This window comes from Rhinolophus sinicus, linkage group LG15 (genome assembly GCF_036562045.2).
Source record: "Rhinolophus sinicus isolate RSC01 linkage group LG15, ASM3656204v1, whole genome shotgun sequence".
Taxonomy (NCBI): domain Eukaryota; kingdom Metazoa; phylum Chordata; class Mammalia; order Chiroptera; family Rhinolophidae; genus Rhinolophus; species Rhinolophus sinicus.
This window is the reverse complement of record NC_133764.1, coordinates 24,929,051-25,073,229: the sequence shown is the minus strand read 5'-3', so window position 1 is coordinate 25,073,229 and position 144,179 is coordinate 24,929,051. Positions and strand designations below refer to the sequence as shown.

The 144,179-nt window shown below is 35.8% G+C and overlaps 1 protein-coding gene across 1 annotated transcript; it reads left to right on the top strand.

The window, feature by feature from the left end:
• The first annotated feature begins 49,162 nt into the window (after positions 1 to 49,162).
• MED13 (mediator complex subunit 13) lies at positions 49,163 to 143,667 on the top strand. Its single transcript, XM_019732482.2, has 30 exons — positions 49,163 to 49,987; positions 51,758 to 51,992; positions 59,873 to 60,041; positions 77,354 to 77,499; positions 78,293 to 78,490; positions 80,269 to 80,463; positions 80,996 to 81,158; positions 81,482 to 81,592; positions 90,620 to 91,303; positions 101,556 to 101,769; positions 102,828 to 102,909; positions 106,306 to 106,427; positions 108,619 to 108,709; positions 108,833 to 109,047; positions 109,694 to 109,890; positions 110,621 to 111,537; positions 120,410 to 120,571; positions 122,409 to 122,632; positions 124,036 to 124,225; positions 125,186 to 125,642; positions 126,872 to 127,091; positions 127,748 to 127,939; positions 128,148 to 128,371; positions 130,400 to 130,542; positions 131,063 to 131,221; positions 131,340 to 131,525; positions 133,413 to 133,561; positions 134,988 to 135,161; positions 139,239 to 139,339; positions 139,673 to 143,667. Exons 1-30 carry the CDS (start codon positions 49,922 to 49,924, stop codon positions 139,803 to 139,805), a joined length of 6,519 nt encoding a protein of 2,172 aa, XP_019588041.2. The 5' UTR covers positions 49,163 to 49,921; the 3' UTR covers positions 139,806 to 143,667.
• Positions 143,668 to 144,179: the final 512 nt, after the last annotated feature.

The window sequence follows — 144,179 nt, the reverse complement described above, 5'->3', positions numbered from 1 at the left end:
AATCAACAGGAAGGAAATTGGAAAATTTACAAATATGTGGAAATTAAAAAATATACTCTTGAGCAACCAATGGATTAAAGAAGAAATCAAAGTATCTTGAGACAAACAAAAGTGAAAACACAGCATACCAAAATTTAAAGGATGTAGCAAAAACAGTTCCAAATGGGAAGTTCATAGCCATAAATGCCTACATTTTTTAAAAAAGAAAGAAAGAAAAAGAAAAAGAAAGAATGAAAGAAAGAAAAAAGAAAAAGTTCTTAAATAAACAACCTAATTTACACCTCAAGGAACCAGAGAAAGAAAAATAAACAGAATGAAGGATAAAAGACATATTATCATGTCCATAAATGCAGGAAAAACACTGACAAAATTCAGCATACTCTCATATTAAAAACACTCAACAAGTTATGTATAGAAGGAATGTACCTCAACATAATAGAGGTCATTTATGATCAGTCCACAGCTAACATACTCAATAATGAAAAGCTGAAAACTTTTCCTCTAAGATCAGGAACATGACGAGTGTCCATTCTCACCACTCCTTTTCAAAATAATACTAGAAGTCCTGGCCAGAGCAATTAGGCAAGAAAAAGAAATAAAATACCCAAATCAGAAAAAAAGAAGTAAAATTGTCTCTGTTTGCAGATGACATGATCTTACATGTAAAAACCCTAAGGACTCCAGCAAAAAAAATAAATAAATAAATAAATAAAATAAACAAATTCAGTAAAGTTGCAAGATACAAAATTAATACAAAAATTATTTGCATTTCTATACACTAAATGAACTATCTGAAAAAGAAATTAAGAAAGCAATTCCATTTATGATACCATCAAAAAGATTAAAATGCTTAGTAATAAATTTAACCAAGGAGGTGAAAAATGTGTACACTGAAAATGATAAGACATTGATGAAAGAAATTAAGAAGACACAAATAAATGAAAAGATATCCTATGTTCATGAATAGGAAGAATTAATATTGTTAAAATGCCAATACTGCCCAAAGTGATCTATGTATTCAATGCAACCCCTATCAAAATTTCAATGGTATTTTTCACAGAAAGAGAAAAAAATTTAAAATTTGTATGGAACCACAAATGACTCTAAATAGCCAAAGCAATCCTGAGAAAAGAAAAGCTTTACACTTCCTGATTTCAAATTATACTTCCTGATTTCAGCATTACACTTCCTGATTTCAAATTATATTACAAAGCTAAAGTAATCAAAATAGTATGGTGCTGGCATAAAAACGGACACATAGACCAATGGTACAGAATCATGAGCTCAGAAATAAACCCATGCATATAGGGTCAACTAATATTTGGAAAGGGTGCCAAGATTACACAATGGGGAAAAGATAATCTCTTCAATAAATGGTGTTCGGAAAACTGGATATCTATTTGCCAAAGAGTGAAATTGTGCCTTTACCACAAACAATACAAAAAAATTAACTTGAAAAGGATTAAAGACTTAAATATAAGACCTGAAAACATAAAACTAGAAGAAAACATAGGGAAAAAGCTCCTTGGCATTGGTCTTGGCAGTGATTTTTTTTTTTTTTTTTTTTGATATGACACCAAAAGCAAAGGAAACAGTCAACAAAATGAAAAGGCAACCTATGGGTTGAGAGAAAATATTTGCAAACCATCTGATAAGGATTAATATCCAAAATATATAAGGAACTCAGACAACTCAATAGCAAAAATATCAAATAACCCAGTTAAAAAATGAGCAAAGGACCTAAATAGACATTTTTCCAAAGAAGACATACAATTGGCCAACAAGTGTGTGAAAAAATGTTCAGTATCATCACGCATCAGGGAAATGAAAATCAAACTACAATGAGATATTCCCTTACACCTGTTAGCATAGTTATTATTGAAGAGCCAATAGGTAAGTGTTGGAGAAAAGGAAACCCTTGTACACTGTTAGTGGGAATATAAATTGGTATAGCAATTATATAAAACAGTATGGAAGTTCCTATATGATCCAGCAATCCCACTTCTGGGTGTATATCCAAAGGATATATTTGTATCCCAAAGAGACAGCTGCACTCCCAAGTTCATTGCAGCATTATTCACAATAGCCAAGATATGGAAATAACCTGTGTCTATTGATAGATAAATGGATAAAGCACATGTGATACACACACAAATACACACACACACACACCACATCATATATATATACACACACATATATATATATACACATATATATATAAATGTTTACATACATACACATACATCATATACATATACATATGTATGTATATGTGTATGTATATGATGTATGTGTATGTATATAAACATTTTTATCCTTGAGAAAGAAGGTGATCCTGCCATTTGTGGCAACAGGGATTAACCAGGAGGTCATTATGCTAAGTGAAATAAGTTGGACAGAGAAAGACAAATACTGTATGATCTCACTTATATGTGGAATCTAAAAATGTCAAACTCATAGAAACAGAATAGAATGTATTGCCAGAGGCTGAGGGGGTGGGTGTGGGGGAAATAAGATGTTGGTCAAAGAGAACAAACTTTCAATTATAAGGTGAAGAGGTTCTGGGGATCTAATGTACAGCATAGCAATTATAGTTAATAATAGGGTATTATATACTTGAAACTTGCTAAGAGAGTATATCCTAAGTATTTTTACCATAGGGGAAAAAAGGTAATTACTTGAGGTGATGGATTTGTTAATTAAATTCATTGTGATAATCATTTCACAATGCATACAAATATTAAATCATCACATTGTACACTTTAAAAATCCCATTATACAACCTAAATATACAATTTTTACCTCAATAAAGCTAGACAAATAAAAAACAATAATAATAAAATTATGCAAAAACCCAAAAATTATTTGAGATTAATATTTCAAATTTTGAACTTGAAAATCAAAATAACTACTATATGAAAGAAACCTGACAGAAGTTTTCTCAAATTTGACAATTCTAAAAATTAAATGACCAGTATTAAATTACCAGTATTAAATTATGAAGCTGTAAAAACACCTCAGATAGTTAACTAAAAAGGATACAATGTTATTTTTCTAAAATTTGTTATATTTATGTATTTGTAAGCTTTTTTAAAGCAATAATTTGTTGTGATTTTTCATTCTAAATAAAAATTTATGTTTGCACCTAATTTATTTTTTGTATATTTTTTAACGGACTTCCCTTCCGATTGTATGAACTTCAGGTACCATAAGCTGCTTTCACCCACTACCTCAATGCCTTGACACTACATAAACCACCCAAGTTTGTTAGCAACCCTGGACAAAGAGTAGGAAATGCTTGAATTAGCTGAGATTAAATTTCCACCAAGTGCCAGCACTTATTGTCTGTTGGTATTCAAAACCTTCCTATTTTTGTAAGCTCCTCCCAGTATTGCATGAGCAGGAAGCCTAGCAACCACTTTCCCCAAACTCTCCTGTTAACATCCTTGTTAGGCTGCAGTCAATGAGAGACAGTCAAGTGAGATATGGAAGATAGCAGAATAGCAGGAGCCATTATTGTTTCTCCAACATCAAAGGCATATGGGCCACAGCAAACAGCAAAATGAAGTTTTGCAGGGTTTCTGGGTGTCCTATTGAATTCCCTCTGCCTTGGCTATGCAGACAGCTGAGATAGATTTTAAAATTTCTGCAACTTCCTTACTTCCTCAGATTATTGGTGGTTTTCCCTGCCCTTTGCTTCCCCAGCCCTTACCAAAGAATTATAAGCATCTTATTCCCCATATTAAATCCCCTCCTGCCTGAAACACCTACAGTGGTTTCTGTTTTCTTACTACTTTCTGATTGATACACCCAATGTAATGGAAGTTTATAATAGAAACTAAGTATTATAGAAAAATACAGTACATTTCCTGCACACCTGAATTTGTGGTCTCGATACATACATACTCACTTCACCACAAGCAGCTGAATCATTGCTATTTAATTAATAGCAATGCCTTCTCCTCTATCTCCCTTCACTGCCATTCTGATTCATTGAGTAGATCCAATCTAATCCTGAAATCCATATAGCCTCCAAAAGAGTGGGGCTCAGGAAACTTGCCGGTTTCCATATCCTAGGTATAATTGAATTTCAGAATGAACAAAATTTTGATTCATACTTGCCCTCATGTCCTTTCTATGTTTTCCTTACTGTTGGCCTCTGCCCCCTTGCTAAGTCAGGTACCACATTCTTTCCATATAGTTTCATCTCTTCTTTTCTGGCCCAACTATCCCATTGCTGTTATTAATCCAATTTTGCACATTACTCCAGTTTATCCCAGCATGCAATTGCTGGGGGTAGAAAGATAGGGAAGACAGTCCCTGCTTCAAGGGCTCACAGAATATTTTGAGGCACAATATGTAATTTCATTCCTGATGTTGCTAAAAAGTTAATTACAAAGTGTACACCCTTTAAAGGACTCTTACGATACATAGCATTAGATGGTGAGACTATAATCCATAGACTTACAACTTAACTGGTGGACTCTTGTACATCAGGTTAATTTAAAGCCTGTCCACTTGGCTATTAGTGAGCTGTTCTTAATGGAAAGTAGTTGCATCAGTTGATTTATTATACATAGGGCAAGATCCAAGCTGTCACTGCTTTGTATGTAAATTTGATTCCTAAAAGGTATCCAGGTGAAAGAATCACTTTTCAGATGAAAGAGAAAAATCCCAAAGAAGAACACACATGATAGAGTCATAAATACTTATGTTAGCCTGAGGCAAGCAAAGTTTATGTACTACTCTTTTTGAATATTTATTCATTCCAGGAGAGTTTAAATTACTACTTTCATTCAAAGCCCCAAAGGCATTATGTTTTCGGAAAAACTAATAATCCCCTCCTTAAAACACAAGTGACTTATGTATATTTTTCTTCTTATCTTGTTGTTTGAGAGAAGAAAGTCATAAAGCTAAGCATCTGGTTTTAGTATAGGCTTCAAAGAAAGAGATACTACCGATGTTGCAGAGGACTGGTATATTGAAATCCTTTTACTCTTTTCATCTGTCACCTAAATCTAGTTGCACAGTATAACCTGCGGATCACCCAAATAAGAAGGGGCAGCCTTCTGTAAAGGATGCTTCTTACTTGGTATGCTCACTGAGTCCTGAAATCTTGTTTGCAAAAGTCAGATTGAATTCAACTGGTTCAGGTAACTTTCTTTAACAAAAGAATTCGTAATTCCATGGTATCAGTAAGATATCAAAAAGATGAGAGTCACTGGGTCCATGCAATGGATAAATTATATGTAATACCAGCTAATTCAGCATAAATATGTATGTTAGGACTCTTGATGAAGATATCAGAAACCAACTTGAAGTACCTTAAAGCTAAAGAGGGAATTTATTATGTGGTTAAAGGATTATTTCAGGCTGGGAGGCAGCCTGGCTTCAGGAAGCAAATGGCATTGAGTACAGAGGAATTGTTAAGATTCTGGCTGTCTTGTGTTCTGCTTCTCTTGGCACAACTTGATTTGTCTCTCTATAGACCAAGTTTTATGCTATAAAGTTTTATTTTTGTTGTTGTTGCTGTTGTTTTATTTTAAATTTGGGGAATCATGAAGGCCTCTGGACGTGTGCCTTGCAAACGCCAAAGTCTACTCTGCGTTCACAAACATGTTTAAACAAATGAATATCACTTTTAAAAACTAAAAAACTGTAGGAGAGTTTGATACCTGGCATATTAGTAAATACAAATTCAATAGGGATGCATTTTGAGAGCTTATTACCTATGGGAAAATACTTTTTACTTTCCCAGGAAATTATAGTGTTAATTTTAGATTCTGTAACTAATCAAAGGAATAAAAATTATATAGAAATCTTTTAAATCATGTCTTCCAATTCATAATGCATTAAACCTAAGAAACCACTAAGCTGGTTTACCCCTATTAAAACATTAAAACAAATGAATCTTCATTTTTTTCATGAAGGGAAATTGCATGTGTTATATCTAGTAAACACTTCCCCATACTAAAAGAGTATGAGATGTTGAGATATTTTGGTGAAATTCTTGAGGGAGGATCAAGTTTATGGACTTTGATTAGGGGAAGACAACATAGACCGCCATTATTTTTAGTTTATTTTTTTAATTAGTTTCAGGTGCATAAAACAGTGTAATAGACATTTATCATTTATATCCCTCGCACTGTCTCAACCCCCCTGCCCCCATCCACTATCCCTCTGATATCACACACAGCCATTACATTTCCACTGTCTCTATTCCTAATGCTGTACTATGCTTCTTGTAAGTATAAACTGGTTTTACTAAAGTATAAACTAAAAATAATATATATATTATTTTATATATATAAATATTATTTTATATGTGTATATATATATATATATATATATATATATATATATATATATACTTGTCATTTACATTCATTATTGTTCAGCTTCAGCTTCAGGTGTACAATGCGGTGATCAGGCATCAACATCTTCCCTGAGGTGGTCTCCCTAACAAGACAAGTGTCCATCAGATACCCTACAAAATCTTTACAACATTATTGATTACATTCCCCAAATTAACTTTTGTAACCCCATGGCCATCTTGTGGTTACCGACTGTGCTTTCTAATCCCCTCACTTTCCCTTATCCCCACCCCTCCTCGCATCTAGCAACCCTCAGTTTTTCCTCTATATCTCTGAAACTGTTTCTGATTAGCTCATTCATTTATTCTTTTCTTTAGATTCCACATATAAGTGAGATCATATGGTATTTGTCTTTCTCTGTCTGACTTATTTCACTTAACATAATGTTCTCTAGGTCTATCCATGTTGTTGCAAATGGTAAGATTTCTTTCTTCTTTATGGCTGCGTAATACTCCATTGTATAAATGTACCACAGTTTCTTAATCCAGTCGTCGACCGATGGGCATTTCGGTTGTTTCCATGTCTTGGCTATTGTGAATTGTGCTGCAATAAACATAGGGGTGCATAAATTTTTTTGAATTAGAGTTTTGGATTTCTCCAGATAGATACCTAGGAGTGAAATTGCTGGATCATAAGGTAGTTCCATTTTCAGATTTTTGAGATACCTCCATACTATTTTCCATAGTGGCTACACCAATGTGCAATCCCACCAACAGTGTACAAGGGTTTCCATTTCTCCACATCCGCGCCAGCACTTGTTTGTTGATTTATCGATGATAACTATTTGACTGGGGTGAGGTGGTATCTCATTGTGGTTTTTATTTGCATTTCTCTGATGGTTAGTGAGGTTGAGCATTTTTTTATATGTCTGTTTGCCATCTGTATATCCTTTTTAGAAAAATGTCTCTTCATGTCCTCTGCCCATTTTTTAATTGGGTTGTTTGTTTTTTTGGAATTGAGTTGAGTGAGTTTTTTATAAATTTGGGATATTAACCCCTTATCGGATATATCATTGGCAAATATCTTTTCCCATTCAGTAGGATCCGTTTTTGTTTTATTGATGGTTTCCTTTGCTGTGAAAAAACTTTTTAGTTTGATGTAATCCCACATGTTTATTTTTTCTCTTACTTCCCTTGTGCGAGGAGATATCAGTAAAAATCTAACTCCGCGTAATGTCTGTAAAGTTTCTTCCTATATTTTCTTCTAAGAATTTTATGGTTTCAGATCTTACATCTAAGTGTTTAAGCCATTTGGAATTTATTTTTGTATATGGTGTAAGGAGGTGGTCCAGCTTCATTTTTTTGCATGTGTCTGTCCAGGTTTCCTAGCACCATTTATTGAATAGACTGTCTTTATCCCACCGTAAATTCTTGCTTCCATTGTCATAGATTAAATGACCATAAAGGCATGGATTTATTTCTGGGCTCTCTATTCTGTTCCATTGATCTATGTATCTGTTTTTATGCCAGTTCCATGCTATTTTGATTATTGTAGCCTTGCAGTATAATTTGATGTCAGGTATCATTATACCTCCCACTTTGTTCTTATTTCTCAAGATTGCCGAGGCTGTCCAGGGTAGAGACCTCTATAATTGTATTAAACACACACACACACACACACACACGCGCGCGCGCGCGCGCGCACACACACACACGCAAAACAAGTAAAACTCATTTATGTTGGTGCCAGGTAACTCATCCAACTCAACGGTGTTTTAATGATGATTACAAACTGTTAATGTATATGGGGAAAATAGAAAACAGGAGAAATCACTTTAAATTGTCTAATGATTTTTAATTTATTATAAAGATTGAAAAGTAAGACAATATCATTTCAAAGTGTTTTTTCTCTTAAGCTGTAGTATGAAAATGTCAAGCAATTTTTATTTTGCTTTCTAAGTGTTAATTAGTGATTTTGGCTTGGGCATTTCCCAAACATTCTGAAAAATGTTTAATAGCAGTAAATATATTTGCATAAAATTGACTAAAAACAGCAGTTAGAACTTGATTAATATGTAAATTCAGTACAATACAAATATATCTATATAGAGTGTATAAAATAAATTTCTCTTGCTGTAATAGAGACTCAGGTGTATTTATTCACTTTAAAATTGAGCAAATTGGTCTTATACAATTTTTGAGATGAGAAAGTTAATTTATTTTATACTTCTACTACCCCCAAAAAAGACATCAAATTTGATTCATTTGTTATACCAGCTTAGTTACATGACATCAAAATGAAATTAGTTTTTTTCTAATATAGTTATTATATAAACTTATTTTTCCTATGTAGAAATTTTTCTTTACCATCTGAGATAGAATGTTAAAGATACCCATACAAATGATGTGAATAGCACATCTCTTATAAAAGCTGTGTGAATAGTCTGTTCCATTTGGAGAGAATATACAGGACCAGGAATTTGAAATCCCAAGCCAGGAATGACTTCCATCATTGTCTTCCACTAATTATGTAGGAAGCCTTTTTGAGATTCACTACAAAAAACTGATTATATCCCTCATCCGTCAGCTGGTAGGATTAACCAAGTGGCTTTTAAATATACATTGTAAAACTCCAGTTAAAGATTAGTCCTTTGGCAGTTTATTTTATTTTGTTTTTATTATGTAACTGTTGATGCACACAAAAGAGTAGGAGTGACGTGTGTAAATATAATGATAAAATGGGTGCCAATTACCAACCACCCAAGAACTAGAGCATTACGTTTGCCTTTGCAGCATGTGATTCTCTGTGTCCTATTCTGCTGCTCCACCTCTGAAGAGGTAACCACGCTCCTGAATTTTGTGTAATTACCTGTCTTAGTCTGTTCATGTTGCTGTAACAAATACCACAGACTGGATGGCATATAAATAACACAAATTTGTTTCTCACAGTAAGGGAGGCTGGAAGTCCAAACTCAGGGTGCCCGCATGGTCAATTTCTGTGTCTGGTGAGAACCTGCTCCCCAGTTCACAGCTCTCTCTTCACAGTAACCTCCCATGGTGGTAGGGTTTAGGAAGCTCTATCGGGCTTCTTTTATGAGGGCACTAATCCCGTTAGTGAGGGCTCTGCCCTAATGGTCTAATCACCTCCTAAGGGCTCCACTTTCTAATACCATCACACTGAGGACTATGTTTCAATATATGAATTTCCAGGGAGGGGTGGTGGGGTGACACAGACATTCAGCCTATAGCTATTACTCTCTTACTTTTAAAAAATAATTTAATATCGTGTGTATATTTCTAAGCAAAATATTATTTATTTTTCTTTGTTAACTTTATACAGTTTTCTGCTACCTGCTTTTTTTACTCAGTGTCATGTTTCTAAGATTAATTCTAAGGTTATGTTCTAAGATTCCTATGTTATTTTGCATATGGCTGAAGCAGTGTTTTATGACCTACTTATTTCACTCATTCTTGTGTTTTTAAGCTACACCCTTATTGCTGTCTATCTGTAGGACCTTGGGCTTTCCATCTCAGCCAGAGTAAAACAGAAATAATAGTAACTACCATATAGGGTTGCTGTGAGCACTAATAAATTATTCTGATACTTCCTTTAAAAAGTCTTCTGATTTCTGGTCAAGATGGTGGAGTAGGTAAAGGCTGTACTTAGCTGCTCTCACGACCACATCAAAATTACAACTAAACTACAGAGAAACCATCATTGAGAATCACCTGTAGTCTAGCTGAATCAAAGCCCTACAACTAAGGACATACAGAAGAAGCCACCTCGAGACTGGTAGGAGGGGCAGAGATGAAGAACGGGCTGGTCCTGCACCCGCGTGTTATCATTAAAAATCTGGAGGGATATCTTGGCTGTGGAGATCCTCTGCAGAGGAGTGAGGGCTCCCAGCTGCACACCAAGCTCCCCAGCCTAGGGTTCCAGAGCTGGTGAGAGAAGTCCCCATAACTTCTGGCTGTGAAAAGCAGCTGCAGTTCCAGGAGCTCCTCTTAAAAGGCCCATGCATGTACTTACTTGCTAACAACTCACTTACCTTGAGCTCCAGCACTGGGGCAGAAGCTGGGAAGGCACCAGGGACATTCCTGGGAGGAACTGAATTATCTAGCTTCAGGGTGAGGGCTGGAGGGGGCAGCTTTCTCCTGAAATAAGGAGCTGGCAGAAGCCATTGTTTCTTTGTTGAGCCCTACCTTGTGCGTATGTGGAGATGCAGAAGGCCGCCATAGCTGAGTCTCCATCAAACTTGCTAATACTATTCGTTTGCCCTGATTCCCTGGGACCCTGCCCCACCCAACTTTCAGGCCCACCCAAGCTGCTTTCAGTAGCTTTTCCATAATAATAATGACCTATCTGACTCATACAGCAGATTGTCCTAAAATCTCTCAAAGGTTCACAAAACCGAAACAAACAGCACCTGGCTTCGGTGTGTCCTGTACCTCTGGCTGAGCAGCCCTAAGCCCAGCACTAGTGACACCCAACCTTGGTTCAGGGCTTGGCTGTTATAGGTACTTCCAAGCCCAACATGAGTGGCAGCATCCTGCGGATTGCTTTGTGGCTCATGCAAGGTGGCCCTTGGCAGGGACCAAGCTGCAGCTGAACTTGTCCTTCAGTGGGTCCCCTCCCAGGAGGCCCTGGGGCTGGCACACCCACTGGCCAGCTTCAGACCAACCCAGAGCATCATCCGACTGCCTCCAAGGACCACACACCCAAAAGGCACACTGGGCAGGCACCAAAGCCCAACTAAAGTGAATCCTGCTCTGTAGGGTCAGCCCCTGCACAACAGCTCCTCCACTGTAGTCACAGCCAGTCCTAACAACCAATCAGCAAACAGCAACCAAGGCTCAACTACAGCAGGAGGGCATATACAACCCACGTAAGGGACACTCCTAGAGCATCCAGCTCTGGTAACCAGGACACTGGGCCCCATAGGACACCTACTACATAAGGCTACTCTGCTAAGACCAGGAGGCATAGCAGCCCTACCTAATACATAGAAACAAACACAGGGAGGCAGCGAAAATGGGGAGACAAAGAAACATGTCCCAAACAAAAGAACAGAACAAAGCTCCAGAAAAAGAACTAAACAAAATGGACACAAGTAATCTACCAGACACAGAGTTCAAAACACTGATTATAAGGATGCTCAGTGATCTCAGGGAGAACTTCAACAAAGAGATAGGAAACATAAAAAAGAACCAGTCAAAAATAGAGTATAATAACTGAAATGAAGAATACAGTAGAAGGAATTAACAGTAGATTAAATGAAGCAGAAATGTAGAAGATAAGGTAGCAGAAAACACTAAAATGAGCAGCAAAAGGCAAAAAGAATCCCCCCAAATGAGGATAGTTTAAGGGGACTCTGGGACAACATCAAGCATAGCAACATTAGCGTTACAGGGATACAAGAAGGAGAAGAGAGAGAACAAGAAAATTGAAAACCTATTTGAAGAAATAATGATGGAAAACTTCCCTCACCTGGTGAAGGAAATAAATATACAAGCCGGGGAAGCACAGAGAGTCCCAAACAAGATGAACCCAAAAAGGCCCACACCAAGACACATCATAATTAAAATGCCAAAGTTTAAAGACAAGAAAGAATCAAAAGCAGCAAGAGAAAAGCAGTTGGTTACCTACAAGGGAGCTGCCATAAAACTGTCAGCTAATTTCTCAACAGAAACTTTGCAGGCCAGAAGGGACTGGCATAAAATACTCAAAGCTATGGAAAGCAAGGACCTACAACCAAGATTACTCTACACAGCAAAACTATCATTTAGAATCGAAGGAAGGATGAAGAGTTTCCCAGACAAGGTTTGGTTCACTACCAAACCAGTATTAAAAGGAATGTTAGAAGGGTTTCTTTAAGATGAAAACAATACAAAAAAAGGATAAAAAATATGAATAATAAAATGGCAATAACTACATACCTATCAATAATTACTTTTGATGTAAGTGGATTAAATGCTCCAATTAAAAGACACAGTGGCTGAATGGGTAAGAAAATAAGACCCTTCCATATGCTGCCTACAAGAGACTCACCTCAGATTGAAAGACACATACAGACTGAAAGTATAGGGGTGGAAAATGGAAATTTTCTTAAAAAATGGAAGAAAGGAAAAAAAATCTGGGGTAGCAATACTTATACCAGACAAAATAGACTTTAAAACAAAGGCTATAACAAGAGACAAAGAAGGACCCAGTAATCCCACATCTGGGTATTTATCCAAAGAAACACAAAACGCTCCTCAAGGGGAATGCATCCATATGTTCATTGCAGCATTGTTTACAATGGCCAAGATGTGAAGGCAGCCTGGGTGTCCATCAGTGGATGAATGGATAAAGAGGAAGTGGGACATATATACAATGCAATACTGGTCAGCCATGGAAGGGAATGGGTTCTTGCCATCTGCGGTGGCATGGATGGAATTGGAGGGTATTGTGCTGAGTGAAATGTCAGACAGATGCAGTGTGATTTCACTTATATGTGGAATGTAAGGAACAAAATAAACAAACAAAACAGAAACAAACTCATAGATACAGAGAACATCTTGGTAGTTGCCAGATAGGAGGGGCATTGAGGGGTGGGTGAGAAAGGGGCAGGGATTAAGAAGTACAAATTTGTTCTTAAACAGCAGTCATGGGGATGTAGGATCTATACCTACATAAGGAAGATAACCAATATTACTGTAATAAATATGTATGGTGTCAGATGGGTACTAGATTTATCGGAGTGATAGATGGAAGGGTGCTTGGGGGGGCAGGGAGAAAAGGTTGAAGGGATTAAGAAGTACAAATTGGTAGTTACAAAATAGTCATGGGGATGTAAAGCGCAGCATAGAGAATATAGTCAATGATATAGTAATAACTATGTATACTGCCAGGTAGGTAGTAGACTAGTCAGGGGATCACTTCTTAAATTATATAAATGTCTAACCACTATGCTGTACACCTGAAAGTAATATAAAATGTTGAATGTCAACTGTAATTGAAAAATTAGGGAGATGAGGGTAAGGGGGATCAAATATATGGTGATGGAAGGAGAACTGACTCTGGGTGGTGAACACACAACGGGATTTATAGATGATGTAATACAGAATTGCACACCTGAAATCTATGTAATTTTACTAACAATTGTCACCCCAATATATTTCTAAAAAATTTAAAAAGGGGGAAAAAGGATAAGAGGTTCAAATTTCCAGGCATAGAACAAATAAGTCATGGGGATAGAATATACAGCATAGGGGATATAGTCAATAGTACTGTGATAGCATGTCACATGGTTGCTGGACTTTGCATTGTGGTCACTTCTTTAGGTATATAAATGTTGAATAGCTGGCGTACACCTGAAAGTAATATAATATTTTATGTTAAATATATTTTCATAAAAATCTTTAAAAAAAGAAAAAGTATTCTGGTAGCTTATTGTTTGTTCTTTGTAGGTGCCCTGATTTTTTTTCTCTGAGATTTTTAAGGGCTTCACTTTTGGTATTGTGCCATTTCATCACAATATGTCTAGGTGTGGATTGATTTATTTACTGTGGTTGATATACTCGTATGCTGTTCTTTACCTCTCTGTGGATTTACCTTTAATCAGTTCAGGAAAATTCTTGGCCATTGTCTTTTTCACTATTGCCTTTCTCATATTCTCTTATTTTTTCCTCTAGAACTCTGATTAGATGTATGTTAAACCTTGTTCTACCCTCCATGTCTTTTAGCCCCTCATTCATATTTTCCATCTGCACTCTCTGTGCTGCATTCTGGGTAATTTCCTCAGATGTAACTTCCAGGTCACTAATCCTGTCTCAGGCTGTTTTCATTCTGTTTTTAATACATTTACTGAGTTGTTAATTTCAAAATCTATATCTATTGGGCCAAAAAGTCCTGTTTGGTTCTTTTACTAATCTTTCTGGTTATTTTAATTGTCTCTTGTTTTATAATCTATTCATTCCATATATAATTTCTTTACATGTTTCACAATAGGTTATTTAATAATCTATAAATGACAATTCCAGTTAGTTCTTATAAATTTACTATTTGTTATTTCTGTTGATCCTAACTCATGTTGGCTTATGTGTTGGTGATATTTTAAAATTGTGAGCTCAATTTTCTTGACCTTAATTTATGGAAAGCCCAAGGACCCTAACTGGGAGTTTCTTTCCTCCAGAGAGTATTTGCATTTGATTCTGAGGGGAGATCTGGGATGCAACTAATTGATCAGGGATCACTGAAGCTCCTCTTGCAGAACCAGGAAAGTGGGAATCTCAGGTGTCATTCCCACACCCTGTAGTGTGCCTCCAAGCTTGTCCTGGACTGGTAGTGGCATTTGCCCATGCCAGCTCTGGCCTTTAATGTTTGCTTATTGCTCCCTGTTCTTATTTAAGCTCATTTTTTTTTCCTTTTTGATCCCTTTCATGAAACTTCAGCAAAACTTTAAAATACCTGTTAGTTTTTATTCAAATCAGGATTTAATTATCTCATAGCTAATGGGCCCTTCAGGATATCTAGCTTTCAAGAGTGCCAGAAATAGATGTCCACATAGCATTTACAGCTTAGTAACAATTCCTGGATGAAAATTGTGGAAGATTCTTCCTTTAGTATAATAGTAAGTTTCTTATTTCACTAAAGTCCCTGTCACAGAACTTAAGTTCTGTGCAGAAGGAACACTCAGTTGGAAATCAGAGATATGAATTATTGTCTGTTACCTTGGAAAAATCGCTTATCCTGGATAAGTTATTTCTTTAACCTCTCTGTTTCTATTTGTTGTACTATAAAATGAGGATATATGTACCACCATACATACCCACAAGTTGTAAGGATAACATGAGAAATTGTGCTAAAACACACCTTGAAAAATAGTAAGGTGAGAAACAAAATGTAATGATTATTATAGTAGCTAACATTTATTGAGCACTTACTATGTTTGGCAGTTTGCTAAGCTTTTTATAAAGCTTTCATTGGTCTTCACAGCAACACCATAGGATGGGTACTATTAATAATATTCGATTTAACAATTGAAGAAACTGAGGCTCACAGAGACTGAAAGTGTAAGCTGACAGTACCATTATTCAGGAGCTCTTATTTTCATCATGAAAATATTCACTCAGTTCAATTATTATGATAAAGGGCAGAGGATTCCTCAAGGTAAATTAGGTACTACCATATCTCAATTTCCTGGATTATTTTCTCTCAAGTAATGAGAAGTATTTTACAAGGATGCATGTCCCTCAAGATGCCTGCTATGTTAAGACCTCTACCCTAAAGAAGTGATATGTTTTTGATAAAAGCAACTTTAGCTGTGAACATTCCATTGCAATTTGTACAGCTGTGTAACCGAAACTACTAAAAGGCGTGTTAATGTATTATTCTACTCACAGAACAGCAGTTTGATTCCTATGACTTCTTGGCACATCTGTTTGGGATATAAATCCTAAGCAGACTGAGCAGTCGCTTTCTAAATCTTCAAAATGCTTTACTAAGCAAAGTCTTTAGTGTGGTTAAGGGAGAAAAAATTAATAGCCTCCCAAGTGAGTAGAGTGGTCTGGCTCACTGCAGAGTGTGTAGAGCAGGTGCAGGCAGGACTGGGAACTTAAAGAAGGTACAGTGTGAGGTAGAGGGTAGCACACAAGCCTACAGGCACCAGAAGGTGAACTCTCTTGCCAACTTGATATAATTAGAGAGGGTCTTTGGGGAATGCATTGCCCCTGTTTAATTTTTGGTTTTGGAAGGAGTTCAAGTTACATTTAAGTGGGCTTGATTAGAGATACCAATTATTACTGGCCTGCTCACACCCCTTTCTATTGCTCCCTGTCCTCTGACCTTCCTGAGTTTTCAGTAGGCCGTATGACCATGACCACAACTAATTGGACACATGGTCCAAGGGAGTGGCCATAACCTGTATGCAAAGACCTATCCCTCATGTGCTTTGGTTTAAAAAGAATAGCAGAAAAAGTCAATTCTTCTCTCTTGGGACCCTACAATAAGAGACATAAAGGGAAGTTACAATTTTGGTATGTGTTGGAACTGGAAGACCATAGAGGTGCAGGGGCTAGAGTGGCCACTTTTGCAGCCGGGTGCAAGATGTGTAAGCTGAGAAGGCTGGTCCAGAGAGAGAGAGGTGCTGATTCACTGAAAGGTCAAAAGCTCTGAGATAAATGAGGGAGTGGCTAGTGCTATGGCTGGAGTTTCAACTCTTCCTGAGGCCTTGTGTTTCAGTTTACTCAGCTTTTACTGCACATGTGTTTTTTCTGTAATCCCTCCTTTTGACTTTTTTTCTAATCAATGAGTAAGTTGTCTCTAGTAACTTGACTTAGTCTCTGTTACTTGCAACCAAAATAACCCAGTATGGATCACAAGTCCATGACTATTCTGTCTAATGCTACTCTGGGTATTAATACCTAGACCACCTTTAAAAATGCCCCACTTGTTTCCTGTTACAGTATGACTCATGCCTTGCAAGTAACAGAAAGCCACATGAAACTGACCTAAAAGGGGTAGTTTATTGGGAAGACTTTAGTTTCTGATGAAACAACCAAGTCTGGAGAAGGACGAGGATGCTTCTGGGCCTCGGGAATAACTGGAATGAAGGATTCAAGCCTTGTTAGAACTCTAGCTCTACCTCTTGCCTCTGCTTCTCTCTCTCTCTCTCTCTCTCTCTCTCTCTCTCTCGCTCATGCTTTCTGTTTTTTCTAAAGACTAACTTCCCCTACATAAGAAAAAACATGGCCTCTGAGCATCCCAATTTTCTATGGAGACTGCATGGCTTAGTGATTAGGAAGCAAGTCAGGTAGGCTGGTTTTGATTCCAAACTTAGCCATCAACTAGCAGGGAGATTTTGACCTTCAAGCTTAACCTTGAGCTTACGCCTGTTCCTCCTCTATAAAATGGAGATTAAAAATAGGTGCCCAGTGTTGTGAAGATTATATGTGAAAATGTATATAAAGCATTTAGCTCAGCATCTGGCACTCAGTACTTATTATTACTTCCTTGCCAAATGCAAACCCAGAAAAGGCTTTTCCTTTGAGAATGTACATCTTAGCATATTGATACAAATACATTTATAGGAAAAAGGGAGATAGGACCTTTAGTGAATTTCTCCATCAGCAAGTTGCAAGAGGTGAACTGCAGGTGACCACACAGAAAAGTAAAGCTTGCCACGATCTGATAGACTCTGATGGCAGCTCCTTTTATCTGTCACTGGAGGGCACTAACAGGCCTGGGGATGCTCAGTAGGATCTAGCTCTGAAACACATGCCAGCCAAGGCACACTCATTCGTGCCCACCTGAGGGTGCCAGATTGTCAGGTTGGGGAACCGGCCCACGCAACTTCACTGGCTGAGGAAGCTGTTCTTGGAGAGAACTAGCTGAGAGACGGAAAGGAAAGAGGGCCAATAAAGAAACATGTGCCTTCCTTACTGGCATGTTGGAGGAGCCATGCCAGGTGGGGACCCTTGGAATCCTGGGACAAGAAAGCCCAAGAACCTCAGGAAATCTCTGCTTGTGGGCTTGGTCTGGGTTGAAGTCTCAAACAACCACATTTCAAAGAGCTGGCTAGAGAAGCAGGGAACTGTTAAATCATCCAGACAAGAGGGTTAGGAGAGGTTAAGAATCAGATTTGAGTTGAAGAACCTGTGCAGAAGTCAGGCAAGGCCAAGTGAGCAAGACAAAGATATGAGCCTAGAGATATGACTTAAGGCAAAGTTAGTAGAAGCCAGGAGCCTTTGACAGAGCATCTAGGCAGCCATCTGGGAGGGGTCTGCTCACAGTTTCAAACCAATTCAGATTAAACTGTAACATGATTATTTCAGTCTGAAAGTAAACTCTACTGGTTAATCATGCTCCAAGATAATAAATATTAAAGCACAAAGTTATTTAACATGCAGTTATCTAATATGTAAAATGTGTTTGCCCGTTATTTATTATCTAAACTACAGTTCTTTATGCATCTCCAGGAAATTCATTATGGCACAAAGTTGTAGAAAAAAAAATGAAAGTGCTACTGGTTAAAAGTCTAGAGGGAATTTAAAAAACAACATTTATTGGGCTTCAAAACTATGGAAAATGTAGAAAAGTATAAAGACTAAAACAAAAATGATTTGTAGTCCCACAATTTTTTTTTTTTACTCCCACAATTTTAATTGGTCTTTTAATCTTATTTTAAATATATAGTTTATGAGTGTATTCGATTTAGTATTCTCACTTTTACACCGACCATCATTTCACAAGTATCTCTAACAAAATTATTTTTAATGACTGCATATGGAAGCCATGACTTTCATATGGTTGTACTATAAATTACTTTAACACTTTCATTATTTTTGAATGTTTAGGTTGTTTTCAATTATAAACTATACTATAATAAATATTTTTTGTGCATAAAACTGTTCACATTTCTGATTATTTCCTTAGAAGCTATTTCTGAAAATAAAGTTAGTGGTTCACAGAGCCTTAGCATTTTTAGCGTTTTAAGACTCTTGATATACAAGGTCAATTTGTTTACCGAAAACCTTGTCAGATCTACATTTCTCTGCATTCTCACCAGCATTGGATGTTATCTATTTAAGTTAATGTTAACATCTTTGACAAATAATACTAATAAACCTAGATTTTTCCCCCCATCTTGTTGAACCATTTGTATTTCATCTGTTGTGAATTATCTGTTTATGTCTTTTACCTATTCTCCTAAATTTGGATCACAGTGTTTTTTATTATGAATTTATTTAAATCTATCGGCCTCATGTTACGTGGGAGAGAGACCAGCTGGACCAGAGAAAGCTGCCTGACCCCTTGAGTCCATCATTGTTTCGATCTGAAGACTGGAACCCACAAACCTGTGTTCCACTGGGATGTGAAACATCCCTTCATGAGCCTAAGGACCAGGTGACCCCATGGGTTGATGTCCAGCAGGCTCTGGTGGGGTGCATGGGACCTCTTTTGACCAGGCACTGATGGATAAGGTAGCCCACTTTTTCTCAGACAAGCCCAGCCACCAGTCTGCCAATCCTGGAGCAAATAGAAAATGCCTACTTGTAGAGTTAAAACATACCTCACTTTATTTGGCCAACTGTTTGGTTTAATTAAGCAGACACATGTCCAGATACATTTGTCTCAGCTGTTGTTTTTCATCTAACAATGAATCTTAATTCAGTCATTTTAAATGATGACAAAATAATAGAATTGCAATTTGCCTGTTTTACTAAAAATCTTTCTATTAATATAAATAAATACATTTATTTCTATAACTAAATGAGACAAAACCATGGTTACAGTTGAATACAGCCATCCTATTTATTATGCCGTCATGGTAAATAGCATAGTGCAGGGCCAGGATTGGAAATCTGCTCCCAGAGTAATGTTTATATTAACCTTCCCTCTGCCCACCCACCTTTGCTTTCTCAGGTAAAAGTAGAGCCCATTACATCTCAATGATAAGAATTATCATTTTTTTTATATGGGGGTGACATGTTATAACTATGTTTTCAGTAGACTTACGCTTTCAGTTGATTTACAAGTTGTAGTGGCAGATTTGCCCTGATTTATCAATATCCTGCCGTTAGGTTCTGTATTAGTTAGAGTTCCTCAATTGTACAGAACAGAAACAGATTCTGGAAAACTTGAGTAGAAAATAAATGTTTTAGAAGGATTCCAGGTAGTTGATGGAACTAATGGGAAAGCTGGTGAGTCTTCCTAAGGACAACATGAGCTACGATCTCTCTAGAGATTTAGGTGGCAGGAAGTCCTTGAGAGTCTGAGGTCATAGCTGCTGGGACAGGGGTGCCAACCAGATTTTCAGTGTCTAGGTCACCTCATTTAAGAACCACATTCCAGGAGAGTCTGTTTGCGTAGATCCTTGTCTGTGGGAGAACAAAGCAATTTGATTTGTAGTCCCATCAAGACTATACACTGTAGGGAAGGTAGTTTCCCAATTACAGTGTTATTACCACAATAAACCTGTGTATTACTACAGCTCTCAGCCCCAACTGTCTGAAGTCGCTCTAGTCCTGGGTGCCCCAGGGACTCTTATTCTCCTTCAGTGACTCTCCTAAGGTTGAAGTTTGAATCCTTACCACTTCTCCAGGTCACTAGGACCACCACATGTCATTGTCTTCCACCCCTGTGGCTGGGACTCTGGATGTACTGAGAAAATTTTCTACAATTATAACTTTTATAGCCAACAGCCACTACATTTTGCCTATGGATAAGTGATAGTTTTGTGTTTAGGCCCCCCAAATGCCATGTGGATCTTTGAGTTTTCAGTTCTCCAAGTAAGCTCTGCAAGTGAGAGTATTTGAGAGTATCTGTATCACACTCCGGAATACTTCCTCCTAAAGCCACCAGTGTCCTAATCTGAGGCACATTTTTCATCTTATTCTAACCAAAATCAGGGTGAATTCTCTTCTTGATTATGCTATCTCCTATTCAAAGTCTGTCCTGGGTTTATCTCCCTTCTCAGTGTTTCAAGGATTATATTAGTCCCAAAGTCTCCTGCACCATTTCTCTCATGGAGTGAGGACTCCGGGTCACCTCCCCTTATGTCCCAGAAACGTCTAAATGAGGTCCCTGATGTGACAGAGTTTAAGTGTTGGTTTGTGATCGGGTGTGCAAAGCCTGTACAAATAGAGGCTCAGCATTGTACTTGGGAGGCTAAACTCCGATCACAGGCATTCGATCACACGTACACGGTGGGGGTTCGGATCATCTTGATGGAAATGAATTGCTTGGAACTCCAGCTTGAATCCTGTAGCAACAGAAAGCACCTGAGCTGCCCTCGACCACAGATGGAGTCATTCTGATAAGAATCAGCTATTGTGGGAATAAGGTCAAGAGTCCAGAGGACTCACAGGGCTGAGGTATATGTGTTACTGGCATTAAACTCTAAATGCACTTTCCCACAGAAATCCTGTTATAAATAGTGGTCAGGGTCTTTAGTATTATTACTATAATATTTTAGGCCCATTAGGGCTCTGTAAGCTTTTGTGGGCTGGCTTCTGGGCAGAGCCACCATTTGTAATATTGTTTCTATAGGAAAACTTGTTCCCATACAAACAAATAAACTAATAAGCTGGGAATTGTCTATTTTGAGGCTTTTCACTAGTAAACACAATAGGCTTTCATAGTCAGTCAAACTGCACCTACAGCCTTGTGGTCTAAGATATTGGCTGTGCACCCAGAAGCCCTGCTCTGTCCCTCTCTCTCTTCTCTCTGCTGAACATTTTGATTGAATTCCGTCTAGACTCAAGAGTCCTCCAGCCAGTGCTGTTTCTATCCCCACACCCACCTGCAGGCATTCCACCAAGGTAAAAGCTGAGTACCTCTAATTCTAAAATTTTAAATGGAAACATTTCAGCATTACAAAAAAGGTGTAAAGAATAATAAATGTTCGTGTACTCATTTTCAGAAATAAAGTATCACCTATAAGGTTGAAGCACCCATAGCCTGTTCCTGGTCTCATCCCATCTCCCTCCTATTCCAGAAGTAATCACTTTCCTGAATGAAGTGCTCATTGTGGCCATGTAAATGTCCTGCCATTCTATACACTTACCCTGGGCTTCCTGTCTGCTAAAATGGTAGAAATGTAGACGGTGGGAGAAGAATTGGTCTGGAGGATATAGACCAGGTGATCCTGGCCCTAAGCCAAGTGTCTGGGGAGGGAACTCAACACATCTTGTAGAGATGTCATTAGGAAATGGAGAAAACACACAGTATGTGTCAGGCCCACATTCTGGAAGGATGTGAGGAAGGCAGGCCAAGAAGAATCAGGACAGGGTATCTCGTGAGCTGGATTTGTCTAGCCTGGCAGATGGTCTATGTCTGGCAAGCGTGGAATAAAGGCCAGGAAATTGATAATCATAGAAAAGGGTGGCAAGAATGGAAAAGTCATCAGAGAGGCCATCTCTCGGAGTTCAACATTTCTAGGCTACAGGAACAGGGAAATAAGAGATCAAAGTTCATTTAGTCAATCAGTCACTCATTCAGTCATTCATCCAACAAATGAATCCCTATCTAGGTCACAGGCAATGGGTTAAGTGTTAGAGGGGATGAATATAAACGAGCAAAAAATGGTCCTTGTTCTGGAGACACTCAGACTAGAAGAGGAGAGGACATATGAACATATTTATAATGTGGTAAATTAGAAGATAGGTTTGACAGTGCTCTGAACATGCTGGGTCACCATCAGTCCCACACACTGGTTGTTAGTTTAATAATCCAGGATGCAGCTTCTAAGGGAGTTAGCAGAGGGTTTGGTGGCACAGCGAGGATCTAAGAGATGTTCTGGGGCAAAGGAAGGGGATGAGGGGAGGTCAGAAATTCACATTCAGTGGATGAAGATGAATCTGGGAGCAGAGAGATATTTGTAATGGAACAGGAGTGGAAGCATTGGGTGGATGGGACAACTGTCACCATGTGCTTATTGATCTTCCTATTGCTACCATTCTAGATACCAACTTCCTGACGTCAACACTTAGAACCCACAAGCCGCTCTAATCCCCATACCTCTCTGTACTGCTGCTTCTCTTTATCCCACCCGACATTTCTCTTTGTATCCTATAGAACCCCTATCCGTTGGTGAACAAATTCCCCTACTTCCTCAACTTCTTCATAGAACTTTCTATAGTAAACACCTTTTGGAATAGCTCACAAAGACCTTCATAGCACCTCTCCTCTCCCATCATGGTGGGCTTGAGCTACGCTTTTATTTGATGTGTCCAAGATACCCTTGGATACTTGCCCTAACCCCTCACTTCCTACTGGCCACAGATAGCTACAGCTGATTTCTGTTATATGCAACCAGAGACCTAGCTAATCTACCACCTTCGAGCCTGAACTGAAACCTGGCTTTCCCCTGAGGTTACCACTTCCCCTGCAGGCCTTTCAAGTAGAAGCTATTTATTCCTCCATGCCCCAAATACAGAGAGGCACTAGCAACATTCTTTAGCTCCCTAAGACCCTGCTAAGCAATTTCCCCTTTATTTTAGTACAGGAAACCTCTGCCCAACGGAGGTCCACACCATTAAATCAGTCACCTTCTCTCTTGTCATCTACCAATCTAGTTATACCCTCACGTTTATCAAACGCCTTCATTTCTTCATTCTGTGGGGATTTTGCTGACTCTGTGGACCGCCCACTCAGTGGCCCAGCGTCTTAGTTCCTTGACCTTTCAAACTTAGCATCTTCGCTTCCAGTCCACAGCCGTGTCCTCCTGTGGCCACACCCTGTACTTTGTCACCACTAGAACAGTTCCACCCTTGAAAATGTAAATTCTCTCTCACTGTTAACTACCCATCCAGGTATTTCTTCCGACATAATCTGTTGGTGTGAGGCCTACACAAATTTTCAGCTGTGTTCTCAGCCCATTGGGTGAACCTTTTTACTTGTTTCCCATTAGCTTTCCCTTTCATCCCCTGCAGTCATTGCAAACCTTCACTACTGTTCTCCAACTCCATATGGTAGGTGAAACTCTCTGTTCATTTATTAATTTATTCATGAATATTATTCAACAGATATTTATTACATACCTACTATGTGCCAGGCAGTGTGGATACAATGGCACAGCTTTACCAGTGAGGAGCTCACAGTCAAGGAGGAGGTGAATCCAGTCATCACGCACATAAACATACAAACCATGATGAGACCGAGGCGTGGGGCTGGGAGCTAGAAAGGGGCATTTCAGAAAGAAGAAATAGCATGAGTAAAACACTGAGGCAAAATGGAGTGTGGTTTGAGGAAGTGAAAAAAAAAAGACCTGGTTGAAAACAGAAAACAAGAAAGAGAGTAGAGCAAGGTGAGGCTGTGTAAGGGGAGTGACAGGATAAGATCTGCATTTTGAAAAGACCAGCTGCAGGGGATGAATAGGTGGAGCCCAGGGGCTTTTTTAGGTCAGTAAAACTGTTCTGTGTGGCACTGTAATGGTGGCTAGGACCCTGTAATGGTGGATACATGATAATATGCATTCGTGGAAACCCGTAGAACTATATAACACAAAGAGTGAACCCCAGTATGAACTATGTGCTTTAGTTAATAATAATGTACTAACACTGGTTCATCGATTGTAGCAAATGTGCCACACTAATGCAAGATATTAATAATAGGGGAAGCTGGGATGGAGTAGGGAGGTGTTATCAGGAAACTCTCTGTACTGTGTGCTCAACTTTTTGTAAACCTACAACTGCTCTAAAAAATAAAGTCCACCAATTAATTCTTTAAAGGTGGGGAGGGGAAAGACCACTGGCTGCTGTGAAGAAAGTAAACCGAAGGCAGAGGAAATGTGGGTAAACCATTAGAGAGCTGTTGCAGAAGTCCATGCAAGAAACGATGGTAACTCAGATCAGAGTGGTTACAGGGGAAAAGGAAACATGGATTGGAGGTGGTATTGATAAGACCGGTGAAGGACTAGATATGGATTGGGGATCAAGGGCCACTGAGGTTTCTGGCTGCCCTACTTGATGAGTAAATGATGTCACTCAACAGTCAGTTCCGACGGTTTTATCCACACCATTACTACATGCTAGGAAACTAATGAGCACACATATTCTCAGCATGCATGTAAGTGTGATATTTGCACGAAAGAACATTTTATTGCCTGCTTTTCAGCACTGACTGTGATCATTCCCTGGCAGACTTTGTTTGAAACAGAGGTCATCCCATGAGTCCTATTCTTGCTTCAGCCACTGATTGAAATAGACAAGGTTACTTGACTTTTCTGGGCCTTAGGATTTTTACCAGTAACACGAGAAAGCTGAACCAGATGACCTCTACAGGGTAGTACGAAGTGGGGAATCTTCCAGACACCGAAGTATTTTTCATGCCTGTCCCTCCTCAACCCTCGGGCTTTCACAGTGAAGGCTAATATTTATTGGTCAGTGTCCTCCTGCTCCCGGAAGAGCTACAGGTCCTGGATTCCTGCTTCTATGTTCCAGGACCATAACTGGAACCAGCACAAATCACTGCAACCCCAAGTAACTCTGGGCCAACACCAAGTACTTCCCTCCAAGTCAGGTTTTGGACACACTATCAAATAGTTCCAGAAGAAACTTAGTTCTCTGTGTGTTGTTATTTCAAAATCAAGCCTATCTTCAGATGACAGAACAAATGTGCCAACATCCTGTTCCAAAAACCAAAATACACAAACTCCCAGGAACTATCAGCCTTTCAGTCAATCTGCCTCCTAGAGAATGCTGTTACTATTCAACATCCCTGGGGCCTTACCTCCTTTCCAGCCACACCAGTAGCATCACACAACACCCATAGCCAATTGAGCCATGACAGCTTTGTTGCCAACCCACAATCAACAGTGTAAGGGACTGTTTCTCATTCTGACTCTCTGCACGGAAACTCCTATCTGTGGGTTGCAGCAGGAGAACTCAAGGTTATGTGCTATAGTTGTGCCGCGATGCCTTTGCATACCATGGTTTGTCTAACGTGCTTCACTGAAAATGGCCTAAGTGACACACAATGACCCTGCGTCTGGCATAAGAGCCCGTGCTATGTTGAAACCGGTGACACTTAAGTCTACACCAAGGACTGTCCTGGAGAATCCAAAGGCCTCTTGCGCTTGCCACTTCCTCCCAGCCAGCCCTGGGAAGCAAACTTCATGGAAATTGTCACTGATTCACCCCTATCTAAGGCTGTCCTACCTTCCCATCAGGAACTTGGCAGAGTTTCCCTGAGCCTCACTCTACTCATCATTTGAGGGATGAACACAGCCCTATGCGATGTTCAGAACCACCCCTGCTCTCTGCCCCGCTCCCTATTCAGAGTCCTTCAATCAAACACGGGCCCTCTAACTTTCCATCTCATGAATGAGAAAGTTCTCATGGGTGAAGTCCTTCCACATTTATTATTTTTATTACTATATAAGTTTCAGGTGTCCGACATAATAGTTTGACATCTGTACATGCTGCAAAGTGATCACCCTCAAAAGTCTAGTTATTATTCATCCCCATACAATCAACCCCCTTCCCTACTTTCACCCACCCCCATCTGCCACATTTAGATTATTACTCTGGGGTGTAAGGTTTATCCCCCTATGGTCAACATTGTCAATTCTATATCATGTCTGCTATACTCTTATTTCTTCCTTCTAAGGGAAGCATATTGATTTGAGTTAAACTGCAGGTTGCTGGGCAGCCAGTGTATTAATTGTCCTTGGTCAGATGCCAACCATTGTTCTAATCAGCTCTATCTGGACAGTGGGGGAGAGGGAGGGTCATTTAATAATAAACATGACAGCCTATTGCTGCAGCTCCTGAAGGCAGCCAGTTCACGGAGCACTGAGCAACTGATCCCAAGGCCTGGTTTGAACAAATAAGTTGAAGTCATCAGGATGCATTTGAAGCACTTTTGTGATGATTATCTGATTAACATCTCTCTCTGACTAGACAATAAACTGCATGGGGGCACATAGTAGGTGCTCAATAGGTATTTTTCAAATTAATAAATACATGTAAAGCTGAAAGGCAGTGGCAGTAAGAGAAGTTAGGGAAGTCAGAAGGAGACTTGAATGAGTCAAAGGTTTGACTAAGTTATGAGTAAGCCAAGTTATGAGTAAGCAGAACGTATGATGCAGAAAACACCGAGTAGATGGTAAAAACGCCAGGCAGTAGTGCATGGAGAGTGTGGCAGACACACAGGGAATAGCTGAGTCATTTACAAGTCAAACATCACAAAATCAGAGGCTGAGGTCTTGGAACTGCCTTGAATCCATAGCCACCCTTCTATTCCTGTTCTTCCTGTCCCTGATTGCTCATCCTTCTGTGAGTTTCCATTAATAGGCACCTTTACAATAAACCATTTATTACTAACTTGAGTGAATTGCCATTTCATGGGAGTCTGAGGACAACACACGAGCACCAAGGAATCCAGCTATTATTTTTTTCCCATGAAACACATTGTCCCTTTCTGTAAATAGAATGGTGGCTAGCCCAAGTGGAGATGTTCTTGAATTCAGAGTGGAGGCTCAATCTAGAATTCCTGCCATACAACTCGCGCTTTATTTATTTATTTTTTTACCCCGCCTTTTAAAACATTTTTCTTGACTCTTGAGCAAGGGCAACCAGATTTGCTTGGTCACATCTATGTTTTAAAATTAAAGATTAGAAAGAAAAAAATAAATACTATTTTTGAATATTTATGAAGCGCTATGAAGGTCATTTTCATCATATCATCATCAATAACTACTGCTTGAGGATTATGAATCATCCATTGGTTAATTGGACAGTTATACTGTCGGTTACCCCTGTAGTCCTGAGTCCATTTTGGTGCTTGTGTATATTGGTTTTCTATTGCTGCTGTAACACCTTTGGTGGCTTAAACAACACAAATTTATTATCTTAGAAAAGCTCTGTAGGTTACAAGTTCCACAAAGGCCTCATTAGGCTAAAATCAAGATATAAGCAGGGCTTCATTCCCTTCCAGAGGCTCTGGGGAAGAATCTGTTTCCTGGCCTTTTCCAGCTTCTACAGGATGCCTGCATTCCTTGGCTCAGGCAACCCTTCTTCCATTTTAAAAGCCAGCTATGGCAAGTTCAGTCCTCTTTACATCACATCTCTCCAATCCTCCATCATAGTCACATCTCCCTCTGACTGACCTCGGCTGGGAAAAATTCACTGCTTTCAACACGTTGCGTACGGATCATGAGAATCTTCACGAGGGATTTAAACCCCACCGTACGCAACGCGTTAAGGACTCATATGATTATATTGGGGCCATCTGGATAATCCGGAACAATCTTCCCCATCTCAAGGTTCTTAATCTCAATCACATCTGCAAAATTTCTTTTGCCAAGTAGGGTAATATATTCACAGGTGACAGGGATTATCAGGACATGGACATCTGGGGAGAGCAATTATTCTGTAGTTACTCACTGTGGTTATAAATTCTTTTATGTTCTTCTAAGAACATTGAGGATCAAGAGAGTAGCCAAGTACATCTAAAAGTCCAAGTAGGTTGGTAGATACTGGGAACCTTACAATAAGACATAAGGTATGGCTCTGTCCATTACAGGTCAGCATAAAGGAAAGAAAATTACCACTTATCGAGTGCCAATAGCTTCAATGTATCAGGCCTAGTAAGATACATACTCGTATTTATCTCAGTTAACCTTCACAACAACTCTTTCCAATAGGTATTATCTCTATTTTATAGTTGGGGAAATGGAGATTCAGAGTGGTTAAATAATTGGTGTAAAGGCACATAGCTGATAAGTGGTGAAGCTGGAATTCAAACTAAATTTGTCAGGCACTAAAACCTGTGCATTTTCCGCTATGTTGCATGGCCTCCCAAATTTTCTGTGGAACTTAGTTCATCTGTATAAAAATCGAGACACCACCACCAGACAAAAGACTCCTTCAGGGGCTTTAAGACTGACTTTCTTGGACTCTCTAAAGATGTACTTGGCATTACACATTTCAAAAGAAAACATGTTCCCAGGATAGAATGCTTCCTCTATTTCCCCACCGTGGTCTATAATAAGGAAGACTGCTAGACACACTAAATGTTTTTCTCAGAAAGAAACCATGGATAATCCTGCCATTTTATTCACTGGGAAGACTGGACCGGAGCACAGCCCGTGGGGATTCACTGATCAAATTCATGCTCCGATCAAGTCCTCTTTCCATCAATGACACTCAGATAAACCTGCATCCAAGAAGCCAGCAAAGCCAGCTCTGAAATACTTTTCCAGAGAACCTTGTCAAGTCTCACCCCCCTTCCTACTTACTATCACCAGCAAGATTACAGACCAGGCTCACTAAAGATGCATTCTCGCCACAGTGAGAGAACTATAATGGCTGCTGAGGCCAAGAGAGTGTGTTCCTTCCGTACTGTGAGTCCTGTCTTGGGTCTGGGTACTGTCTATTCTTCCTCCAACTCTGCCTCTTCCACATTTCCTGTGGCCCTCTCTGAGGCCAACTTTTTGATCAACAGCTGTCCTCCCTGCGGACTGTTCGCATGTACTTTAGTCATCCTGTCTTGTTCTGCCCTCTGATATTTATTTACTCCCCCTTGATTCTGTTGATTAATTGGCTTTTGTCTTATTGCTGTCCAAACCCTTGCAATTCCTGTAGCTTTGTTCTCTCATACCCTCAGCCTGCTGCCACATTTAACAGGAACACCATTTCTTCCTGGCATTCCATATAGGTAGACCAAACATACACAACTTTGAGCCAGCTTCCCTTAAGTCCATCCACAATCAAAAGCCATTTATTGACATCAACAATATCTTAGTACTGTGACTTTTTCTGGTTCCTATCAATTTCTTAATATTTGTGTTTCCTTATGCATAATATGATTTTGGTGCTTAATTCGTATTCTTGAATTACATTCTTCTGCACCTCAGAATGTGCTTCTTTACAGAGCTTGTTGTTTATGCTTCTTTTGATGGACGCTCATAGAGAGGGAATCATTTGTGTACTTCTCAGAAAATGCGTTTTATTTTTCAGATCAGCGGGACTCCTTAACATCATTCACTAACTAGGAAGGTGCATAATGACTGTTTTTATAACAAATCTTCTAACAGCAACAACCAGCATTTATTAAGTAGTTCATATAAGCCAGATGTTATCCTCACATAATATGACTTAATCTTCCTAACAACTTTCCAAGACTAGATAACTGTTTTACAAATGAGGAAACTGAAGTTTAGAAATGTCAAGTAACTAGTCCAAAGTCTCCAGGCTAGTAGATGATAGATCCAGGAATTCCACCTCATTTTATCAGACTCAAAATACGGACTTCCACTACCCTTTACTGCTGCTGTTGGTTCAGATCTTAGTTTGCAACATTGTAGGAAAGAGAATATCAAATAGCCAGGTAAACAGCAACAAGTATACTATAGAAACAAAGGGAACTTTGATTACTCTCTCCTGGTAAGATAAAATGGGACAAAGGTGGCCAATTAGGCTAGTATCCTAGAGGGAACAGGATACAGTACTTATTACCCTCATGGCCCTAGAGTGGTGCCAAGGTATAGACCAACATGGGTGGGAAAACAAGGGGAGCTAATGAATAAGTAGAAGCAAAGGGGGCAGAAAGGACTATAGCCTGGAGAAATTCCAAACGTGGAAGACAGACACAAGGGGACCTCGTTATAAGAGTCCCATGCCAATTTGCATGGGTTTGCCAAGTATAATAACCCAGTCTGAAAAGGAACAGACTGGAGCAGGGACTAGTATGGTGGCTCCAGCAGCAAAGAAGGGATCTTTAGTTCTAAGGTGATAGGCTTGCTTGGTTTTAGCTGCTCTTTTCTATTCAGGATCCCCGCCCTGGCAGGGTGATGGTGACTGTAGGAGAGGGATATGGTTGACCTGTGAGGGGTTGGGACAGTCAGGGGTTGGGGGCAGAGGTTGTTGGCTAAAGTGTGGACTTTCTCACCCGAGACAATGCGAGATGCCCAAATCATAGAAGCCGTTAAGGCTGAGAAATGTTCAAGGAACCAAAATCCTAGAAGCTAGAAGGAGAGTCTGAAGGTAGGATGTGAGTGGGGGATGCCACCAAAACAAAGAGCCCAGAGAGGGAGTCTGGGTAGAGGAGTGGAAGGAGTATAGATTTTTGTCTAAAACAGCTCAGCCCTTTTGTAGTTTTTTCCCAATCCATTGAGGCTGTGAAGGCCATATAGAAAGCTCGTGGTTGCTCCTTCCCATGCTGCATTTTCTACCAAAACCACTTCTCTGTCCTGATGGTCTCCATTTCCATCCCGTTGCCCTGTACCTAGCCCTTGCTGCTCTGCCTAGTCTCTTCGGCTGGGTAATTCCTTAAGGTAATCTCCTTGGTCCTCTGTTCCCGCTTTAACCCTTGACAGTGTCCAGACTTGCTGTGGCCCCATGCTATGTAGCCTGCAGTCTCTCTCATCCAGCTCACTTGGTTCACTCATCCCAGAACAGCCCCTGAATCCTTCTTTGAGCTAGGCCCACAGTGACATTCCTTCCGTTCCACCTGGGAACCAAGATGTGGAGACCTGTATTGTGTTGACTATGTTCCATACCACTGATCAGGTCCTGCCAGGTACCATGATGGAAGTAGGGGGATGTCTCCATCATAGCAGAGGAATGTATAGGTTCTATAGTTTAATAGGAATGGGTAGGTTTTCCAAAAGGACATGTAGGAACACACGAAAACCTATCTACCCAGCCACTAACCTTGAGTGTCCTTTTTAATTACATTTTCAGGAGAAAGCAAGGAAAATTTTCTGTCATTCATTTTATTCACATATACTGTATATAGGAAAACACATGAATCACAAGTGTACAGCTGGATGGATTTTTGCAAAGTGAACAGACTAGTTTAATCAGTATCCAGATTAAGAAAAGAAACATTATCAGCATCCAATCCTCTCATGTCCCCACCTGGTTACCACTCCCCATATGGTAATCACTATTCTGACTTCTAAAACAACATTGATTAGTTTTGCCTGTTGTAGAATTTCATATATATGGAATATATATTATGTATTCTTTGGTGTGTGGCTTTTTTGGGTCAACATTGTGTGTGTAAGAATCATCCATGTTGTTGTTCATGGCAGTAGTCTGTTTTTCATTGTTATATAGTGTATTGTATGAATTTACTAATCTTTATTCTACCGCTGTTGGACATTTGAATTGCTTCCAGTTTTTAGCTGTTATGAATAGTCCTGCTATGAATATTCTTGTATATGCCTTTTGGTGAACATATGTATGCATTTCTGCTGGGTATGTATCTAGGAGTAGAATTGTTCGGTAAAAGTATATGCATATGTTCAGTTTTAGTAGATACTGCCAAACAGTTTTTAGAAGTTGTTGTGACCAAGGATTCTTTTTTTTCCTCAATCTTTCTTAAATATCTTGGGCCAGAGGAAAGGGGTACAGAGGCAGGCAGGTAGAAATTTGGCTGGCAGTGCCAGCAAGTGCAGGGTCAAAGCAACTCTTCCCTCTCCTGAGCCATTGTTTTTGTCAGGTAGTTTTCCTTCCCAAGGCACAGGGCTTGGACAAAGCATGACACCCAGGTGCAGTTGGCTGGTAGAATTCTGCAGCACAGCGGCTTAGTATGAAGGTTCTCAGCTAAGTCAATATAAGATACCAAACCAGAGGAGTTAGTAAAACTGAAAACTTGGCGAGAGGTCCATGTCCAAGCAGCTGGAAGGAGAAAGTGGAGGCCAGTGGAGAAAGAAGTGGGGTTGACAAAAAGAAAGAGGAGGTGCAGCTATCAAATTGGCACGTAAGGCCAAGAATCCAGGATGAGGAGGGAAAGAAGAGTCAGGTAAAGAGTGAGTGGGAACAGGCGTGTGGTTCATGACTGGTCTTTCTACACTTTCCTGGCGGAATGAACATGGTCATCCAAGTTTAAAGAAATGAAAACAACAAAACAAAATTAACCGCATCCTACTGAAAACCAAAGCTGAATACGCCTTGTTTGGAAATGTCTTTTGTGGATAATTGCAAACTTCTGGGAACTTGAATGGAGAATGTGGGGGTGGAACAAATACAGTTTTCTATCAGAGATGTGATGTTTGTGTAACACATTTCTCCAGGCCACTCTAGTTTGCTAGTACAATTAGATAATATGGACAGTAGCAGCCTCCACAGGAGATCATTGGACCCTCAGATCCCTTCTATATCACTCAAGGGATATATGGGGGAGGGAGGTCTCACATGCACTTCTGAGTGGCTATTCACTGAGTCATATCACTAACCACAGCTGGCGCGCAGCCACTTCTCTGCTGAAGTGGAGAGAGATGCCTTCCTACCACCTGTTCCATAATCAAGCCAAAAAAAGGGTGACTTTTGGGCCGTTTCCTTGGGTGCCTCTAACGGTACAGCACTTTCATTCGACTTTGTTTTTCACATGAAGAAAAAACAACTGAGATGACAATGTGAGTGACTTCACAGTGTGCCACATTCAAAAATCCTCTCTCCTTATTGACCTCCCCCAGCCCACCCTGGAATTCCTGATGCTTACTAACGGTGTGACCTGAAACAAGTTACTCAGCCTCTTTAATATTTAATTTTCTCATGGCAATATCTACCTTTCAGAGTTACTGTGAGGATTACATGAGACACTATGTAAAGGGTTTAGGGAAGGGGACACTTGCACAGTTTCTTTCTTATCACCCTTTGTATTTCTCCTACCACCATGAGAGAAGTAGCTAATCTGGTTGGTTAGATTCCAAGACATTGAGCAGGCAGTTTTTCCCAGCAGTCAGGGCAACACACAATGTGCTAGGGTCACGCACATGTGTATGGATCCCTGCAGGCTCTTCTCTCTTTGTCCCCACGGGACTGGCTTAGAGAGAGAGGAAACAGCCAGGTTACAGTTACATTGTGAAGGTGCAGACTGGTTCAGCCAGTGTCTATTTTGATGATGCAGAGTCTGGCTTTCTTGGTGGTTAAATATTGTTAATTTTACCCTGGAAAAGACCCTGTAAGCGTCCAGCTCTAGGCATGCGACTGCAGACCACCTTATGAGAGAGGTAAAATTCAAGAGCTAAAATTCAAGTGCTGTTTTCCTTTACCACTGTCTCCTGTGTATATTTCTCCCTCCAGTCCTTGAAGCAAGGGGTCTGGCTGTGGCCTAAGGTAGGATTCCGGTATTTGTAAGCCTCTTGACCTAATACTATCTAATGGGACTCCAAACCAACCATAACCTTTAACATTATTAATATTAGTAGTGTTTTGGTTTTCTATTGATGCTTAATAAGCCACTCCAAAATTGAAAGGCTTAAAACAACAATTAAAAAAAAAAAAGTTTCTCACAATTGTGTGGGTTGACTGGTTGGTGCTTGCTGGTCTCATTGGGTTCCTCACATGGCTGTAGCCAGACGGTGGCTGGAGCTGGAATCTCCAGGCTGGCTTTATGCATGTACCTGTTCCTGTCACGGATGCTTAGGAGGCGAGACTCAGGTGGGATGCTGGCAAGGCGAACTCTCACTTCCTCACCAGGTAGTCCCAGGGCTTTTCATTCTCCAGGTGGACTTATCAAATGGGGCTCAGACCTCCCAAAAGCATAAAACCTGCCAAATATTCTTAAGTCTTAGGCCTGGACTACAGTGTCACTTCTGCCATATTCTGTTTCTTAAAACAAGTCATAGTCCCAGCCCTGATTCAAGGAGAGGGACTACATATGGGTGTAAATGCCAGCAGGCACAGTTCATTGGGGGCCACCAGTGTAACTGAGCTCCATAAGAAATATTCGTTTCGGTTTTATTTGCGGCCTCTAGATTTAGTAAACAAATACCAGGGTTTATTTCTCTCCCCATGCAGGGTAAGTTTTTTTCTACATGTCGTACAATCTCTATAAAGTGTCTCCTGAGAGTTTGGGAGTCTTAGTATATATAGGGCTAGTCATATACACCAACATATCCAGTCACTATCTTTTGTATGTGGTTTAATTTATAATCATGCAAATAAAGCCTCTGTTGCCACACCTGCTCAAATTTGACCTCATCGGGTTGTATAGAGGGTTAAATAAAATCACTTATGTAAATTGCCTGGCACTACGTGTTAGTAAATACTCAACAATGGCAATTGTTATTATTTTATTATTACCAGAGTCCCTAGGGTAGTGGGCTGGGCCTGGTGAAAATGTAATGAGATGACTTTGGGAAGTCACAGCTCCCCAGGGCACCTGAGTGATTAATATCCAAGAAAGCGGGTGGAATTGTTAACTTGAGATAATGAGACAGAACAAGTTATCAGCTGCTCACGTACAAGATCAAAATAGAGTCAACAAGTGCAATTGTAGGAAGTATCAGAAAAATAACAAGAAGAAAAAATAGAAATACTCTGAAGTCGGGTGAATAGGAAAAATAATTTAGAGGAGAGATATTAGAACAAAAGGAAAAATCATTTATTTCTTAGTCAGCAAAAGGCCCCCGACAAGCAGTAAGTCCAAGCTAACAGAGAGATTACCTGGAGGGAGGGAACGTGAAGAAGAGCTTCCAGTTTCCAGCTTGCAAGGAAGACAGAGTCAGGTACCAACTATACTGAGAGACAAGTGGGACCTACATTCCCTTTGGAGTAGTATGAACCTTCCAACACAACTAACTGTGAGTGATCCGGACAGCAGAGGATAAAGGAAAAAAAAAAACAGCCCTGGGAAGGTGATAAATCAACGCTATCTGGAAGGAAGAAACTGAACCAATTAAAACAGTTTTGGTTTTACCATGATTATGGTGTTACCATTTAGTCAATTTATAACTCACTGTCTATAAACTTTCTTTTTCCACATCTGTTATTCTAGTTTTCCCCCTTAGTTCTTCTAGAAAACAAAGTGTAACAATCTGTTTGAGAATAAAAAGATTAAATAAGATTTCAGTAAAATCATGGGGGGAGGGAGAAGGAAAGCATTTTGTAAACTTTTAAGTGCTCTACAAATGTGAAATGCTGTTATTTTTATGAGAAACAGATACAAGTGTCGTTCCAAGAGAGGGGTGTTTGAGTCCCATGGCTGAGTTGAGCAGTTCTAAAGCTGAAGACAGTGGGGAGTTTTAAAAACCACAGAAAGACTGGGGTAGAGACTATGCTAGTCGTTGTATTTGGGAGTTCTCCATCTGGGTTCTGACCCTCACTTCTGTCCCATCTCCCAACAGCTTTGAGAGAAGGGATTTGGTATCATTTACCTTTAGACCACGTTTGTGAACTGAAGCTGTAAGGAAAGAGCTAATAAGTATTTAACTATTGTATTAAATTAATAAACCAATATCTAGATAGAGGTAATTCAGAAAGGAGAGCTGAGAGTAAGGCACAAATAATCATTTCTCTTTTCTAGTTTCTTTTGTATCAGAAAAAGAAGGATTTCTGAACAGAAGGGGAGCAAAATTTATGGGGAAATACTTTTGGTAGTAGGCTGAAAGGAGGGCAGTCATAGGAATAATTTCTTAAGTTAATTTTATCATAAACACAGCAGGAGGGTCTGTAAAGGCTTTTGCTGCTAAATTAGCCTGAAGCTACAAAGCCATAAAAATGTATCAGAAAAGATGTTTGACTCTGTCTATAAGATTCAATATAATTTTCACTTATTCTTTCATTCAGCAAGTATTTATTGAGTACTTACATATATGACAGTGTCTGCCCTCGTGGTCCTTAAATTCTGGAGGGTGAGACAGACAATAAAACAAAAAATAAATTTCAGGTAATGATAAATTCTTTGAAGAAAATTAAATTCGGAAAGGGGATGGAGAATGATTTTGTATTCACAGTATCTTTCTTCCCTTGCACTTAGCACAGTAAGGGTCCATAAATAACAAATAGATAAATGAATAAGTGACTGCCCCCTTCCAAGTTCAAGCCCTTACTACTTCATGCCTGTTTATTGTCAATCTCCCTTTAATGGGTCATTCTGCCTTCATTCTCTCTTGTTTTCAGGTATAATACCTGATTTTAAATGCTCCTTTTATCATGTCACTTTTCTTCTCCGAAATCTCCAGTGACTTCCAATTGCCTTTTTCTGTGTTTTTTTTCAGCAAAGTTTAAAGAAAATAGTACATTTATCTGTCACTGAATCTTATTTATTGATTAATGTTTTTTATCTCCTATCTATGTCTCTCTGAAGACATGTGGTGTCCTTTTAACATTATTATTAACCTAAACGACTTTATGGGAAAGAAGGTAATAAACAGTGAACTGTATTTATGTCACTCCAAATCTTTGAACTATGGAATCACTAAACTTTAGTACTGAGAATGGCCTTGTAATCAGTCTCAATCGACTCCTTTATTTCACTAATGAGGACACTGAGAGCAAGCAGATAAATTGCTCAGATATATTAATGCCCTGCCAAGTGAAGGCCCGGTCACAACTAGAACTCAGCTCTTCTGATTCCCACTGTCCTTTCTACTGCACTACGTTACATACATACGTACATTTTTACGTAGTTTAATCAGAGTATATATGCTATTTTGTGTCTCTTCGTTTCTGGTTACATCACTCTATATACACATTTCCATGGACATAGCCAGGTTATTATCATTTTTGGTTGGGACGTAGGATTTGATTCCATCAAATCCATAGAGGCTATGGTCCTTTATGAATCATCATTTTGAGTTGCACAAAAAAAGGAAATAAGCCAACCTAATACTTTGTGTTAACTTTTTAATAATAAAATAATAAATAATAAATAAATAATAAATAAATAAAATAAATAAATAATAAAAAATACCTGCAGCTGCTGAGTAAATTATGGTTTAAAAATCATATATTCTAAATCTGGTTTACTCATATTTTCTTTTCTAAAAGGGGCCTGTTCATTTTGTGTGTTGTTCTTAAGTTGTGTAAAGTATATAAAAAGGTTAAAGTACAAATATATACAAAGTAGGAAATAAGTTTGCATCGAAAACTGTGAAACCCACTTAATACTGATCTAAAATTTGTACTTATTTAGACTCCTGATTAGTTTTTGTAACGTATCTCTTTGATCATGGCTATTCTGCATTTGAATATACAAAAAAGGTTTTTGAAAATATTATCGTCACTTTTTTCATCTGGAAAATAGAGGGAAATAGTCTTACAAAGGTGAACACCTCTAGAGTTCATTTAATACTTCTCAAATGTCCCAAAATTTATGGCATTTTATTTTTCAAAGTCTTTGGGAAAATTAAGTCCAGACTGATAATCTAATGATCATTTTGTGGTGTTTCGGTGTCTTGTTTTTCTGAAAGTCATTATTACAAGAAAAAGCAGATTTAAAAATATTTGAATTAGATACTGAATAAAGTGCTTTGCATCCAGAGAAAATGTGAAAGGGCAACACACCCATAAATTGAGCTCTTTAATCATTGTTATTTTATGGTTCCTTCATTTCAGCATCTGAGAATCACTAATCATGGATGCTGCGTAGAACTATGAGTAAATAAGAACTGAAGACTGGAAAGTGAACTTCTCACGGGTACATTGCTCGCTCAAATTGTTAATAATTGCTATCATTCATTGAGCTCTTACTCTGACAGGCAGTGTGTTAAGCACTATAACTACATTATATCATCTAATCCTCATGACAGTTTGGTGTTACTACCCCCATTTTACAAATTAGTAAACAGAGGCTTGGAGGAGTTAGGTAACTTGTCCAAGGTCACACAGTTAGCAAAGTCAGGATACAAGTCTTTTAATTCCAAAGCTTGTGCGCCATACTGCCTCAGTTTGGCAAATCACTGAGGGAAAGGGCAGTAGTTTACCTTTGGAATAGTCTCATAGAGGAGAACTATATAAAGGTTGAGGTTGTTCCTGTGAGAAGAATATAAGTCCTTTTATTAATTGAAATGTCATGTCTATTCTGGTCATATACTTTTAACAACTTATCCTACATTGAAAAATAAGGTTTTAAATGAATGTAGGTTGGGTTTTTTGAAGAAAAAAAGTTACTGATTATTTATATAGTTTTCATGTTTTTTAAAAGGAGGCCATCTAAAGTCAAGCATGTCAGATATTACACATCCCTGTCTCAGAAAAAACAAACAAACAGATGAATTTGTTTATAGTGAGCAGAGGAATGAAATAGCTGGTATCATAAACTACTTGTCTTCATCAATGATCTATTTTCAGCCATTAGATCAATCTTTGTTCTTTAGAGATTCTTGACTTGCTTAACTTTTATAGTAGGAAATCCCACAAATTTTTTGTAAAGCAAAATCCAGACAACTGTCTGAACTTACAATGAAATTCTTTAAAATTTGAGCAGATAAATAATATGATGTTTTCAGTGTGGTATATGTGATTTGGCTATCCAAAATGTATATCTATTTTGAAAGTAGCTTTGTTGAGGGAAAGAATATTAACAAAGGAACCTGGAAAGGTAGAAAACATGCTATGGTAGCCAGCTTCCAAGATAACCTAGAATGATCCTCATATCTGGGTATTTCCCTCCTACATTGACTCAGGGCTGATTTATGTGACAAATAGATTACTGTAGAAGTGACAGTATAGGACTTCTGAGGTTAGATAATAAAGACATTGTAACTTCTGCTTTGGCCCCTTAGATCCCTTGACCTGGGGAAAGCCAGTCACCATAGATGGAAGGACCCCTGAGGTAGACCTCTATGTGAAGAGAAACTGAGGCCTCCTGCCAGTAGCCAGCACCAACTTGACATTCATGTAAGTGAGCCACGTTGGAAGCAGATCTGGTAGCCTAAGTCAAGCCTTGAGATGACTATAGTAACAGCCACCATCTGACTGAACTATGAGAATCTCTAGGCTAGAACTGTCTAGTCACATAAATTATGAGAGATAATAAGTGTTAGTTGTTCTCTGAGCCACAGTTTTGGGATAATTTGTTTTGTAGAAATAGGCAACTCATATACATAATACCATGTAAATATTGCCTTTCATAAAGGATGTCTATTCTGTTTCTAATCACTAGTTCATTATTTCTCTGAAATATGCATCCATCTTTCTTCATCACCAATTCTTTTCAAAATAATTCCTCCATCTTATAACTTCTTTGACAAACTGTTTGTTTTTTTTCTTAAGGGGGCTATGTTGAAACATTTTCTGTCCCCCTGAAGGCCTCCCCATTTTTTCCTCACATTTTTCTATCATATTAAAAACCATAAACCAAAGCTTGGGCCAAGGTTCTTCAACCCTATTGAACCAAAGATAAAGGCCGTGGAAAGAGAAAGACTTAAAATTTAATTCTCTTTTCTCTATTTCACTAATTATACTAGGTAATTCTGAATATAAAAGGAAAATGAAGTATATTACTATCATTAAACACTTTAGCTCAACAATTATAACATTTTTTCCAGCAGGAGGCAACCCCCAAGACCTACAGGTTTGTTAAAACACTTTTCCCTATATGATTCAGCCTCTACCCTCTTTTCACCATATTTTCTATTGCTTTCTTCACTTACTCATTGTTTCAGTCAAATTGAGCTATGGTGTTTCTAATCCATGGTTTTTGCATCCTAGCTATTAGGTGCATGTAAAAACAAAGCAAAAGTAGGGTCTGTCCCAAAAGAGTTTTGGAAATGCTACATGTTGTAGACTCCTCAGGGAGATTTCCAATGCATATTGCATATTAAGACCTCTGAGAAGTCCTACAGTAAAGAAATCTGTTCAACTCAAACAAAATTTTGTTCAACAAACAAGACATCTGAATCAAGATCCAGAACAGAAAACAGAACCTATGCCACATTGTTCAATACAGGGAATCTAACATGAGAAACTAGTTTAAAAATTTTAAAAGAGGAGTTCAAAGGGTAAATAGGAGGATGATGGGACAATCCAGAGATGAGCAATATGAGAGAATTCCTACTCCTAGGGATGTAAGGACTAAAGGAGGCAGTGTTGCCCAGATGTGGAAACAGATTTTTTTGGCAGATTCTCCAACCCCAGTTAAGCCTAGAGAAAACTAGAACCCTGGCTGACATCTTGAGAAACCCTGAACCAGAATCACCTCACTAAGCCAGGTTCTGGATTCCTGATCCTCAGAAACTGTGTGAGACAGTAAATATTTGTTTTTTTAAACTGCTAAATTTCAGAGTAATGTGTTACACAGAGTGCAATAACTAATATAGAGAGGTTGGTACCTGGAAGTGGGATTCTGCTGTAATGAAAATCCTAAAATGTGTAAGTGACTTTGGAATTGGGCAGTGCCTTTGCGGAGAGTGTTAGTGAAAATTTAAAGTACTTTGAAGAAACTGTTAACAGAAGCAGCTTGATCTTTGATATGGCTGCAGGTAACGGCTTGCAAGAAAATGAGGTAACGTTATTGGAAACTGGAGGAAAGAGGATCCTTATTATTTAGTGGCAGAAAGTTCAGCAAGACTGTTGCCTGCAGTAACTGAAAAGTAGAAAATGTGTCTAATGAACTGGGTGATCTAGTGAGAGAGATTTCCAAGCAAAGGTTTCTTCTTGTTTATAGTAAAATGTGAGAGGAGAGAGGTAAACTAAAGGAAGAACTGTTACACAAAAAGGAGACAGAAGTTTCTGGGTTTGAAAATTCTCAGCCTCTTCAAATGGCAAATAATGCTAAAATTAAGATAAAGCTTCTGAGCAAAGATTAAATCCAGGGCACTGCTAGTAAAACGTCCAAAGATGAAACCAAGGGTGACTATAAAATCTTTTGTTCAAGTCTCAGAAAGATTTAAGGTTGTATATCGGAGTATGATTCGGTTAGATAGAAGATCCTCTAAGGAGATTAAAGGTATGTCTCACACAGTCTCTCAATAAAATGATAAAGCATCTTGGAAGCTTAAGGGAATTGTCCTTCAGCCATCTCATCAGAAACCCAAGTTATGGAAGAGCTTATCAGAAAGGTGTTTGTAGGTGTGGCTTTCATCTAATTGGGTGGACCCCAATAAGATTCACAGAAGACTCATAAATTTTTCTTTTTTAATTATGTGTGTAGAAACATTCTACTTTGGACCAAAAGAGATAGAAGTAGAGGGTATAGTTCAGTGGTAGAGCATTTGACAGGGATAGAGATAATACAAAATGAAAAGAGGCTTTTGGGCCCTCAAAGTTCTACTAGCAAGAAGTAGGCTGAGAGAACTCCTCAGCTGTAAACGTGGGGTATCTTTCATGAAAAAGGGAGGTTGAGTAAAAAGTTAGAACCAGAATACGGAGCTGTGAACCAGAAAGAATTATTCCCAAGCCTTGAGACTTTATCAAGGAACGTTCATCATTTGTTCAGCTGGATTTCAAAATCATAGTGGCCTAGTGACTCCTTTGTGCCTGCCATTTCCCCTCTTTTTGAACAGGAATATCTATAGCCGGTACCCTGTTATTGTTTCCCCATTGTATGTTGGGGTTTAGGGAGGGGCATGTAAGTTGTCACTTCAGTTTCACAGGGAGGGAGAAACTGTACTCAAAGAGCTATCTTAAGGAACTACATCCAAGCATAGACAACTGCACCTGGACCTGATTTAGATGAGACACTGGACTACAAGTGGATGCTCTAATGAGATGAGACTTTTGGTGACTTTGAGAGGAAGTGAGTATATTTTGCATGTGGGAGGCACATGAATCATTAGGAACCAGAGGATGGACTTTGGTAGCCAGCCTCCAAGATAGCCCTCAATTGTCCTTGCCTCCCGGTATTCACATCCTTGTTTAAGCCCTTCCACACTATATCACAATTGGTCTGTGTGACCAACAGCATTTGGCAGAAGTGACATTATGTTACTTGTGAGATTAAGTTATTAAAAAGACTGCAGCTTCCTTTCTGATATCTCTCTATCTCTATCTCTTGGATAACTCCCTGCTGGAGAAGCAAGCTGCCATGTTGAATGCAGCTCTAAAGAAAAGGCCACCTGGCAGAATATTTAAGCCTCAAGCCAATTGTCAGGTAGGAACTGTATTCTGCCAACAACCATATGCGTGAACTTGGAAGTCAATTCTTCAGGCCTACTCTAGCCTTGAGATGACTGCAACTCCAGCCAATATCTTGACTGCAACTCTATGAGAGACTCTGAGCCAGAACCACCTGTCTAACTCACTCAGATTATTAAATGTCAGGAATTGTGTGAGATAATAAAATGTTTGTTGTTTTAAGCTGTGAAGTTTCAAGGTAACTTATTATGCAGCAATAGATAACAAACACACCAACCCAAGAGCCAAGATTCCCAGCAGAAGCTGGGACTGGAGAAAGAAGGGCTATCCAGCTACAGGTGGAGCCACAAAGAAAAATGCAGCCATTACTAGAGATACTTCCTGAAGCACAGGGAGAAGGGAAGACCTACCTGTCCAGGGCCCCTCATCTGGTACCCTTGCCTCCATTGGCCAAACGAAACCATGAGGAAATTGTTAAGAGAGACTGAGAAATGTCATTGGCAAGGAGCAACCTTTTGCAATACAGAATAAGGCAGGGAGAAAGAAGGAATCTGATCTAAGAACAAATAGGCAAATTACCATCACAACCAAGAATCATTTTTACAAGTGGAGTTCCAATAACATTCTTCAGAACCTTGTCCTCAAATCCAGTTTGGGAAACAGTGACCTGACTCAATCTTCCCCATATGTCTGCCCATCCAAATCTTATAATCAATGATTATATACTTTAAATGTGAAGTTTTCCTCACTAACGTTTTGTTGCTCATTACTTGAAACAGCCCCATCTTCATGCAATTTCACTGCATTTGATCTACACCCATTTTAGGCATTTTTAAACACAACTTACAAGGTGTGATCAAAAAATATGGTGAATGTTTAAATTTTAAAAATTTTATTACAGTAAAAGACACATTGCCATTAATACCCCTCAAAATATTCCCTCTCCCTTCAGACACACTTATCCCATCGTTATTGCCACTTTCTGAAGCAGTTCTGGAAATCCTCTTTTGTGCACGTCTTTAGTTGCACTGTTGTGGCTGCCTTGATGTCCTGAATCAATTCAAAACGTTTACCTTTCACAGTCATTTTGACTTTGGGGAAGAGCCAGAAGTGGCCTGGTGCCAGATCTGGTGAATAAGGTGGATGAGGACACACCGTAATGTTTTTATTTGACAGAAATTGCCGTACCAGAAGCGATGTGTGACACAGAGCGTTATAATGATGGAGGATGAAAGTAAAGACACTCATGAAAGAGGACTTCCAGAACTGCTTCAGAAAGTGGCAAGAATGATGGGATAAGTGTGTCTGAAGGGAGGGGGAGTATTTTGAGGGGGATTAATGGCAATGTGCCTTTTACTGTAATAAATTTTTTAAAACATTCACTGTACTTTTCTTTATCACACCTCATAGTTATTCAGTGTGTGTCTTATTGTCTGAGAATTAATAGCTTTTTGAGAGTCAGATCTACTTCTGATGCACTATTGTGTATTACCTCATAATCATAGCACCTAGCAGAGAACCTTGCTCATGTTAAATATTAGTAGGTATTAAGCGAATGAATGAGTGAATGAATGAATGTCAAAGCCAGTGGTAGAAATGGTATAAAACTCTGTTATCTTCATCTATATTACTATTAAGTCCTTTATACTCATGGTAGAATCAAGAGATTCTAGAATAATCTTCCTGTTTTCTTGACTGATCACATCTTTTGAACTCGTTTTCTTGGGGGATGAGAACAATAAAATTGCGAACTGGTTTGTATCTGGGCAGGGATAATTATCCTTTGAGACCCAAGTTCTGCTAGGAACTTTAGCAGGAGGAGTAGGTGCAGAGTACTGCACTGGCTCCTCTGCCAACTTTGTCTACTCTGAGAAAAATCATGTGCTCGGTAAGAACGGAATGCTCAGCATTTTGCAAAAGGGATGTCCTCTACTTCCCTATCTTCCTTGCCGATGCCTTGATAAAGGGAGTAAATTCAAAACAGAAAGGCTATTTTTAGATCAGCTCCTATTAATTAGTTCAGGCCTTTTCACTTCCTGCCTGGATTACCACAATGCCCCCAACAAGTCTCCTGGCATCTTATTTCTAAAAACAAATGTTAACTCGGCACTCTCATGTTTAAAGTTTTTCGATGGTTGCTCATTCTCTTCTGGATGAAATCCAAACTCTTTGTGATTTGGCCTTGGGTTTACTTCTTCAGCCAAATCTTTTCTTACCAATACCAAGCTTTTCAGTAATCCCCCTCTTCCTTTTGTCCCTCCTTCCCCTCTCACCTGAATCTTCTTCTAGCTCAACCCAGCTCATCGTCCTTTAAGATTTAGTTTTAACTGTCCCTCCAGGAAGTTTCTCTTGAGCCCCTCATGATAGATTAGGCTTCCTTACCATGTTTTATACACCTCTGTGGCCTTAAGCAAGTAGCTCTCTAAATCTCAGCATCCCAATCTAGAAAATTGGGATAATATAGTACTTACCTCAGAAGCTTGTGACAAGGATGATAATTAATGCAAGATACTTAGCACAGTGCCTGACATATTAAGTGTTACATATTAGGTATTAAATCATAGCAATTACTTAAGCCAATATTTTCATTATGCTTGAGAAAACAGATCCAGAGGGGTCAAATGATCAGCTCAAGTAGAATAAAATTAGGGAGAGGGGAGATCTGATTTGCTTAAGGTTTACAAACCAAATTTTGAAGTGAGGAAATTGGGGGGAATTGACTTCAGATTTAATATTAAAATAAAATATTTATTGAGAAATAAACTTGAGGTTGAGAATAGTTTCTATACTACTAAGAAAAATGGCAAGTCAGGGCAATTTACAAGTCAATTCAGGATGTTTGATGCTCAGACTGAAATGTTTTCTTAGCTTTCTCAACTTGCTAATTTACTTTGTTTACTTCTATATTCAACAAAGTAGTGTCTGTGCATTCACTAAATAAAATGGTTTGTAACTCCTCAGCCTTTTTTATTTATTTTTTATTAAGTAGAACATCAAACCATTAACATGACCTTAAGAAAATCAATATTGTCCCCAGGCTCAAGACCACTCACTCCACAGCTTAATTGGTCCTTAGCTTTTAGCTTTCGCCTCTAGATTTGTATTAGCCAATACAGTGGCCACTGGCCACATGTGGCTCGTGGGTACTTGAAATGTAGCTAGTCTGAACTGAAATGTTCTATAAGTGAAAATACACACAAATTTTAAAGGTTTGGTTAAAAAAAAAGTGAACTGTCTCAATTGTCTTCATATTGACTACAGGTGAAATGATAATGTTTCTGTTATATTGAGATAAATATGTAATTAAATTTAATTTTAGCCTATTTCTTTTTATCTTTTTAAAATGTAGCTACTGAAAAATCTTTACTTACTCGTTTTGCTCTCATTATATTTCTACTGGATTGTGCTACTCTAGACCCTGGGATTGTTCAGGATCAGGTGGGAAGCATTAGACCTAAGATCAGACATTGCCCTTTCCTGGACTTTCTCCGTCTCAGATGATGTGACTCTGCCACCCTTTTTGGAAGCTAGATGCCTCCACTATCCCATTCAGAATGGAGCCCTTAAAAGGCTGAAAGAGTTAAAGAACAATTTTAAATGTAGATCAGTGAGCAAATCCATATTTCAAAGAATCAAAGATAATAGGTGATTATTGACCAGGCAACACCTAAGATTCACTTTAACATTCCCAATTGGCTCTTCTACTTTACTTGAATTATCTCTTTTAATTGTTACAACTCTAACATTTAGGTGCTGTTACATACACATTTTACAAATGAGTAAATGGAAGTTAGAGAGCTGGCAGGCATGGCCTGGCATTTTGATCCCAGTGCCATATCTAGCAAGATTATAAGCTCCTTGTATATCCTATGCTTTGTCCATTCATGATCTGACACATACTAGATGGTCAGTAAGTGTGTAGTAAAATGTATATGTAATACAACTTCAACCATGTAGGAAATACACACACACACACACGGCTGGAAGGAAATATATCAAAATTTTAAAAGATGTTTAATTATGAATGGTGATGTTATAGGCATTTTTAGAGGGTAATATGCATTTTTGTTTTTTATCTTTCCACTTTTCTATATGTTCCGAATTTTTGACAATGTGCATATACTGTTATTTCCATTTACTCTTTAAATCACACAAAATATCATTTAAAGAGAATGTAGGTGGTTACTGACATAAGGTGGTTTCTCTGTGTGCTGATACTGCTGTCTGCTCTTGTCCCCATGATGTTTCCATTCTCCTCACAGTTGGTCCCTCGCCTCCACTTTGCTTCTCCATTTTCTCGCTCAACCTCTCCTGCTTTTTCACGTCTCTCTCTCTTTCTCCCTCTCTCTATTCTGGCTCCTTTCCATGACCCTCTCTCAGACTTATTCCTCTGGATCTTCCTCCCTTCTTGTCCCTTTTCTCCTGTCTCCCCACTTTTTCTGAGAAGATTGACATTCATGTGAAAGATCAGTCAAATGTTCCTGTGCACGTAGTAGGTTTCAGGCAGATTGTACCTGCCTCTGGAGTCCGGAAGGAGATGCTCAAATTGGGCGATGGAGGGCAAGACTTCTAAAGAGGATGGCTATGTTTTGGATAAAATAAGAGGTGCGGTAGGACACTGAAGAGTGACTAAAGCAGTGGAAACAAAGGTCTGAGTATTCTCTCAGGGAAAGAGATGAGCAGAGGCTCTTACCTTATTGGGTCTGGGGATTGCTGCCTCCTGGTGCTGGCACTCAGTTAGAAAGGATGTGGACCTTAGTTGATTTGAGCTCCTGGATTGAATTAGTCCTGGTTGTATAATTGACTTTGATATGTGGCCTTTAGATCTGAAATGGGTTTAATAAGATTTAACTGCTTCAAAGGGCTTTATAAGAATTCATTTTATCCTTTAAATCTGATTTCAAATGCTGCCTACTTCAAGATGCCTTCTCTGACTTTGGTGCTCCTCCTCCAGCACTCCTATTGTGCCATAGTTGATACATACCTTATTCAAGCAATTACCTCCATTGTATTTTATCTTTTTCTGTGGGAAATGGTTTCTTTATTGCCTCTCTTCAGGACTCTTGAGGGACAGGCAGTTATTTTATTCATATTTGTATCCCAGGCCTAGCAACACACTCAGTTATGCACACAAGTGCTCAATAATGATTTTTTAAAGTATGTTAATGGCTAACATTTAGTAAGCACTGGGGCAAGCCCTATACCTACACTGTTTCTTTCATGAGACACTTTAGGAGAAAAGTATTTTTATTATGCCCATTTTACAATGAGAAAACTGAGAGAATGATTAATTTGATCTAAAGTCAAATTTGATCCAAGATCAACTAGTAGTAAGTAGCACAACTTTTTCTACAGGCACTTGGCTTCAAGATCTGTGCTCTTAACCACCATAGACAAATGAATGGATGGATGAGAAATGCGTTTCATTCTGTGGCTGAAGAAGTCACGTGGAATAGTCCGCCATTTATTTTATAGAGGCAGTTATGATTTAAAATTATGATAAGTCCTGAATCACTGATGTTTTTAACTTTTGAATTACCTTTATTTCTCCCTTCCTCCCTCCCTCCCTTCCTTCCTCCCTTTCGCCTTTCATTCCTCTCTTCCTTCCTCCCTCTATTTCTCCCTCCTCCCTTTCACCCCCTCTCTTGCTTACTTTTTCTTTCCTCCCTAAAACTCTCAGGAAAAAATGTTTGAACTCCTACATTGAAATGTAATTCAGGCAAGAACTGAGTGTTTTATGGGGAAAGAAACTAACATCTTACTTGGTTCCTACTTCTTGCCATTCATTCATTTGCAAATTTACGAATGTAAGGCACCTACTGTGTGCTAGGAACCTTTTGTAGACACTAGAGATAGAGCAGTAAACAAAACAAAGTCCCAGTTCTCACGGAGATTACACTCTAGTGGGCACTTTAAATACGCCAGTTCACTTAGTCCTCACAATAACCACATGAGGTAACGATGACAACAATAATAGATAACTCTTAACAATGCTTATCTGTGCCGGGTACTGCGCTACCATGCTTTATTTGTCTTAACTCAATTATCACAACAACGCTGTGAGGTAGGGGGTATGTATGCTTTCCTCGTTTCACAGATGAGGAAAGTGAGACATAAATCGGTAAGTGACTCGTTGAAGGTTCGAACGAAAGCGGTGTGTCTCTAACACCAGGCTATATTGTTTTGTTTGTTTCTTTCTTAATATCACAACTTTCAAGTGGGTGAGTCTTATCTCAGATCGTCTGACTCCCAGGCCCAGGAGTTTGCGCTGCACCCCCGCGGCCTCGTGAAATACATGAGGAAACCTTGGAATTTTTTCAATACTTTCTCTTCCAAAGAATTCAAACTGCTTTACACGTAATTCTCCGAGTTGTGATGTAAAGCTCTTGTACTGTCAATTCCGAGCAAGTAGAAAGACAGGGCCAGGGCCCTGGGTCATCCTACACTGGCCGGGGCACCCAGCAGATGGCGCTATCTTAGTAGCCACCACCTGGCTGCCCAGTCCCCCGGGCTCACCGCCTTCGCCGAAAGCTTCCCGGCCCTCCCTCACTCCCTTCTCTCTCCTCCTCCCCACGGAGCCCGGGCCCACGTGACCTCAAGGCGGCCAATGGGCGAGCAGAGAGGGCGAGCTGGTCCCTGTGGCCGCCATTAAAGCGAAGGGAAAACCCGTGAATTCGGATTAAAGGGGGAAAAACACAGCCCGCTGGGCCCACAAAATGGGGGAGACTACGGCGTCCGGGCTGTGAGGCCGTAGGAGAGGAGACGTTAGGCCGGCTTGGCCCAGGGACTACACGAAGACACAGCCAGAGAATGGTTTGAGCCCGCAGACACCGCCACCACCTCCGCCACTGAGGAGACTCTGGGCTTAAGGACATCGCCGCTGCCGGGCCGGGGGCCTGGGCTTCTCTCCGGTTCTCGCCCTTCCCGCCCCTCTGCGGGCGCCTCCCCGCGCGGGAGAACCCTTCAGGGCTTGGGCTCTGCCCTCTCGGACTCGACTTTAATTATTTATTGTGTAATTTATTCTTCTTCTTGTGGAAGGGGCACACATCCCCTCTGTCCCCCAGACAGGGACGAGCGTCCGCGGGCTCCGCGGCGGCCGCAGTCCGGCCAGCGGGGTGAGCGCGGCACGGCCCTCCCGCCTCCGGCCCTCGGCTCCGGGCGGCTGGGTGCCGGCCGGGCGGCGGGGGCTGCTCGCGGCGGCGGGGGGGTGGGTGGGGAGGGCGGGCGGCCCGGCGGCCTCCTCTTCCACGGTCCCCCCAACCAGCACCCCCCCGCCCTCCCCGGTGTCTGTGTTTCTCTCTCTGGTCGGAGGCGGCGGTAATGGCGGATGGTGGGTTGTGGCGCCGGCGGCGGCTGCTGTGAGGGACGATGAGTTCCTCCTTCGTGCCGAACGGGGCCAGCCTGGAAGATTGTCACTGCAACCTCTTCTGCCTGGTGAGTGCCGGGGCCGCGGGCGGGGACCGCGGCGAGCAGGGCGGTGGGGGAGGGGGCCGCGAGGTGCGCCCTTGGGCCGTGGGGGAGGGGTCCAGGTCTGATCCAGATGCTGGAGTCCCCGGGCTAGGCCCAGCCGGAGCCGGCGCTGCGACTGAGCTCCGCACCCGCCTCGGGAGACGCGTTCGTTCACCCACGGTCCTGGGCTCTGTTTTAGGAGAGTTGGTTTTTTTCCTGTCTTGTTTCTGACTTTTTTCCCCTCACCACCGTGGTCTTGTTTTCAGCTTGGGCTCCTTATCTGGCAGGACACTAACATTTCCCTCTGTTTAACTGTTGCTTTTCTCATTGACCATGTATCCCTTCACACTTTCCATTCTTGCCCATTCTCCCACTGTCTTTATGCCTCACTCTGGTGATTTGTTTCCCCCAATAAACAGGACCCCGGAACTTAGGTACTAAAAACCTCTTTTCGTTTTGCATTTTTTGTATGAGTCGAACTAACAGAATATTAGTTTCTTCCTTGGGCGACTACGGACCCCTGTAAAAACCAGTAGATGCCATTTCATACGTTTTCTCTTTAAACTTTGAAAACAGTTTGCCATTTTGACAATTTCTAGCCATCTTGCTTTTTTTAGAACATTATGGTTGTGTGAGAGTTGAACGTACTAATAGAGTAGGTTCTATGGTTTTGCAGTAAATATTGTTTTTTTTGCTTGCATGTTTAGAATGTTTTGGGCAGCCTGCTCCAGGTTTTATTGAAAAGTCTGGGGAAGTTGGATGTAGGGGTGACAATTGTGTAGGTTGGCCCATGTCTGGGAGCATCCAACCGTTTAAGACTTTAAAAACAGTATCAGTTGTTGCAAATACTTAGCCCTCAATTGGACGGTAGCTTAGCTTCAGCAATGATTTAAAGTTTCAGTGACTTCCTTTTTTCATTTTCCCTGCGCTTTGAGAAATATTAAGAGTATATGATAAGTGAATTGAGTGGGCGGAGCACAACTAGTTGGCAAGTGTAAACTGCCAGTCATGTATCAGCAGTTTCATTTCTGGCACCTATACTTTGCACCTTTAAGTTAAAGAATTACTGAATTCCCTCTTGAATTTCTTTCAGGATGTTAAATTAAGATCTTTAATGTCCTTTCCCCTATAAGATGTTTTCTTGTTCAGTGTCCATTAATCAGCATCTCTTCAGATGTAATAAGACAGCAGGTTTTACATTTCTATCTTCTCCAACTCAGTCTATTTTTGGTGCTTTTAGGATCAGGTTCTTTGAAGATAGACTAGCACATATCTGACAGTTCTTTGTGAGCAGCTATTTGACTTTTCCTAAAAGGGATATGTGAAGAAGTAACAAGAATTTTTTGTTATAGTGCAGACTTCTATAAACATGGAATAATGATGAGTCTTTAAAATTTAATTTTCTGTTACAAGTTTGACTTAAGGAACAAATGTGATCAGTTAGAACAGAACTTAGGATAGATAGGAAATGTTTACTCAGTGTGCAGTATTAAAGTACATGTTTATATTTAACTTTATTACATTTCTTTTATTTCTCCTTGGAACACCCATTAATTGACTTGCTATTCAGTGACCTGTCGTTAATTTTTTCACTGTTTTTGTTCAGAATTATTGAGCTTTTTTTTTTTATCAACCTGCTTTCAATATTTTAAGTATATCTTGAAAAATTGTAATCCTTGTGAAATAAGGGACTTTTAATAGTGAGTACTTTTGACTTTGCAGTAATAAAAAAAAATCGTGCTTTCTTTTCTTCAGGCTGACTTGACGGGAATTAAATGGAAAAGATATGTATGGCAAGGCCCAACTTCTGCCCCCATTCTGTTTCCGGTGACAGAGGAAGACCCCATTTTGAGCAGTTTTAGTCGCTGCCTTAAGGCAGATGTACTTGGTGTTTGGCGGAGAGATCAAAGACCTGGAAGAAGAGAATTATGGATATTTTGGTGGGGTGAAGACCCTAATTTTGCTGACCTTATTCACCATGACTTATCAGGTGAAAGCAACTTAACCATTTCTAGCTAATGAATAGCAATGTATACTTTACCCCAAAATTGTCTTTATTAAGATTTTTTGGTGGAACACTTAGGTATGAAGCCAGATACAAATTCAGCTTCGTAGTTTATTTCATTGTGGTTATTTTATTTTACTTAAATTATCCATATTATGGCAGGCTTCTTCAACCTTCAGTAACTTTATTCTTTCATCACCTAGCTTCCTTATGAATTTTTCATAGACAGGCCTAAGGAAGACATTATATTAAGAAAAATGGAATCAGGGAGCATAAAGTTCCTAACAAAGTTGTAATACTTTTGAAGCCAGTTTAACTAAACTTGGAGTCAGTTTTGCCACTGCTCTCCTGTATATACGAATATGAATATTCTGGCAGTTGTAGCAGTATCTAGAAATGTGTTGTAACTTTCCCATGTTTTTTCAAGGCATATGGTTATTTTGTTATTGTTATTTATGGTTATTTTATTATCATGTGAAGACATGTTAGTTTTGTTATTCTTGGGAAGTGATTCTTTTATTTTAGATACCTTTCATCGAAGACTATCATTAATATGAGAAGAGTGCCAACTTATTTAGCTTTTATAGGACATTAGGGGGCATACTCGAAAAAGTTATACAGAAATAATTTTATTATGAGCAAATCAATAAGATTTCTTCCATCTTATTTTTTTGATTTAGGACCAAATGTTATTTTAGAAAGAGAAACTGTAGCTCTTCGTGAAATTACTGAAGCTTGTGTTTACTTTAGGCTGTAAGAGTCAGTGAGTCTTTGAGGATAAGAATGTAAGTAATAAGTTGTTTCCTGCAAGGTACCAAAGACTTCAGCAAGATGTTTGATAATTATTTATGACAGGTAAATTTAGGATTTTTAGATACTGAAAAAAGTGTTATTTAAAGTTGAAGTACTCTGAAGTTTCTATTGTCTATTTAACCTGTAGGACCTATCTTATTTTTGGATGTAATGTGGTCCAGGTGACTCTGGAACAGGCACTTAATAAGACCAAGTTTTGTGCAGGAGTGTATGTTTACATGTGTTACATTTGTTTTGATGGTTGCTTTTCACCTAATAAACAAACCCTTCAATGTTAAAACTTATTTTTGAGAGTGGTTGCAGTTCTTTTATGATAAATGCTTTCCAGTTTTCCTAATAAGATCCTTGCTGGAGAGTCTAGCCCTTAATTCTAAGTGTGTAATGTATTTCTAAATATGTAAAATGATGGTATATATGCATATGTATGATATATGCGTATATCTCACAATATAACATTCCTTTATGGTATCAGCAAGATGATGCTTTCTAATTGTCATGCCAAAAGCTAAGCCTGCCAACTTCCTTTTTCTTTCATTGACTTGGGTATGCTTGAATTATTTTAATCTTTATTTTTAGGTGGTCATAAAAACCACCATGTCAAAATGTTTGAAGATTGTTTTAATGTTGATAAACTAAACTATAGATAAATTGTAATTGTTGATAAACTATAATGCTCTCTTGGGGGTTTCAGTCTTCTTAATAAAGTTGGCAGAGCATCTGAACAGACCATTACCCCCCACCCCCCGATTTCAAATACATTTTTTAGAATCAGGTAATTTTAACAGATGTGTAGTATTTAGTTTTACCATAGTGGGACTACTGTTTTGAAAGTTAAAAGCCTATTATTTGTGAGCTGTTTTGATATATTAAAAAATTATGTAGGTTTTTTTTCTTCTAAGTTTCATGTTCTGAGCCAAATGTTTTCTTCTGAGACTGGGTTACGATTTAAAACATTTCTTCTCTAATTTAATTTTTTAGCATAATTTTAAATGGTAATACCTGTACTTTAAAATGTTGATCTTGAATGTAAATGAAAGTAATTTTGGAGTATTAGGTTTTAATTGTCAGATTTTGCTGAAAGCCATTGAGTGGTAAATAACTTTAAAAAATTTATCAGATTGAAAGCAATTGAAATAGTAAACCAAAATATATTAGTAGTATGTAATCGTATTTACTGTTCCAAAGCCTGTCCCTGTTTTAAACAGTTGTATAGTTAGTGGTATTTATATAATGTTCTAGCTTTTTTTAAACCCGTCATTTACTTTAGAATGTCGTTACTTAAATCAGACATCTTAAAGAATAATAAGGTCTTTTCAGATGGAGCATATTTGTCTCACCCTTTTCTTTTCTCCAGGGACACCGTCTGCCTCCCTTTTGGGGTAATTAGTCTGCCTCTGTCTCTCTAGCTAACCCCTTTTTCATTTCTTCCATCTGTGGCACTCTATTCCCTTCTTTTAAGCTCCCCTGAGAAGAGAGCAGCTGGACAGTAGGGGTGGCATCAGCTGTAGGAGGCAATCCTGAGTTCCAAGTGGAGGTGTAGCACTGAGGAAAAAAGGGGAACCGGAAGGACCCAGGTGGTAACTAAAAAGCTGGTTAATTTAGTTTGAGCCTGCTCTTCACAGGCAGTGTCCTTCTGTTTGGTTTAGCACCTACCACATCTTGTTACTGAAATGTTTGTAATTACGGTGGTAATATTGCCCTTGTTGGGGAAAGAGGGAAGGCATTTCTTTTTGCAAAGATTAGAATTCTGTTTTTCTTATTAACTGAAATATTCAGTAATAAAAGTACAGAATTGCCTTTTCTTACCCCCTTTATCTAACTAAGCCTTTGTGTCATCCATAGTGTATTTTTATTTTAAAACAGTTTTAGATTCACACAAAAGTTGCAAAGATAGTATAGAGTTCCTGTGTAACCCTCACCCAGTTTGTTTTGTTAACATCTTACATTAGAAGTGGTATTTTTTTCACAGCTAAAGAACCAATATATTGATACATTAGTATTAACTGAAGTTCATGCTTCATTTGGAATTCCTTTATTTTTGCCAAACATCCTTTTTTTAATTCTATGATCTCATCCTGGATGCCACATTCCACTTAATTGTCATGTCTCCTTAGTCTGTTCTCGACTGGGATAGTTTCTCAGAGTTTCCTTGTTTCTGATGATCTTGATAGTTCTGAATAGTCTGGTCAGGTTCCATAGTGCATTTTAAATTTCTGCCTCTCTCTCTTACATCACATAGCACATGTTTGGGTCACCTTCCTTTCAAGTTTAGCTGATGTGTAGAAATAGAATTTAAACTTGTTTTATTGCTAATTGGTAAAAATCTGATTTCACACATACTTTAAACAGTTACTTTGTAACAGTAGTCAGTACTGTTTAGTAAGACCTATTTTAATACTTTAATACTTTGCAATACTGTTTGCAAGACCTGATGATTTTGGGGTCAGGATTTGTGCTAACTAGTGTTGGCTTAACAATAACATTCCAGAAAAATATTTTTTCAAAATAGTCCTTGAATCCTCAAAGCCAAACACTTTTTATTTAAAACTTTGCTTTGCTCCCTCTAAGAGAATGGGTAGTTGAATACATATAGGTATGTTTTGATAGAAAAAGGATTAGGGAACAAAACTCCTCTCTGATTACAGTCTTTTACATTTTATTTATTTTTTTAAATTTAAACCTTGTAGCAGACCTTGTTTTAGTGCTTATAATAGAAGTGTAAAATTGGTGGTGGGAAAATTTTAGCTTAATCCCTCTGGTCAAAAGTTAGTCTCTATTAGTGGATAGGATTGATTGATTATTTTAAGTGTACTGATAGTTTGCTTCAAAGCAAGATTATTTCATTATTATTAGTGTGTCCTTGAAAGAGAAATGTTTTCTGGGTATTTTTATTCTGTGCCTTAATCTTTTTGGCATTTTATTGCTGTCATCATTGGCTTTAGTCTTTCCTTTAAAACAAAAATAAAAACAAAATCTATCCTCTCCTGGCGTTTGCATCTCAAAAAAAAAAAAAAAATCATAGTAAGCTAGAATGTGATGAGACTCTTTGAGAAAACTGATACCTTAAGAACTAAAAAAACAGACTAAGTCAGAGCTAAAAATATTTGTTATTTTTCCTGGCTCCTGTGGTCTATATACGGGATTTTAGCAACATGTCCAAATACTTTTATTATGCCGCAATTTCATCATAATACTATCAAACTAAATGGGCCATTAGTCTTAGAATTTAATTTTGGATACTTTTATTGAAGGATATTAATTATAGTGGAATTGAACCTTAAATGGCAGCTTTAACAGGGTTGACAAATAGATAAACAGCAGCAAAGTATAGGAATCTAGTGTCAAACTGAAAAATTGTTTTGTGCCCCAGGTAGCATGAAGAGAGTTAATTCATTTCTATCTTCTGTACCATAATTTACTTGTGACTAACTTTATATTGGCTAATCTAGAGGCAACTTTGCTATATTTCTTCCATATACTGACCATTTTGAGCAAGAAAGTATGTCTTTTACTCCTTCAAATCAAGGATAACCATAAACGTAATAGGCTGTTTTTAAACCAAAGTTAGTTTTTCTGATTTTGCCATTGATCATTGATGCTGCCAGTTTAAAGATCTTAGTAATATTTGTTGAATGAATGGCTTATGGATGGGCAGTTGTTCATGACAAACAGCAAACTAGGAATGTAAACATTTTGCTTATTCTTTCAGGAATATATATGGTATTTTCTACCATGATAATTTTTGACGCATTCATTATTCATTACTGTATGTTGCATTTTAATAGCTTGGCAGAATTATTTAGGAAATGATTCCTTCTCTTCCAGCTTACCACTGTGGAGATACTGAAAGATGTCAGTTTTAATATGTTGAGTACGAGTACTAGGTATATCAGCTCTTTTGTTTTTGATTTTTTTTTTTCCATCTTTGATGACTTTGGCATCACTATAATCTATATCCTCAGAAAAATTTTTTACGGTAATCAAATTGGGCATTTGAACTTTTTGCATTGTTCAAATAAATAGTTTGTAAAACATTTTTAAGTAGTGGTGATTAAAAGTTTTAATGCTAATAGTAATAGAAAAGTACTGAAAACACAGAATTGAAACTATTTTCTCTGGGGATACAGACACTAGCGGAGAAAGACATTTATTTAAATACATTAGGTAAATTTTTTCTATTAGACTTTGGTTGATTAAGTTCAAAAGAGCTAGGTAAAGATTTGCCATGTGTTCTCTCTCTTCCTTCTCTAATATAAAGCTGGCGTTGAGATTCAAGGATTTGTTTTAATTAGTGTAAGAGGTGCATATCACTATATTTTGGTTGTTCCATTTCACTTTTCAATCTCTGAATACAACATGTAGAGAAGTATTTTTATTATTATAGCATCAGGACATGAGAAAGTTGGCTTAGGCTTCTCATTTCTGAGAGGACCGCCCCCCACCTCCCTGCAAAAAAAACCGAAAAACAAAATACCTTCAGGCTTTTCATTGAACATTATTAGGACTTTATTGTCATTATTTCCTCAGCAACGTAAAATGCAGTTATATTACTTTAGTGTAATGTTTGCTTAGTTACTTGCCATATGGGTAAAGACATTTGTTGAAATTCAGAGATTTGTTGGTCTGTTTTTCTTTGTTTTATGCATAGCTCCCATTTAGCATTAAGGAGAATTTTGGGCATTTGGGGATATAATGTAACGTGAGGATTAAGGACACCTGAGTTTCTCTAGATAAAATTTAGAGCAATGAGGAAGAAGTGCTTGACTAATTTCTAAACTATATTTAGTATTTTTAAATTATTTAATTGTAGGTTTAACTGAAATAGATTTTCAAAATAAATAAAACCATAAAGTTTTCAGAATTTTATTTGAAAATTTATATAAATTATATTACAGCCTTTACTGTGCCAAATATTTTTTTATTCTTTTGGGAAGAAGGCAAACTAAGTGTCTAGTTTTAAGTGAATAAATTTCTGATATTTGTAGTTTATAGTAACCTGTACAACTTTGATATGTAATGGTAACTCTGTGTCTCGGATCTTTAAATCCTAGAAGTAGTTAGAAAAAAGATTTTGGTAAAGGCTCCTTGTGTGGAACAAATATTACAACCATTGTGCTTCTTAGAAGGTAAAGATTTTTGAGGTAAAAGGCAATAAAAATAAAGTATACTAAATATTATAAAGAAGTGAAGAATTGGGAAATATTTCCAGCGTACTTCTCTTGGAATTAAGAACGTATATTTTTAGTAATCATAAGTCACATAATTTGAGGTAAAACTCTTAATGTAACTATTTAATTTTGAAATGATAGAACCTGATTAAACTGAAAGCAGATTAATTGACAAAGATTCATTTTTTTTCCTCTTAGCAACTCACATATATGGTTGTGATTAGACCTTTAAATAAGTAAAGCATTGTCACTATGTGCCCCTTCCCTTTTCTCTTAGCCTGCTGTTTTCTTTAATAAAGTGAAAGAAACTCATGGAGTTAAGGCTTTAAATAGACGTAGATAAAGATGTCTATAATAGAATTGGAAGAACTTTTTCTATTTAATATTAATGCTAAATATTAATGATTTAAAAATTATTCTAACTCTTCAAGGATTGTCATTTTGTAAAGCTTACTTCATTTTTTTAAAACGAACCTTTTTAGAAGAAACACTTGTTTTGAAAGACTTGACTGTATTTTAGGAAACACTTTAAAGAACAACATAAAATCAACATTAACCTTTGTGGTGGCACAAATTTCTATTGCAGTTTAAAGTTCATTGTCATTATGCTTTTTAGTTAATGTTTATTCAACCCATTTGTTGTGCAAGTTATGAATATAAACCATGTGTCACTCTTAATACATGTCTGGTATTTTAATCAAGAGCATCATAATTTATTGTTTTTCTGTGGGTATATTTTTAGTGTTGAATTAAGAAAGGTTTTATTATTAAATGGAAAGATGATGCATATTTATAAATGTTTGTAAAGATATATAGGCTATAGAAGGATACTAAATTACATTTGAAATGACAATTTAAAATATGATAAAAGTTAAAATACTGAAGTAGTAGCTGTCATTTGTAGCAGGATTGATTGGATGCTTTGTTATAGATAACGTGTTTCCGCGAAAATAAGACCGGGTCTTATATTTTTGCTCCAAGAGATGCATTAGGGCTTATGTGCAGGGGATGTCATCCTGAAAAATCATGCTAGGGCTTATTTTCTGGTTAGGTCTTATTTTCGGGGAAACACGGTATGAAATGGATAGAGAGTGAAAAAATTATTTTTCTGAACTACATCCAGACTTACCTCGAAATGACTGTTAACATTTTTTTTGGTAACTTGGAGTGATTAATAGATTTGCTGGCAAAATTGAAGCTGTATAACTAGTGAAGATATAACTTTATATCAGTGGTGCCATTTAAAATTTAAGTCTTTACATTTTTAAATTTCTCCCCCAAGTAAAAGATCCTATACTGAATAGTAATCATAGGAATCATTTGGTTGAAATGAGACCTAAGGTGGCTGATAATGCACTACTTGTTAGCCTCTGAGCCAAAGGCTTCCTTTTTATTCATCACTTATTTTTATAGTTGAATAGTGGATTAGAATGCTGATGGACATAAAATGTTTTGAATTTAATTATTAACTGGCTAGTATTTTTGGCAGGCTGAATGACTGGAGAAATTAAGACAAAGTAACAAGTGAGCCAGCTTAGAAATGGGCATCTTAGGTATAGAGTGTGTTTAATATTTCTCAGGTTATTCAAATGTCCTTTTGGATACAGAAACCAAAGCAGTATGTTTGTCATATAACGTTACCTTTTTGTACGGTGGGAAAGTAATTTTCAGGTAATTTAATAAAATACACGGCACTTAGGCCTTTTATTCCTCATGGAGTAATTTTGAAACCGGATATTTTAATGTCTAGAGATATATTGAAGCGATTATAGCTCAATATGCTGAGGTGAAGTAGGGCTTATGTGTTTAGTTTAAACTGTAACACTTTTTACTGTATTTATAGTGCCACTACTTTACTTTCTGTTTCATTCATTTCTCTTGTAGAAGAGGAAGATGGAGTGTGGGAGAATGGACTTTCTTATGAATGCCGTACTCTGCTTTTCAAAGCAGTTCATAATCTGTTGGAACGGTGTTTAATGAACCGAAACTTTGTACGAATTGGCAAGTGGTTTGTAAAGCCTTATGAAAAAGACGAAAAACCTATAAATAAAAGGTAAGCTATCTTATTTAAACTCTTAACTTGGTATTTCTTTAGGGTTGTTAATTTTTATGACCTTACAGAAAATATGGACTAAAACATGCTAATATCTTATAGACTTACTTAGGAGGTTAACTTTGGCAAAGTACTATATTCAATATTTTTGATGACTTCACCCTTTCTTTTATACATTTTAAGGATTTTCTTGCAGTGGGAATAGGCTGTATGTCAATACAGTGGCCTAAGTTTTGTTTGGGGGTGATAGAAGAAAATGTGGGATGAAAGCAGAGGCTTATGCATTGAAATATACCTTTTTGGTACCAGTGAAAATATGTTCTTAGTACTAGTGGGAATATATTCACGGCACTCTGTTAAAATCATGTAATAGTAATACTTGTTAAAGAGAGTGGTCTCTAGTTAACATTTTGGGTTGAGTTAACTACCTTTACATTCCCAAGCCTCTCATTTTGCTTTTAAAGTGATTTAAGTCTGTGTTTTTCTCTATAAGATATGTTTATTCTTGGTGTGTTTATAATTTTCTTGAACTTTGATTTAAGCCAATTTGTGACACTATTTGTAGAGTAGTTGTAGATGGAGGCACAGAAGACTTTAAAGTACCTTCTTATCCCCTGCAGTTAAAAGTTTTTTGTTACTGCAGTTCTTTGTAATTTAAATAATATAAGGCACAATATTTTAGAAGGTTTAGTCCCGAGCAATTGAATTTAATGAGGTTTCAAGAGAGATGAAACAGTGGCAAGTAAGATGGGATGTGGAAGAAGAGAAAATGAAGGAAATTTATTTTCCCCAAAATATGTGAAAATATGAAGTAAACATTTGGTTGTTACTGTAATCATTGTTGAGATGTTATCTTTTATGTCATATGTGCACATCTTTTTTCATGTGCACATGGAGTTTTTTCAAATTTCCCTTTTTAGTTTTAGTAGAATGGATGAATAAGTAAGCCTGGACAAATCAAGATTCTTTCCTCTTTGAAAATTAAAGCAAACCTTTATTGTCAACTAAATAATTGTACAAGTTGGGAACGCATTCACTTGCAAATGACAGAATACCGAACTCTCTGGCTTATGTAGGGATTGACTTTTCTCAACAGTAAGGGCTCTTGAGGTAGATAGTCCAATAACTGGTGCATCTGTTCTATAATATAATGTCATCAAGAACTCAGATTCCCTGGAGTTTTCTGTTCTGTCATCTTTAGCCTTTGGCTTTTATTCTTCTGGTCCCAGTAGGTATTGTATCTTCAAATGTCACTCACAGTGGATTCCTGGTAGGAGAAGGAAGAGTAGAAGTGAGAGGGGTAGGGGTGATCCTTGATTAGAAAATAGATGTTTTTCTGGAACCTTCAGCTGACAGATCATTGGCTATACTAAGAGAAACAAATATTTTTTTGTGTTGGCAACGTTGCCACTCTGAACAAAATAAGGCTTTTGGTTAGAAGAAATGGAAAATAAATATTAAGTAGGCAGTTAGAAGGGGAAATAGATATCAGTAGGCAATTGGCAATATTTCATATACATTTATGTAGTTTTAAGAAGTTACACAGGGGCAGCCAGATGGCTCAGTTGGTTAGAGTGTGAGCTCTCAACAACAAGTTTGCCTGTTCAATTCCCACATGGGATGGGGGGCTGTGCCCCCTGCAACTGGGATTGAAAACGGCGACTGGACTTGGAGCTGAGCTGCGTTCTCCACAACTAGAATGAAGGACAGTGACTTGGAGCTGATGGGCCCTGGAGAAGCACACTGTTCCCCAATATTCCCCAATAAAATTTATTTTAAAAAAAATCAACCATATTACCAGGATTTAAAATGAAAAGGTGCAGCCTGAACCCCATCTACTAGATGTGCTTCTCAGAGGCAATCCTTTTTAAGTCTTCTAACTGTTTTAATTTACCTATTTAGAATTTTAGAAGCAATTAACATGCTTATTCTTGAGTTTTCAGTTATTCAGGATTTCTCTGTTGACTTTCTGTTGATGGTTTAGATGTTTTACTGGCCCCCACCCCCAACAGGCACTCACTTGGACATTGACATAGTTGTATACACTCTTCTCCCTTCTCTCTTTCTTTATCTTGCCAATATAGTTATAAGATTTGATAAAAATAATATCTGTTGTTTACATTATTATGGTTATATAAATATATGCTGAGCCATATAGAGTATTAAGATTACATTCAATTTCTTCCACATCTTTTTGTTTTCCCCAGTGTTAATAATGATTATCTCTTTTTCCACTTAATTATCTATATTAGGGGTCGGTAAACTACCACTCCAGGGCAAACGTAGCCTGCCACCTGTTTTATAAATAAAATTGTGTTGTGACACAGCCATGCTCACTCATTAATGGTTTATTTTTTGCCTGCTTTCACACTACAGCAGAGTTGTATAATTGTGACAGAGACAGATGACCCACAAAGCCTAAAATATTAGCCTAAAATATTCTCTGGCTCTTTACAGATAAAAAGTTTGCTGAGCCCTGATCTGTGTACTTACTGATAATCCACTCCTAGACTATCCACCAGAAGTATAAATCTTCCCTCCTTACCTTTAAGGAGGTTATGTAATCGATTATAGTTTCTTTTTTTTTTTTTCTCTCTCTCCTGTTAACATTCCTACTTGAGCCCTTCATTCTATTCCTATGTGGACTGATGGTTCTATAGGTGTGTTTCACAGCAGTCATCTTGGGAATTTCCTTTGCTTTTCTGTCTATGTTGGATCCCTTATTTTCTAGACCTCATTTTTTTCTTTTTTTATAGGCCTTACTGTTTTGGTAGTGCCCATCCACCAGTAGTTTCCTGAGAAGAGAGTACATGAGAAATAATATTTTTGAGACCCTGAATGTCTGAATTACCTTCTTTTCTACTCTTAAGAGTTCTGAGCACTAAAATGCTGACTGGGAGTTCTGTGTAATGAGTACCCATGAAGTTTCAGGCTTTAGTAGGGTGATTGGTCAGAGACCTGGCCATTTTTATTGGGTTGCCCAACTGTTAATGTGTCTTCCCCCATTCCTGCCCCTTTAAGTTAGTCAGTTTTCCCAGAGGAGTCCTTCACTGTCCTGACTAGAGAGTACAAGTTTTGCCGCCAACGTTTAGGGAGCCTGTTAGGGAAAGGGGGCTGTACTTGTATACTTACAATTGGGGAATACTTGTATAGGATTTAGATTTTCACTTAAACCCTCTTTTAAATACATCACCTCAGCCTTATCTAGTATCGCTGAGTGCTTGAGTTCCTCTGTTTCATCCAATTCAGACATTGAGAACCCAGTAAGTTTTCCACTGGTCAGGAATAATGTAAAGAGCCTGTCTACAGGATGGGTAAGTGGATCCAGTAGTCTAGCTTAATCATTTGAACTTTCATTCCTTCTGTTTTTAGTTATGCTGTACATCTATCTTCAGAGATACACTGTGGTCTTCAATTTCTGAGCCTTTCTGGGATTCTGTGATTTGATTCAGTTTATGTCTTGGCATCCTCCCCTTAGTGTTTACTAAGTCAATTATTGTTTTTGCCTTTGCTTGCTAGCTTTCCAAATTTTGTGGCCATCTCTTGCCTCCTGCTGTCACTTCTACCATTGTTTTTGTCCTCTTGTTATCCTTTATTGTATGGAAGGGATTTCACAAAGAAGTAGAGGTAAATGAATGTGTTCAATCAGCCATGTAAGATACTGAAAGTATCTTTGTTAAACTCTCTCGATGGGCTATTATTAATAGAAAATACAACTTTCATTATTGGAGAGTTCCATGAATCCAATAGATTACTTATTTAACTATGTAATTGAGCACTAGTGTTTTTCCATGGGCTGACCCATTTAGAATGGGAGCTAAAATTGAAATTGTGTTTTCATAGTGGAGTGGTACCAGAAATAGTGTGTGCTCTTTTGAATTACTCTTGAAGCATAGTTGTACAAAAGTGATTTTATATAGGAAAGGTAAATGCTAGTCCTCAAATCTTTTTCACAGGAACTTCCTTGCCACCTCCCCTCCCTTTAGGAAAGCAAATAGAAAAAAATCAAGGTGATAAGTCGCTCAGTTTCTTTTAGTTATGATTTGGGACTACTTACTTTACCATTGAATTCAGTGGAATGATACTGTGAAGCTAGAACAATAAATTAATGCATGTCTAGCCCACTATGAAGCTAATTAACTAAGGAGCATCTCATATACTGTTTTTGTTTACTGATCAATTCACTTTTTGTTAAACTTGTATAAACATTCTTAAAAAGAATTAACACAGTCGTCAAGGAAGAAAATTTGTGAAACTGTGAAACTGGATTGGTTTGAGCAAAGGAGAAAATAATATTCCTGACCTTTTCTTATTTTTCCTCCTTTTTTCCCCCTTAAATATTGACTCATCTTCTAATAATCTGGACTTCCATGTAGTTAATTGTCTGATTAACTGTAACAGTCTTCAGGGACTGAAAGAGAAGATATAGGTTTACTGTAAAGAACCCCTACTATCAGGGTAATTAACCACTGGAACAAACTTAACAAGAAATTTAAAAGAATTACCAGTCTACAGATACTTGGTTAAAAGAATGACCAGTTTTTTTGTCTTGAACAGTTTAGGCGTGTTCCTACACTACAAACTACTGCTTGCTAGTGAAACCTGTAATAAATACCAATGACTTACTGTAGGTTTTAAATAGTCTCTTAGTAAAAGATGTTACAAACTTGTGATGTTTGAGAGCACATTTGAATAAGTTTACTTTGAAAAAGAACTTTCATAAGTTTGTGGGTGCTTAAGTTTTTTGTCATGTTGAATCTATTATAGGAATTTTTTAAAGACAGCTATTCCAATATCTTACAGTGTGTATTGACATAGGAGGTCTGCTAAGTGCCAATTGAGATTGCATAGGAAGGTAATAAGTCAATAGGGAACATGTCTGATTTTAAAGTATATATTTTAAAGTATATATTAAAATCAGACATGTTCCCTATTGAGTTATTACCTTCCTATGCAATCTCAATTGGCACTTAGCAGACCTCCTATGTCAATATACACTGTAAGATACGTACTTTTAAATGCAGATGTAGCCATATAATTAATTTCTATAGAAAAAAATATATTGCTTAGTTGATAAATCTACTTGGAGATTTCTTTTCTCTGCTATGTAAGATAGTTATCTTTAACCTTAATTTTAAAAGGTAATATAGGATATATACACACAGGATAGAATAAATAAATTCTTGCTGAATATACAGCATAGAGGTAATAGGATCAAATGTCTGGTTCTGTATATTCTCAGCCCTTATTTGAGTCCTGGAATTAAGTATTAGCAAAGAACCTGGTCCACAGAGAGAGAGAGATCTGGTCTAGTGGGGTGAAGCAGGCAAAGAAGTTTACAGGAAGGAGAGGAGTACAGTCCTAAGTATTTGTATGGAATTAGTCATAACTACACTATTAATGCAAAGTAGGGAAATTTAATTTTTTTCTTTTAGTATATGTGCTGCCGAAGCGAGCACTGATTTTTTTCTTTTAAAGAAGTTTTAAAATTATACTGTTCAATGTAGTAACCATTAACCTCTTGTGGCTATTGAAGTTTCAATTATGTAATTGAAAAAATAAAGTTCAAAATTGAGTTTCTTAGTTGTACAACCACACTTCAGGTGCTCCTATGTCTATCTAGTTCTTTTGGATGGTGTTGCTTACACCAGTCTTTATACTTATAATTAAAACAATATTTTGGGAGCTTCACTAAAGAAGTTGGTCAAGGTTAATTTTGTTTTTAAAGCAATACATGAAAGGATATATTTTAAATTTCATCCATAAAGCTGTGTTTATCTTCTACCACAGATGTGACTTTTCTATAGTCCTTTTTCTTTAACATTTTAATTAAATATAAGTACCATAAGATTCACGTCTCTTCTGGAGCTATATCAGGCATTTTATGTAGCTTTATGATGTCCTTTGGTTGGGTTCCTCAGTACCTCTGAAAATCTGAACTACTAGGGAAGCTAAGAGCTAAAACATAATATCACTGTTATGTTTTCTAAGGACTCATTTCTCCTCTTCTTGTCTTTCAAGGTAGCACTATCCAATAGAAATATAATGTGAGTCACATGTAATTTTAAATCTAGTAGCCACATTAAAAAGTTTTTAAAAAGGTGAAATTAATTTCAATAATTTAACCCAGTGTATCCAAAACATCATTTGAGCATGTAATTAGAGGCGAAAGGTATTAATGAGATGTTTTACTTTTTTTTTTTAAACTAAGTCTTTGAAATCTAATATATATTCTATACTTAGAGTACATCTGAATTTGGACTGATCACATGTCAAGGACTTGATAGTCGCATCTGTACCGGGGGTGCCAAAAAATGTATACACACTTATTTTAAGAGATGTTACCTATGTATTACTTTACGAAGTTGAATTGAATTACTGTAGCAATGTGTATAGTATGGCATTTGCTCAAAAGATGGTGTTAATCAAATGAATGCTAGCATCACCATGCGACAGGCAGGATATCCAAAGAAAATGGCTGAAGCATGGTTATCGTTGGAGGAGCACAGAACGATTTTAAAGTGGTATTTGAAATTCAAGAACAGGTGGAAGTACAACAACAGTGGAGGCGTGAGTATGCAACAGAACTTCCAACACACCTAACGATTGCACGCCTTGTGGTAAGATTGAGACACGTACTCTGTGATGTGCACAAGGGAAGATCCAGGAGGCCTCACAAGCAACAAGTCCTGCTTCTTGTGCAATGGTATTGGAAGAGTTTACACGCTCATCACAGAAGTCTACCAAACAATGCAGAGGAGACAGGCATTAGCAGAACAAGAATATGACGCATTCTTAAAACAGCAAAATGGAAAGTTTTTATCCCAAGATGGGTATACATTTTTTTTGGCACTCTCTGTATATTGATTATTGCATTAACAGCACAATTCTAGAGCTTTAAGCCCAGCTGAGTTTGGTTGTATTTATTGATAAAAGATATCTTCTCTCTAATCTGAACCCTCTTGTATTGTAAGATACCCACTATTTGCCAAGTTGGGCATAGGTACTGTCTCTTTTTTTCCTTCCCTGCAGCCTGTCTGTGCTAGTCTGTCATTTAATGTCTATTATCAAGATTATTCATTCTATTTCTCAAATACTAAGTGATGATATAATAGTACTTATGACCCATGAAATTTCTCTACGATACTGAGTCATTAGGATTTGCATGGTCATTTTCCACATTCTCATGTTTTCCAGAAATATTTATGAGAAAAATTAAGTGCTAAGAAAGACATTTTTCTTTCTCCTTTTCCCTCCCAGTTAAGCTTTTCTTACTATAATTTCTTACTTTGATTCTTACTACAGACTCATACAAATCTGTCTTTTTGAACTGTTGGTTTCAGATATGAATGATAATAGAGACATTTTTTTCTGAAGGGGTAAAGGGGGTAAGAAACCTTTGCCTAAGCAGAACTGGCCAGACAGTGTTCAAAATCAGGCCTTTATAAGTATTAGCTCAATTCTCACAACAACCCTATTACTCCAGTTTTACCATTGTTAAACCTTAAGCACAGAGAGGTTAAGTAACTTGTCCGTGGTCATAAGGTTTTCAAGTTATAGGGCATAAAAATTACGAGACAGATTGTCACCCTGTAGATGACTATAACTTCTGTACCTGCATCTTTTTAAAATGATAGGACATATTAAAACAAAATACTTAAAAATTACTTATATGTATTGGGGAAATACAAGATTATAAAGAGTACTTACAGAGCACTTGAAGTAGTAAACCAGAATAACATCTTGTTGGCTTGTTAAGTATTCTTTATAAGGTCAGTAATGTGCTCACTAAGTGAGCAGAAGTATATATATGAAATTCACGGATAAAGTGTTTTATATTCTGAATTTTAATATAGATCCTGTTTTCAAGGCGATATGTTAATACCTAATACTGAAGTTGGACCTGTAAATTTAAGAAATTTAATCAATTACTATGAGGGCTACAGAAATAAAGATTAATGCAGTGGTTCCCAAACTTGCCTGGATGTGGAATCAATCACCTTGAGAGATTAAAAAATATTGATGCTTGTGTTTTAACCTGAGAATGTGGCCTGGCTTTGGAATTTTTAAAAGATCTCCAGGTGATTCTATTGAAAGACAGATTTGGAAACTGTTGAATTAATGGAATAATCTGGGAATTAGTATGACTAGGGTTTTTTGTTTGTTTGTTTGCTTTTAATGGTGGTAAAATATGCACAACAAAATTTACCATTGTAACCACTTTTTCAGTGTTATAGCTCAGTGGCATTAAGTACATTCACATTGTTGTGCAGCCATCACACTATCTACAGAACTTTTTCATCATCCGAAGCTGAAAATCTGCCCATTAAATAGTAACTCCTATTTCCCCCTCCTTCTAGCCCCTGGTAATCACTATTCTACTTTCTGTCTCGAATGAATTTGAGTGTTCTGGGTACCTTAGATAAGTGAAATCATACAGTATTTGTCCTTTTGTGTCTGGCTTATTTCACTTAGCATAATATCCTCAAGGTTCACATGTATGTTGTAGCATGCACCACAATTGCATTCCTTTTTAAGACTGAATAATCTGTTGTATTTTTTTTATACCACATTTTGTTTATTGATTCATCTGTCAGTGGACAGTTGTTCCCACTTTTTGTCTATTTTGAATAATGCTGCTATAAATATTGGTGTACAGATAACTGGTCAAGTCCTTGCTTTCAGCTCTTTTGGTAATATACTCAGAAGTGGAATTGCTGGATCCTACAGTAATTTTATGTACATTTTTTCTTTTTTTTTTTTTTTGAGGAATTGCCATATTCTCAGTGGCTGCACCATTTTATATTTCTTCCAGCAATGCAGGAGGATTCCAGTTTTTCCACATTTTCTTTTTTCTTTTCCTTCCTTCCTTCCTTTCTTTTTCATACCATTCTTATTGGTGTGAAGTGGCATCTTACTGTAGTTTTGTGGATTAGTGACGTTGAGCATCTTTTCATGTGCTTGGTGGCCATTTGTATAACGTCTTTAGATAGATGTGTGTTCAAGTCCTTTGCCCGTTTTTAATTAGTAGTTAGGATTACTAGGGTTTTATGTCCACATTCGCTTGAACTAGTCTTATGATCTTAAACCATTCAATTTCTTTGTGCCTTGAATTCCCTACCAGCAAAATAGGATATCATCTTTCTGTACCTACTTAATAGAACTGCTAAAAATAGATTAAATATGGCTCTTCTTAAAGCAGTATACATATTAAACTGTTAATAGAATAGCTAACTTGAATCTATAAGCTTGTTTTCATTTTCTGTCTTAGAAACAAAGAATGTTTCGTTTAATTTCAGTACTTAAATGAGGAACATTTTTCTACAACAGGTTCAGGTTTCATTTGTAAATTCTGCCTCACATACCTTTTTATTAGGTTGGTGCAAAAGTAATTGCAGTTTTTGCAATTATTTTTAACCTTTTAAACCGCAATTACTTTTGCATCAACCTAATATTTTGGTTATCACAGCGGAAACTCCTGGAGAGCAGTGGTATTCTCTACAGTACTTTATAGTAGCTAACAGTACCTTGGATTCTCATTATTACATATATTTGTTTTAACTTCACTTTTTTAAGTGCTAAGTACCAAAAATGTTTGAGGTAATATTATCAATGATATCTCTCCTTGAAAGAAGAGCCATTCTTAGTTCAGTATGGCAGTATTACCTAACATTCTCTTTGTTCTATATTTCCTGACTAGAATATTGCCTTTAAAGTAAGAATTACAGAAATTCTATCCCATATTTAAAATGTTTCGTTTTTTTCTCCTATATCATGCATAAACTTGGTTTATTTTAAACCATTTCATAACTAGATCAGACTGCATTGGGAACATGCTAGCGGTATAGGAAGTGATATTTTTCTTTCATCATAGGCAGCTAGAATTGAGAGCTGCTGGTGAGTAGGGCAGTGCAGATAAACAGAGCTGAGAGATTGACCATATGTTTTACATGTTGGAATATTGGGTTTTTACAAAGACCCCTTGGAGACAAATTTATCACTTTACATCAAAGAGCTAAGTTTTATTTTCTGATTCAAAAGTTATTAAGATGGTCAAGTGCTCATTGGACATATGGAAAGGCTACATTGGGCCTTCATTTTATGGGCCATGATTTTTGTATATACCAGATTACATTTATTTTTCTAAATAATATTTTATAGAATTTAAGTACATTTACTTCTTTTTAACATTTCCCAGATTATAATAATCTGTTTAGGAAAATTTTTAGTCACATTATTTGTTTTCTATGTCTTGGCAAAAATCTGTTTTGAGTGTCCTTTCTTATTTTTATTTAATGTTTTATGTATGAAATGAAACAGAGTTGAAAGCTGTATTTTTAAGAACCATACTTCACTGATTAAAAGAACAGGAAATATGAGGATATAAAATTCAAGTCTCCTAACCTCTTTGTCTTTTAAAGATAAAGAACATGAGACTGTTTTATTTTGTTGTTTATACTTGCAAATGTTCTTGGAATTATTTGCAATTCAGATTTTAAAATCTGCTGTTCAGTTACTGAGTAAGCACACAGCATTCATAATCATTTGTGTAGCATACTAACTTGATCCCCAAAACTAATCAACTTACAATTTCTCTACGTAATAGATTGTTCTTGCTTGAGTCACTTCCTTAATAAATGTTTTTCTTGACATACGTAGTTACTAATTCCCCTTTTAAACACTTAAAATTTTCCCCCTCTACTAAGACATACTTGTCTCCTAAAGCTTCCTGAAAAACCTGTAAAAAGCTTATAATGGTAAAAAAATGTACAGTCGCTCTAACCAGTTGAAGATGAATTTTCTTAATGTTTTAAAAGCATTTTTGTCATTTAAATTCTTATATCCTTTTTTATTTAGAGAGAAAAATGCCTTGATAATTGATTTCTGCCTGTTTTATGTCAATATTTATAAAGGGCATATCTCTCAGAAATTAAACGTTAGTGGTTTACTAAGATAAAAATACCGTTTAGACATTATATTGCGTATTTATGTGTTCTAAAGCCCAACCTTAATTATAGAATTGTTTCAGAAAAGAGGACACTCAAAAGAAAAAAAAGCACAAATATGGCTACATAAGCATTCCCACATCTAGTAACAAAATTAGTTGCATATGTTTGTTTACATTAGATTCCTTCTTTGAGAAAAGTAATTGTATGGTGGCTATGGGGTAATTTTTAAAAATCCTAATGTTTCAACTGGTATTAAGAATCCTGTTTGATAGTTTTAACACGGTATTAGAATCACACTCTTGATTTGGCTTTTTCCTTGAGGCTGCGTTATAATATAGGCCACACCATCACGTTGTTGAGAGACAGTTTTTATTTTCTAGCCCTATAGTTTCTGGGCTATTGATACTCTCTTAAATTATGCTTGCAAACCAGCAAGTTTTTTTCTGCATTCATCTCTTTCTTTTGGCACTTATCAAGTATAGCTGTTGACAACCAAATTACATTTTAACTTTATCCATTCCCTCAACTTTGTAAGTTCATTAGGCACATTTTCTGCCTTCCAGATTATTTTAGGCAACAGTGCTATGAAGTATTTCTTCATTACATAACATGGGTTCACCATTTTCCTAGCTTCCCATAATAATGTTCTCATCATTTTCCAGCATCTTATGTTACTTGCTACCAATCATGTCGTCCCAAAGCCAATGCCACATATCTAGGTTTTTGTCATGGTACCACCTCACGTTTGGTACCTATCATTTATTGCTGTGTAAAAAACCACCCTCCAATACATAGGGGCTTAAAATATCAGTTTTATATTGTTATTAATGTATCTGCAGGTCATCCGGAGGTTAGCCAATCAGGTCCACACTGTAAACAGAAGTTGGGCAGAGGTGTATTCCATATAATTCTCATCCACCTTAGACCAGTGAGCCAGCCAGGGCATGTTCTTATGGTTATGAAAGAAGCACTGGAGGGCAAGCCGAATGCATAGGCACATTTCAAACTTCTGCTTGGCCATAACAAGTCACAAAGCAAGCCTAAGTTAAGAGTTAGGGAAGTTTATTTCACCTTTAATGGGAGTAACTACAAAGTCACACCAAAGAGCCTGGGTAAAGAGAGGGTGGGCAAAACATAATACAAAGCTACAGTAATCAAAACAGTGTGGTGCTGGCATAAAGAGAGATACATAAACCAATGGAATAGAATAAAGTCCAGAAACAAACTCGTGTGTGTGTGTGTGTGTGTGTGTGTGTGTGTGTGTGTTCAGTTGATCTTCGCCAAGGGTGCCAGGACTACTCAATGGGAAAGGACAGCCTCTTCAACAAATGATGTTGGGAAAACTGGATATCCACATGCAAAAGAATGAAGTTGGATACTTATCTTACACTATATACAAAAATTAAAATGGATTAAAAACCTAAACATAAGAACTACAACTATAAAACTCCTAGAAGAAAACATAGGGGAAAAGCTTCATGACATTAAATTTGGCAGTGGTTTCTTGGTTATACACCAAAAGTTAAGGCAAGAAAAGCAAAAGTAGACAGATGGGACTGTATCAAGCTTAAATACCTTTGTGCATCAAAGGACATAATCAGCAATGAAAAGGCAATTTACAGAATGGGAGAAAATATTTGCAAATCATGTATTTGTTAAGAGGTTAATATCCACCATATATAAAGAACTACAACTCAACAACAAAAAATCAAATACCGTATTTGCCGTGTATAATGCACACTTTTTGCCCACATTTGTGAGGGAAAAATAAGGATGCACATTATACATGGGTAGTACTAATTCCGTACCTATGTAAATGCTTTTAAATAATTCTTTTATTTATGCTTGTGAGTTAAAAGTTAACTATAGAAATCATTACGATATCCGTATGCAAAATAATACTTTGGAATACCATAATCAGTTTGAACTTAACAACGAACTTGCAACGAGGAGTTCTTGGCCTTCTGTGATGCATAAATATTGTAAATTTGTTACCGGTACATAAAATTTCTTGTACCTTATATCTGAGTTTTGTAATTATTTGTTACATAAAATTTCTTGTACCATAATATTTTTAAAAACAAGTACCTAAATGTAAACAAACAAAAATTTGAATTAAAAATTTAAAACAAGATTTTCTTTCCCTGAAAGTTTGGGTCAAAAATGTGGTTGCACATTATACACTGGCAAAATACAGTAACCCAATTGAAAAATGGGCAAAAGACTTAAATAAACGTTTCTTCAAAGAGGATACATAAATGACCAACAAGCATATGAAAAGATTCTCAACATCAGCAATCAACAAAATGCAGATAAAAATCACAATGAGATACCACCTCATATCTGTTAGGATGGGTACTATTAAAAAAAAAAAGAAAACAACGAAGAATAATGTGTTAGAGCAGTTGGATCCCTTGTGTACTGTTGATAGAATTGTAAAACGGTGGCAACCACTATGAAGAATAATATGGCAAAAAATTAATAATGGAACTACCATATGATACAGCAATCCTACTTCTGAGTATATATCCACAGGAATTGAAAGCATAATCTTAAAGATATTTTAATACCCATGTTCATAGCACCCTCTCGCAATAGCCAAGAGGTGCAAGTAACCTGAATGTCCATTGGTGGGTGAATGGTCAAACAAAATGTGTTCTATACGTACAATGGGTTATTATTCACCCTTTAAAAAGGAAAGAAAACCTGTCACGTGCCACACCATGGATGAACCTTTGAGGACATTATGCTAAGTGAAATAAGGCAGTCACAAAAAGACTGTGTGTAATTGTACTTACGAGAGGTATCAATGAATGGTGGTTTCCAGGGACTGGGAGGAGGTAAAAAGGAGGCTTTGTTGTTTAATGGGTGTAGTTTAATATTTGCAAGATGAAAAAGTTCTTAATAAGTAAATCAAGCTGTTTTCACAACAATATGAATATACTTAACACTACCTAATGATCTAAAAATGGTTAAGATGATAAGTTTTATGTTGTGTTTTTTTACCGTGATTTAAAAAAATGATGGGTAAAGAATTGGGACCAATAACTCAATCTTCCACAGATATTAAAGTTACAGTTCCTTTTATCAAGGGATTTACAACCTGTCAGGGAGTTCAATTGGTAAGTAAATAATAGTAGTGCTATTATAAATATTATAAGCGTAGAATCTTATGGGAACACATAGGTGATGCTTAAAGGAGTCTTGAGGAATGATTAAGAAGTGGGGAGAAATTTGTCGTAAACAAAGGGGAACTGAGTTCTTGGTGGATTAAGTATCTGTCTAGAGAGTTTGGCAAAGATCATATTGTGAAGGGTCTAAACTGCTATGCTAAGGTTTTTTTTATTTAGTCCTGAAGGCATTAGGGAACTATTGATTTTAAGCCTCCAGTTACATGATCAGAATTAATTTTTAGAAAGCTTGCTGGCAGCAGTATAAAGTAACAAAGATAAATTAGAGACTTGAGTAGTTTCCAGACCTTAACGAGACACAGAACTGACAAATCATAGATATTTAAGAACTAGAATCAGTAGGAATTAGTGATAGATATATTAGTTGAATGTAGGGAGTTTAGGGGAAAAAAAATTTAAGGTGATTTCTATTTCTGGCTTGGGCAACTGTATAGGTATAGACTTGGTAAGAAAAGCAGTATGTTTGGTTAGAGATAAGCAGTTCAGATACGGACTTCATTGTACAGTATTTAGTGTGTGTCTACTCTGCTAAGGACCTATTCTAGATTCTAGGGATACAACATTGAACAAAGGAGACAGATTCCTCTCCAACTGAGTTTATATTCTATAAGAAATACCGGAATCATAATATATTAGATTGTGACTATTTCTTAGCCAAAATAAAACAAATCCCAGAAAAGGAATTGAGGGGCAATTTAAAGGAGGATGACCTCACCTAGAAGCTATTTGAATAAAAACCTTATGAAGGTGAATGCAGATATCTCGAATGTAGTTTTAGGTCGAGTACAGTAGGTACAAAGGCCTGGTGTATTTAAGGAACAGAGGAGAGGCCAGCTGAGGGAGAAGGGAAAGTATTAGAAGACTAGTAAGAGATGAGGTCAGAGAAGTAAGGTGTTGGGGGTAGGTATGCTGATGTAAGGCACCATAGGCTATAAGAATAGCTTTTATGATGTTGCTTAAGTTTGTTTCTTTTCCCTAAGGAATTAAAACTTTGTTTTCATTATCTAGGTCTTGTTAAGACATTTTTATAGCATCCTGTACCTGGTTTTTGTTATAGCATTAGCCATAACAATAATTAAATAAATGGGTGCTTACCACAGTATCATGTGCTTAGCTGTAAAATAATTGTTGAACAAAGGAATAACATTTGCTTTCACTTGGTGGCTTAGTATGTAGTGCATTTGGATCTGATTATAATACTATGTTTAATGCACAGTACCTTATATAGATATATGTGTGTGTGTGTGTGTGTGTGTATGTGTGTGTGTATATATATATGTATGTATGTATGTAAATTTCATTGGTGAATGTTGGGGGACAATGTGTTTCTCCAGGGCCCATCAGCTCCCAAGTCATTGTCCTTCAATCTAATTGTGAAGGGTGCAGCTCACTGGCCCACGTGGGAATTGAACCAGCAGCCCTGTTGTTCACAGCTCGCACTCTAACCAACTGAGCCATCCAACCACCCCCTTTTTTTTCTATTTTTTATTTTTTTAAATTTATCTTAAGTGTGTTTTTCCAGGATCCATCAGCTTCAAGTCAAGTAGTTGTTTCAATCTAGTTGTGGAGGGCGCAGCTTACAGTGGCCCATATGGGGATCGAACCTGCAATCTTGTTAAGAGCAATGTGTTCTAACCAACTGAGCTAACCGGCTGGCCCAATGCAGAGTCCTTTTGAATGTGTGCATGTGTTTTGTTTTGTTTTGTTTTAAGCATTTGGAGATAGGTTTGTATTTGGTAGATTTTTTTGTCTGTTTTGTAGTATAGGTATCTTACCACTGTTGAAAAATACTGCTGAAAAGCAATAACAAAATTGAGTTTACTTTAACCGAGCATTAGCAATGGTTTATTTTTGGATGGATAGTTTTCAACGTTAGTAGTTAACAGTCTCTTACCTTGATTATTTTATACTCTTATACTATAGCAAATGTTTATGATCTTTGTGATGACTCATCAAATAGATATTCCAATAGGGTGTCTTTCAATGAGAGAAGAAACGAGCTTGATTTACTTATTAAATAATTTAAAAATTTTGAATTTTATTTCCTATTGGTTTTATCAATTATACCTCAGTAAAGCTGAGGGGGTGGGTAACTTGGCTAAATGCAGTGTAGTATCCTGGATTGAACCTTGGAACAGAAAAAGGGCATAAGTGGAAAATGAGGTGAAATCCTAATGAAGATTGGAGTTCGTTTGGCAAATGTAGCATGGCTATGTAAGATGTTAACATAAGGGGAAACTGAATGAAGTGTTTATGGAAACTATACTATCTTTGCAACTTTTCTATAAATTTAAAATTATTCCAAATACAAGTTTATTTTAAAAAAACAACAAAAACTTCTGGGGTCAGGGAAGATACAGCAATCACTGAATTTAGAATTAAAAAATTTTTAAATTTAAAAGTTACATGATTCAAACAGTACAAAATGGTATTATAAATTAGAAAATTTTAAGATCGCCATTTAATTGCTTTAGTCCCATTCCCTGGAAGTAACCAGGTTTTGTTTTTTGTTTTTAAATCTTTTTCTAAAATTTATTTTGGTGGTTACTGCCATAATTGCAGAAATGCTTTACTTCTAGGCCTTGATTAATCAACATGAGCTACAATGTCTACTGATTCTTGACCATGAAAGATAAGATTTCTTTTAGTTACATTATTTTCAGTTTTCAGTTATATTATTTTCAGTTTTTCTTTTTAACTTGAATGATAAGCTTAAATTTCAGTTTCTTATTCTATCAACTTTAGACAGTATCTGTTGTCTCCTTAATATACATTAGATGAAGAAATTTTCAGCTCTGCATTACTTTTCACCTCTTTTAAAGAAACTTTTCTCTTTTCCACTTTTAAAAAAATGAGATTATACTATTTTGGTACCCTACCCTTTTCATTAAACCCACTCTTTCTGTAGCTATATTATAATTATATGTGTTTGTGTACTTATTTAACTGGTTCCTCTATTTGCAGCTTTGTCTACTACAAATCATGATCTGGAGAACATTTTTTATAGCTAAATCCTTGCTCATATCTGATTTTTTTCTCCTTCAGATGAAGAAGTAGAATTCCTGAGTTAAAGCCAATATGCATTTTGTGGTGTAGCTGCATAATAAAGAAAAGCAAGTTAACATTTTTTTGGCATGTTATCACTAAAATATAACTTTTTCTTCTTTATTAGTGAACACTTGTCCTGCTCTTTCACCTTTTTCTTGCATGGAGACAGCAATGTGTGTACCAGTGTGGAAATTAACCAACATCAACCTGTGTACCTTCTTAGTGAAGAGCATATCACCCTTGCTCAACAGTCTAATAGCCCATTTCAAGGTAGATTATTTTGTTTGCTTAGGTATTTAATCTTTTATTGTTGAAAATTTTTATTGAAATTGGTAATTTTACATTTTGGGATTAATGAAATTTAGCCTATTGATGATTCTGATGTAATTTACTTTCTTCTTCCCCATTAGAGCATTAAATCAATGAAATAAGTTCTTTTAAATACAAATATTATTTTTAAAATTCTTGTACATGAATGATAGCATATTTTAAAATACTTTTTTCTAAATAGCATTTAGCACATATATATGTGTTTATGTTTTCATAGTTACCTTGCACGTCAAGTCACATGTCATTTTTAACACTTAATACTGGGACTTTTAGTATAATTTATCTAGAGGAAATACTTTATAAGATGACTGATTTGTTTTTGAGGCTGATTTGTTCTTGTTTTAATTCAAAGCCTAGTATTTGCTTTTTTAAAGTGCGTGTGGCATTCCATGTAAATACTTAGATTTATAGATGCACATTGTTTTTCCTCAAATTGCTTTTCCTTAGTGGAAGTCAGGAGAAATTGAAGGATATACAGATATTCCCAGTGTATTGTGAAATTCTATCCATCTGAGATTTTTTGGTAGAAAAAATATAAGTTTTTATAATAAACTCAATGCTGTACCTTATCTTCACAATAATGAAGTACAATAAATTGATTTTCTCAGGAATGATCATTACGGGTTTCCTTTTCTTTTTTAGAATTGCATAATTACTTGCCCTACTGTTCAGTGTGATCTTATTTGTTGTGTAGTCTTTAGTTACTTATTTGATGTCTGTTTTGGGTTTCTAGTTATCTTAAGTCCATTTGGACTAAATGGCACTCTCACAGGACAGGCCTTCAAGATGTCCGATTCAGCTACAAAAAAATTAATTGGTGAATGGAAACAATTCTATCCTATCTCATCTTGTTTGAAGGAGATGTCTGAAGAAAAACAAGAAGATATGGATTGGGAAGATGATTCTTTAGCTGCAGTAGAAGTTCTTGTTGGTACGGATTCTGAGTGTTAATCCTAAAGGGAAGATAGTGACTATATGTATTAGTTACATTTTGCTGAATAATAAACAACCCTAATACCTTAGTGACTTTCAACACCAAACATTTATTTCTTACTGTTCACATTACATAAGGGCTGCAGCTCGGTGGTGGTTTGGCTCCTTGTATTTTCTTATTCTGCAGCCTAGGTTCAAGGAGTACCCAGTATCTGGAACATGCTATTCTTACAAGAACAGAGGAATAATAGGGACTGAGTCTAACCATGTAAGTGTATTTAAGGCTTCTGCTGGGATACATCTGCTCACACTCAGACAAAACTAGTTACATGGCCATGCTGTAGTCATTGGAGCAGGGAAATATATTCCACCTAGGGGAAAGCAAGCTAAAAGTGGGAAGAAAATAATTTTGAATGAATACTATTTGGAGGCTGGAAAATTGACAACTTGTGTTATGCAGTATTTTAACATTTGGTAAAACCATCATCTCTGATAACTGAAAAGGAAGAATATGTACCTGAAAGAACTGTGGCTTTCATCTGCTCTGCCCAGGTCAACTCTGTTCAGATTGGCTGTTTTCTATATGTGTTCTCATTCAGGGAAGGGACCGAGAGGGTAACAAGGTAAACTGCATTTGGGACATGCTGATCTTATGGCAGAGGACAGAAGTGTAAGAGCTAAGAGAGAGCTGCACTGATCCTGCAAACACATTTAAAGTTCCTGTTAGGATTTGACATATGTCACTTACATTTCAGAGCAAATTACACAGCCAAGCCTGACAATGGGGTGAAAATGTATACTCCACCTTAAAGAGACGTGGGAGGTGTGGGGAATATATAATGGAGCAGATAATTGGGATTAGAAGTGCAACACTGTTTAGTGGAATCATATGGTGATGTTATCTATGAAGATTGACTTATTTGGGGTTTTGGGTTTTTAAATTTTAAAAAAATCTATATTTGATTTTAATAAGTACATTACCACCAGAGTAATTGTGACAAAAACAGAAGCAAAACACCAACATATAATAGGCTTTTTAAATAGAGACATAAAGGAGCGGCCAGTTGGCTCAGTGGTTAGAACACAGTGCTCATAACACCAAGGTCGCTGGTTCGATTCCCACATGGGCCAGTGAGCTGCACCTTCCACAACTAGAATGAAAACAATGGCTTGACTTGGAATTGAGCTGCTGGTGAGGTGGCTGGTTGGCTCAGCTGTAGAGCATAGTGCTCATAATACCAGGGTCACTGGTTCGAGTCCCACATAGGCCAGTGACCTGCATCCTCAACAACTAGATTGAAAACAACGACTTGACTTGGAACTGATGGGTCCTGGAAAAACACTGTTCCCCAATATTCCCCAATAAAAATTTAATTTTAAAAAAAGAGACAAGAAAACAAAAAAATGGTCCATAATTCTAGTGCCCAGATTACTTTTGTTAAACTTTAAAAATAAATTTTAGTACACCTATAGTCAGTCAAATTTGCAAATAAGGATTTTTGAGAAACGTAATACACATTTATGTTTAGAAAATCAAAAATGAAAAGAGAAAGCTTTGTCTCTCTCGCAGAAGGTAACCAGTAGTAACAGTTTCTTGTGGTTTCTTCCAGAAAAACCTTCTGCCAAAAAGAGGATAGATTTATAAAAATATATTAAATATATTACTATTTAAACAAGTGTAATTATATCTACTTTTCCATTACAGTATTTTTGAGTGACACTAATCCCACTGTCATCACAATAGTAATTGATTTTCCTGTCTTTTTTTCCTTTCAGCTGGTGTCCGAATGGTCTACCCAGCATGCTTTGTTCTAGTCCCTCAGTCAGACATTCCTACTCCGAGCTCTGTGGGATCCTCTCACTGTTCAACTTCTTGCTTGGGTGTCCATCAAGTGCCTGCTTCCACAAGAGATCCTGCTATGTCTTCAGTTACTCTTACACCACCTACATCTCCTGAGGAAGTCCAAACAGGTATTGTTTTAATGTGTTTCATTAGCTCTAGTAATCTGTTATTTTGAATATAGTAAACATTTAATTTAAAAAATAATTATTTTGAAATAATTTCAAATTTGTTGAAAGAACTCCCTCATCCAGATTCCCAAACTGTTTAACATTTGTTCCATCACCCTCTCCATATGTATACATTCATTATCATTGGCTTTCTTAACCATTTAAGAGCAAGCTGCAGACATGATGCCCCATCATTCCTAAGTACTCAGTGTATATTTCAAAATTAACAATACCCTCCTTTATAACTACCATTTAATCCTTCAAGTCAGGAAGTCTACAGTGATATAACATTACCATCCAATTCACATCCCCTGTTCAGATTTTTTGCTTTCTGTATTTTATGTAAAGTAACATACTATTTGCTTCAACATATAAGTCCACTTACCAGGTAGCTGGGGCAAGTTGTCACGAATTAATTTTTAAAAACCCAAATAATATTATTTTAAATCTACCTCTGTTCTCCTACAGTTTATTCTTTTTTGTTTGTTTTCAGTTGATCCTCAGTCTGCCCAGAAGTGGGTCAAATTTTCTTCAGTATCTGATGGCTTCAGTTCTGATAGTACTAGCCATCATGGTGGGAAAATACCCAGAAAATTAGCAAGTCATGTGGTGGATCGAGTTTGGCAAGAATGCAATATGAACAGAGCACAGAACAAGTACGTATTTTCATTTTCTTTTTTTTCTTCTTTTTTTAATTAAATTTATTGGGATGACAATTGTTAATAAAATTACATAGATTTCAGGTGTACAATTCTGTATTACATCATCTATAAATCCCATTGTCGTATTTTCATTTTCAAGTTAAAAATTACATGTTGGTAGTTACTTGTACATATGAGATATTTAAAGTATAAGCAGTCATTTATCTGATTTTTATTTAATTCACAAAATTCATATTTTAAAATTCAGTTTTAATGCTTAACTTAGGGTTACAGAAAATTTTGTGAATTCTAAATAATTTTATAATTTCAAATCTTAGGAGGAAATATTCAGCTTCATCAAGTGGTCCATGTGAAGAAGAGACAGCTGATAAAGTAGCATCCTGGGATTTTGTTGAAGCCACACAAAGAGCAAATTGCTGTTGTTTGAGGTAGAATTTTTTTTTTTTTTTTTTTTTTTAGTCAATTGATAATATGAAAATGTATATGGTAGTTTCTTATGCTGTTGAATAGTTATGCCCTACTTTGTTTGAGGTAGCTTATGTAAGCACAGTGTGTTAGGGTATTTTTCAAAAGAAAAATTTGAGGAAAAGAGTTCAATGATTTGGAGCTATTATAATTACAGAAGTGCATACAAATAAATGTATGCCTTACATTCTTGCACAGTTATCAGAGCTGGACTGTGAAAGCTTGGTTTTGCAGCTAAAATAAAAGAAAATTTTATACTTGATTATGGTTTGTGCGTGTGTGTGTGTATCTATATATCATCTATAAGATAAGAGGCACACACGTCTCTTGCAGTGTTCATAGGTAGCATTGTGCCTGAGAAATTTCTCCCAAGGGGTCTTATGAAAAAGATGATATATGATGTACTAGATAAAAATTTCCACAATCTTTTATAGTAAATACACTATAGGGTTTGTGCAGCAGTTTCTAATAACATCCCTTTGGGCAAACTGTAGGTGAAATGCTGAAATAAGATTCAAAAAATATGATTCAACAAGGGACCAAAGATGTTCTGTAAAAATACAAGCCTTCTAAGAGACTACTGGTTGAAAGATTGATAGAGGAATGGATGAACTTGGAATTCTTCAGGCATTTGTATTTATTTTATATATTTGGGCCTTTGATGAGATTTGGTTAGAGATTAAGATTATATTGCTTAGAGTTTATTTTATTCTACAGATTAAGTGTAGATCATATGCTTTTGCAATCAAGTAAACAAATAATGATATTGACATCCGTAATCAGGACTTGTGAGCAAATAGTTGGCCACCCCTTTTCATCATGGATGTGAGCCAAGGAAATGGAGTGCCTTGTCTGCAGGTTAGGGCCCCTTAAGGTGTTCCTTATATTAGCTCTGTTTGATTGAGTATAGTGATAGACTCTCAAGTATTGTGGTATGTTTTTTCATAGATTAAGTGTCCTTACATGGATTCTTTGGATTAGAGACTGTATAATTTTTTAAATTCTGGCAACTTTGTTAAAAAACTTGCCTCTGTTGTTGATAGATTGGAATAAAAATATAGATTAGCTCATCCTTAACAGTTTAAATGTTAAAATCCATACCCAGCTAGGGGGAAAACAGACCTAGTCTTGAAATGCAGGGCTCCGTGACATTATTTGTCTGACATTATTTGTATGATCCATTGGCCAAATTTGGCTCAGTGCCTGTTTCATATAGCCTGTGAACTGAAAAATGATTTTTACATTTTAAAATAGTTGAATAAAATTTAATTTAAAGGAGAATATTTTGTGACGTGAAAATTATGTGAAATCTAATTTTAGTGTTCATAAATAAGGATTTATTGGAACAGAGCCACATCCATTCATTTACATATTAACTACGGCTGCTTACATAGAGTTGAGTAATTGCAACACAGACTGTATGGCCCCCTGAGCCTAAAATATTTACCATCTGGTCCTTTACAGAGTAAGTTTGCCAGTCCCTGGTCTAAGACCAATGGAATGCTTAAATGAAATTAAGCTTTTCTTTCCTTGTGTTTATTGGCATTTTTATCAAGCAGCTCTTCTTTTTTAGTTCCTAACGTAGACTTTTACTCTACTCTTTTTGAAAGTTGTGGGTTTTAAGTATGTTTGTCTAACATTGTTTTAGAGGAAGATGCTCAAAATGCATAAGTTCAGATTCTTGGTCTCTAAGCTGAACTTTCATTTTTAAATACTTTCATATTTCCAGAATTCCTCCCAGACAAGTAGAAATTTGAAATAATGAAATTTTGTATAATCTATACATGTTACTTGCTTTGGTAAATCCCTTTAGTAAATACAGTGTTTCTAATAATTTTTTTTTTAATTTACTTTTTTACTATTGCATTTTTACTACATGCTTCTGTTTACTTCCCTCAAATATGGTTCTTTTATTCTGTTCTTAAATAAGGCTCGGAAAGACTTGAGTCACTGTATATGTGCATCCTCACCTACTATAGAATATAGGAGGTATGGCACACGGTGGTAACTGACTGTAGTAGTCAGCCACTTTGCTCTCATATCTATCCCTACATTTCCCCTGCTCTGTTCTATATTGAAGGGAAGTACATTTTCTAGGCTCCCTTACGTTCTACATATTTTTTTTTTTTTAGCTTTATTGAGATAAAATTGACAATGCTGCGTAAGTTTAAGGTGTGCGACATGATTTGATTAGCTTCACTTGCTTTCTAGATTTGGCTAGTAGGAGACACTAATAAGATTGGTCAATGAGAAGAGGCAAAACGCCAGGGTACTTCCTCATCAGTTTTTTGATCCAACTCCAGCAGCAGCTCTGTGTCCCATTAACAGCAGCCCTTTTACTTTCATGGTCCCATGGTCCCAGTTAACCACTAATCAGGTCCTGCTATGGTTCTAGCACCATCCTAAGCTTCTGTGATGTGGTAAGACTACTTCCTACTGTCCTCTCAGTCCTAGAAGTCATAGAAGCTCCCTGCTGTTAACTAGTCTCTAGGTTGCTTCACTTTTCCTATTTTTTTGAACCAATTCTCTATAGTAAATTTCCTCTGTGATGACAGGATGACCCTGACTGATACTTTGGCTTCTCTTAGAAATTGATTTGGGGAAAAAATTGCATAATTATATAAGCAATTTTCATGAGTATATCTAATTTTAAGGAATTTAAATTATACAAATAAAGCTGAAGTTCCCCTCATCCTGCTCTGTGTCTTTCCAAATTCTACCTCTCCCTTGAAGTGTCTCCTTGCCAATTAGATACTGTCCTTCCATACTTTTCTCTGTAATTTTGTGTGTGTGTGTGTTTTTCCGCTGAACACATAAATATAATAATTGATGTATTGGCATCTTTTTTTTCCACTTACTGTACCTTAGCTCTTTTCCAGTCTCATTACTTGTAGGATCTGCCATATTGTTTAAAAAAACTTTTTGGTATTCCACTGAATAGAAGTACCATAGTGTATTTAATCATTCGGGGTTTGATAGGTTGTTTCCAGAGGCTTTTTGTTTGTGTTTACTTTAAAAAGCAAAACAAAACAAAACTTCTGTGACTATCAGTTTATTAGATTTTTTTGAACACTTTGTGATAGATGTCCTACGCTCAGGATACACTAGCGAACAAGGCTCCTGCTATTTGGAAGCCTATACTCCGGTAGGAATGGGGCAGGTAACTAATTTGTTTTTAAAAAGAATCCTTAATCCTTCTAAAATTTAAGCGTGATGAGTGCTTGGAAGGAAATAAAACTAGGAGGGTGATGAGAGAGTTGTGGGTAAGGGGGTTATTTAAACTGCTTACGACTTCAAAAAGATTTTACCAATTTTACTCCCACTTTTTGCATTTAAGAGTGCTGATTTTTCTTGTGCTTTCACTGTTCTAAGAACTGTCCTTACTTTTATTTTTTTGTCATTACAGTGAGTGGAAAGCATAAAATTGTTTTAATTGGCATTTTTCAGTTATTAGTGAGATTAAACATTGTACATTTACCGATATTAGGCTTTAATCTGGCGGAATGTTCATAAGAAAATTAGCACTTAGAAGGCTATATAACTATAGAAAGCAAGACAATAAATTTCAAGTGTTAACATTAAAATACTAGGAACTTATTAGGAAAAAAAATCTAAAGGGATCACTGTTGGATTATACTTTAAGGACAACTTCTTTTTTAGAAAGATTCTCAATTTGTTTGAGTTCTAGTATGAAATTCAGTTGTTCTCTCTACAGAAGGCTAGTTTTTAGAAAAAGGTCTCTGTAGAAGAAAGGGACTGTAATTTAATGTTACCAGAAATTTAGCTAGCCGTTGCTATTAGTATATAGGCTGAATTAATAGTTTCTTATCTTTATAGGAGGGTAGGTGAATGTATGGCTGTTTACTTTTCATATCTCCTGTATACTTGGAATATAACCAAATTGTTCACCGCAGGTTGTTGGTGATTCTCTCTCTCCTTAGTGCTTTGCGTAACTTGATCACTTCTTAAACTTTTGGTCTCAGAACTTTATGGTCTAAAAAATTATTGAAGACCCCCAAAGTGCTTTTATTTATGTGGGTTACTATTTATATCGATTTTAGAGAAATGGTGAAGCACTACTTATTTAAAAAAATAATAAACCCAGTACATATTAACATGAATAAAATACTTTTATAGAAATCAGCTGTTTTCCAAAATAACAAAAATAATTAGAAGAGTAGTATTGTGTTTTATTTTTGCAAATCTCTTCAATGTTGAGCTCAATAGACGATAGCTAGATTCTCATCTACTTCTACATTCAATCTGTAGTTATATATTGTCTTGGTTGAAATGTGTGAAGAAAATCCAACTTTTCATAGCTATGCAATTAGAAAAGGGAAGAATATTTTAGTAGCTTTTTCAGATAATTGTGGATATTCTTTGATTCTATACCAAAATTTGACAAGTGGTAGTTTCTTAAAAGTTAGTCTCAATGTGGAATGTGAAGCCATATTAATGAAATTCTTGTACTCCACCAAAAACTGAATGAATCTTTTACTTATGCATGATTTTGTAACATCATGCATTGATTATTTGGAAAATAACAGTTCACTGACTTATGCAGATCTTCCGAATGTTGGCACATTTTGTTATGTGATATGAAAAATTGCATTCATTAATATCACCCAACAATCATCATCAGAAAAATCTTTTTTAAGTATTGGAATGCTGTTAAGCTCACTGTGGCAGATAACAATTTTCCAAATTCTAAATCTTCCCAAATTCTAAATCATGCTTAAAAGCTCAAATTTTATCATTTGTTTGTCCTTAAAGTGACAAACTCATTTTGTTCATTTTTGAAAACCAAATAACCAAGGCTGCCAAATAACCGAAATCTGGATAACCAAAGTTTATCTGTCAATCATTTTTTAAAAATAAAAATGGTGTTCCATGAAACAAGCAGCTGGTTCAGCTTTGTAACTCAGTTATACAAGTGCATGTCTTTAGAGTAGCCACTGTACTTGGATATGCAGCACAGATGCTTCATGTGTACTTCCCGTTTCTTTACATAGAATAGAAAAAACTATACAAGGATTCAGATTTAATAAAAATTAGTCGTTTTTTTTCTGTCTTCATGGAGGACATTTTTAAGTGAAACGAGCTTTGAAAGAAAAAACGACTAAGTGTATGGCAGTGAAGAAAATGACCACTACTACTAGTTAGTACCACTGCCTTGCGTGATTTGGTTGCCAGCAGTTTTATTGTCCTCTGTTTTTGCACCATCATCATAAATAGCAACATAACGAAAAAGGCACATAATGTCTTCATACTTGAAAAATGGTTTTGAGCCCTGTAGAGCCCCTGAAAAAGTCCATGACACCATACTTTGTAAACTTTTATAGTAGACACTAAAATATTTGAATAAGAATAATTAAATGAATGATACTGTCATGATATCTACTTATTCCTACCTTCTTATTCTGTTTCTTTTCCTTTGCTTTCTTCCTTCCCCTTTCCTGCTACTATTGTTGACTGACTTTCTTTTTATCCTTTGTTCCGCTGACTTAGAAGTTAGATATTCTAAGTAAAAAAAAAGTTAGATATTCTATTTTGATTCTGTTGTTAATTGAATTAAATATTTACTGCGTTTCCCTTAAAGTCTAATGTTAATCGGTGTCTCTTTATGAAAGAAACAAGAACGTTGGAGCACTTTAATCTTGCTTCAGTTATTTTCCATGTCATATTTTTTTTGTTTTAGGATTTTAGTTTTGCCTCGCTCTGTTTTGAAAAATTTCAAACATGCACAGAAGAAAATTGGACAGTGAGCTCTTGTATATCAACCATCCATATGTATTTGCTTCATTTACTTCATCTAGAACTCTTCTCTTACGGAAGAGTAAAAAAAAAAAGTAATATGTTTTATTGAAGTTGATTTATCTAAAATGATTATTTTGACAATCATCATAAAACATTAATGACATATTTGGCATTATTTTTTGTCATATGATGTCTTCAAAGACTGGTGTATATTTTACACTTAATAGCACATCTCAATTTGGGTTAGCCACATTTCGTGTGTTTATAGCCACATCTGACTTGTGGATACCATTCTTGGACAGCACAGCTTTAGAAATAGAGTTAGAAATAGGACTAATGACTGGAAAATACAGAAAAGCAAGTTTCTGTTAAAAATAAATTGTTTTCTAACAGCTGGAGCTATTTGACAGTGGTATGTATTTTCTTATAAGGTAATGTAGTCATTGTTATTGAAAGTTTTCAAAGAGAGGATGATCAGAGAAAGGATTATTCCTACATTGCGTAGGACCTGTTGGGTTGTTTTTGTTTTTTTTTAATAATCATTTATTAAAAATTTTTTAGAATGCTACTTTAAAAATTCAAATAGTGTATATGGATATTAAAAATTACAACTTTCCCCTCATATATATATATGTAGTTCTACCTGCCTGCGTTCTTTCACACAAATGAAATCATGCTATGTATACTGTTCTGTAACTTGCTTTTCTTGCTAAATATGTAGTTATCCTGGGTAACTTTCTGTATTAGCACATACATAAATGCACTTTATTTTTTATTTTAAGCTCATAGTACTCCATAATACTATGGAGATACACAACTTTATTTGGCCAGTCCCCTATACTGCACTCTTGCTGAAGATTTTTAAAGCAAAATCTTAAATATCATCATTTCATTCCTACTTTAGTACGCAACTCTAAAAATGTTAAGATTTTCTCATATAACTATAATTCCATTATCATACCTAATAAAAGGAACAGTATTTTCTTGGTATGATCTGATGCCCTCTTACAGATTTGTCTCAGAAATATCTTTTTAGCTTTGTTTAACTAGGATCCAAATAAAGGTGTACATTTAGTTGTATATATCTTCTTGATCTCTGTTATAATCCCCTATCCCCTTTTTGCAACATTGACTTGGAGAAACTAGGTCAGTTGTCCTGTAGAATGTCCCACATTCTGGATTTCTCAATTTGTCATGTATTTTAACTTGTTCTTTTAGTGTCATTTAACTTCTTACTCCCTTATCCCTTCCATGTTTGTAAATTGAAGGTAGCTCTAGAGCTGTGTTGTTCAGTATTAGTAGCTATGTTGGTAACCACTAGGGGCTATTTAAATATAAAATAATTGAATTTAAATAACATTAAAAATTTAGTTCTTAAGTTGTACTAGACACATTTCAAATCCTCAGTAGCCACATACAGAACATTTCCATCATCACAGAAAGCTCTGTTGGGCACTGCTGATCCAGAGGCTGGATTAGATTTAGGTTTGAGATTTGGGGAGAGAATACTTAATAGATGGTGCTGTTTTGCTTTGTATTGTGTCATATCAGAAGAGACATGTCTGGTTGTCCCACTTTTAATAATGTTAAGATTGAGAAGGTGCTGATTAGCCTGAACCCTTCATTGTAAAGTTTCTAATCATGTTTACTATGAATAAAGAGTTTTTCTTCTTTCTTTGAAATCTCTAATCTCTTTCTTTTTCTAGACTTACTGTGTTGGCTAAAACTTTGAATAAAATTATTGAATAGAAATGTTGAGAGTTAATATTCTTGCTTTGTTCCCAGTCTTGGGGAGAAATTGTTCAGTCTTCCATCATTAAGTATGATATTACTTGTAGTTTTTCATAGATGTCCTTGATCAGATTGAGTAAGTGCTATTCCTTGCTTGCTGACTCTTTTTTTATGAAGAGGTGTTGAATTTTGTCATATTTTTCTGAATTTATTGAGATAATCATAAGGTTTTCTCTTTTATTCTGCTAATGTGTTGAATAATACTGATTTTATCTTTTGAATGTTATACCTTACATTCTGGGATAAATTGTACTTGGTCATGATATAGTAACTATCTTTTTATATATTATTGAATTACTAATACTTTGTTAATGATTTACATATGTGTTCTTGAGGGATATTGTTCTATGATTTCTTTTTCTTATAATGTCTTTGATTTTGGTATCGGGGTAATGGTGGATTTCTTTCGTAACTTTTTGACATAACTCCAGGTGTTGTTTATTTTTTGATAACTTTTATGCTCCCCCCTGGCACAATAAAATGTCCCAGGCTCTGTACAAAAGAGAGTCTCAGCATAGTCCCACAATAGAGAGTGTTCTTCAAAAAAGTGCCTGCTTTTGTAATACACTTTCTGGTTATCTCTGATGTAACAAAACCATTAATGAAATAAATTTTAAAAGAAAACGAAAAAAACCTAATGAATATTGAATGCTCTAACCCATATCCATCCACATTTTTTCCAGTTTCTTAAAGTATTTTTTATATACATCAATATCAGTTAAGTTTGAAAATCTCAAGGTGCACAGTAGTTTTTGCAACATTGAAAGAAATCTTAAACTCTGAAAAAATTATTAGATTTTTAGGTGTATAGTTTTAAGTTCTTCAGTTTAGAATTGCTTTATATTATGAGGAAAAATTTCTTGTAGGAATTTTACTTTTCCAGTCAGCTGATTCTTTCTGTAGTGGTAAGCTTTGGAAGAAGGAAGGTAGGTATAGCATGGGGCCTATCAATCGGTTACTTCCAGTGCTATCCAGACTATTCTAACTTCAATCCAGTAGAATAAGTTTTCTAGTCAGTTGCTGTAGGATTGTAGATGATGACTGAGTTCAGCCAAGCCATTGATTTGTAAGTACTAACTGTGAAATGCCAGGTACATTCACTAATGAATAAATTCCAGACCGTTTTACATGTTTTTATCTTAAAATACTAGAATCTTATCTCTGTATTTACTCAGATACTAAGATATTTAGATTATATAAGGCAAGCCATCTTTGCCTATCTGATCACATAGCTATTAAATGAGCACGAGAGAATTGGCTTTTATAAATTTTTCTGCATGCTCTTTGTTTTAGGTCACTGAAGAAAGTATTGTTTTCCATGTAAATTCACATCATTTTACTTTAGGATTATATGTGAAAAACGAATATCTGAAATGTCTAATATTATTAACCTGTATATCTGATATAACGTGAGACTATAAATATTAAATCTTTCTTTTCAGGCACAAAAATGTTAAACCAAGAAATCCTGGACAACAAGGACAGGCATTATCTTTAAGTCAGCAACAACAAGTACTTCCTAAGCACAAGACCAATGAAAAGCAAGAAAAGAGTGAGAAACCACAGAAACGCCCCTTGACTCCCTTTCACCACCGTGTTTCTATTAGCGATGATGTTGTCATGGACACAGATTCAGCCAGCCAAAGACTTGTGATACCTGCCCCAGACAGTCAAGTGAGATTTTCAAACATCCGAACTAATGATGTAGCAAAGACTCCTCAGATGCATGGCAGTGAAATGGCAAATTCACCTCAGCCACCCCCACTTAGTCCTCACCCATGTGATGTGGTTGACGAAGGAGTGACTAAAACACCTTCAACTCCTCAGAGTCAGCATTTCTATCAGATGCCAACACCGGATCCCTTGGTTTCTTCCAAACCAATGGAAGATAGGATAGACAGCTTATCCCAGTCTTTCCCAGCTCAGTTCCAGGAAGCTGTAGAACCTACCGTGTATGTTGGTACAGCAGTAAACTTGGAAGAAGATGAAGCTAATGTAGCCTGGAAGTATTACAAGGTCCCAAAGAAAAAAGATGTAGAGTTTTTACCACCTCAACTTCCAAGTGATAAATTCAAGGAGGATCCGGTTGGACCTTTTGGACAGGAAAGTGTAACATCAGTTACAGAGTATGTATTTTTTTAATAGTCACTATTATAATTTAAGGGTGGAAAAATTATGTAAGTTCTTAATAGTAGGACTCCAGAATTGGTTTCAGGGTAGGATTTAAAATAATAAATCCTTTGAGTATTAATTTTGCATAATTTTTTATTGTATTCTTTCCTTAGGGAACCTCTTTATTATTAAATATTTTAGTTACAAAAAAGTGGGGAAAATCATAACACTTATCCATCAACCAAATTAAGAATTTTACGTACAATTAGAACGCTTAATGTACTATTTTCTTCCTACATTCTTCCTTCTGCTGTCCTAAATTTGACATTTATCATTTATATACATGTTTTTATGTGTGTAGCTCTAGTTAATTCATTTTAATTGCTCTGTAGTATTTCTCTGTTTTGAATTATACCTTAATTCATTTATCTACTCTTAAAGATGGACATGTTGGTTATTTTCAATTTTTCACAATTACAAATGATGTAGCAGTGTGCTTTTTGTATACATTTCCTTGTACACTTGTATAAGAATTTCTCTAGGGAAAACATCTTAAAGTGGAATTGCTGGGCCATGGGAATATTTTCGTATCAGTTTACGCCCTCGTCAATCAGTAGAATATGAGAATGACTGCTGCTCTACATTTTCCTCAGTACTTGGTATTATGACACCTTTAATTTGGCTAATCTGTATTCAGAATGGCATCGTGTTTTCTTAATATGTGTTTTCCAGGTTCCTAGTAAGGTTAAGCATCACATTTATTGGACGTTTAGTTTTCCTCTCCTGTGAATTGGCCTGTAGCTCATATTTTTTAGTACATTTTTCTTTTTTCCTGATTTATTCCTTATATGTTCTGGTTATTAATCTTGCATTAGTTATTGTGCTACAGCTATCTTCCTCCATTCTTTGGTTTGCCTTCTTTGTATACTTTATGTCTGACATACTTTGGACAGAAGTGGGCTTTTTTTTCAGGTCTCCCTTTACTTTCAGTGTTGTTCTGATTAGATTTGTAGTCTGTCCTATAAGTCTTTCCTTTTTATCTGTAGCTTTTTCTGAAAGCTGAAAATTAACACACAAACATCATTTTCATTAAAAATGTCGACCTGTTTATCAGTGCAAGGCCAGGTAGTGAGCAGAGATTACATTTCCTTCTCTATCAATCTGTTGTCAATGAAAGATGTTAAAAAAGTCTTCTGTGCAGCTTAGAATTTTGAGATTCCACAAAAATGTGTAGGTATAATGAGCTTTTGTTCAGGCATTGTACTGGACATTGAGGAAGGTTGGTTTAATTTGAAGTCTTTTTTTTTTTTTCCTTTTTTTTTTTTTGGTCTTGCCACTGGGAAGTTATCTTTTTCTTGGATAATATCTCCATTTTTCCCCTTTTTGTGTGGAACCTCTATAATTCAATTCATGTGTTGAACTTCTATACTTTCTCTCGTTTTCCATCTATTTTTTCCTCTGTATTCTGAGGGGATTCCTTGACTTGTAGCGCTTTCTTGAAGTCTCAATATATATTTCTCCTGTTTTATTTTCCTAAGCTTTTAAAAATAGCATCCCCTTCTTATTTAATGTCTTGTAATTTTTTTCCATTTGAATTACTTGTTTTATTTTAGTCTTTTTCTTTACTATGCTGCCATATTTCTTATTGTTTCTCCATAGACATTTTAGAATGAGGACACAGATGCTAATCGGAAATTTTGTGTGCATATGTGGAGCCTTGTTAATTGGCAGGCCTTCCTCACTCAGTCAATAAATATTTTAGTGTATATTATGTATCTGTTCCAGACACTTTGCTTTATGATAACGGGGTAGGGGATGTTTTGGAGGGGAGGCCTTGTACCTAAAATTCCAGAATGAAGAGGATGCCAGATCTTGGATCTTCACCAGGTAGTTTATTCATTTTTCTTATAAGAGGGATCCTTCTTGTTCTTCCATTTTTAGCTCTTCTTTTTCGCTTCTGTCTACATATATAAGTCCAGATTTTCTCTGGCTTTTTAGGCAGTTTGGGTCCTCTGTTTATATGGTTTGCCTATAGCCCCCTCTTACATGTTCTAGGCTGTGAACTTTCTCTGCTATTTTTCACTGATTTTGAGCATTCCTGAGGCTACTGAGTAAAATGTCTGGTTCATTTATAGCCTCTCTCATTTGTTACTACTATTAGATATTTACTTTTAAAATTCCTTGATTATTATTTTAGTAGACAAACTTGTGTGCCTCATCTAGCACTTTGAATCTTAAAAGTTTTCTAGTGTAGTTTTTTTTTTAATTAAAATTAATCTGGATTTGAAATTGAGGGACTTCAGGATACCGTTATGATCACGGAAGACAACTTGCTTATTTAGTAGTTAGTCAGTAGACCTTGTGATCACAAATGATGTCTTGGAAACAAGTCCAAAAAGATCTTAAATTATCTGTGCTGTATGTAATATAAAAGTCTAAGCTAGCCTCAACTCTTGCTTGAAATTGCTATTGGTCTCCTTATTTCTGTACTTCTCCATATGTATAGAGTGATCATTGTAAGTTAAACATTATGTTATACATTTTTTTAAAACTCTCAGTAATTTCCTTTTATACTTAAAATAAAATCCAAACCTTTACCCCACTATTTGTAAGATGCTACACAGTCTCCTGCCTAGCTAATTCTTCACTTTTATTTATTACTCTCCTGTTTGTTTCCTGATAGCCAGACCAGCTTTTTTGCTACTCCTTTAATTAAAAAGCCCCACTCACTCCTTATGACCCTTAGAATTGCATTACAGATCAGAGACAGCTTCCCCTTCTTATCCACTTCTGCTCAATACCTTCCCGAGAGGTATTTCCCTGACCTTTCAATGTAAACTATGGCCTCTTCTCACTCCCCAGATCACTGCCTATCCTGTATATTGCTTTTATTTTCTCCTTATATATGTCATTATTTAAAATTATATTACATATTTGCTAATGGTCTTTGCCCTGTTAGAATGTAAGCTCTGTGAAGGCACAGACTGTCTGGCTTACTGCTGTGTTCCTGCAGCCTTAATGTGTGCACACACACGCACACACCCCTAGAACAATCCTAGGCACGTGGTAGACATTCAGCACATGTTTGGATGAATGAAATGATAGTATGGCCATAGATTACTTTATGATTTTAAAACTTGGGTGTTTTTTTTATAGGTTATATTTTCTTATTTAATGTATGTTAAAATGTAGTGGCATGAATATTTTCAGTTTTAAAAACTGTAAGAGTGAGTTTTTATGGGCACGTTATATTCATAAGATCCAAGGATTCTAGCCATTACTTTAAATAAGTGTATTGGCTGCTTGTGTGCATGAGCACCTGTAAGTGAAATGAAGGTCTCTGAGAAGTTAATACAGCTTAACCTTAGAACCTGTTTTAAAATTATTTGATATTTTTCTCACTGAATGAAATGAGACACATAATATAGAAAAGTAGCATGCAGAGTAGAATGGTGCTGGGTCATGACTATGTAAGTTAAGGAAAAAACATGCTTCTACTTGTTCCTGGTCACCATTTTTTCTGCCTCCTGAAAAGATTGAATAAAAGGGTTTTTTTAATTCTGTGTCTCAATATGAGTATTGTTTTGGTTTTGCTAGTTGCTAAAATGTGTACTGTGTAACAACTCACTTCTAAATAGGATCCTTGTTGTAATAGTAGATTAGAATATGGTAAATATCACAAAAAGTCAACCATCAGAGGCTTAGCTGCTATATGAAGTAAGAGACATTTATGGAATACAATGTTCTACTATACTTGGTAGGTTAGAAGTTTTTTGGTTTTATGTTTTAATCATCTGATGAGTTGGTCCTTTTTCTTAGAATTATTGTTCTATGGCAGTAGTTCTCAATTGGGGCAATTACTTATTCCCACGTGCACACTCCCAGGTGACATTTGGCAATGTCTGGAGACATTTTTGGTTGTTATAACGGGGTGTGTGCTACTGGTATCTGGTAGTTACAGACCAGGGATATTGCTAAGTATCCTACAATGTATAGGACAGTGCCCACAACAAAGAATTATCCTGCCCAAAATGTTAATAGTATTGAGGTGCTTTAATGCCATGAATAACTTATAACAGAAATGTGAACTTTAGTATGAGTTATTAAATTAGATAGGCCAAACATGTTTACCTATTAGTTTCACTAGGGAGACCCCCCCTATTTTCAACTCGCCCCTCCACCACCCGCACCAATCATAGTGAAATACCTGGCATGATCTTCAGTGTTTGTATTATGCTAAAACAAATTTTTTTCCCCCCATAGTTAAAAGGATCTTGTTGGAATAATTTAGTAATTCAGGTGCCTGCTGTTTTATTACTTGAGATAGGATGTCATGAGGATCAGTCACCTCCTTAGAGATAGTGACAAAACCAGTTGATAAAGTCAGATAATGTCCTGTCATTAAAATAAATTCTATGAATTATGATTATGCTCTCTTGATGGCATTTAAACAGTCTTATTAAATTTTTTATAGAAGCATTCTGTCGTTTTAAAGATGTAAGATGATCAAATGCTTTTCTAGTCATAGAGTAATGCATTCAGAAAACGAGTTCATTTTATATAAGTAAATTTTAAATTCATATTACTCAGTCATTGTAAATTTCTATTATCTTTTTCCATATTTTGAATTTTTAAAATGTATTTACATGTATAGCAGTTAATTTTAATGAAGTTAATTAGAGGGCTGTTTTAACTCCTATATTCTTTCTTAGGAATATTATCTTTCTTTTTTTAATTTATATTCCTCAAAGATACAATTTATCAGTTTGAATAAAACTGAAGTTAACGTGCAAGAAGGCACTTTTGAGGTACAAAATAAATTTGGTCCTGGCCCTAAGTGAAATTGTAGTCTAATGGAAAATAACATTAAGTTCTCTGATAGAGGTATATATAAAATACAGTAGTGATGCAGAGCCAGACTGGGGAATAATTTAATTCCATTTATGGAGTTCCAGAAGCATTCTGTAGTTTGGTGTGGATAGATTATAGGATGCTGCTTAGTAGTTTGGTGTGGATAGATGAGAAATAAGACTGGAAATTTGGGTAAGGCTATATAGTGGAATGGCAAAATACTGTTCATAAACTTATATATTATCCTTGAGATGGTAGGGGCACTGTTGCAAGTTGTTGAAATAAATGAAATAGCAAGGGTTTGGAAAAAGAGGATTTTAGAATTATTAACCAAATAGCATTGAAAGATTATTTGAAATGAAGGGCTATATATGTATGAAAAGAGATCAGTTTGGGCATCTGTTTGAATAGCTCAGACATAAGGTGACATGGGACACTCACTAGGAAATTAAAAACATAGTAGGGATATATGGGATTTATAAATGTGGCGTAGACTAAAAAACTTTAGTTTGTTGAATAGTTAAGTAAGGAAGTAATAGAGTTACAGACTAGCATATTTATTTTATGAGAGGAAAAGACGAAGAACAGATTTGAAGCCTTTCTCTACTACCCATTTTCCCTACTTCTAGACTAAATCTTAATTAAACTTGATTTGTCTGGGTTCTTTTTAAAAGGAGAGCATTTCAAAAATAGTATCTTGAAGTAACTATTGATGTACCTTAAGAAGGTAAAGTCTTGTTAAATAAGAAATGCTTGGCCAAATAATAATGACATTCACTTAAAAAAAGCAAAGGAAATCTGTGTAGACTAGTGTGGGAAGATCTCTGTATAGATTATAAAGTTTAGAACAAGGTGTATAGTATATGTATACATATAGGGTAGTATATGCATAGTTTTTTTCCCACCGTGATTAGGTAATATAAACAGTTAATCCACTGTTATCTTGAAGGAGAAGGATTGGGAAACTTATACATTTCAGTGACTGTGTTTCCCCAAAAATAAGACCTAGCTGAACCATCAGCTCTAATGCGTCTTTTGGAGCAAAAATTAATATACGACCTGGTCTTATTTTAATATAAGACTGGATAGAATAGAATACCGGGTCTTATATAAGACCGGATCTTATATTAATTTTTGCTCCAAAAGATGCGTTAGAGCTGATGGTCCACCTATGGGAAACGCAGTATGCCTTTGTGTACTATATGATTTTTAAGTATGTGCATGTAATACATATGCACTGTAAAATTGTGAATTCAGTTTGAGGTGTCTGCTTAGAGAGATTCATCAGGCAGTTGTGATCATGTGTCTGAAGCTTAGGACATGAAAGTATTAATAACCCAGTTAGAGTAGATATAAAACGGAAAGAGGGGCAAGTATGCAACATTAGAAATAAAAAAGAAATATTTTCTTTATAGTAGTTGACTTTTACAGTTGTGGGCTTTTGAGAAAATTATGCAGGAGAATTTTAGATGAGAATTTTAGAGAGATGGGGGTGGAGCATAGCATATCCCACACAGGATACATACATCTGTAGCAAATCTCTTTTTTTTTTCTTCTACTTATTTTTACTTTCTATGTTAGTTAATGATTGCATCTATTTCGTAATTGTGGCTTAAGACCTTGCAAGTTTTAAAGATAGCAAAATTTCTGCCAAGAAACATTACAGTTGTATTTCAATTTCTTTTTTTAAGGGTTTAGCACTAGTTTTTGTAGCATTTGTGATTACTTAAAATAGTCTTCTATTCTGATTTAGAGGGAAACCTGAGCAAAGAAAGAACTGTACTTGAGCATAGCTCTTATTACGTCTTGTTTGATAGTAAAGATACATCAGGATATCTTAACCATATAATACTGTTCATCAGTAGAATTAGCTCCTATGTTGTATTAGTGATATTTGTGTCACCAGATTTGTATTGTATGTGTATAGTAATAGAATGCATTATTTGATCTCTAAAAGACAGTTTCTAATCACTTTGTTTCATAGAAGTCGATGATGAAATAAACTTGTTTTGATTATTGTATTCTAAATCTTTTAACTAAGTCTTCCTTATTTGATACCTTATTTTAATGCAATAAAGGTATATTTTTGACAGCTAGCTTGAGTCAATTTAAGGATTGATTCTGAATATTGGAGATGGTACTGGAAAAGGATATCATTTAAAAAAGAGGGCTTTTGAGATTTCTTAAATTTCATTTGTTGTTAACATTTCCTTCTATAGCTTATCTCCTCTATAATTGTCAATCCTAAAATATTGTCATACCTTGTCTGGAAGAATTTTTATTGAATAAAGGCATAAAAGTATATGCTACTCTAAGCCATGTTAAATTCTCTACAAGTACATTTCAGGATAGTATGTTACTATTGTCATAGTAAAAGGAAGGAGATATAATTAACGAATAATATAAAAGTAATTTCAGTTTGCTTTGGGCTTTGCAAAGCTTCCTATTCATGGCTGTACCGAATCCTCTTCCAGTTTGTCTGTGTTTAGCTTTATATCTGATTAAACTATTGCTGTAGTTTTACTATTTGGCAATATGTGAAAGTTCCTTTTAGAAAAGGAGAGGTGTTCCTGTTCACAGAAGTCTATGTATACTACATATTTGGATAGTGACATAATGGTAACTTGAATTTTTAGTCTGGCATCTCTTAAAAAATCACATTTTTTATTTCTATTTTCATCAGTTTTAAATATAGAAGGATGTGTGATGTAAATAATTTATATTTTTAAATTTATTGTGATTTGATACTCTTGATATTATTGACTACATTTAAATTCTCTGCATATCCCAATGTCTGTGAGAACCATTCAATAAAATAAGAAAAAGTTGTGTTTAGGTATTGCATTTGGTTTACTCTTTTTATTCTTAATAGAGCCCTGTGCAGTAGGATTGGTCCTTTTAATGTTACTGCACACTAGTTTAACAACTACCTATGTAAACATTGTGGCAGTTTTTAATGCTTCTGCCCGAGGACAACTTAGTATGAAAAACAGAGTGTGTTTTATTCACCTCTATACAAAGTAGTAGTGTCTTTCAGGTTGGTGGGGAGGAGGGGAGGAGGAGTGAGTTCTTATGCTTTTCCCCTATGAAGAGTTATTTGAGTATGCATACTTAAAATCTTTCCAGCCCTTACTCTGCCACTATCTGACCTTAGCAAACCATTTCTTTCTACATAATTTCCATATCAAAGTTAGAGAGCAATACCTTTCATTTCCTATCATATGAGGTTATTTTAAGTATTAAATAAGAAAATACATGTAAAAGTAGATAGAAATATGATTTTGAAAAGATCTATGTTAGGATCTGATAGACAATTCAGCAGACAATTTTTTTAGGGTCTAATACTGTTAGGTGCAAAGCTACTCTTAGAAATAAATGGTTATTCATTTACAGAAAAGAACTATCCTAACAATTGTACAACATACCCCTATTATAGTGTTAGCACTATGTTGCCATGGAAGAAAGTTTTTGTAAACTTGGGAGTTTTCGGGGGAGGGATAAATCTGGAGCATATTGGGAATAACAGTGACGCGTGATATTTGATGACACGTTTAGAAAGTATCAGTTATTCTTTTGATGGCCTCAATTTCAACCTTATTAAAGGGTAAAGAACGTGTCTAGTGCTGGGCGTTGGTGAATAGTTTAATACAATATGATAATCCCTGTCATTCAAAGAATTTAAAAGAGAGAAAATACCTTCGTTGCTCCCACATTTTACCTCTCACAATTTTTTTGTGTTAATACTCAGGACAGATAAGCAGTGGCAGCAGTATCACTTTCTAACAAATAAAGATAGTTTATTTCAAAATACAAGATGTTGTGTTTTAGGATTATTAATGCAGAAAAACACAGCATCTCAATCCTGTGTGGCTTCTAGATTTCATGTATTCATCTAGCAAACATTTATCGAGTACCTATTATGTGCCAGGCACTGTTATAAGCATTTGGAATAATTTAGTGAAGGAAGACAAGATCCCTGGCATTTAGAGGCTTCTATTCTAGTGGGAGTGACAATCAACTATAAACATAATTATGTAGTATGTTAAAAGATAAGTGCCATGGAGGGAATAATAGAGCAGGGTAAGGGGGATCAGTGTTGAGGCATTTGGTCATTTTGCATTTTTAAATAAGGTGTCATGGAAAAGGTGACATTTAAACAAAGACTTGAAGAAAGTGAGAGAGTTGGCCAGGCAGATACTTGGAGGAAGAATGTTCCAAATACAGGGAACAGCCAGGAGTGTGTCTGGCCTGTTTTGAGGAACATCAGGACCTTGGAATTGGAAGCAAAATTAGTGAGCGAGGGAGGGGTAGCATAGTAGGTGAAGTTGGAGAGGAAAAGAGGAACAGATCACGGTAGATTTTGATGTAGCGTGTTATAAGGACTTTGGTTTTTCCTCAGAGTAAAATAGTCATTCCAGGATTTTGAGCATGATTTGACTAGAAGCCTGGCTGCCACTCTTCTGGCAGCATGGTAATCTCAGCTTTGCAAGCCATAGAGAGCAGGAATTTGGGGGTCCGAAAGTGTCTTATACAAACCAAAAAGGAATCATTCTATATTCACACCACACACCCTGGTCTTCAGAGTTACAAAAGTCATGATGCTTTACAAAGTTCTACGGTGTAGATCAGCTTGTGGCCTTCCTTAGCCTTAGATTTTAGCTTTCTCTCTTCTGTCCATTTCCACTCGTTCATCTTTCCAATTGCGCTGCTGTCTCCTCTTGTTCTGTCATCCATTGTCATTTTATTGGTTATTTTAGAAGAGAACAGAGAAACATGTTAATCAGTCTCCATGTGGAACCAGAAGACTGATAATATAAAAATGAATTTTTCACCAATGTGATTAGAAAAAAACCTCTGAAGTACTTGCACTGAAACTTCACTTGCTGTTGTAAACCATCTTGCCAGAATTAACAATAGTAAAAATGTTATTTTCATGAGACACAAATTTTAAGTTTAAAACTTTTTTAACTTAAAATATATCCACTCATGCCATTAGTAAAAGGATAGTCACTTTCATTGTATAAATGTATAAATTGTATAAAAGTAGTCTTGTCTATATAGCCCACATTTTGAAGGTTCTTGTCCTAGAGTAGTTTAGATTTAAGAATCCTTTTAAGTGAATGGATTTGGACAAGTTAATGTGCATGAGAATTTGGGCACTCAGTGGATTACCAAAAGACAAATTTTGGTGAAAAATATGGATTGGAGACCTGGATTTTAGTTCCATTTCTCTATTGCTAAATTTGAGATGTCAATAGATCACATAACCTTTCTGTGCCTCAGTTTCTTCATTTGTAAAGTAAGGGATTGCAGGTTAGATCATCTCTAAATCTAAAAACTATATAATACTGAAGTTTTTTTTTTAATGCTTTTATGGAGAATAAATGTAATTAATTTTCTAATTTTTTTATGCAGGTTAATGGTGCAATGTAAGAAACCTTTAAAAGTTTCAGATGAATTAGTGCAGCAATATCAAATTAAGAATCAGTATCTTGCAGCAATAGCATCTGATGCAGAACAAGAACCTAAAATTGATCCATATGCATTTGTTGATGGAGATGAGGAATTCCTTTTTCCTGATAAGAAAGATAGACAAAATAGTGAGAGAGAAGTTGGCAAAAAACAAAAGGTAAGAGAAATCAAAGTACACCAAAGGGTATCTGATGATTTGTAGCACTGCGTGTAGTAGCACACTTCTCATTTTTTTTCTTTTAAAATAGAACAGATTCATCATTTTAACTTAGAAACACATTTTTTTAAATAGGTAAATAAAGCACATTACAGAATTTAAGAGCTTGTATGGACTTTAAATTATTGCTTGTCTCTGAAAATGAAAAGATCTTTATTGTGTATAAGTTTTTGGGTTAGAGAAAGAGTTCATTAACTTCTCTTATATTGAAATCAGGACATTCACATAGTTGAACTATTTTGATTAAAATATGCTGTAAGTGAATTACCAGTTTTCAAAAATACAATAAAATACATATCGCTGAGTTTATAAAATACATGGTATTTTTGAATATGTGAGCCAAGAATTTATAGTGCCCCTAAAAGTAAAATGTTACATTAATAAAGTCTGGGACATAGAAATGTTTGATTAAAAGGTTAAATGTGTCAAATATTTGAGGCTATATTAAGTACAAGATAGCCTTAAACAAAAATAGGGAAATTGAAAGCTGTAAAGTTATGAATTGGACTCAATAATATGCTTAATACAAAGAATTAAAGTTTTATTTTGCTTTACTAGGTACTAGGTACTTTAAATTTTGTCCTTTTGTAAATATGAGCACCGTAGTAGCTGGAAATGCAGATATTGTAGAAAAAACATAGACTCTGGAATTTGACAGATTTAGGTTGAATCCCAGCTCCCATATTTCCTGAGTTATCTTTAGAACTATGGTTTGTTTGTTAAGATGAGCGTACTATTTATCATATAGATTAGTTGTGAGAATTGGTGATAATATCTGTAGAACACCTAGCAGAATGCTTGAAACATGCCTTGTTTCTCTGAAAATAAGACCTAGCCAGAAAATCAGCTGTAATGCATCTTTTGGAGCAAAAATTAATATAAGACCCAGTCTTATTTTCAGGGAAACACAGTAGCTACTCAGTAGTCTGTGGATTTTGTTATTGGTTAAGTTATATATATTATATAATATAATATGTATTATATAATATTATTTGCAGGTAGAAGATGGGTCATCTAGTGTAACGGTGTTATCACATGAAGAAGATGCTATGTCATTATTTAGTCCCTCTGTCAAGCAAGGTAAAGCTTTAATTTCCTAATCAAAATATTGCATTCCAGGATTGTTCCTACAGTTGACCCTTGAAGAATGTGGAGGTTGGGGTGCCCACACCCGTGCATAGTTGAAAATCCGCATATAACTTGACTCCCCCAAAACTTGAATAGCCTGCTGTTGACTGGAAGCCTTATTGATAAGATAAACAGTTGATTAACACATATTTTGTATGTTATATATATTATATACTAAATTCTTACAATAAGTAGTGAAAAAAAGTGTCATTAAGAAAATCATAAAAAAATACATTTACAGTATTGTACTGTATCAATACCGTAAATTTGCATTGTTTACAAGATGAATTGTCTGTCAGTGCCTACATTAATATTCTCACATGATAAAGAACACTGTAGATGTTATACATATTACTAACACTAGACATCAAAAATGAAAAGATATTGGGGGCCAGCCCGGTGGCTCAGGTGGTTAGAGCTCCATGCTCCTAACTCCAAAGGCTGCTGGTTCGATTCCCACACGGGCCAGCAGGCTCTCAACCACAAGGTTGCCAGTTCAATTCCTCGAGTCCCGCAAGGGGTGGTGGGCAATGCCCCCTGCAACTAAAATTGAACATGGCACCTTGAGCTGAGTGGCAGCTGAGCTTCCGGATGGCTCAGTTGGTTGGAGCATGTCCTCTCAACCACAAGGTTGCCGGTTCGACTCCTGCAAGGGATGGTGGGCTGCGCCCTCTGCAACTAGCAACGTCACCTGGACCTGGAGCTGAACTGCGCCCTCCACAACTAAGACTGAAATGACAACTTGAAGCTGAACAGCACCCTCCACAGCTAAAGGACAACAACTTGACTTGGAAAAAAGTCCTGTTGAAAGGACAACTTGACTTGGAAAAAAGTCCTGGAAGTACACATTGTTCCCCAATAAAGTCCTGTTCCCCTTCCCCAATAAAATCTTAAAAAGAAAGAAAAGATATTGTGAAAAAGAAATTGATATTTATTTACAAGTGCAACAATTCATGCATTGATAATGAAGAAGCAGCAATATGGTTGCTTTATGGTAGCCTAGTATAATTGATATGATTGCTTCACGGTAGTACAGAAATCTCCAAAAAATTTTCCAACATATTTATTGAAAAATATCCACGTATAAGTGGGCCCATACAGTTTAGTTCATACCCATGTTGTTTAAGAATCAACTGTAATCTGATATTGTTGGACTTTAGTTTTTCTTTTTGCATAATTCATGTTTCATAAAAAGGGATGAATTTCTATGAAATGGGCTAACATAAAATGGTGAATTCATTGTTCATCTTATACTGTGAGAAGCAAGTTCAGGTAATAGAAATTCTGTTTGAATTGTTAGAACTTCTTTCCTTTTTTACAGATAAAAATAGTTCTCATCTATAAAATGAGATTGGATGAGATCATCACCTAAGATCCCTCTCAGATCTAAAAATTCAATTTATAAATTAGACTCTACTATAATTTTGTTGTCTTTTTCTTTCCCCCAGCATCTGACCTTCCCAACTTAGAAGAATTGTTGCTGAGATTATTATTTAACACCTGTTTCTTAAGCACATGTTATGTGTAGGCACTGTTCTTAGCACTGGGAATACAGTGGTCAAGACTTCACTTTGAAAGTGTGTGACTTTTACTCCTTGTGAATGGAATAGAGAGACATAGTATATTAGTCTTTTACAAAATTTATTTAACTTTTGATAGAGGCAAAGGAAGTTGTCCTTTGATATATGTTATTTAGGGACAAAGTTTTGTTTTAATATTTGGAATAAATAAACAGGTCAGACTTTGTGCAACCAAAAATAAAAATCAGAAAAAAAGTACATTTGAATAAGGAAGAGATGGTCTTGCATGAAACAAATTTAGTGGTTGATGGTTCTAAGTAGATTAGTGAATTAACAATTTGGGTTCTTTGGCCTATGTATCTACCCTAGGATATAGGGGTATATAGTTGCCTTTTTGTGCTTGTGGTGTGGCTTTCTCGAAATATGAACCATCATCTACCACATTCTGGAGCATCTTTTGAGGTGGAGTTTGGAAATCTTGGTTTTTAATAAGTACCTTAGATGATTTTTATACACTCTAGAATTTCAGAACTATTGCTCTTGTGAATCTTTAGAACTGACAGTGGAAAATGACTTTCATCTTTCTGAGAATAAAGGCTAGTTCAAGTCATTTGATATCTTGAGGATGCTTTAGAAAATTACACACCAAACTGCAAATTACTGTTATTTTTTTTCCTTCTGTGGAAATATAAGAGGAGTTTAGCTTCCATTTGTATTTTTATTTTTTCTTAAGTAATCATGTATTTTTTCCCCATAAAACGGGGGGAAAAAGGAAAATGAAATTCTAGAACTGAAATGAAGCTTAACTAAGAGTTTATATTTCTTGAGTACTTATGTGCCTGGGCAAAGTGCTTTACCTACATTCCGTAACATTTAATTTGTTTTTGTTTTTTTGTTTTTGTTTTTTTATTGGGGAAGGGGAACAGGACTTTATAGGGGAACAGTATGTGCTTCCAGGACCTTTTTTCCAAGTCAAGTTGTTATCCTTTCAATCTTAGTTGTGGAGGGTGCCGTTCAGCTTCAAGTTGTCCTTTGAGTCTTAGTTGTGGAGGGCGCAGCTCAGCTCAAGGTCCAGTTGCCATTGCTAGTTGCAGGGGGCACAGCCCACCATCCCTTACGGGAGTCGAGGAATCAAACTGGCAGGCAACCTTGTGGTTGAGAGCCCGCGCACCAACCTACTGAGCCATCCGGGAGGCAGCTCAGCTCAAGGTGCCATGTTCAATCTTAGTTGCAGGGGGCAGAGCCCACACCTTGTGGTTGAGAGCCCACTGGCCCATGTGGGATTCGAATTGGCAGCCTTCAGAGTTAGGAACACGGAGCTCCAACTGCCTGAGCCACCGGGCCGGCCCCATAACATTTAATTTTTGCCATTACTGAGGCACAGAGAGGTTAAGTAACTTGCCCAGCGTCATACTCTTAGTGTTAGAGTTGGGATTCAAATTAATTGTCTGACTCAAGAGCCAGAGCACTTAATCGTTATATTATGCTTCCTTTATATTTCAGGTAGATAGAAAAATAAAATATTTGTATGTGTGTGTTTAATTCTTTTATCCTAATAGTATTGTTTATATTTTTATTTGATATATTATTCACATAGAGTACCTAGTTATGTTACGGATCATATGGCCTTTGATGAGCTTCTTAGGGAAGCTCATTTATCTACAACATTATTTCTATGAAAAAAATGATTGATTTTAAACAAATCACAGTTTGTTTATTGTGTTACACCCTTACACAATTAAAGTTACATATCTAGCTTAAATAAATAGAATAATACTTATTTAGTCAGTAGCAGAATTTATTTTGTTTTTCTGTTTGACATATGTAGATGCTCCACGTCCTGCTAGTCATGCTCGTCCTCCATCAACCAGTTTGATTTATGACTCAGACCTGGCTGTCTCTTATACTGACCTCGATAATCTCTTCAATTCTGATGAAGATGAACTAACTGTGAGTACCCTATTAATGATTAAGGTTATAATTTGTTTTCCTTGATTTTATATGAGTTTTTTATTCAGAAGTGATATGTGACTTCAACACTGTATTTCAGTTCTGAACAATAGGAAATACTTCAGAATAAAATTTCATTAATTGGTTTCTTTCATTCCTTTTTCGTTGTTTGTTGATTTATTGATGATACCCGTCCTGGCAGGTGTGAGGTGATATCTCATTGTGGTGTTAATTTGCATTTCTCTGATGATTAGTGATGTTGAACATCTTTTCATGTCTATCAAGGGTGCTGAAAAAATGTACACACATTTTAAGAAAGGAAAAATAACTTAAAATTGTAATACTCAATATATACCATTAACAAAAGATGAATACAAGTCACGTTTGACTTCTGCAATTGCAAGAGGTGCTCAAAGTGGTTTCCATCTGTATCCAGACACTTCTGATTACGGCAAACTATTGCCTGAGCAACGTTGACCCAAGTGTCCACTTTTATACATTTTTTTTGGCACCCCCAGTATTGGCCGTGTGTACATTTCTTTGGAGAAATGTCTGTTTAGGTCCTCTGCCCATTTTTTAATTGGATTGTTTGGGGGTTTTTTGGTGTTGTGGTTTTTTTTTAACCTCATGTTTGAGCAGTGTTTATATAGTACCTGTCACCTTTAAACTTTGAGTTTCTTTTTCTTTATTTTGTATTTTTGAAAAATACGATTAAACTTAATCTGAGCTCTGCTTCGTGTTCTTTTTCTTCAGTCCTTAAGAAGTAGAATTATCTTTCTTTGATCCTCTAGTTTAAGAAATGACTCTGGAATTAACTTGTTTAGAGAATAAGTAATTAACATTAAAATTATATGCCTTGTCAATTTATTAAGGAATACCACTTCTTTTGCATTTGTTTGCCAATCACAGTCATTATAAGACAGCTACATACTATAATAAAGAGGAAGAAAAAGTAACATTTAATCTTTAACACCTATTTACAGAGAAAGGTGAAGATAAAAGGAATTAAAGCTTAAAATGAGATTCCCTAGAATGTCAAGTCTCTGGCAAATTAATGAATTGGGTGCTGAATTATCATAAAAGGGAATTCTTTTTTTCATCTGCATAAAGGTAGCTTGGAAACTTGTATAGTACATTTGATCTTTTGTGTCCTATATAATGTATACTTTTAATCTTCTCACACACACACACACACACACACACACACATCTATGTGTATATGTAGATATGTATATTTATGTGTGTATATATGTGTGTGTGTATATATATATACATGTATGCATATTTGACATCTTCAATTAAGTGATATAAGGCAGATATAGCTATACATAAATTTTTACTTTATATCCCACAATATAGTGTATTTTAGGGTACCATTTAGCTGGGTAAATTCATCCCTGGTACTTTGGTGCTTTTATACTTTCTGCTGCCATTCATTTATTAGCTGTGGCTCTCCTGCAGTAGAACGGTTGTAATCAGAGCTCAGTCTATATATTATGACAAAGTGGCTAGCAGGAAACATGGAACTAAGTTATCAGCTCTAAAAACATTGGTAACAGATTAGAAATGCTGAAACTTGGTTTGTTCAATCTAGTAAGATACATTTTTAATTACGGATCCTATTGCTTTGTCATATGAGAGCTTTCTGAAATTTGTGCTTAGTTTTACCTGTTGTAGCATTTTTGCAGGGGTAAGGAAATTATTAACCAAGGTAAAAATGTAAACAAGAATTCAAAGGGGTGATTGATTATATAAGAAACTTTAATGTGTTTTATTTAAGGAGACAAATGCTTTATGAGTATCTTTTACTAAGAAGCAATTCTGATGTTAATTACGAACCCTTCTTATTGCAGGTTTTCTTTTTTTTTTTTTTAATTTTAATAGGCTTTATGTGAAAGTTATTCTTCAAGTATTTTGAACGTATTGGTCATTTTCTTTGGAGGAACTTTTCCCTCTGTTGATTTGGAGGATTATCAAATAAATAGAAAAACTAACTTGGGTTCACTGCCTAAAATGTGTTTTTTTGTCTTTAAATTGTATCTAGTATGTATTTTGCTCTAGTACAAATTCAAAATACTACTTTTGATGAATGGGCTCTACTTTCAAGTTACACTCTGAATGATTAATATCTTGAGATCACCTTGGATGTAAAACTTGAGATAAATATGTAGGTGTTTTCTTTTTTTAACAGCCTGGATCTAAAAAACTGGCAAATGGATCAGATGATAAATCCAACTCCAAGGAATCAAAGACAGGAAATCTGGACCCGTTATCTTGCATAAGTAAGCTTCCGAAATCTGTGCTGCAGATAAAACTTAATCCCAACAAAGTTCTCCATCCCTTTGCTTTCAACACAATTTAACTTTTTAAATCTTATGTTAAAACGTGCGTTTTATTAAATGTAGGCACTGCAGATCTTCATAAAATGTATCCTACACCACCATCATTGGAACAACATATTATGGGATTTTCCCCAATGAATATGAATAATAAAGAATATGGTAGTATGGATACAACACCTGGAGGAACCGTTCTAGAAGGAAATAGTTCTAGTATAGGGGCACAATTCAAAATCGAAGTTGATGAAGGATTTTGTAGCCCCAAACCTTCTGAAATTAAAGTAAGTATTTTGTTTTTCTAGAGAAATTATTTACTTCCTATATTTTCATATAGAATTAGTTGCTGTATTAAAAAATAATTTCATATTGCCATTTGCAACAATACGTATGGATCTTGAGTATTATGCTAAGTGAAATAAGTCAGATGGAAAAGGACAAAAACCATATGATTTCACTCAGGTGGACTATAAAACAAAAGGTAAATGAATAACAAAACAAAAACAAACTCATAGATAAAACAGAGTGGTAGTTACCAGAGAGGAAGGAGTGTGGGGGGAAGGCAAAATGGGTAAAAGGGGTCAAATATATGGTAAAGGAAGGAAACTAGACTTTGGATGGTGAACACACAGTAGAGTACACAAATACTGAATTATAATGTTGTACACATGAAATGTATGTAATTTTATTAATCAATGTTACTTCACTAAATTTAAAAAATTAACTTAAAAAATTTTGTGGTTCTAGTTTTGTAATTAACAAATTTGAAAACTAAATTGTGGTGACACTATTAAGAATACATACGAGAAAAGACTAGGATTACATTTACATTTTGTTGTTTTGTTTAAAGAAAGGAAAAAATGGCTGGAATTAGTTTGCTTTTTCCCCTTGGAAAATAAGGTTCTGAATGTCACGGTCTTTATATTGTAGGATTTTTCTTATGTCTATAAGCCTGAAAATTGTCAAGTTCTAGTGGGATGTTCTATGTTTGCACCTCTAAAATCTCTGCCAAGCCAATGTCTGCCTCCTATCAAATTGCCAGAAGAGTGTGTTTACCGTCAGAGTTGGACTGTTGGAAAATTGGAATTGCTTCCTTCAGGGCCTGCAATGCCATTCATCAAAGATGGGTATGATTTGGATTTATGTTATTGGTATAGTATATGAATGCTTATATAGCTTTAATTTTTTTCCCTAGAAGTACCTGGTATGCTGGTACTTAGAAAAAAGACACTGTTTTTTAAAATTCTAAAAATTATTTTCTGATTAGTAGAATTTATGGATAATTCTATTATCCATAATAAATTATTGGAAAATTTAAGATTGTCACGCTTTATTCTTTGTCTTCAGAAGCAACTTTTATTTTGATAAAACTGTAAATCATTCCCCTTTGTACCTTTCCCATATTTCACATACTTTTCTAGTTTAAAATCTCTGAAATTGGGGTATCTTATAATCGGTAGCATCTTAAAATTGCCATTGTCCCTTTTTACACAAACATCTCTAAAATCAGGATTTTTTTTTTAAACAATTAGTGGCATCTTAGAATCAATGAAATATGGATATTTGTAGTATAAGAAATGTATAGATAGTAAATGTGGATGTCTAGGTGTGGATAAGTATATACAGATTATATTTATAATTTTGGAACTAGTTGGTTTGTCCTCAGCCGACAACAATCTCCTAGAATGGATATGTTAACCAGAAATACATTTTAACTGTACTTGGAAGTTTTGCAGTAATGTGCTTTCATAATTTTCAGTGTTACTGGAAAACATTTGGGACATTGTTAGTTGTATTTCACATTCCTAATATGTTTCTTTATATATGTTTGATTTTCTTTCACCCTGGTGATGCTAGTGATGGAAGTACGGTGGATCAAGAATATGGCCCTGCTTATACGCCTCAAACTCATACTTCTTTTGGGATGCCTCCCAGCAGCGCACCTCCTAGTAACGGTGGAGCAGGAATTCTTCCTTCTCCATCGACCCCTAGGTTTCCAACTCCACGGACTCCAAGGACTCCAAGGACTCCTCGTGGAGCTGGTGGACCTGCTAGTGCTCAAGGTTCAGTCAAATACGAAAATTCAGACTTGTATTCACCAGCTTCCACCCCATCCACATGCAGACCCCTTAATTCTGTTGAACCTGCAACTGTTCCTTCGATCCCTGAAGCACACAGTCTTTACGTAAACCTCATTCTTTCAGAATCAGTTATGAATTTGTTTAAAGACTGTAACTTTGATAGTTGCTGTATCTGTGTATGCAACATGAATATCAAGGGTGCCGATGTTGGAGTTTACATTCCAGACCCAACGCAGGAAGCACAGTATAGGTGTACCTGTGGCTTCAGTGCTGTTATGAACAGGAAATTTGGAAACAATTCAGGATTATTTCTTGAAGATGAACTAGATATCATAGGACGCAACACAGAATGTGGCAAAGAAGCAGAAAAACGTTTTGAAGCTCTCAGGGCTACTTCTGCTGAACATGTTAATGGAGGACTAAAGGAATCTGAAAAATTGCCTGATGAGTTGATATTATTGCTGCAAGATCAGTGCACTAATTTATTTTCACCCTTTGGAGCAGCAGACCAAGATCCTTTTCCTAAAATTGGTGTAATTAACAATTGGGTGCGTGTTGAAGAGCGGGACTGTTGCAATGACTGCTACCTTGCATTAGAACATGGGCGTCAGTTCATGGATAATATGTCAGGAGGAAAAGTTGATGAAGCACTTGTAAAAAGTTCATGCTTACACCCCTGGTCCAAAAGAAATGGTAAGTATGCTAACAGGATAATTTTTCTGTTTGTTTTCCATTGGTTGTATGACTTCGCTATTCTGTCTTAGGAAAAAGTACTAAAGGCAATTTTCCATGTAGCTAATAGAGACACTTAAATTTGGACTTAAAACGCCTTTAAGAATGACATTTTTAAAGGGAGAATTTCCTAGCAGTTTAGTTTAATTTCACCAATAAAAGCATGGTTATTATAAGTCTGTAATTATGTACTTACATAGAAGTATAAAAGGTAATTTGCACATGTGAATTAGCAGAAAATTGCTAGATCGCGTTACTCAACATTCACTCATTAAATATTTATTGAGATCTTAGTGTGTGCTAGGCAGTGTTCTTTTATAAAGTAGTGTTAAACAAATATATATCCTGCCCATTTTGAACCTATAATTGAGTGAAGAAGAGAAAAGAAACACACAAAGTAATTATATAGTATCAGATAGTGACGAGGGATATGGAAAAAAAAAAGCAGATAAAGCAGTGGAAGAAAATGACAAGAGTGTGCTATTTTAGATGTATGGTTAGAGAAGATACTACTGAGGGACAGCATCTGAGCAAAAAGTGGGTGTCACCGAGGGAACAGTGTTTCCAGCAGTACAGAGACCCAGAGGAAGGCGTATGCTTACTGTGCTTGAGAATCAGTAAGGGGGCAGTGTTGCTGGCATGAACTGGGTGATGGGTAGATTATTAGGAGATGAAGTTTTAAGAGCTGACCAGGCACCAAAATCACACACACGTAGGGTCTTATGAACCACGTAAGTAACTGTAGATAGAGAAGTCCAAGGATAGAACTGACATTTAGAGGTGACAAAGAAGAGGAGGATCCAGGATAGGAAACTAAGAAGGTAGGTAGGAGGAAAACCAAGCGAGTATGGTGTCCTGGAAGCCAAGTCTAGGAACTGTGAGAAGATTGAGAAAATGATCATCAATGTCAAATACTCATCCAGATACAATGTCAAATACTTGTATAGAGTTATAAAGATATAATGAGTTAATCCATACTAAGTGCTTACTAAGTACTGAACTAATATAAGCTATTATTGCTATTAAAATCATCAATTAGATAGTTTTCTTTCAGGCATAGCCAACCTGCACTTTTTAAAAGATGTCTCAATATACCACTGATTAACTATTCTAATTTTTGGTTATTATACAGAGTAAACCTCCTTTAAAATGTGGTTTTTGGTAAGAGTCTATGTTCTTAGGTTGTATGTGCCGTATAACTTTTATTTGTTCCTTGTGTCATTTGTTAATTCAGTCATTTTTGACACATGTGGAAAAACCGTGCTTCGTATTCTGGGAAATAGGAAGATACCATACCTTTAAATTGCAGAGTACTTGAGAACTAAAACTGTAATAAAATGTGTGGTTGAAAGAAGTGAAAATAACTCTAATGGCCATTGATAGGAAGATAAATGATGATAGTACAGATAGAATGTTATGTAAGCTTTGAAAATGAATAAAATTATATATAACAAATAGATGAATCTTAGTAATAGTATTGAAGGCAGGCAGAGGGAACAAGTCCCAGAAGATTATATGTGGTAAGATACCTTTTTATAAAGTTCTAAACAAGCAAAACTAAATGTATTTTTTAGATACACATAAAATTCAGGATAGTGGTTAATTCGTAAAAGCTGAGGGATAGGCTAGGGAGAAGCACTTAATAAGATTGTTCGGTAATGTTCTAGTTCTTGGACAGTGAGATCATACTTGTTTGTTAAATTATTATTATTAAAGACAATTTGTGAAATAAGATAGGGCAATACATCCACTAATGGTTAATATATTGTTCGTGATTGATGATTTTGATGATTCATCAAACTCATTGTACTTAAGGACCAAATTCTTTTTTATAAGGTATAAATAAATGTCATAGATGTTCAAACAAAGGGCAGGATTATTTTCAGCTATAAGAACACAGACTATGAAGCCGGACTGCTTGGGTTTGAAAAATGGATCTACTCATGTCACTATATCCTAACTATGACTTTGGGCAAATTATTTAATCACTCTGTGCCTCAATTTTTAAAAATACAGTCAATTATAGTATTTGCCTCATATAGTGTTTAGAGGATCAAATGATCTAATACATATAAAACAGCAGTGCCTGGGACAAAGAAAGAGTTCAAATATTAACAGTAGTTATAGTAGTATTAACAGCAATAGCATTAGTGCTACTCTATTTTTATTGTCATTATTTGTTTTTAAGAACCAATTCATCTTTAAAGTTCTCATCACAAGAAAAAATTTTTAACTATGTATGGTGATGGATGTTAACTGGACTTGTGATCGTTTTACAATATATACAAATATCAAATCATTATGTTGTACGCCTGAAACTAATATAATGTCACGTCAATTATACCTCAATAAGAAGTTTTTTTAAAGTACCAACTTACATAAATTATACTTCAGGGGAAAAAAAGACCCAACCTATTCGCCAAATAATAGGAAATATTGAGCCTTACTTTGTGTATGTTTTTTGTGACAGTAAACATTGATGTAAACAGAAAATGCAGCCATAAAGGTGAATTTCATCTCAAGAACTGTATTAGAAATAATTCAAAACTCACAGAAAGAGAAATGCCCTTAATTTCAATTTAAAATTTTCATTATAAAAAATAATAATGCTATAAAATATAAGTATGCAATATTGGAATACTTTCATTAAATTGTAGCAGCATCATGAAATAGTAGCAAGTTACTACATTAGGACCTTAGCCTTGTTTTCCCTGCCTGGGACACTCTTTTCCCAGGTATTTATGTGGGTAGCTCTCTTTTCTCCTTTAAATCTTACCAGAGGTCATCTTCTCAATATAAAATTGCAAATCTCTCTTCATGTCTTCCATCCTGCTTCATTTGCCTCTTCCCATGGTGTACAATTATTACCTTATAAATACTGTGTAATTTATTGATTGGTTAATTATCTCTCACTCCATTATATTCACTCCATGCAAGTACTGTGTAAGGGTAAGGGTTTGTCTCTTTTGTTGATATCCCAAATACCTAGAACAGTGCCTGACATATAGTAGATGTCTAAGGTGTTGAAATATTTGTTTGAAAGAATTAAAAGTGTACAAACTATAGTTTGCATATTTTAATGGGAATGTTTATTTTATTTAAAACAATTTTTTAAAGATTTTTGTTAAAATATAGCTAACATACAATGTATTAGTTTCAAGGGTGCACCATAGTTATTCAACACTTACATACCTAAAGAAGTGATTACCATGGTAAGTCCAGTAACTGTCTGACACTGTATGTACAGTGCTATCACAATATTGTTGACTATATTCCCTATGCTGTATATTACATTCCCATGACTTTTTTGTTTTATACCTGGAAATTTGGACTTCTCATTCCCCTTCATCTTTTCTGCCCTTTTTAAATTTTTCAATTACAATTGATGTTCAATATTATTTTATATTAATTTCAGGTGTACAGCATGGTGATTAGACTTTATATAATTTAAAAAGTGATTCATTTGACTAGTACCTATCTGGCTCTATACGTAGTTATTACCATATTATTGACTATATTTCCTATGCTTTACTTTATACCCCCATGACTATTTTGTAACTACCAATTTGTACTTCTTAATGCCTTTACCTTTTCATCCTGCCCTCCAACCCCCTCCCATCTATCACCCCAATAAATCTAGTACCCATCTGACACCATACATAGTTATTATAATATTATTGACAATATTCCTTATCTTATCCTACATCCCCGTGACTAATGTGTAACGACCAATTCGTACTTCTTAATCCCTTCTCCTTTTTCATCCACTCACCCCAACCCCTCTCCCATCTGGCAACCATCAAAATGTTTTTTGTGTCGATGTTTATTATAAAAGGCTTTGTTTTAATTATAAAAAATACATATTTGCTGACTATAAAGTTAAGAATCTAGACAAAATGGAAAAGTGGAAGTAAAAATTGCGTATATTTTCTGCCCACCCCCACCATCACACCACTCCATGATCACTCTTTTTTAAACAGTATTATTGACATACCATACAATTCACCCATTTAGAGTGTGCAATTAAATGGTTTAGTATTCACAAAGTTGTGTAGCCATCACTACAGTTAATTTTAGGACATTTCCATCAACCCAAAAAGAAACCCCATTCCCATTAGCAGTCCTGTTTCCCTCCAACCACTACCTCCCAGGGCTAGGCAACCACCTATCTGTTTTCTGTCTACTGATTTGCCTCTTTTGTACATTTCATATAAATAAAATCATGTACTATGTGGTCTTGTGTTTGGCTTCTTCTGTTAGCGTAATGTTTTCAAGGTTCATGTATCATGTGTTAGTACCTCATTTTTTTATTGCCAAATAATAGTCCATTGTATGGATATATCATATTTTTCACCCACTTGTCCATTGATGGACATTTGGGTTGTTTCCACACTTGGCTATTTTATAAATAATGCTGCTATGAACATTTGTGTATAAGTTTTTATGTGAACACATATTTTCATTACTGTTGGGTGAGCTTGCTGGGTCATATAACTCTGTTTTATCTTTTGAGGACCTGCCAAAGTGTTTTCCAAAGCAGCTGCGCCATTTTACATTCCCACCAACAATGTGTAAGGGTCCCACATTCTCCACATCATCACCACTTGTCATTACGTGTCTTAATGATTGTGGTCATCCTAGTGGGTATGAAGTGTTGCCTCACTGGGATTTTGGTTAACATTTCCCTAATGAGTGATGATATTGAGCATCTTTTCATGTGCTTATTGTCCATTTGTATATATTTGGAGAAATGTCTTTTCAGATCCTATGCACATTTTTAAAATAGGTTTTATATTTTCTTTTTATTATTGAGTTGCAAGGTTTTTTTATATGTTGCAGGCAAGTCCCAGGATGTAGGATTTGCACATATTTTCTCCTATTCTCTGGGTCATCTTTTCACTTTCTTGATTGCATCCTTTGAAGCAGAGAAACTTTTGATTTTGACAAACTTCAATGTGTTTATTCTCATTGTGCTCTTGGTGTCATATCTGAGAAGGCTTTACTTAACTTTAAGTCATGAAAATTTACTCCTGTGGTTTTTTTCTCTAAGAGTTTTATAGTTTTAGCACTTACATTTAGGTCTATAATACATTCTGAATTAAATTTTATATATAAGGAATGGGTCCAGCTTAATTCTTTTACATGTAGATATCCAATTGTCCTAGAACCATTTGTTGAAAAGATTATCTTTCCCCATTAAATTGTCTTGGCATCTTTGTCAAAAACCAACTGACCATAAAAGTGAGGTTTTATTTCTGGACATTCAGTTCTATCCTATTGATCTATGTGTCTGTCTTGTAAGATCACTCTTAAAAATCATTATATATCCTTTTAACCACTGCTTTCCAACCAGGTCTCAGCTTAAATAAGAGACCTGGCACTTGTCATAATATGCAATTATATTCTTGATAAAACTGAACCACACTGGGGGCCAGTCTCCACCATAAGATTATAAGATCCCTGAAGACATGAAGAAGAATTTATTTACACGGTATTCCTAGCAGCTAGCATAATTCCTGGCCCATAGTAGGTCTCCAATAAATATATTTTTTAAAACAAAGAGTGTTTCTGAGAATTTCACTGAATTAAAATCAAAATACAAATTCCTGAGCCTCATCTGGGTCAGAATTTCTCAGGGCAAGTTCTGTATATATGTTTTTAAAAGTTTCCCATGTGATTATGATAAACACACTTAGCCAGTGACACCTTTTCTAGACTTTGTTTTATGTGAATATTCACATATGAATGCATAGTTCTATTGGTGTAAAATATCTTCCATAGTTTTATAACCTGTTTTATTATTACCAGTGTTTTAGTCATTAGTCCATTTAAAACAGCTCTGTTATCACTTTTAATGACTGCATAGTATTCTATTATATTTGTAAGTTTATTTAAGCATAATAGTTATTAAGCAGTCATCTGAAGTTAAGTTACTTCTAATTCTGTACACTATTTAGATATCGGAAATTAAAGCCAAAAATAATAGGCAACAATAATAATGAGTTAAAGTTGAATTTAATGATTTAATGAAATAGAGTGTTCAAACAGATTTAATGGTACAATTGAACCATACTGGGGGGGGGGGGGTTCAGATTGTATCAGTAACATTTAGTGATTTTTTTTTTTTTTTAAGTCATTTGACATTTAAGAGCAGCACCTTTCATATCTATTCGGATAGTTTGTCAGAAATTTGATAATCTATAAATCTAGGTTTTTAAAATAACTATGGATATTACACTTTTTAGCAGTGTGAGCAAGTTAACCTGTTACTGGACAAATTTTGTATTTCAGAGTTGTTACAGTCGACTATTTTTTGCAAATTAAACTTCAGTCACTGTAACCAGTCTTATCTATCTGATCATTTTGCCATAATGGTGATAATTAAGGTTCATAATTTATAACTCATTTCAGTGTGAGACAAAGTTCTTCTGGTAAAAGACCTATAAGCACCAAAAACAACTAAAGTAAATACAAAAAGAAAATTATTTGATAAATTTATAAATTGGTTGATGAGCTAATGGATGATATCTTTATAGAGATGAGTTACATCTTTTATTATATCTGATCTTGGTTTTAAGTACCCAGAAGGACCATTTCTGCAGATCATTTTAAGTAGAACTTCATATAGTTCTCTGCATAAGCAGATGCTTAATCTTCTTTTTTTGATTGAGGTAACATTGGTTTATAACATACAAGTTTCAGGTGTACAACATTATAATTTGACATCTGCATTACATTGTGCTCACCACCAAAATTCTAGTTTTCATCTGTCACCATTTGAACCCCTTTACCCATTTTGCCATATCCCCTTCTTCTTCGCTTTACCCTCTTTTCCCACTGGTAAACACCAGCCTGTTGTCTGCTTCTATGAGTTGTTTTGTTTTTTTCATTTTTGTTATTCATTTTTTTCATTTTTTAAAAATACGTGTTCTACATATGAGTGAAATCATACAGTCTTTGTCTTTTTCCATCTGACTTAATTTCAGTTAGCATACCACCCTCAGAGTCCATCCATGTTCTTGCAAATAGCAGGATCTCACCTTTTTTATGGCCAAGTAGTAGTCCATTGGGTGTGTGTGTGCACGCACGCACACTCCACATCCTTTTTTTTTTCTTTTAAAGAAGTTATGTAAGATTTTATTTGAGCCCAAAACTGACAATAGCGGCTGGGAAGTGAGATCTAAAATGTTGTATCACGTCTTTATCCATTCATCCATTGATGGACACTTAGCTTGTTTCCATATCTTGGCTCTTGTAAATAATGCTGTAAGGAACATAGGTGCATATATCTCGTAAAGTTAGTGTTTTTGTATTTTTCAGATAAATAGTCAAAAGTGGTATAGCTGGATCATATGGTAATTCTGTTCCTAATTTTTTTTTATGAATCTCCATACTGTTTTCCATAGTGGCTGTACTAAGTTACATTCCCAGCAACAGTGAACAAGGGTTCCCTTTTCTCCACATCCTCTCCAGCACTGGTAGTTTCTTGTCTTTTTGATGATACCCATTCTAAAGGTGTGAAGTGGTATTGTGGCTTTAATTTGCGTTTTCCTAATGATTAGTGACTTTAAATATCTCCTCATGTGCCTGTTGGCCTTCTGTATGTCTCCTTTGCAAAAATGTCTGCACATATCCTCTGCCCATTTTTTAATCAGGTTGCTTTTTTTGTTGTTGAGATGCATAAGTTTTTATATATCTTGGATATTAAGCCTATTGATGTATGATTTGCAAATATCTTTTCCCATTCAGTCCATTGCCTTTTCCTCCTGTTGATAGGTTTGTTTTGCTATGCAGAAGCTTTTTAGTTTAAGGCAGTCCCATTTATGTTTTGCTTTTGTTTCCCTTGCCAATGGAGTCAAATTCACAAAACATCTCTAAGGCTGATGTCAATGAGGTTTCCTTACTGCCCATGTTTTCTTCTGTATGTTTTAATGGTTTTAGATCTTACATTCAAGTCTTCAATCCATTTTGAGTTAATTTCTGCGTATGGTGCAAGATAGTGGTCTAGTTTCATTCTTTCGTATGTGGCTATCATGTTTTCCCAATACCATTTATTGAAGAGTTGTACCTTTGTCCACTATATGTTCTTAGCTCCTTTGTCATAAATTAGTTGTCTATGCATTTGTCAGTTTATTTCTGAGCTCTTGACTCTGTTCCATTGATCCATGTGTCTTTTCCTATCAATACCATACTGTTTTAGTTACTATAGCTTTGTGATATAGTTTGACATCAGAGAGTGTGGTAGCTCAGATTTGTTCTTTTTTGTTTCAGGATTGCTTTTGCTATTTGGGATCTTTTGTAGTTCCATACAAATTTTGGGATTTTTTTGTTTTATTTCTGTGAAAAATGCCATTGGGATTTTGGTAGGGATTGCTTTGAATCTATAGATTGCTTTAGGTAGTATGGACATTTTAACAATGTTAATTCTTCCAATCCTTAAACATGGAATATCTTCCCATTGCTTTTCTATCTTCAGTTTCTTTCAACAATGTCTTACAGTTTTAAATATATAGGTCTTGCACCTTCTTAGTTAAATTTATTCCTAGGTATTTTATTGTTTTTGTTGCAATTGTAAATGGGATTTTCTTAATTTCTCTTTGAGATTTTTTGTAGTGTATAGAAATACAATAGATTTTTGCATATTGATTTTGTACCTTGAGACTTTATTATTTCTAATAGTTTTTCGGTGGAGTCTTTAAGGTTTTCTCTATATAAAATCATGTAAAGCAGATACTTAATTTTCCCTAGCTATGTTTCTTGTTACCTTAAAATTTGATTTCTTTGTGTTGGCAATAGCAATTCTTACTTACCTTTTTTTGTTTAATGGTTGTAGATGTGAGTATGCAGTGCTCACAGGATATACTTCGAATGCTCCTATCTCTTCAGCCAGTTCTTCAGGATGCTATTCAGAAAAAAAGGACAGTAAGGCCTTGGGGGGTTCAAGGTCCTCTCACTTGGCAACAATTTCATAAAATGGCTGGCCGAGGCTCTTATGGTAAGTAATTCATCGTAACGTATATTGGCTGATTTTATATCAGTTCTCAGTTTCTATTCCCAACTTGAATAAGCATATTTACTTTTCTTAAATATTTTTGTGGCTTAAGGCCAGTGTGCTCAATCTCAGACTTTATTATTTTCAACATTTCCAGCATTCAATTTACTGCATTTTCCACCCCACTTTAGAAAGAACAGCATCACTTAGATCTGTTTTTACATATTAGACTGACCAGTAAATAAGATTTTATGTGAAGAAAGAATCATACTGCCACAAATTTTTAAAAGACTGAACACCACTTTTGTTGTAAATCATCATTTTACAAAATTGAATGAAAAAATGAGGTAAAAAAGAAGAGGTAATACTTATGATAAAGGCCCCAAAGTCTTCATTAAAGGTGGGAAAAAACAAAAACAAAGACAGAAATTTGCTAGTTATGCCAAAGTTGCAAATGAATACTCCTAGTATATAGTATATACACATATGTGTATGGTCAACTGTAATAGAAAAGAACATTCAAAATGTTTGAATTATCTATTGAAGATAGGCTCTGAAAGGTGGGATGTAATTGGAGCTTTTAAAATATATTTGGAGTAATAATTCTTAACATTGAAATCTTTCACTTTTATGCATGGTTTTAGAATGCATTGTGTACACACACACACACACACACACACGCACGAGTTTTTACTGATCAATACATGTAGAGAGATCTTTTCTTTTTCTTAATGCCTGCATATATTCCATTGTTCTTTCCATATGATATTATTTTACCCGTCTACTTTTTATGTCATTACAATCTGTAATGCACACATCCCTGGCTTAATGCATGTGTGTAATTTTTTAAAAAAATTTTGCCAGATTACTTTCCACAGTATCAATTTAAACTCCTACCAGTAAAATACCTGTTTACCCAAACCCTTGCCAGTAGGGCACTGAGTAGATAGGTGAAAATGGTTATTACAGGATAGTTTGAGAGGAGAATAGTATAGACCATGAGCGGAGAGTTCCTACTTTCTAATCCCACCTCTGCCACTTTTTGTATGATACTGTACAAGTTGATTAACTTCTCCATTCCTGCTTTTTCTCTCTAAAATGTGATTAATATTAGTATCTGCCTTATATGGTTTTTGTGAGGATTAAATGAGTTAATATATATATAAAGATCTTTGACCAGTACCTAGCACATAGTAAATGTTATAATTGTTTGCTATTACCTTAAATTGCTTTCTCTAATGAGATTAAGCATCTTTTTTGTATAAGAGGTATTTCTATTTCTGTGAACTTTGTTTATATTCTTTACCCGGTTTTCTATTAGGTTTTTTTGTCATTTTTTAAAATTTATGGATTTGGATTTATAGGTCCCTTTTACATGGTAAGGATATTAATTTTTGTCATGCATTGCAAATCAGTTTTCCAACTTATTTGGCTTTGTTTATTCTTTTCTTCATACCAAAGTTTAAATTTTATGGTCAGAGTAATCAGTTTTTAAATGGATAGGTTTTATGTTAGGCTTAGAAAGGCATTCCACAGTCCAAATTTATTAAAAATAAAACTCCCCTCCCATTTTTTTTTTTGTACTTCTAAGTATTTTCATTCAAATTATTTTTTTTTACATTTAAATGAAGGTATAATGAATAGTTGTTTTTGTTGTTTTTTTTTTAAGACCATTTAGCAAATTCCTAACTGGAAAAGTTTCAATCACTGGCTTTAGGTGTTTTTGTCTTTAATCAAATATTTTTCTACTAATAATGACTTCAGTAACTTTTGCCATTTAAATAAAAAGACATGTACTGCTTTTAAATGCTTTCTTAAAATGCGTCTTTCTTATATTTAGGAACTGACGAATCCCCAGAACCACTGCCAATCCCCACATTTTTGTTGAGTTATGATTATGATTTTCTGGTGCTTTCTCCATTTGCTCTCCCTTATTGGGAGAGACTTATGCTGGAACCCTATGGATCTCAAAGAGATATAGCCTATGTTGTACTGTGTCCAGAAAATGAAGCCTTGTTAAATGGAGCCAAAAGCTTTTTTAGAGATCTCACTGCAATATATGAGGTAGGTATTTAAAAAGAGGTGGCATTTTAAACCTGCCTTATGATTTGTATGTTTATATATAAATTATGTTGGTTAGTTCAGTTGATTGGGGCAGAATAGTAATGATGTCAGTTCTTTGATGTCAGCTATTTAGTTATTATGCTAGCCAGTTACATTCTTTACAGCATTTGACCCAGGCCCTTTGTTAGATACGTGTGCCTTGGTGTCGTGGTGGTAATTGCCATATTGGGGAATAAACATCGAGAGCATATATGTCCTGTTTAAGATAATCTATTTTATAAACAAAGAGTAGCATTATTAAATAGCCAAGGGAAAATTATATTTATAAAAATTCTAGTCCTGATTTTCTAGGACCTCAGGTGCGGACAGTAGGCCTCACTTTCCTCATACGTAAAATAAAACTATGCTAGGTCTCTGTAATTCCATTTCATTTCTGAAATTCTTGACTAACCTTTTAAGTTACAATTCTCATGTTATATCTAACACTACAGATTTTTTTTTTTTTTTTTTTAATTAAATTTATTGGGGTGACAACACTACAGATTTAAAGTACTGTGGGACATAAAGTCTTAATTCATTATACCTTCCTTTTCCCATAAATGCTTGGAAATCAAGTCTTTAAAATTCAGTTTCTTTTACAATCTTAATTATTAGTTTGTGCTGGTTTAACTCCTTATAAATAAATGTTGCACTTAATTACAAGATATCTGTAGTGTGTTTTATAGTCGTACTTCCCAAAGAGTGCTGTTTGGAGCACTAGTCCTGTAAAATCTTCCCAGAAAAAAGTTCCACAGTTAAATAGGTTTGGGAAAACATTGTATATTATATTACTTTTTAGAGATTCACTATTCATGTTAGATTATTAAAGCCTTTGAAAGTCTTACAGTAAAGAAATCCTGTTTAAATTTTCTTAATACAGTGTAGTAAACATACTTGAAAGTAGACTTGTAATAAACATCTCCCTCCACAGGATTGGAGGGAGAGCTGGCAATACATACTGTATTTATATGCCAATTTTTATTTGATTTGACTTGGGGGGGATATATGTATATTTATATACATGAATTGGGGGGTAGATGTACAACTTAACATGTCTACATTTTTATGCTCATTTATTTCTGTATCCTGCAAGTTTTCATTATTCAAGTGCAGTTGTTCTGGCGCCATTATTATTTAGGTGTTTATTTCATTGGAGATATTTTAATTTTAAAAGAAATTTAATGAGTTTCTAATGTAAAAAGGGAAAAGACCGATGGCACCATTTTACCCTTTGTATTTTTATCCCAAATGTTAATTACAAGTGATAAAACTTATTTTAAATAACTTAAATGCTTTTTATTATAATATGTACTCAAATAGTATGATACTTTAACTAATTCTGCTTTCTATGTATATATTTGTAGTCCTGTCGATTAGGTCAACATAGACCTATTTCTCGACTGTTGACAGATGGGATCATGAGAGTTGGATCTACTGCGTCAAAGAAACTATCAGAAAAGTTGGTAGCAGAATGGTTTTCTCAGGCAGCTGATGGTAACAATGAAGCATTTTCTAAACTGAAGCTTTATGCACAAGTCTGCAGATATGACCTAGGTATTAAAATTGCATTTATTGTATAAAGCCAGTGTTAGCAGAATGTGGCGCAGTCCACCAGCTGTTTTTATAAATAAAATTTTATTGGAACATAGCCATACTCATTTATTTACATATTGTCTGTGGCTGCTTTTGTATTATAAAATCAGACCTGAGTGATTGTGACAGAGACTGTGATCTGCAAAGCCTAAAATATTACTATCTGACTCTTCATAGAAAAAGTTTCCTGGTCCCTGCAATAGGGATCCTATCAGCTAGGAGGAAATTGTGGGTTTAAACAGTTTTTTTGCTTCTGTAGGATCTGATGAATTTGTGTTTTTATTTAGTAAAATTTATTAACATTAAAATTCTTGACTTGTTAATGGTTTAGAGATAAAATAACTTTGAGTTACCTCTACAACACCAGTTCTTTTTTGGAATCTAAGAAAATGACAGCTGTTTAAGACTTGCTTTTAATGTCTTGAACTAAATATCCATGGACTTACTTTAGACTTAATCCGAAGAGACACAGAACTAAAATATTGAATCTCATTACACATTCCTATAATATGAACCTCATGATAACATTTCTCCATTTTATATTTAGCTCCCAATGTAGTCAATATTTATTCAACTTCTGATTTAGGGACCCTTTAAATGGTTTGGTTAAAAATTGCTACATACTGTTATTTATATTTAATTAACTATGCCTAGCAAATAGAATTTTATTATACTTTCATGGAAGCCATTTCTTTATTTTGTATGAAAATGCTGGTTTACCTTTTCAGTTCCATTTGACGTTTGTTTCTTCAGTTTCTAGGGGAAATAGGAAGCTAGTATGTGCTACACTACTAGCAGGCAACTTGGGGCAGGGGGTAGTTACCAAAGAAGCATCAACTAGATATTATTCACATAGTTGAGTAAATAAAGAACCTATCAGTGAAATGAAGTAAATATCCTGCCTGTTTTTATTATCTTTAGGTCCTTATCTTGCTTCCCAGCCATTGGACAGCTCTCTACTTTCCCAGCCAAATTTAGTTGTTCCTACAAGTCAATCTTTGATTACTTCACCTCAGATGACAAATACTGGAAATGTTAATGCTCCATCTGCCACCCTGGCATCTGCGGCGAGTGGCACTATGACAGTGACTTCAGGTGTTGCCATGTCTTCTTCAGTGGCCACAGCTAATTCAACTTTGACCACAACTTCAGCTTCTTCCTCCACCAACTTGAATAGTGGAGTGTCCTCAAGTAAACTACCTTCATTTCCACCCTTTGGCAGTATGAGCAGTAGTGCTGCAGGATCTGTGTCTACACAAGCGAGTGCAGTGCAGAACGGCCAGCTAGGAGGGTCACAGTCATCAGCTCTGCAAACAGCTGGCATTTCTGGAGAGTCGTCTTCACTTCCCCCTCAGCCACATCCCGATGTATCTGAAAGGTACTTTTAAATATACGAATTTTGTAGAAATATAAATATATGATGCTTCTTGTATAAATAAGACAGTCATTGTGAATGAACTTGTAAAGAATTCTTGGTCTTATCCTTGAAATTTTAGTTTGTATAATGTGGAATATTGTACATATAAAATTACAATGACTCTTCATAAAGTCTTTATTATTTTATTTATTTAGGATTTCAGGCTGGGAATTAAGACCCTGAAAGCCATTTAGTCGAACTATTTGAATCTGTTCTGTGACATAACTGTCAAGTCGATTTGCCTGTGTAAATCACTCCAGTCATTTAAAAGTCTTTATTGAACCAGCCTGTTCAGAGACTTAAGAGTCATAGCAAGATTTGAATCTCAGCTCTGCCATTTACTGGCTGTATGATTTGGGGGGAAGTTATATAACTTTTTTGAGCCTGTTTCCTTATCTGTAAAATGGGAGCAGTAGAATATAATGTACATTAAGTGCTTTACACAATGCTTCCAAACACTTGAGTTACTTATAATGACAATAGTGATGATATGATGACAGTACTTTTCATTCCTTTTATGAAGAAGGTATTAAGCTTCTTTTTTGATTTATAGGTTAGGTTTAGCGTGAGCTTGGTTATATTTTTCAGCTATCTGGATGCAGTTTTGCCCAAAGTTACACTAATTTATGTGAGAAATGACAAACTATTAATTACCCAGATCGTTCGTCCATCTTGAACATCTCAGTATATTTGAAGTTTTAAAAAAAAAATCAAATCACCATCAAAGAATGAACCTTATATTCACCATTGAAATTAGGTAGTATGAAATGAAGATGTATAGTTGAAAATGTAGTAGAACATTGACTAAGTTTGGAAATCTGCTTTCTTTCTAATCTAGCACTGCTTTTAGCCAGCTGTGTGATCTTGGAAAGCTCGTTTAACTTATCTTTGTCTCAGTGTAACTTAAGTAGTAAACTCTCTAGTGTTTCTGATACTTTATGGTTTTAAGAATTCTTTTTTTAATGCAAGACCTCAATAAAAACATCTTTGTACACCATGAAATTGTATATACAATGCTTATGGTTCTCTTTGAACAGAAAGAGATGTCCCTAATTTTTAGAGACTCTCTGTGACAGCTCCCCACCCAAAAAAAGGATGAGAGGGTATTAAGAATCTGCTTTGATGCTACCCCAAGAAAGATACAGTACAACTTTTTTCCTAACTGTCTTACTTTCTATTTCAAATTTTAGTACGATGGATCGGGATAAAGTGGGCATCCCCACAGATGGTGATTCACATGCAATCACTTATCCACCTGCAATTGTTGTTTATATAATTGATCCTTTTACATATGAAAATAAAGATGAGAGCACTAATTCTTCTAATGTATGGACTTTGGGGCTACTCAGATGCTTTCTGGAAATGGTTCAGACTCTTCCTCCTCATATTAAGAGTACTGTTTCTGTACAGGTAAGACTGATAAATGTTGCCAATAAAATTTGTATAAAACAGTTGGATGTTGACAGAAGTTTCAGAGATACTGTTCTGTATCCAAACATTTTCTAAAAGTCAGGTTGTGTTACATTGAATTTACTTTAAGTAATATTATACTAGATATCTTAGAGAGTTTATGAAAAATTGACTTTATAAGTATAACACAGTAATAATGGAGAATAAAAAGATTGTAGTAAGTACATTAAGTGTTTCTCCTGTATTACTTTTGTAAACCAGCTTTTAAATTCCTAAGCTTAAATACAAAAATAAGAATATGGATCTATATAAGCTAGAATTCTAAATAAGACAGGTTGCAAGTAAAAGTAGAAAGAAATTAACCACATTAAATTGTTTGCAGAGATTTTAAATTATCTCTTTATAGACTATAATAGTACTAGTCAATGGCAATATTAATATAACTGCTATTTAGAAATTTTTAGAAGTTTTTACATATCCCATTGGTAAAACTATTAAAAACCTATATAATAGATAAAGAAATATAATTCTTTAGTTTATCATTTTATTTTGATTTTGTTTAAATTTCCTAGAAGTTTTTAGAGTTTTAGACCCATAGACCTTTTCATTCTTTTGTTCGAAGTTTAACATGTGTAACATTTGCATATAATTCTCAGATTGTTCCTTGTCAGTACCTGTTGCAACCTGTGAAGCATGAAGATAGACAGATCTATACCCAGCATTTAAAATCCCTGGCTTTTTCGGCTTTTACCCAGTGTCGGAGACCCCTTCCAACATCAACCAATGTGAAAACATTGACTGGCTTTGGTCCAGGTTTAGCCATGGAAACTGCTCTTAAAAGCCCTGATGTAAGTATGTTTTCCATGACTAGAATTATTGAAAAACTATACATTTTATCATTTTGTGCAAAACTAAGTGCAGTTCTTTGTTTAACTCATTTTCCAATTATCTTATGATTGGCTAGAGGTAATAGATCACATTTTCAATCAAAGATTTTTCTATGATTGTGCAGTAGAATAGTACCTAAATTTTTTTTTTTAATTTTTTATTTTACAGAGACCAGAGTGTATTCGGCTTTATACACCTCCTTTTATTCTGGCTCCAGTGAAGGATAAACAAACAGAGCTAGGAGAAACATTTGGAGAAGCCGGACAGAAGTATAATGTTCTTTTCGTGGGCTACTGTTTATCACATGATCAAAGATGGATTCTTGCTTCTTGCACAGATCTATATGGAGAACTTTTAGAAACGTGTATCATTAACATCGATGTTCCAAATAGGTACTTATATTCTTATATTTTTAAAAAATGTTTCATTATATCCCATTTAAAAAAATGTACACACACACACACACACACACACACACAATTACATTTCATTTTTAATGAATAAAAACTGGTTTGAAGGTTATTTATGTACATTAAAATATTAAGTCATGGGATTGGAGGTGTTTTCACCTTTTTGTATGAATATTTATATTCTATAATTGATAGCATTAAAAATGATTTTGATTAATCTGTGTTACACAAAAGAGGTTAAAATCCCTAAATTCTACGTAATAAAGCTTGAGGCAGTGATTTTAGCTTGAAAAATTTGAACATGGAACTAGAAAGAAAGCCCTCTGCTATTAAAAATATAGTCTAGTAAAGCATCCTAGAATATTTATTTTCTCATGTACAGTCTAACATAGTCCCTAAATTAACTGAGTTGACTTCCTTTACTAAAATTGTTGACTGAAAATTTTATCATTTAAATGTTACAGTGTCTTCTGAAAATGGTGGTGGCCTTCTTTTTAGAGTTCTTCTTGGTAGTAATTAAATAAGGCCATTAATTATGACGGTTACAACTAATAGGTCCAAGAGGTGAGCCTCATATTGAGTTATCACTTAATAGACATTTCTAGTAACATGTTTCAAAGCTAGTGAACACTGCCTATGAGATCCTGAAAAGCAAATCCATGCAGTAGTTTTTATTTTATTTTATTTTTTAAAATTTTTTTGGAGAATATTGGGGAACAGTTTTTCCAGGACCCCTCAGCTCCAAGTCAAGTCATTGTTTTCAGTCTAGTTCTGGAGGGCGCAGCTCACTGCCCATGTGGGAATCAAATTGGCGACCTTGGTGTTAAACGAGCACTGTGCTCTAACCAATTGAGTCAACCGGCCACCTAACTGGCAGCTCAGCTCCGGTTCTGTTCTTTAAATTCAGAAATTGGTTATGTGCAGAAATATTTAATGATTATTAGATTTTAGGGCTGGGAAAGCAGAATACAGAAACATTAATTTTATACTGTTGGTTATGAGATTTATTGACTATTTTATAAACCTTAAAGCAGTGCTTTATATATTTCCTTGACACAGTTTTGATTTTCTAAATAGAATAGTTGTACTAATTAAGTGAGCTTTGAAATGAGGATGCTTATCTGTGAAGGATGAGAAAGTAGAGAAAGAATAATACCACCTTTCCAATACAAAGATAATACTGCCATTTTTCTGAAGGTAGAATAAGAGAATGGTTAAGAGGTCCAACTCTAGAGTCATGGAGACCTAGGTTCAAATCCCCACTTACTGGCTATGTGATCTTGAGTAAGCTGAGTTACAGCTTACTTCTCTGTAGAACTGGGAGGATAATTTTGTCTGTCTCATAGTGTTGTTAGAATGAAATGAGGTATTACGTGTAAATTGGGCATAATGCTTGGTACATAATAAGTACTCAATAAATGGTAGCCATTGTTGCTCAGCCACAGAGTGCTTATGCTATATACTTGCCTAATAAAGGACATGCATGCAGAAAACACAGCAGTGTTGTTTGGTCTGAGAAGTGTGGGGTGTTTTGTTTAATAGTCTTCAACTTAAAGTATAGAGCAAGGGTTGGCAAAATGTATGGCCTGTGGACCAAATCCAACCACACTCATTTGTTTAAATATTATCTGTGGCTGCTTTCATGCTGCAGCAGCAGCAGAGTTGAATAGTTGGAACAGAATCTTGATCGCCTGCAAAGCTTAAAATATTGGCCCCTTAAGGAAAAAGTTTGCTAATCTCTCATTTAGAGCAGTGTTTCTGGTGAATTTAAGTGGTTTGGGGACAGTTTTTCATTCTAAGTTAAGTATAGGTTTTAATGTATGTTAAAACAAAACAAAACACAAACTAGCATGCCTCCCCTATGATTTTACATATATTCCTGCTTAGGATTTGTGGTAGAAAGTGTCAAGCATTAAAATTAAGGGACCAGTTTTTCAAAAATGTGAGCTCTTTTAAATTTCATCGTTTGAATTTTAGAAATATATGTGACTCACTTATTCCGTACAATAGGGCTCGTCGGAAAAAAGGATCTGCCAGAAGATTTGGTCTACAGAAACTTTGGGAGTGGTGCTTAGGACTTGTACAAATGAGTTCATTACCTTGGCGAGTTGTAATTGGCCGTCTAGGAAGGATTGGTCATGGAGAATTGAAAGGTAAAATTGTGCTTTTATTATTTAGTACTTAAATTTCTGTTTAATGTTAATTCATACACTGTTCAGACCACATCTAGCTATATGTATTGAACAAAATACAGCGGTTGTAAATACTGTTTTTGTTGTTGTTTTTTTGTTTTTAAAGAGGAAGTACAGATGTCTAGGGCACAAATGGCTTAGTTCAAATTATTAAAGTGTATTTTACAATGTTACATCTTTAATGTCAATGTCATCACTACTATTTTTGTCATCTTTCATTTGTTCCCTCCCTTTCTGCTTATTATTCAGCTCATCCTCTGTATAGCAGATACTAATTGATACTGATGTACATTAAAGTTAGGGGGATAAAGCATGTTGAATGACATCACCAGTGAGATATTTTTGGCTTGATGATGACTCCTGCTTGAGGAATACACTAATTTTAAAACCATTATGTTTTAACTTTGGTTCTATAGGGTGTCAACAATGCTGTTATTTTGGATATATATAAATATGTTTTGTTTATTATTGATACCCACAGATTGGAGCTGTTTGCTGAGTCGTCGAAACTTGCAGTCTCTAAGTAAAAGGCTCAAAGACATGTGTAGAATGTGTGGTATATCTGCTGCAGACTCTCCCAGCATTCTCAGTGCTTGCTTGGTAGCAATGGAACCCCAAGGCTCTTTTGTTATTATGCCAGGTTAGCTATCTTTAGTTTATATCAGATTTAATTCTTTACGCACTTAAGTTTCTAAGTAGTATGTAAAATTGGCTCTTTATGTATTAAAATAAAAAAATACGTTTCATTTTTTTTCCAGATTCTGTGTCAACTGGTTCTGTATTTGGAAGAAGCACCACACTAAACATGCAGACTTCTCAGTTAAATACCCCACAGGATACATCATGTACTCATATACTTGTGTTCCCTACTTCTGCTTCTGTGCAAGTAGCTTCAGCTACTTATACCACTGAAAATTTGGACTTAGCTTTTAATCCCAACAATGGTAGGTGAATTATTTTTTAAAGGTTTGCAAATATAAAATAAGGCTGGGTGATTATGGCTGATTGTAGTCTGATTAATGCTCCCAAAACATATCCATGTCTTGTGAGTGTCCCTGAAATCTGTGAATGTTACCTTATATGGCAAAATCAGACTGTGAATGTGATTAAGGATCTGGAGCTAGAGAGATTATCCTGCGTTATGCAAGTGGGCCCTAAATGCCATCACAAGTATCCTTGAGAGAGGGAAATTTGTGCACAAGAGGGGGTGGCCATGTGATGGAAACAGAAGCAGAGTCCAAGAAACAGTGCTATGCTGCTGACTTTGAAAATGGAGGAAGGGGCCCTGAGCCAAGGAATGCAAGGAATCAGTTCTAGATGCTGGAAAAAAACACAGAAAAAGATTATCCCCTGGAGCCTCCAGAGGGAGCTGTAGCCCTGCTGGTACCTTGAGTTTGGCCTACTGGCCAGCACTTTGATTTCATCTCAACAAAACTGATTTTGGGCTTCTGGACCCCAGAACTATAAAAGTATAAATGTGTGTTGTTTTAAGTCACCAAGTGTGTGATAATTTGTTAAAGCAGCAGTAGGTAACTAATATAACCATTCTTGTACCTTATTGATATCAGAACTGGTACTATGAATTATCTTGTTAATATTTACTTATTTTAAAAGACAACATTGATCATAAAATGTTTGTACGTGTTTCTGCCTGTGGTGTTGAGTTACCTATACATGGACTTTGCAGCTCATTTTATATTCCTTTCTATCTTGATTTGCCAAAGTAATATAATAATTTATATTAACTGACAGAGTAGAGATGTACCTCTTCTGAATGAACTTACAGATTGCCTTCTAGTGAAGAGAAAGTAAATGATATTCTACTGTTGCTCTGAGTTACCTTAGAAAATGACACATCCTAAAATCACAAACATGGGTGTTAATTCTTTTTTTTTTTTTTTTTTTTTTTTTTTAAGTTTTATTGGGGAGTATTGGGGAACAGTGTGTTGTTCCAGGGCCCATCAGCTCCTGGTCGTTGTCTCTCAATCTAGTTGTGGAAGGCGCAGCTCAGCTCCAAGTCCAGTTGCTGCAACCTTGTTGTTAAGAGCTCGCGCTCTAACCAGCTGAGCCATCCGGCCGCCCAATTATTCTCTTCTTTTAGTGTGTTATACAGTAACTTGAATGTTTTGTTAAATAATAAAGACTAAGGGTATTAATTGTGACTAATCTCATTTTAAATACATTTTCATTTCCAGCATACTGTGTTTGCTTTGTATTAGTTTCCTATTGCTGCTGTAGCAGATTACCACATGCTTAGTGGCTTTAAACAACACACAGTATCTTATAGTTCTGGGGGTCAGAAGTCCAGAGTCAGTCTTGCTGGGCTGAAGGCGGAGTTGGTTCTTTCTGGAGGCTCTACAGGACAATCTGTTTCCTGGCCTTTGCTAATTTTAGAGACCGTTTACATTTCTTCTTCATGGTCCCATCTTCCATCTTCAACACCAGCAGTATAGTGTCGTCACAGCTCCTTCACTGACTCTGACCCTACTGCCCCCCTCTTATTAGGGCCCCTGTGATCACATTGGACCACCCAGATAATCCACAATAATCTCCCCCCTTAAGAACCTTAGTTTGATCACATCTGCGAAGTTTTTTATGGTAACATATTCACAGATTCCTGGGACCAGGCCGTGGACATATTTGGGAGGGGGGCCATTATTTAGACTACCACATGCATGTTTATGTATAATTGTTTATATGGCTTCAAGCACAATACTTTTCCACATGGTAAACATTCAGTAGATGTTGGTTAAAGTAATTTTAATTCTCTCCTATAAATAACCATAAGATATGAAAAATGGAGGTTTTTTTTTTTTCTTTCTACTACATAGATGGAGCAGATGGAATGGGTATCTTTGATTTGTTAGACACAGGAGATGATCTTGACCCTGATATCATTAATATTCTTCCTGCATCTCCAACGGGGTCTCCTGTGCATTCTCCAGGATCTCATTACCCCCATGGAGGTGATACTGGCAAGGTAACCAATGTGTTATAAAAGTTCGGTTTGTCTAGATGTCATTCATTAATTCAGAAGTGAGTTGCTACATAAAATAAAGCACATTTTTTCCTTGGAAATTAGCAAATAGTGAGGTTAACAGTATAGTCATGCACTGTTAGTTCCTTATGGACATAAGTACTTCGAATTGTACATTATTAAGAGGAACTCTGTGGTTCTGTTTTCCTTGACCTTTTATTTTCTAGAAAACTGCATTAATCTTTTTTGTGTGTGTTTTTCCTGCCATTTCACCATAACTTCTACTCAGGTATAGGATCAGATATTTGAGAATCAGTATATTGCTCTAAAGGCTACCATTCATATCAGGGATGTGACAAAGAGCATAATAGAAATACAAATTTTCTCATAAGAACAGAAAAAACACTGACCACCATGCCCCCATTTATTTTTAGTTATGGAAGAATGCTGTTTTTTCCTTCTCAAACTAATTGGCCTTCATTTGAATAACATCTTTATTTGAGTGAAATTATATGTAGTGGTTATTTGATTATTATAGTAGATGTATGTTTAGAACCTGCCTTTTGAAAATAAGGATCATTGTCCAATCCTTTTTTTAACTGAAAACAAATGAGATTATTGAAAAATTATATAAGGAAAAGCACTAATAATCTCATCACTTTAATAAACTATTTTTACTTTTAGCAAATTACCTTCCTTCACATGTTCTTATACTGTAGTTTTCAATAAGTATAATCAACTTTTTAACATTGCATTGGTGTTTTACCATAATTTGTTATATCATCCCCAAAATGTTGGACATTTAAGTATTTTATCTTTTTCTGTTATAATGTTGCAATGAACATGTATATCATTTTCCTTGTTTCTATCTATTTCCTTAAAATAAATACCAATAAATACATTAACTAATTCAAAGATATGAGCATCACTTAATAGTTGTCCCTTCATGTTGCCATATGCTTTCCCAGACATTATTTGCATTTTGTAGATAGTGCTAGATGAACAAAGCTAAATTTTAATCCACCTTCTGGTTGGGTGTGTCTCTGGTGGTCAGGAATTAGTTAAGGGAATTTTAGGAAATACAGTAGGAATTTCATTGAACATTCTGTATTTTTCAATCAGCTACAAAGATTTTCTTTCTCTCTCTCTCTCTCTCTGAATATGGGCTTGGCATAATAATACAAACTTATTAAATAATAGTTGGCATATTCATTTCCTCATGCAACTGTTAAAACTAATTTTTAATGTTATTACTAATTATTATACTCTTACAAAGTAACATAGCAATTAACTTTTTTCAATGTCCTTCAGTATTTTTAAAAATTGAAGTGATAGGATTATGAGACTGATTGCTATAAACCATTCTGTATTTTTATTTAGTGCCTAGGTGTATCAAATGAACTAACACACTTAATTTTGTCTTTTTAAGGGTCAGGGTACTGATCGGCTACTTTCAACAGAATCTCATGATGAAGTAACTAATATTCTTCAGCAACCATTGGCCCTTGGTTACTTTGTATCAACTGCCAAAGCGGGTCCGTTACCTGACTGGTTCTGGTCAGCATGTCCTCAAGCACAATATCAGTGTCCCCTTTTTCTTAAGGTATTGCCATTTCTGTGCCATTTCCTAAGTAACGCTAATTGATGGCTTAAGTCCTGAGAAGTATATAAGTTGCTTTTTGAAATCTTGTAACTTTTGTCTAAGGTCTTAAATACATTGCCACATATGACTTTGTACACAAGATTACAAGAATTATCTAATTATGAAACAACTCTAAGTTTTAAATTCATACTAAGTTTGAACTTTTAATCTTAAGTCTAACTCTGGGACCCTTGCTCATATAATTTCAGCTGCACATATGGAAGTTTAGAGCTGGGAGAAACCTTTTATTACCTTTAACCATTTCATTTTCTAGGTGAGCATATTAAAGTGCAGAAAAACTCACTGGTCCAAAGTCATAAATTGGTAAAACCTGGATCTTTTAGTGGTTACAATGTTATTTTTTGAATTACATCATACTGCACTCTTATTAGTCTGCATTTCTTGGGGGATTGAAGGATTCATTAATCTTTGTAAGAAAACTTGATATTTAGATCCATTTACTACCTTCTCAAAAAAGCTTTCTAGCTTTGTGCAAATTGCTGTGTTAAAACTATGGAGTGGTTGATATTAAGTAATGAGATTCTCAGACCCATAGTAACTTACTTTATCAACACAAATTCATTAGCAAATGATACAATAAAATTAAGATAAATCATAAAATGGTAAAATGAGATGTAAAAGCCCTATCCAGAGTTTGTTAATGCTGCGGCTACCGTGTTTCCCTGAAAATAAGACCTACCTTGAAAATAAACCTCAGTTAAGATCTCTGCCAGACAGACACATTTTAATACATTATGACGATGTTCCAGAAGAAGATGACATGACTGAATTTGAATAAATGTAGATTGTTGTACATGAGAAAATAAGACGTCTCCAGAAAATAAATCCTAATGGAGCACAAATTAATATAAGACCCGGACTTTTTTTTGGGGGGGACACGGTACTACTATTTCAAAAGAACGAATTCAGATCTGATTCACAATTACACATACCTACCAGAAGTTGACTGTTTTACTCCATAAGTCACATTACGTTAACTACTTACTGGCTTTTATTTGTAGGGTAAACGTTGGGTAGTATGCTTTAGTTTCTTGAGGTTATATTTTAATGTGTACATGAACCAATTGCTTTTTGAAATCTTGTAGTTTTTGTCTAAGGTCTTAAATACATTGCCACATATGACTTTCTACACAAGATTACAAAAATTATCTAATTATGAAACAGCTCTAAGTTTTAAATTCATGCTAAGTTTGAACTTTGAATCTTAAGTCAAACTCTGGGACCCTTGCTTATATTATTTCAACAGGCTTGTTGCTGTCTTTTAAGCCTATTGCTATTAAATCTTGATACCCTTGGCACACATACTGTTAGGTCAATAACATTTGAGATTAAGTAGTGAACTTTTTTAGCACATTCATAAAGAATGTGCTAAACAGCTGTTGATTTGTTGATCTGAATTGACTGTTAATGAGATAATACATTTAGGGAGTGTCAGCAAGGTTAATTAGTTTTCATCATATGACTTTTCTTCCCCTTCCAATATATGTGCAGTGATCTATACAGATCTTATTACAAGAACATAATTGCCAAAGGGGTTTCTGCAGAATAGTAGCCCTTGGAGTTTCTATAAAACAAAGGGTTCTTTGGTCCTTTGGGAAGTGCTGTGCTACACATGCTTTCTGCCCCCTTTTGTTGTTACAATATGTGTATGCACATTAAATTCTCTAAAAACAGCAGCAAATAACATTGTTTACCTACCATTTCTTAAACTTACTTTAATGCACAAGAAAAGGATTGTGTAATACCTATTAATAATTCGTGACCTTAGTATTTCACGGAGCATATTTTAAGGAAACACCACTTTATAAAAAGTCCAAGGGACTATCCAGATTCTTTTCTACTCAATATTTATTTGCAGAGAGGATAGAGTAAAGTGGGCATTCACCCTCAGATACAGTGTAACAAGGTTAGGACTTCTGGTGTGAATTACCAGGTAAGGTATAACTTAACCACAATTTGGTTCACCTTTTGTTTTCATACATCCCATTTCTATACCATAGGCAGTAAAACTACCTTGTATGTTTCTCTTTGGTTGGAAAAATAATAGGTTGTTACTTAGATGATTAAAAAGTCTTTTTATCATAGAAATTAGAACACTGGTATTAATTACATTCATTTAATTTGTAGGGATCTGCCATGTTAGATTTTTGCTTATAACTCATAAATCAAGAGTTTATGTGCACTTGAAACATATATATCTTTGGTTATATTCCTGAATATATGACTGAAGAGTTTATGCATATATTAACATTTGTAGAGGAGAGAGCACCTATATTAAAATAGTACCTTTTACAGTATACAAAATGAAATCTACTGAGTTTCTGCAGTCAATACCACCATCTTCTCAAGGCTTTTAAACACTATTATATACATTGACTTATAAACAAAATGATTCACTTTTATAAGTTGAAAAGTGAAGAAAAGTACCACATTCATTTCCTTCACTCTTCATTGCCATATCTAAATGGGTGTGCTAGTTGTCACTGAGTGTCCATGAAATTTGGCAAAAGAAGGCATCTGTCCACTGTATTACTGTATTGCTCACAATTTCGCCAAAAGTAGATTTAAGATTTATAGGTTTATGTAGCACAGCACCATGAGAACAGAAAATAAATGCTGAGTTTGACTAATATTAGAGATTAATTTCCATGCATGGCGTACTTTAAAATGCACTGGGCTTTTATTCCAAACGTCCTAGGGCCCCTCAACAGCTGTGTGACATTTTTTATTTTTATTTTTTTTTTTAAAGATTTTATTGGGGAAGGGGAACAGGATTTTATTGGAGAACAGTGTGTACTTCCAGGACTTTTTTTCCAAGTCAAGTTGTTGTCCTTTCAATCTTAGTTGTGGAGGGCGCAGCTCGGCTCCAGGTCCAGTTGCCATTGCTAGGTGCAGGGGGTGCAGCCCACCATCCCTTGCGGGAGTCGAAACCGGCAACCTAACCTTGTGGTTGAGAGGATGCGCTGCAACCAACTGAGCCATCCGGGAGCTCAGTGGCAGCTCAGCTCAAGGTGCCGTGTTCAATTTTAGTTGCAGGGGGCGCTGCCCACCATCCCTTGCGGGAGTTGAGGAATCGAACTGCAACCTTGTGGTTGAGAGCCCGTGCTCCAACCAACTGAGCCATCCAGGAGGCAGCTCAGCTCAAGGTGCCATGTTCAATCTTAGTTGCAGGGGCAGAGCCCACCATCCCTTGCGGGACTCGAGGAATTGAACTGGCAACCTTGTGGTTGAGAGCCCACTGGCCCATGTGAGAATCGAACCGGCAGCCTTCAGAGTTAGAAGCATGGAGCTCTAACCGCCTGAGCCACCGGGCTGGCCCTGTGTGACATTTTTGATCGTTCACTGTGAAACCCAGGAGGACCACCTGATTGCTAAGAGTAGTTTCTAAAAATCGGAGTTCGTTTTTCAAGATTGAAATAAGTCTCTTGGGTTTTTCAGGTATCTACTTGCCCTTTCCTGACTGTTCCAACTTGTATCTTCCTATAGTTTTCAAATAAATAAGTTATTTTAACCAAGGGAAGGAAATATTTATAGCTTTATCAGTAAAATATTTGCATATGGATACTCTTTTTACTTTTTTCAGTGCTACACCTAGGTATCTCTGCTTAGTCTTAAATTCTGTGTAACCTAGAAACAGACTGTACTGAGGTTTATCAGCTTAGCGCTTCCTTAAACATTTATTTTACACATCTAGGCAGGTTACACTTAGAAAATAATTAGAAGTTCTTTTTTTTTAGGATCATCATGTGGTCTCAAAAACAATAAAGCTGAAGAAAAGGAAGTAAGACTCAAATATATTGAGTCTTACTTCCTTTTCTTCAGCTTTATTGTAATATTACACACTTAAAAATTACTTCTGTAATGAGTTAAACAAGAACAACAAAGCATCTTTATTGTGGCTCCCATTCCTTACATAAGTCTAAAATGTATTTCATCAAGGAAGAGACCTTGGGAAAATACAGTAAAACCAACACTTTTTTTTTTATTTGGCTGACTGATTACCTGTTATTTTTTTAGGCCTCTTTGCACCTCCACGTGCCTTCAGTGCAATCTGACGAGCTGCTTCACAGTAAACACTCCCACCCACTTGACTCAAATCAGACTTCAGATGTCCTCAGGTACAGCTCTTTTTACCATTAAGGGTTTTCCATTGCAACTGTGAATAAATATAGTATTGATCCTTACATATTTTTCTCATTTTAGCAATAGTTTATAGTACCCTTGGGTCTCTGGATGAATTACATCATTCAGAATGAGTTCTTTCTAACACATAACCTACTTCTGAGAGTAATTTTTAAAAATTAGTTATTGTTAATCTCCCCAAGGACTCTATTCCATACCTTCCATGTTTTTTTAAGTGACTTTGAATCTTAGATTCCATAATTGGAAACTGCTTCCAGAATCTACAGTGTAAAGAAATACATGACTTATATAGTTTATTTGCTTTTCAGGTTTGTTTTGGAACAGTACAATGCACTCTCCTGGCTAACCTGTGACCCTGCAATCCAGGACAGACGCTCATGTCTCCCAATTCATTTTGTGGTGCTGAATCAGTTATATAACTTTATCATGAATATGCTGTGATCTTCATTTGATGGAACTGTGCAAGAAAAGAACAAGGAAAAAAGACGTTTCGCTGCAAGATTAAGTTACAGTTACTTCTCAGTGAAAGTCATTTGTGATGGGGTCTAATTCTTATTACTTCAACAAATATTGTTTTGACTTGGGGGAGGGGCTATAACCCTGCTATTTTTCATTGACTATACTGAACTCTTTAGGATGGTGACTGATCATACAAAACGTATTATAACATTTTCGTAGCAAAATTAACCTTTTTTTTTTCCAGTCACAGTATTTGTGAAAAGTAATGAGCCATAGTACCCAGTCATATTAAATGAATATTAAAAGCATGGGGAGGAAATGAGGAACAATGAATTTCAACATAATGGCTTCAGAACATCAAGATGTTCTTGTATTGGATTATAGTATCTAGTATTCAAAATGCCTGCATCTCTTATTTATTGTAAGTTTTTAAATGTATAAATTGTCTTATATTTCTTAACCTCTTTTATAAAAATTTTCCTAGAAGGTTTATACTGCCTTCTTGCTTTAAAGCAATTGGTCTAAAATATATGTAATCGTCTTAATTAAAAAGTTGCAGTAGGGTTGCTTTTAGAGTATTATTTTTTTGTAAGGGGGGTGGGACAGTAAATTTGTATTGTCTCGATGTACAGTTTAATGGGATAGAGGGGGAATAATGTCCATACCATTGTGTGTGGAGGATTTACAGCTAAGCTGTAGTTGCAGAGTACATGTACAGTAATGAAGTTCACTGTGTTTATAAATTGAAAAGGTACCAGGTCTTACAGCATTTTATATATCACACCTTTACAGAATAACATGATGGCAATATACAAGTGATATTGTTAGGTGGTTTAACTTAGAATAAAATGAGAATTCTTCAGTTATATTTTGTACTATGGTTTAGGGCTATGACTAATATTTCAGGCCATTTCCAGTGAAAGAAACTTAGTTTTACAAGAAAAACATTTGCTACTGAATGCTTAAACTAATTTTGGTGTTTAAAGTTAACATGCTTAAATTTTTTTCAGTTTTAACAGTGGCACATCTAGGCATGGGAATATTATTAATTATGAAAATTATCTTCAGGATCTGCTATAAGGTTGAAATTTAGCCCAGCTCTAGGCATTTTACAAATTATTTTAAGAGCAGTCACTCTTGATTGTTTGACTTTTTTTTTAAATTAAAGATTGGGAATGTGTGTGCGAGTATGCATATGTATGGGTGTGTGTGTGCAATCAAACTGTGGTGTAAATAGATTCTCAGTGAATTCTGGTATTCAGACTCTATTCCACTAGTTAAAGAACCATTTTCTAAACTTAACCCGTTTCCTTTTGCCTTTTTTATTTATTTAATTTTCTTGGTTTGGAGATGATAGTCCCAAACACCAGAGTCTGTACTATTCTGTATAACACAGCTCAGATTAAGGCAGGGCATATGCCAAGGAGGTTCTCACCTCCCTAAAGAAGGGACTTGAATTTTAGGGACTTTAATTCACCCCTTTCTTCCGTACAGTTTTCCCCCTTCTTGTTTGCACATGCCAAGATACCTGCTTTTATGCAGGCTTTACCCCCCTCGGAAAATTCTTTCTACAGTGCTGCTCACAAGAGAGTCCAAGTTAGCCTCTTACCTGTGCTGCTGACTTGAATTCACAGTCGCCAAGTCTACCTATCTTTCTTGGAAGCAGTCTACCAAATTCCAAATTTGTAAGTTCACTAATCTCTACAAAATCAATTGTTTTACAAAACAATAATTCAGTATGTTTTATTTTTACTGAAACTTGTTTTGTAATTACTATATGCTTAGCTTAAATATCACTGTCTTAAGAACAATATAACTTCTTCAAATTGTGTGTATTAAACCATTAACAAGTCTTGTTTTTTTCTATAAAGAAAACACAATTGGTGACAAAGATTTTCAATTATTTCTTCAAAATTATAATGCAATCCCAATGGTCAGCATATTTTGAAATTAAAATTTAAAGATCGCATCTCTGCATTCATTTTTAAATTATGCTAACACACTACAGATTATGTTGGCATGTTTTGTTCTGTACTTTAATAAAACTTGTCTGAGATTTGAAGGAAAAGATGCTTATTTGGAATTTCTATAAAAAGGATATCCTTTTTTATATACTTAGCGCATTAGTGACTTTTAAAAATAAAAGCTGTATTCTCAATTGTTTAAAATCACTAGCCTTTAGTAACCACACCTCAGTTTGAAAATAGATTTTTAAAAAATGATTCCCTGACAGTTTCTTTTATATGGAGCCATAAGGAAGGAAACCAGTATTCCTTTTTATCTGGGAATCAGGGAGTAGTTCCCAAATATATAGGATTTACTGATAAGATTTTTTTTTCTTCCTTTCATGTATAAGTTCACACTCAAATAGAAAATTACTGTTATAAATAGCCATTAGAAAAGGTCAAGAGACTGATTTCAGAAAAAAAAAAAAAAGCCTTTTATGCAGGATGAATAGATCTGACTTACTAATGTACTGTCACAGACAAGTGTGGGTAGTTTTGTTTAAATAGGTAAGTAAAATAATATACTTTATACCAGTTGATCACCAACACCTTGACTTCTTTGTTACAGTGCTAATTAATATCTGTTTTTTTGTGCAGTTATCCATTACAAAGCAGGGTGGAAGTTCAGTATTTTGGCATTTAAAAAGATTACTTATATAATGTCTGCTTCCAGCCAGTGAGAAACATCTAGCCATACCTTTCTTATGCAAGCCATTCAGTTATCAGGACTGTGAATTAACACTGTATGAATAAATTTCTGTACACCTTATTGTTTGGCCAGAAGGCCACCAAGTGTACTTATATGTAATCCTTAAATTTTAAAGTAGCTGTAATTTTTAAATCTTTCTAAACTTTTCTTAAACCACTAAAATTAAGCTCTTACTACTTAGTCAACTATCCTCAGCTGTATTCATACTCAATTGTCAGTATGGCACAGATTACTGTATTAAAATATTCTCCTTTCGTCTTCATATTTACCTTCTGAGGTAATTTTTTAACTTAATGTGTTACTACAAAGATTTGCAGATCTTTAATCAAGCACTATGTTAATACTGTAATATCAAAATACTATGTTGCATTATTTAAAATGTTCAAATTGAATACATTAAAAGGAAGTTTTTAAATGCTGTTGCATCATATAATTTGCTATTCATCCACTATGGCATTGCATATCCGTCTATTAATACACTTAATGTGCATGAGTGATGTTTTGGTCTGGGTTTCCTCTTGAGATTTTAGTTTGTCTAAATTAAGGAAAAATGTTTCTGACGTGATTTTTTTTTGGCCCCCTGCCCATTCCCTCCAAAATCAGCTGGAAATATTAACCTTTTGGTTTTTCTTGGTGTTTTAATGGGCCCAGAACTGTGGTTTTAAATTTATATATATATAGTTTTCTTTTTTGTGGAGTATTAATTAAAAAACTGGATTTTGGACCTAAAATACTCCTCAGGTTGATGTATTCATGAAGTTTTAACTAAATAGCTTTAGTTTTCAAAGTAAACTGGATTTGTGGACCTTAAAGTTACTGAATTTAAACTATAAATTGTAACGTCATTACTGGACATGTGTCAGCATCAACTCTCAAAATAGCTTGGTCACTTTATGAAGGGGCATTTTAAAGTTGTTTAGCAGTGACACTTAACATGGTCCAATTGCTTTTTTTTTTTTTTTTTTTAACGTGACAGAAAAAAGAATAAGGAACAAACACTATTGCTGCCGAATGCCATAACACTGAGTTGTACAAATTGTGATTGAGGAAATGAAAAGGTTTATACTTTTTAAAAAAAAAACAAAAAAATCAAAACTTCAAATGGAATAAATTATTCATGAAGCCTTCATTGTGGTGTCTCATTCTGTTGAAAATATTTCCATCTTAAATTTGTGTAAAAATTAATAGCAATGTTACGTTTGTATCATTTACAAATGGAGAGGGGCAACCTTAAAATTAATTGATGAACTTTTAACTTCTCCACCTGAAGTATTTTATTTTAAAAATAGATTTTAATCATATAGCAACGTATAATGTATAGAAAAATTGTATATGCACATACATACTAATTCCTCCTAGACTGATCAGTTTGATACCAGTTTTCTAGTCTAAACAAGCTGCCTTCAAATATTTAAAGCATAGCTCTATCCTATTTTTGGATCACATAAATGTTTTTGAAACTTATGAAGTGTTGTTCAGATATGAACAATCCATCAAAAATAGATCTGTCCATTTTGTATAAATGACCATTTTAAATATTTTTGTCCAAACTTAAGGACAAACTCCATAATTGTGGTCATTTTAAAATAGTTTCTGCCAGCAGAACTTTTAAAATAATTCTTTAAAAGGATGTGTATGTTT

Excerpts from the sequence above, each read along its gene's own strand:
- MED13 (XM_019732482.2), top strand. The coding sequence starts at position 49,922 with ATGAGTTCCTCCTTCGTGCCGAACGGGGCCAGCCTGGAAGATTGTCAC. Across the intron at positions 60,042-77,353 it reads GAAAAACCTATAAATAAAAG|TGAACACTTGTCCTGCTCTT; the intron begins GTAAGCTATCTT and ends CTTCTTTATTAG. Across the intron at positions 77,500-78,292 it reads GTCTAATAGCCCATTTCAAG|TTATCTTAAGTCCATTTGGA; the intron begins GTAGATTATTTT and ends TTGGGTTTCTAG.